Genomic DNA, 133554 nt, shown 5'->3' on the forward strand with positions numbered 1-133554 from the left:
AAAAAAGTTAGAATTATAAGGTTAAAAATTTAACGATATTAAAATAATATTATTACAGAATCACAAACTTAGCCCAATCCTGCTTCCATAGCCATAAACATTTGTGGGCTACCTTCTGAAATAGTAAGTAGCTGTTTTGAAGTGTATGTACTACTTTAAGAGTTTCTCTCTTCCTTGAAACTTTTAAAAATTTAATTTAATTTTTTGAAATACAAACTCTTGGTGAAAAAGTTCTAGCAAAAAGAAAAGCTAATGGACGAACCAAGGGAATACAGTGCTATTATGGACTGTTATTTTATTTACAGACCCGTAATTCAAATTTAAGATTAAAAATCATGATGATCATTTTTTAGAGTAAACGTAAAAATTAGTTCAGGTTAATGAAGTGCAACAATGTTTATTTAATACAAACTGCAGAAGCAAAATCTTTCTTTGTAGAATATAAGTGTGATTTGTAAGAATGATAAACTAATTTTAATAAATAAAAATTTTTGTATTCAAACTTAGGTGAAAAAGTTTTCACTTGTCACTTACTATTCAGAAAAAAAATTATATCTTTTTAAAATACAACTTTTTTTTTCAGTTACAGCATTAGATCTAAGTAAATAGTAAAATAGATACCTTGCAACACTTAATCTTCTCAGTCGTGGTTCAGTAGAGGCCATATTAACAATAGCATTCCATTCTTGCCTCCACTCAACTTCAGTGTAGACTAGACCAGCTTGGGCATTTAACAAGCTTTGTTGTCTACGCCATCTTCTCCATAGTGCTTCTCTTCTAGGAGATGAACTAAGAAATGCATGTAGTGCTTTCCTTAATGTAAGCAGGCGATCATGGAAACCCCACATAGCTAAAATATAATTATATCACTCAGAAAAATTGTTTCCAAATTTTATATTTTAAAAATACTAGTAACTAAACAGTTATAAACTAACATTTAAAAGCCCTTGTAGTCATTTGCTTTTATTCACTGAAATAAAACAATAATTTCTATAACAAAGGATTGAAACTTGTGCAGTTTTTTTTTATACCTTCAATCTGGTGCACTAGGCAATACTATACCTTAGCAAGTAGATTTTTTCCAATACTATCAATCAGAATGCTGGAAGAAAGCATTTTTAGAAATATACAAAGTTTTATTTATTAAACTCCAGTAACTACAGAGATGTTCAATTACAGCTAACTACCAATGGATTTTTTTGAAGAAAAATGAATTTTGTATTGTATAAAAAAATGACAAGCTTAACGATCATTCTGAATGAAACGTATATGGTACCACTCTGCCATAAAGGTTATCTGTTTAAATGATACAGATAATTCTTTTCAACAGAAAAAAGATGTTTGCTCTAATGATGAGAATGATTTTAAAGAACATTCAGATGATAAGAGTTTGGACAAGAAGAAACAGCTCTAATCACAAATTATGTCAAATTACTGCAGTAAGTAAAATAATATTAGAATAAGTAAAAAAGTAAGTGAAAACTAAAATTTCCAGTGCTGAAGTAACTGCAAAACCGAAACAAAAAAATAAATAAATAAATAAACATATTATACATAGAATTCAAATCAAATTGTAACTACTGAAATGAGATTCTAATAAGATGTACTAATTTTTACATACAGTGGAAAGTAGAAGTGAATTTCAACAGATAAAGCAGAGTGGCGCACAATTATTTGACACATGAATTTTGTTCTACATATTTATTTTTAAATTTAATATGATTACAACTTATATACCAAATACAGTGTTCATGGAAAGTTCTTTTACTCCATGACATGTTCAATACATGACAACCAGGCAAGCAACACATGCACTGCATCAGATATTATTACAGACCCAAACCATAATTCAAATTTAAAATTAGAAATAGTGATCATCATTTTTTAAAGTAAATATGAAAATTAGTAAGGTTGTGTAACAATGCGATAATACACAATGGAGAAGTGAACATCTTTCCTTGTAGATTATAAGTGATTTGTATGAATTAAAAACTAATTTTAGTACATAAAAATTTTTATGCTCAAACTTAGGTGAAAAAGTTTTCATTTATCACTTGCTATTAAGAAAAATGTAGTTATTAGTGATCTGAAATTACGCAATTACCAAAAACTGAATTTAAAAAATCCACACAACATTTGCGGTGTGAGAGGTTGCACCATCTTACATAAACCGTTGAATATCTACAGGCAACTCAGTCGCACGCAGTTTGGATAAAAAATCATTCCTTAACATATCCAAATGGTGTTGAGAATTGTATCATCAAAAAACACAGGCTCTATCAATCCACGACTGGATAAAACTGCCCAGATGTTTAGACCCTTATTGTTGTTTTTCATGCATGATTTGTGATGCTGCTGTCGCCCAAAATTACAAAAAAGCAAAAGAATGATATCTTACTTTAAAAATCTAGTCAATTTTATAAATGTATATTAGTGTGATATATATTTTTTGTCACTAAGTATGATTATAATTTATATGTTCTGTATTTTATGTAAGATGTCATCTGTAAACATAGGTTGTTTAGTCATTAACATATAATTTTGTTGTGTTAGTATAGTCACTTCATATACAGCTGAACATATATGAGGTTTGAATTATAACCTCTACTTAAATGAAATAACTATACTCAAACAGATGACTGGAATATCTTATCTTCTGTAAAAGGATATCCTTTGTGATTTAAAGAACCTATGCAACTATATAGATAATATTACAGTAGTTGATAATTAAATTCCAAAATGTTTACTCCCACTTTTCTTAATTTTTCATAATGGAGAAGATAGGATTTTAATAAGATTGTATTCTTGGAGAGTATTTTTCTTCATTTTCTTAAATTAAGGAATCATATTTCAATATAATAAAAGTATTTATTATTAAAAACACAAAACTTAATTAATATGATTATACCTAAAGATGCGGCATGAAGGAGGCAGTTTCCATCACCAGATGTAGAAAGAGGCCACAATCTTTGACAAACACCAGTCCACCAATTAAGCCTGTTAGCCTGCTCTAATGATACTTATGTAGAAATAGCCATTAAATCTTTTTCCAAAAAAGCTCTGAACTCTTCTAAAATAGGAGTAAAACAAAACTTGATATTAATTATAATATGGACATAATATAACAAAATTCTGAAATATTTGCTTTTAAAATAGTTAAGCGAAAACAAAAACAGAAATTAATAAAATAGTTTATACAACTTTCAGTTTTGATCACACAATTATCACAACTAAAATTAAATTTTTAATAAAAGGAGAAATTAATTAGAATCTAAAAAGCATAGATTTATTATTATTATTTACTAAAATTTGGAATGCAAGCATTGGAAAAGGCAAGGAAGGAGATATAGTGGGTGAATATGGGCTGGGCAAAAGGAATGAAAGAGAGGACCGACTTATAGAGTTTTGTACAAAGTATAATTTAGTAATTGCCAACACCCAGTTTAAAAATCATAATAGAAGAATATACACTTGGAAAAAGCCAGGCGATACTGCAAGGTATCAGATAGATTAGATCATGGTTAGGCAAAGATTTAGAAATCAACTTGTTGACTGCAAAACTTACCCTGGAGCAGAAATTGATAGCGACCATAATTTAGTGATAATGAAATGTAGATTGGGGTTTAAAAACCTGAAGAAAAGGTGTCAGATGAATAGGTGGAATTTAGAGAAGCTTGAGGAAGAGGAGGTAAAGAACATTTTTGAGGAGGGCATCGCAAGAGGTCTGAGTAAAAAAGATAAGGAAGAATGTTAAAAAGGAAATCCTTAACTCAGTAGAAGCGAACTTAGGCGGAACAAAGAGAACTGGTAGAAAACCTTGGGTTTCAGACGATACATTGCAGCTGATGGATGAACGTAGAAAATATAAGAATGCTAGTGATGAAGAAAGTAAAAGAAACTATCGACAATTAAGAAATACTATAAACTGGAAGTGGAAACTACCAAAAGAAGAGTGAATTAAAGACGAAGCATACAGTAAAGTTAAGGAAAATTTCTGGGTACATAAATTAAAATCCAATAATGTGTTAAACAAAGATGGTACACAGATTTATAATACGAAAGGTAAAGCTGATAGGTGGGTGGAATATATTGAAGAGTTATACGGAGGAAATGAATTAGAAAATGGTGTTATAGAGGAAGAAGAGGAAGTTGGAGAGGATGAAATGAGAGAAACAATACTGAGATCTGAATTTAAGAGAGCATTAAAAGATCTGAATGGCAGAAAGGCTCCTGGAATAGACGAAATACCTGTGAGTTACTGCGCAGTGCAGGTCAGGAAGCGATTGATAGATTATACAAACTGGTTTCTAATATTTATGAAAGAGGGGAAGTTCCGTCAGACTTCAAAAAAAGTGTTATAGCCATGACACCAAAGAAAGCAGGAGCAGATAAATGTGAAGAATACAGAACAATTAGTTTAATTAGTCATGCATAAAAAATCGTAACTAGAATTCTATACAGAAGAATTGAGAGGAGAGTGGAAGAAATGATCAGAGAAGACCAATTTGCTTTCAGGGAAAGTATAGGGACAAGAGAAGCAATTTAAGCCTCAGGTTAATAGTAGAAGGAAGATTAAAGAAAAACAAACCAACATACTTTGCATTTATAGACCTAGAAAAGGCATTCGATAAATTAGACTGGAATAAAATGTTCAGCATTTAAAAAAAATTAGGGTTCAAATACAGAGATAGAAGAACAATTGCTAACATGTACAGGAACCAAACAGCAACAGTAACAATTGAAGAACATAAGAAAGAAGCCGTAATAAGAAAGGTAGCCCGAAAAGGATGTTTCCTATCTCCTCCGTTACTTTTTAATCTTTACATGGAACTAGCAGTTAATGATGTTAAAGAACAATTTAGATTCGGAGTAACAGTACAAGGTGAAAAGATAAAGATGCTACGATTTGCTGATGATATAGTAATTCTAGCTGAGAGTAAAAAGGATTTAGAATAAACAATGAATGGCATGGATGAAGTCCTACGCAAGAACTACCGCATGAAAATAAACAAGAACAAAATGAAAGTAATGAAATGTAGTAGAAATAACAAAGATGGACCACTGAATGTGAAAATAGGAGGAGAAAAGATTATGGAGGTAGAAGAATTTTGTTATTTCAGAAGTAGAATTACCAAAGATGGACGAAGCAGGAGCGATATAAAATGCCAAATAGCACAGGCGAAACGAGCCTTCAGTCAGAAATATAATTTGTTTACATCAAAAATTAATTTAAGCATCAGGAAAGGATTTTTGAAAATGCTTGGAGTGTCGCTTTATATGGAAGTGAAACTTGGACGATCGGAGTACCTTAGAAGAAAAGATTAGAAGCTTTTGAAATGCGGTGCTATAGGAGAATGATAAAAATGAGATGGGTGGATAAAGTGACAAATGAAGAGGTGTTGCGACAAATAGATGAAGAAAGAAGCATTTGGAAAAATATAGCTAAACGAAGAGACAGACTTTATATTAAGCCACATATTAAGGCATCCTGGAATAGTCGCTTTAATATTGGAGGGATAGGTAGAAGGAAAAAATTGTGTAGGCAGGCCACGTTTGGAATATGTAAAACAAATTGTTAGGAATGTAGGATATAGGGGGTATACCGAAATGAAACGACTAGCACTAGATAGGGAATCTTGGAGAGCTGCATCAAACCAGTCAAATGACTGAAGACAAAAAAAAAAAAATTGTTTAATTTATTGTGGAATTCAATATTTTAAAAGCTGCATAATTATATTCCCAACATTATTTATCAACTATCAAGGGTTTTATTCATGAATCTCTGAAAAAAACTTTTAAGACAAATGTTGGAAAAAATCGTATAAATGATTAATTTCAGATATATTCAGGCCAAAGTACTTAAGACTGAGATTTACATTAGCAAAAATCTTTCTCAATATTCTTACTTCAATTTATGACATCCACATAAAAATATATTTAGAGCTTCTTGAGATATTCATGGACAAAAAACTTCTAAATATATTAGATGAAACAAGAACTTAATTCTTTGAAGTTGTTTATTAAAGTAAATTATTAATTAGAAAGTAATTTAAGTGAATTTAACTTAATCCAAACATTATTATGAACAAAAACTAACTTTTAAGTTATCGATCAGAAAAGGTAATTCCATTAAGATGTAATTCCATTTGGATATGTCGAAATGTTAAATAGTTTTGTGAACGGTAAGTAATCTACTTACTCCCCTTAAATGCTACAGAAATATTGATGTACAATATATATCATTCATACTATTTATATCCATCTAACACCACAATGCTTGAAACAATCTTTTATACAAGATAACAAATTTCTTGGAGTAAGGAAAACACTTCCCCATGTTAAAATATATAATACAATAATATATAATATATAATACAATAAGTTCCTATTCAACCACAAATACAGTAACAGAGTGCAATAAAAAATGTATTACACTTAAAATGCAAGTTTTAAGTTTCAGCGGTATTGTTGTTTTTGAAAAACTCTGTGTGAAAAACACAATACACCTTAATTCTGGAAACAGCAATTATTTATTTTGTGATGCTTCTTGTTTAACAGGTTGTTGTCACAAAATCTGAAATATATTACATTTAATACTGTAATTTTAGTCTTACTTTGGCATAAAGAGTGATTTAGTTGTTCATATATTGGTTTTATGCAGCATTAGATAATACAATGAGACTACCACGGTTTTTGCATGGAGATCATTTTGTGTTAAGGTCTGCATCAGACTATCCTAATAGTTAATAAAAAATTATCTGAATTTGATAATACTGTTCATTTTAGAAATTGAGATTTCTCAACCGTACATATTATATCTGATGTATTTTATGCCATAATTTGTTTTAATTTGATTTTTATCATCAAAACTAAATATTTTACATTTTATTTCATAAAAAATTTGTCTTGAAAAGTAGGGATATTAATTTTGGGAGCCTACAAGATTGGAGAAAATTTATGATATTAAATTTTGTTGGTGGTAACTATTTCATACGATTTACGATAGTTTATCTTAAAAATCAGAATAAGGTACATTTCACATCTCACAAAAAATATTTAACATTAAGACCTATAGCAGTGTTTTATAGGAAAAATAGCTGTAACTATCTTTTTGTTTTTTTTACTGCTCAAAATTGTCAGGAGAATCCACTTGTCAAACGAGAAAATTGGTTGAGTTTAATTGTTGTCATGCGAGAAATTCTGATAGAAAATTTAATTGTTGTGAATTTACTTCTCTTGAGGATGAATTTTTCCTTGTAAATTTTCTATAATTTCAATAAATAATATTCATAAATTTGGGAAAATATTTTTGTCATATAATTTTTATATATACTTTTGAAAAATTAAATCTCCATGTACATAATTTGAATAATTCTTCCTTTTTGTACTTTTTAATAAATTTAAAATGGAGCCAATTTCTTATCCTTAGCTTCCAAGTAAGATACAGTAAAGTGAAACTGTATCCAATGTTGCTGAAACCTATGGTTAACCATCATTATCTATAGTGTATTAGTTAGTGTCAACAGATGACCATTATTGTACAGGCTCATATAAATTTGTTATTTACTTTAAAATGAATATAGTTTGTCTAATAAATTCTTTTATTGTTCACAATCCTTCAGTAAGTTATTCTCTGAATATGTTGATGATACATTTCTAGGTCTCTTAAGAGCTAAACAAATTTACAAAAAATTAAAAAACCTTACACAATTATCAATTAATATTTGCCATTTTTCATCAGTGTTGAAAAGAAATTAACTTTACTAATATAATTACTGGGAATCAGAAATTAAACATAGTTTAGACTGTTGGCATTTTACTGTAAATAACCTACCTAATGGAAATATACACAAATTTTTCTTTTCAAAAATTTGTAAAGATTTTTAAAATGATAATCTTTTCAGATTAATTTATATAATTACATTCATGGAGAAATTAATTCATGTTTTGGAATGGTTGAACTACAATTATGCAATAGTGAATATTTAGTATACTTAATATAATATTTTGTAGAGGGAAGCTATTCTCAACGGTTACTTTTTGTAATCTAATTAAGCCTTTAGACTTTACAGCAAGTTATAAGTTTAATTCTTGGAAAAGAGATTCAATATAATTTTTTAAAAGCTACAATTCATTTAATAACATGTTTTTTAAACACAGCCCAAGCAGTATTTTATAAAAAAGGGTCAACATATTAAAAATAGTAACTACGGTAAACCAAGGTTTAGTTATTTGTTTTGCCATTATAAATTGAAGGTTAATCAAGAAACATCAAATTTAATGTTATTAATTTTAAGATAAATAATAACTATCTTTCTAACCCAAGAGATATTAAATTTTAGGTATTTAATTAACCCACTTTTAAGTTGGATTCCCGATACATAATTTATTGTTAAACATTAATATCAGCACTTCATTTATTCACTTTGCAGCTTAGGGGAAAAAGTTAAAATATTTTTAAAAATGCATATTTTATCTTTTCACCCACATGTGAAAGACAGTTTTGGCATTCAAAGGAAAGCTATTTGAGCACTGGCATCATTCTATCGTAAGGCTGAATATAAGGCAAATACCAGCAAATTGAAGATGCTTAAGCTTCCTTATACTTACATACAACAATAAATCCATTATGCTCACAGTAACTAGAAAGCAATGCAGTTACCATTGATGTACGCAGTTACTCAAAAGTCCTGGTTAAGTAACTACACACTGAACCAGGAGTAAGCAAATTAAGTGGTGCTTAACTTGCTTTGAAATAAGTACAACAGATTACAAAGTTAATAAAATGTCATTAATTACTAGGTCATTAAATTTTATAAAAAAATATATATATCATATAATTACAATTATATATTATAATGTTATGTATATAATTACATTTACAAAAAAAAAAAAAACTTTTGCTGCTTAAGAGCATTTGCAGAAATTGCAGTTATTACTGAGTAAACTTATTTATAATTATGTGCCACATATAGTGATGTATATTGCTGACAGTACTATTAGTACAGGCTTAGAAAAGATTGTTATTCTAATAACACCTGAAAAAATGACAAGGTCATGGTAAATATCTTCACAGCAAAAATTAATATACAACTTTATTGCATGATTATTTTCTAAAAAAAAAAAAGGAAAAGATCTGAAAGGGATATATATATATTGCTGTGCACACACTACCAGCACAGCAAGTAAAATTTTAGCAGATGATGAAAGTTTACTGGAAAGGTAGGCTAAATTTCATTCACTTTATTAGAATAAAATGAGCACACTTTGATATTAAGACATTTCAGAGCCAGAAACTGGATATATGAAAATAAAATTTGATAGCATAAGTAGATGCAGGCACAGAAATTGTAAAAACTCCTAATCATGGCTACACCACTAATATTGTCATTACTCTTTTTGAAACTAGTAACCAACTAGTGAACAATAAAGCTACCCCACAAACGTCCACTTAAATGAGGATGATATGTATGACATGTAAACAATGTCTAGTCTTGTACACTCAGGCGTAACATTCCTGTGACATATGGTTTATTGAACCCCAACAATCAAAGTCTATAGGTATCCATGGTTTAGATTTTAATTATCAATAAAAGCAACTAAATTTTACTAGGATTTGAACTTTACAACCTTTTGACTTCAAAAATCAGCTGTTACAGCAGTGTTACTTAACTGCCTATTTGCAACTCAACAAATATTAGTAACAAAATATATATATATACATATAAAAAACAATGCAAGCTTGTTTAAAAATATAAATGTCAATAAGCACAGGTTCATTGAAGTTCTATTTATTATGTCAATGAAACAGATTCATAATATTAGTTTGTAAATCTTTGTTTACACACAACTTTGTTCTACATCATGCCATACATTTCAAATTATGTGTGTATATATATATATTTTATAGTAAATTTTAAATTTAATAATACATTATTATACTTTAATTAAAGTGGGGTGACCAACCCCTTAAGTCTCCTACCATCAATAAGGTATGATAGCACTCACAATTAGTGATCATGGATTTATTCAATGTATAATTACTTCTAACTACAAATTACCAAATAAAAATTAAAAGTTAATAAACAATATGAAGAATTAATGTTCAAGTACTATTAATAATTATGTACTAAAAATCTATTATTTCTTTAAACAGAAATTTCTTAACGGTAGATAGTTGCATCATTCCCTACGAAGTACAGTTGAGAGTAAAACAAATCTGACACTCATCCTGCCAAGTTCAAATGAAATTGGCACTCTTAGGGCAGTGGCACAATAAATGAACTTAACTGTTAAGGTTATTTCCCCATTCTACTGAGAAGGTTTGTGCCGTCTCATATAAAACTGGTTTGTAACAAGAACAACATTAAAGATTAGGGCATTAAAATATGATATATGTGTAATCATTTCTGAAGGACTGTGAAATTGAAGTTCAGTCTGTGTTTGCATGGGGTAAATGAAATTTTCAATCTCACACTTTAAATGTGATTATACAAGTTTCTGAACAACTTTCCTTTTGTGGAAAACGATTTTACAAAATGATGTTAAAGAACAATTTAGATTCGGAGTAACAGTACAAGGTGAAAAGGTAAAGATGCTACGATTTGCTGATGATATAGTAATTCTAGCCGAAAGTAAAAAGGATTTAGAAGAAACAATGAACGGCATAGATGAAGTCCTACGCAAGAACTATAGCGTGAAAATAAACAAGAACAAAACAAAAGTAATGAAATGTGTAGAATTAATAAAGAAGGACGAAGCAGGAGCGATATAAAATGCCGAATAGCATAAGCTAAACTAGCCTTCAGTAAAAAATATATTTTGTTTACATCAAAAATTAATTTAAATGTCAGGAAAAGATTTTTGAAAGTTTATGTTTGGAGTGTCGCTTTATATTGAAGTGAAACTTGGGCGATCGGAGTACCTTAGAAGAAAAGATTAGAAGCTTTTGAAATGTGGTGCTATAGGAGAATGTTAAAAATTAGATGGGTGGATAAAGTGACAAATGAAGAGGTATTGCGGCAAATAGATGAAGAAAGAATCATTTGGAAAAATATAGTTAAAAGAAGAGACAGACTTATAGGCCACATACTAAGGCATCCTGGAATAGTCGCTTTAATATTGGAAGGACAGGTAGAAGAAAAAAATTGTGTAGGCAGGCCACGTTTGGAATATGTAAAACAAATAGTTAGGGATGTAGGATGTAGAGGGTATACTGAAATGAAAAGACTAGCACTAGATAGGGAATCTTGGAGAGCTGCATCAAACCAGTCAAATGACTGAAGATAAAAAAAAAGTACTAAAAATCTATATTTCTTTAGACAGAAATTTCTTAACGGTAGCTAGTTGCATCATTGCCTAAGAAGTATGGTTGGGAGTAAAACAAATCTGACACTCATCCTGCCAAGTTCAAATGAAATTGGCACTCTTAGGTCAATAGCACAATAAATGAACTTAACTGTTACGGTTATTTCCCCATTCTACTGAGAACTTTTGTTCCGTCTGGGATAAAACTGGTTTGTAACAAGAACAGCATTAAAGATTGGGACATCAAAATATGATATATGTGTAATCATTTCTGAAGGACTGTGAAATTAAAGTTCAGTCTGTGTTTGCATGGGGTAAATGAAATTTACAGTCTCACATTTTAAATGCGATTATACAAGTTTCTGAACTTTCCTTTTGTGGAAAACGATTTTACAACGAACTAAAATGAATTTACATGACTAGTTAAAGCTCACGCTACTAATTATCAATATAAAAAACTAAAACTTAAATTCTATTGATCTACATTAGAATAACATAACATTACTTACTTAGTCAGATAATAAAAGTAAACACCAACAAGTACATAATAATAAAATTAGAACATCTACTACAGATCTTCCTAACAACGCTTTTCCCACAATTTTATCAGTGATGCCAACACATACAAATGTATTCTTTAATACATACGATATCTGGATATAATCTCGGAAAAAAAAAATATATACATACGTATAATATTGCACATTATATTTATTAAATAATTTCTCATTCACTGAAAAGTTAAGTGGTTTAATGTAAAAATAAAAATTGTACTGAAATTTTCATAAAATTCTTAGAAGCGATTGTAATTTATTAAAATAAAAATAAAAATAATCCGTCATTTAATAATAATAATAAAGTTCTCATAAACTTGTTTGGAGTTGTTTATTGGTCCCAGACATCTTGAAACACGAACATCTTTGTACGCACAACGATGACAAAATACAGAATCCATCACCCTAAATCCGAAGTGAAACGTCTGTGTATCTCTTAAAGAAGATGATAGAGCCCTCCTCAACCTAAATCACTTTGTAACAGACACATTGCTTCAATGAAGTGACATTTTCTCTCCAAATCTGAAACATCATCATTGCACAAAGATGTAGTTGCATGTGACTTAGGACCCCCTATAAATCTGAATGTTGACAATTTCTACTCCAGTATCATTACAACTAGGGATAGGATCCAAGCATGGAAATCTAAGGCGCTCCACGGTAGATTCGTCCATTCCCACGAAAATGCTAATAAGGTCGCATAAACGCGTTGGCTGAGGGACGGACTTCTATTTAGAGAAACTGAAGGTTTCTACAAGCCATCCAGGATAAGGTCGTTGCGATGAACAATTACAAGAAGTTCATAGAAAATCAGGACGTCAGTGATGAGTGCCGGATGTGTCACCAATTATCGGAGACAATTGATCATTTGATAACTGAGTGCGCTAGTCTGGCTGACAAGGAAATCTGCATCACCACATTCTTACATTAAACACCGTTCATCAGGCGTTGGCGTTGAAATTAGGACTCGAAGATGACAGGGAGCAGTGTCCTTTTATGAATATAAGGGGAGGCCTGTGCTGGAAAATGAGCACTATAGACTGTGTTAGATCTCTCGGTAAATACTGATAAAATTATTGCTGCGAAGAGGCCAGACATGGTTCTCCACAACATTAAAGAAAATACTGCTCTTGTCATTGATGTCACTCATCCATCTGATCACAATATTAATAAGGCTGAGAAGATAAAATAACCAAGTACAACCCTCTGGCAATAGAGTATAAGGAAATTTACAGACTGAACTCAGTAAAGTCATTCCCGTTGTGATAACAGCAGATACTCTGGTCCCTTGTGCGTCTCAGAGTATCCTTGTGGTATACCTTACTATCAGTGTCTTTTGGCTGTCGGTCGTGTGTGTACCTTCCGACAGTATCGAGGTTAGCTGATCCTAAGTCTGTATTCACTAACAGCGGATTTTAAATTAGACTCGACATCTGTAGCTCTGCTGCGGTGTGATTGGCGTGGATTTATACAACGCGTACTCGCCTCAACGCGGCGAAAGGGTGGCAATGACTGTTGGTCGTTAGTCCCCGTGACAAAAAAGGCTCTGCCTTTTAGTCCTTCTGCGCTCTTGTCAGAGCAAGGGCCGTAATCAGTGGTTCATTATTGTACGTCTAGTGCATCAGTCAATCGTTCCAGCAGCGGCGAAGAGGTACGTAGCGTGACAGCAGAACGTAAGGGTCTCCAGCTGCCCGTACTCGCTGCGGGCAGTCGTCACACAGTGGGCTTGCCCAAACCAGTTTATAGGGAGACAGCGAGAATTTCGTCAGTTTTCAAGTACGTTAGGGAATCTTCGGCCATGTCGGAGTTCCAAGTAGTAAAGAAGTCCAGGCGGAAGAGGAAACCAGCGCCGGTACCGTCGACTAGCTCCTCAGAGGACGAGGTAAGCGAAGCGATGGATACAGGGACATCCACCCAGGTGCGGTCCTCCCCTGTAGTAGAGGCATTTAAAAATTCAAAGGGCAGACCTGGTAGTTCTGCCCTGCTGTTGAAGCTAGTCCAGGAGGACCTGGATTACTTGGTAGAGACTTTCTTTCGCTTCCCGGCGAGGTCAGCTCGGGTGTGAGGAAGACAGTTCTCCCCCGGCTAGGTAAGCTGAGGGAAGCTTTTGCGGCGGTAAGCGAGGGTTTCGAGGCCTTGGCCTCCAAGCCCCAAGAGGTCAAGGCTCCCAAGGTAGTTGTTCAGGCCCCAGCGTAGCGCCTACGGTGAGGTCCTGAAGACCAAACGAGAGGCCAGGAAAGAAGCCGGAGGTAGTTTTTGTTAACAAGGCGGAGGGCTCCAAGACCACGAGTCAGGAATTGAAGCGCTATTTCCTGGAAGCCCTTCGTGGCGACCGGAATCGGTTTAGGATTCGAGATATACGGGAGACCAGCAAGGGTTTAGTCGTCGTTGCGGATAACAAGGAGACGGTCCAAGTCATCAAGGACTCTCCAGCGGTGCAGAAGCTTGAGGTTAAGGTGGACCCCAAGAGATTGAGAAAACCCCGAGTAATTATATATGACATCGAGCGGGGTCTCTCTGATGAGGAAGTTCTGTCTCTCATTCGAGAGCAGAATACTGATTTGGATGCGGCCACGTTCAAAGAGCAGTGTAGGTTAATCTTTAAGACTAACCTTAGCAAGACGCTTCTTGCACAGGCGGGCGGATTGGCCCAAGTTTTCCAACATTCTTGCGGCCAGGTTGCGGGTGTTCACTCGCACCCTGGACGAGGTCCCTCTAGATAACCTGGCAGAGAATTTCTCTTCTGCGGTGGTTGAAGCCGCAGAACTCTCAATCCCCCGTAGGATGGGTCGAGAGAGTGTAGCTGGTTGGTGGTCTCGGGACTTGACTGCGATAAAGCAGGCCGTGGGCCGACTCAGGAGAGTCGCACAGCGTGCGTGTGATCCTGACCGGCGCGAGGCCCTGTTTGCGGAGTATCGTCAGAAAAGGAACGAGTATTTTCATAGAATTAGGACTTCTAAGCGAGATTCCTGGCGCTATTTTGTTCAGGAGCAAGGGAATAAAGACCCTTGGGGTGTTGTTTATCGTGTACTTGGTCACAAATGTAAAAAGGAAAGTCTTCTGTCGGTCTCTCGACCCAAGACGGCGTTGTAGTTGAGAAAGATCTTGTGTTATCTCTTCTGATGCACGATGTGCTCCCCGATGATTCCGAGGTTGGTGAGACCTCGTATTACCGGAGAGTTCGAGCGGCGGTTGTGAATTTCAATACGGACTGAGGCGGAGGTCTGCCAGGTAATCTGTAGCCTTGCTACAGAAATAAAGCCCTCGGATATGATGGTATCACGGTGGAGCTCCTTGTTCGCACCCTGCCTGTAATTCTTGGGCCGTTGACTAGGGTGTTCAATAGGTGTTTATCTGCCGGGTATTTCCCGGCTTGCTGGAAGCGTGAAATTTTGAAACTGTTGTTAAAAGGTGGCGACAAGGACCCCACCGTTAGTTCTTCTTACCGACCTCTGACGCTCTTACCAGTTGTTGGAAAAATTTTCGAGAAGGTACTTTACCACCGCATTAATAGTAGGCTCACTTTGAATCACATGCTGATGGACGACCAGTATGGCTTTAGACCCGGTAAGAGTACAGAGGATGCGATTATTAGGGTCCTGGATCTGGCTTCAGGCAGTTAGTGCAAGTATGTACTCGGTGTCTTCTTGCACATATCCGGGGCATTTAATAACTTGTGGTGGCCCTCTGCCTTGTTTCCATTGCAGAAGCGTGGTTGCACGCAGGAAGAAATTAGGACTCTGTCGAGTTATTTCAGCGAAAGAACTGTTGTCCTTCGTGACGGCAGTTCGCAAGTAGGAAAGACCCTGTCAAAAGGATGTCCACAGGGCAGTGTATTAGGTCCACTCGTCTGGACCATCGAGTTTGACTCTCTCAAGCGGCTGCGCTTGCCCGGTGGCATGTAGGGTTTTGCGGTTGTGGAGTCTTCAGCATAAGATGGTTTTCAGTGCGGAGAAAACCACTATGATGTTTTTGAAGGGCCGTCTAGCTGCAACTCGCCATCCGCGGGTTGTGATGGACGGTCGTTCAATTAGGTATGTCACCCTTCAGAATATCTGGGTGTTAACCTTGATGAGAGGCTTCTCTTCAAGGAGCACCTTCAGTATGTGGCGAAGAAGGAAGTTGATGCTTTCTTCGGCGTCCGTAGAGTGGTACATCCCGATTGGGGGTTGAATTTCCGTACCATGCGGATTCTTTATAAAGGCGTTTGTGAGGCCATTATGTTGTCGCTGCGCCCGTCTGGGCTCATCGTTTGCGGTAGCAATGTTATAGGGACATTCTATTACGAGCCCAGCGTCTTCTTTTGTTAGCGGTTGTCGGTGGTTACAGGACTGTCTCGCGAGTGGCAGTAACTGTGATCGCGAGCATCAAACCTGTAGATATGTCGGCTACCAGCCACAGCGTAGCCAGCGATTTGTTGCAAAGAAGGGAGGCCTTCTTACTGCTGGGCGTATGCGTGAGATCGAAGACCAAGGTTTCGACTCTTGGCAAGATAGGTGGAATACTTTGACAGGTCGTTATACGCATGGTATATTTCCCAATGTTAGAGAGTTGCGAGCGGTTAGCTGGGTATCCCCCAATCGGCATACCACTCAGTTCCTCTCAGGACATGGTGCCTTTAGGGATAAATTGGCAAAGTTTGGGTTGGTTGATTCCGGCTTCTGTCCGGACTGTAGGGTCGATGACACCGTGGACCATGTCCTTCACATATGTACGAAGCTGAACGTACCAGAGTTGCTAGGGAACTCGAGAGTGTAAACTCTATTTTGGATCTACGAGTCAACTGGAGGACTCGTAGAGAGTGGACAGTAGTTGCTGGCTTCCTTCACTTCCTCGGCCTGAGCAGGGCTGCCGAAGGGATTTAGTAGGTGAACCAGGGTGGCTAGGGACCGCCTGGGCAGTTGGCTGGCCGAAGGTAGGCGCTTAAGGCAGCGTGCCTCGGTTAGATGTATTGGTGGCATGTATTTAATCACGCTGTCGGCGGAGTTGCGGCCGTTGTCGGCGGGCGGGATTATTCTTGCCCGGTGGGTGCGGTCGCGCTCCGACGGGGGCACTAATGAGCTAATGACACTGTCGGCGGGGCTTCTCTGGGTACTGCTTTGGTGGTATGCATGGGAGTCTTGGCGGCGGTCTGCGAAAGATGGTGAATGTCACGCGGGACTCCGTGATGGCGCTGTGCGGGAGTAGGCGTTAATTCTCCTCTCCCGGGCAGACCGGAGCGGAGTCAGATAGAAACTCATTTTGAGTATTAAGCGGGTTCTTAAGGGAACTAGGTCTAAATTTCGATGTATAAAACTTTAGTGGGAAAGTTTGTTGTTGAGGTTATTAGTACCGATCTGAGACATTCAGAAAATGGCTCTTTAATAGTTAGGTCTAGGCGCGGGGTCTTCGTTTCGCGGTTAGGCTTCTAGCTTAGTTCCTGAGGGCGACGTGGTAGCTGCAGGTGTCCGTTGTCTTCATTCTGAAGACATAAACACGAAAAACTATCTCAGGGTGAACTTTACCGATGCAGATGTCCCTCGGGGCATCTGCATCGGTGGCATCTCTGCGGGGCCTGGACTGAAAGCTGTGGTGCGCAATCAGTTTGAGGGCGAGAAGATGTCCTCCGTTAAAGCCACAACTGGCTAGGAACGGAGGGGGTGGTGTAGCGACCGGACACGCTACGAGGTGGGATCTTCTCCCCTCGGGGGGAATCGAGAGGTGATAACAGCAACTTGATTGATTAATAAAAATTTGAAGAAGTGGATAGAAAAGGTTGGCCTGGATCCTCAAAACAAAATTACAAAAGATCGGTAATTCTGGAGAAGTGTAGGATTGTACAGACTGTGTTAAATGTACCACATCACTAAATGAGGTATGCCTCAATGGCCTCTCGTACTGGAGTTACAGATGTGAAATATCTCTGAGATGAAAAGATAATAATGTTTTCGTTATATATATAAGTAATACAAAAATGTAGTAGTTGAATATAAAAATTCAAATAACATTGTCGTTAATAAATTAAACAACAAGTAATCATTTTTAATTATTTCATAGCTTTTTTTCCATGATGGTCGGAGATGATATTAATTTAAAAACACATACTTCCGTAACAACAAACCGAACCAAATCTATTATCTTTTTTTTAATTAAAAATATGTACTTCAGATATATTATAAGAGTTTAGTTGTTTTTTTTTTTAGTGTAGGCCCTTATCATCTAAACTCCCTCCCCCACAAATAACTCTTGAAGGCCGGACCTGTCAGAAAGTGGTCGGCAAGGAATACAGTGGAGCCCATACCGATAGAACTCGTACATCCCCGTCAGGCATCTCCTTACTCTTTTTCTTTTTATCCTCCGGAACCATCGTAAGGTATTACTTCAGAGTATATGTATGAATGTAGTCTTGTACAGTCTCAGGTAGACCGTTTCTGAAATGTGTGGTTAATTGAAACCCAACTACCAAACAACACTGGTATCCATGATCTATTGTTCAAATTCATATAAAAGTAACTGCCTTTCCTAGGATTTGAACTTGGATTCATCCAAGTTCAAGGGTGCCACAATATAAACACAAATCTTACTTGCTGCGCTCCCTTGTGTGCAGATACAACCTGAAGCAGCGATGACCCAACAGGAACTGAGTAAGGAAATAGTCTATCTTGCCGCTGTTTCACACAGGTGTCAGATGACAATATTAAGCGGTTTATTTTGTTTGTATATCGTCTACGTCTGGTGCTTTCTCAATAACGACTTGCACCTACATTTCGGTAGACTCGGATTTTCTTGTCACTATTTCCTTAGGTTTGGAACTACATGACGGAGTGATCTTTTCCTCTTTTCTAGACAAAACAAGATTTTTATTTACTACTTTAAGTGATGGTGTTATGATCGCAGGTTTAGCTAGTTTTTTTATGCTGCGCTGGTACGTTTCTTTTATCTACGATGTCAATGCGGGATTGAGCCTTCTCATGTTTAGATGGTTCTCTGCGATGAGTCGACTCTATCTTAACATCAATGATTTTTTCTATCATTGTTGCAAGGCTTGGTGCCATTGTATTAAGCAACTGCTCCACGTTAATTTTGGATGAAGAAGGGGCAGCCGCTGCTTCAGCATAAGCGGTCGATTGTCGAGGTGTTCGTTGACTAACAATTTTCTTCGCTTCAGTATAACTAACCTTCTGAAGCGTTTTAACTTCCTGAATGGCCGTTTCAGATTTATAAACCGAGCAATTCCTGGATCGGCAGTTATGGTGCTCTTTACAATTAATACAGATTGGAGGGTCTTTGCATGGTTCACCCTCATGTATTTTCATTCCACATATGCAGATTTCCTGAGCTTCACATCTAGCTGCAGTGTGCCCGAAATGTTGACACTTGAAACATCGCATAGGCTGCGGAATAAACGCACGTACATCAAGCCGATGTATACCAGCACGCACCTTTTCAGGAAGGGTAGGCCTGTTAAATGTTAATACATGAGAGGCCGAAGGAAGAACTTCGCCATTTCTTCTCATTGTTAGTCTGCGACACTGAATCACTCCTTGACTAGACATTTCCAGTACTATTTCCTCTTCGGTACAGTTTAGAAGATCACGGCAAACAACAACTCCTCTGGATGTATTAAGGGTGCTATGCGGTTGCACTGATACCGCAAATTCATGGATCTTCTTCAATGCCTGGACTTTTTGACTTTGACTGTCGTTAATAGTTTCAACGTGTAATCCGTTAAAGGTTTTACGAATTTCTTTAACAGGACCACCAGCACAAATAGTTATCTCTCTTACGATCAAGAATGGACTAACTTTTTGGAAGTTTCCATTCTCCTCTGTAATAATTAAAAATATTGGCTTAGGTACGCTATAGCCAAATAAACTTTTCTTTAAGTCTTTACTGATTCTATCAGCATCTTTCTTTATCTTATCAGATTCCTTACTTTTTTCCTCTTCGCTTGTGGCGAATCGGAGGTTTCCAAACGAGGGTGTTTACGTGCACCCTCTGCCACGTTGGTTTGTTCAGGAATATTCATGAACATTTATCCCTTCTGTAGCAAGGCTAGCCGCCGGGGTACACCACCACTCCAGGGCTACTAACTTGGAGGTCCGATCCGGTACTCCGGTATATGTCCTGGCAGAGAGCGGATGCGCAGTCTCTGCACTGACTCCAGGCTCCTACTCACCGAAGCTTTCAGAGCTCCCATACACCGACATACATGGGCACCATTGCTACATGCTTGCCATCGCAGGGGGCATGTGGACAACGGAAGGGTCTTCGTTACACCTGCAATAACATTAACCCTGGCCACCACATCGCCAGCTCTAAGTTTGGTATGTGTTCGCTTCCCAATCATTAAATTGTTCATATCCTGCAGGTAAACGAAAACTCCAATCCATGTGAGGACCTGAAGGTGGAAACAGGTCAAAAAGAATACTAAATCCGAGGAATTTACTCGGAGCCCCGTTAGCCAGCGAAATGTATTGTACATAAGTACAGCTGTTACCGTCCTGGACGTGGAACGTAGATGTTGTGTTCCGGACGTGGGGATTACCTACCTCAGGGCAAGATAATTATTAATTTGTAATCTATTAATTTTACATTCAGGGATGTAAACTTCTGATTCTACAAAGAACACAATTTGCAAAAAAACAAGTTTCTTTAAAGTAACTAAAAAACATATAATTAAATGTTAAATATAATTTGTATGAGTTTGTTTTATCCCTTAATAAATTACAAGCTCAGTTACAGTTTTGATAATTGTTCTTAATTGTCCAGTATAGTGTTCACCTACACAAAGACAGTTCAATTAATTTATGTCAATAAAACAATATAGAAGTAAATCAATTATATTTGCAAAATGATTTCAATCAGATCTACTCTCTTCCCTATCTTCTTGTTCAATACGAAACCTACTCCTTGCCTGCCCTTAATTTGAAGCTGTGTTAATTATTCTAAAATCACCTGACCAAAAGTCGTTTTCCTCTTCTTACCAAACCTTGCTAATTCCTGCTACATCTACATTAAATCTATTCATTTAGCTCTTTAAATTTTCTAACCTACCAACCTTTTTTAGACTTCTAACATTCCACGATCCGACTCATAAAATGTTCTTTTTTAATATTTTACTAAGGTAGGCGTAAGTATTAGTTAAATATCTTTACTATATATGAATATGCAGAGAGTTACATTTTCTTGCAAAAAAGCAGCTGTGATTTTCCATTGCTTTCAGCTGCGCAGTACTGAAGATTCAGTGATGTTGCTATGGCCTAAGTCCTCCCGACCTATTCCCTTAACAACTACTAAAAGAGCTGTTGTCTTCTTTCATTAATCATTCTTTAGTCTGGCTCTCAACAGGTACCTCTCCAATACAGCTGTACCTTCAGTCCAGCTACTCTGAATCACTGAGCACTCAAGCCCCCTCAACAACGGCAAGGTCTCATCATTCATAGCCAGTAATTTTAGAATGTATGTATGTTAAAAATCTATGTTATGTTTATATGTGTACAGGTGCATTGCAGCAACATATATTTATTTTGTTACATGTTTTTTAACAGCTATTATAAAAGTCAGAATATTATTTACATTTATAGAAATATACAGCATAGTACTGTATTTCCAAAAACAGTGTTTCTATTATTTATACACCAAAGTTATTTTACTAGTTTTTTTTTTTTTTACATATGAAAAATGTAAAAATTAGAAATGAAATAAAATTAATTATTAAACCAAATTAAATGTACTTGATTAATTTTATTTTAACTTAATGGCTATCAGAAGTGTTAGTTCTCTGTTTACTATATTTATTTCAATGTTGTGCAGTGTACTTTGTCAGTCATTTGTGACATTTATTTATTTTTTTAAGCGGTTTGCAGTACAGCTCAAGCTCTTTACCACATCCTGACCCCCATAGGGGAAGACCCCCTCCACCGTGTGATAATCCCAGTCACTACATATCCCCCTCCGTTCCTAGTCCTTATGGGTTTTACCATTTCACCAGAGGCCATCTTTTAGACCCTCTTAAACAGCTAACACTTCACAGTCATCAGTCTAGCCTCTGTCAGGAAGCCAACAATGCAAATGCCTCTGCAGACACTTCCATCATTGTATTTACACAACTTACCATTGCCTTCTTCCAACCATGATCCACCTACCATAACTTAGAACTCTCAAACAAATAAATCGATTTGCAGAAGTGTGATCCCCATGCTTTCCTCTAACACTGAAGGTTTCACACAAAAATTCTTCCCTTATCTAACTTCAATTAGAATGTGCACTCAGATCATTACTTGTGGTGTCTTTAGACACCAAAAGTACTACTCTCACACCAATTAAGTTTTGTGTTATAAAACAAAATGTTGATCGCAAAAATAATACTGTCTTGCAATTCAATTTACTCAAAGTCTTCTTGTTTACTCAAAAATCAAGAAACAGATTCACAAATTTAATAAGCTTCTAATGAAAACTTACCCTATTTTTCTCTGCTCTGGTCTGCTTTCAGAAGCAGGGTAATGCCTACACCCTCCCATATTGCAGCTTCATCACACATTTATCCAAACATCCATTCTCATCCTAACAGCAAATATCTAAGCTTACTGGGACGTCATGCCAAAACACCTACCTTGGTAGGTAGTAAGCACCCAGGCAGGCCCCTAGCTACACAGGTTGCTATTCTATAATAGCATCAGACACCCTCAGCCATCCTCTGCAGGGCTAAGAATCTACGAAGCCAGCAACTATGTTCCACTACCTTTTGGTCTTCCAATTTAGTTGCAGATCAAAAACAAAATTGATTCTCGCAAGCTTTTTACTGCTTTAGTATGTTCAGCTTTGTACCTGGAGCAAACTATAAAACACATCATCAATGGCCCTACACTCCAGAAACAAGTTCAATAACCAAATCTGTTAACCAATTTTGTGAAGCACCATGTCCAGAAGGAGATTGTGTAATAAGCTGATTGGGGGAAATCCACCTAACAACCTGAATACTTTTTAAAAAATCATAAGCCATCTGAAAAAAAAAAATGTTTACATCTGGGTTGAATGAATACTGCACATGCAAACACCTCACATGTTTAATATATACAGTGGTGTTTCACATGCATGAATAATGTAAAATATCAGACAATTTATAATGTTTAAATAAACATCTGAACCAGGGATTAAATAAATATTTGAATAAAAAAAAATCCCTTCCGCATGCTGGACGACAGAGGTAGATTTCATCAGTGTTAAAAAAAGATTTCCACCTTAAAGTTAAGAAATACTTCAAATTTACTCAATATGACGATAGTTGCATGTGAAAAAAGTTTCACATGTTTAGCATATAACATGCCCCATCTTTTTACAACTTCAGGAGCATTTTGGTCATCCCTTGTCGTAAGGGTAGGTCATATCAAAAATTCTTAAAGAACAGAAGTTTTAGGTAATGTTTAGAGAACTAACAACTAATTTAAACCGATTACCTACTGTGCCTAGGGACAGTCGATTGCCGACTGTGCCTAGGGAGGGTATAACTTTTTATCTTCAAAACTACATTTTTACACACCCTGGGCCAATGGTTGGCGATATCAAAAAACTTTACTTATATAAGTTTTAGGCCCTTATCGATAGAGTAGTAACAACTTTAAATGAATTCTATATTTTTCTTAATAATTAAGTTATAGTGATATTTTGAAAATGCACCCCCCTTTTCTGATTTTGTACGTTAATGAACTTAACTGAGATTTTGTGACAAGTTATTTTTAAGTAACAATTTGAAAGTGAAATATATATATACATATATATATATATAAATTTTTGAGCTGATGGTGGTTTTGGTGTCTGCGGGGATGTGAAACGCAAAAATATGTAGAAATTTTCCAGAAATCGAATCATTGTACCCTTTACAATCGCTAACTTTATTATGAAATCTAACTAAATCATGTAAAAAAATTAAGAAATTAGATATGAAATTATTCATATGCTATATTTTCTATTGGGCAATGACCTTAGCAGTTACTGCCAGTAAAACTAAAAAAAAAGTCAGTTATATTTAACAATGGTTAAATAATAACTGAACAACTATCAATTTATTTCAAATTTAATTTTATTAGCATTTCATGTAGAAGTATATTACTTTAAGTTTTGCTACATCATAACGCTTACATAAAAAGATTTAAGCTAATCAATTTTTTAATATAAAAGAAACAACAACAGCTCAACTTATCAAGAGAGATTAGATAGAAGAAAAATACTTTATTGACTATATTAAGAAAAGTAAGAGATTAAATAAGGTATTCAGAGAAGGAAAAAGGTTCACACCTAAGTGTATTTAGTGAGCTTCACTATATCACTAGTACAAGAGAAAAAATAACTATATAATAAAACCGTTAAACACAACGAGAAAAGATTTTACAGTAAAAACCAAAAACAATCCATTAAGTTTTAAAAAACAAAAAAGACAACACCAAAGAGTTCTATTACATAGAATCTAATACGACTTAAACAAGCACTTAAAACGATATACACAAGGAGAGATTTTATTTTAGCGTAAAAAAAATAAAAACTACATGGTAAAGAAAACTCGTCAAGTGTAAAAAACAGAGGTTGAAGAATGTAAAAACAACTTAAACTGAAGAGGAACTTTTAACAAGTAAAGTTGTATGAAAATCTAACAGAGTAAAATTTAATTAAAAAGGGTACACAAAAGAACAAAAACGAAGACAACACCGAAGAGTTCTTTTATAAAAATCCTAGAGGATTTAAACAAGAACCTAGGAGGACCTACACAAGGAGACTTTTAAGTAAAAAACTCTTTGGAAAAAACCACAAGCTAAAGAAAGCTCATTAAGTGTAAAAAAAAGAAGAGGAAAAAATTACTACAAATTAAAAAAAGTTTAAGGTAATTTAAGTAAAAGAAAACAGACAGGAATAGTAGGACCATAATAATTATGGTGGGGTGGGAGGTTGGATATCACCCTGATTATTTTCTTTGGAAATTTGTAAAACTGAACTTTTATGTAAAATATAATTTAAGACAATATAACTGATTTATATTTTTTAATTACTATGTATAACATTTTTTTTATAATTGTAAATAATTACACTTTTTGGATAAATTTCCAAAATTGATGTTTTTTTTTATTTTTAATATTACATTAAGTAAAATTATATAATTTGGCAGTAAAAGTGTAGTTTGTAATAACCTAGTATTAAAAGTGTTTTTATAAATCGATTAATGTTGTTTTATGAAAATGGGGAAAATGACAAAATTGCATAATTAAATTAAAAATGATTTGAATTATTTAGAAATAACGAAAATATATCTATGTTTTTATTAGGTTTCAGTTAGAAATCGTGGTATTACACAAGTCTGTCTTTCATCCAGTAGGTTTTGAGTTCAAATCCAGGTTAGGTTAGCATTTTTCATATGCTATAACATCCATATTTGACTAAAACTAAGTAGTTAGTTGCTAAAATAAATAATTTATACTATTTAAATTAAATTATTTACAAATAAACGTGTAATATTTTAATTGGGCTGTTTTTTTGTATTTAATTATACTTCATTATTAATTTTAACTTTTTATTACAACAAAGCAGAAGAGGAATAAAAATCCTAATAAAATTAAATGGAAAGTTTTAGATTAAATCTAATCCTGAAAACCAATTACAGTAAAGTCTGTTTTAATAAAAGTTGGTCAAATTTAGAACAACAAATCCATCCACAAATAAAAGTGAATATTCTCATCACCACCAATCTGGACTACCATCATACCACATATTTTTTATTAGTTTGTAAGAACAAAGTTTATATAACTGATAAAATTTTGTTTTGTCTTAAAGAGAATTAGAAGTAATAGGCATTTTTGTCCCACACTTTTACTAATAACAACAAAATCTCAATACTTGACTCTTATCTTTACACAGCTTTTGGCATGTTGTACCTAACTTAAATACAATTCATATGTTGGTCTTCTAAACAGTTCCATAGCAATTTTTGAGGTACATTGACAAAAGTTTTCTTCAAGTCAATAAATTGTATCGATACATTAAAAGTATGAATAAAAATAGAACAATCAACAAATTTGCGGACTATTTTGAAAAACAGAAAATGAAAACAAAGTTAAGAGAGAGACATGAAAGAGAAAAATATCAAAATTGAAGATGTAGAAAATAAATGATTGTAGACAGATATGATATGTGCAAGCACTTTGAAAGAATAAATGTATTATTTAATTAATATTTCAATTATTGGACACTGATAGTTTTCAAGAAAACTGTTAATATCTCATTATTCTACTGTAAAATGAACTGATTAGCAACTGAGTGTATTTCTGTGTACTACTCACGTGTACAGATTTGGAATCATAATATGAGAAAGATCTATAACAGCAGCCACTTTTGCTGAAAAAAAATGTAATTAACAAATCAACAGTTTTGTAAACCACAAAACTCTAACTCTCATATTTTATTTTGATGTATTAAATTATACAGATTTTAAAATCCAAATACTTAATTGGTATTTTATTACAATACAAGAGCTGAGAGTTTTCACCTTGCCAGCTGCTGGGTCTAGTATATTAGTCATTGTATTGTACTAGTTTGTTGTATTTGTATTTTATATACAAATACGTCATTTTATTAATAATTTGATGTCATCTGTTAGATGGTATAACAAACAAGGCTCACCTGTCCCACCTCAGCCAGGTAACAATTCAGTTGACAACATTAATTACTTTCTAGTAAACTGTTAATCCAAATATATTTCAATGTACTACCAAACTCTATCTGTCCATATATATAATACGAGAGAGATGTACAACAACTTTGGCTGAAAAAAGGGTGTATAACATCCATTTTTGCAAAAAAATTCTATCCACACTTTTTTTGATATCTTTGATTGTACATTTTATTAACCGCTAATATTTTGCTATTTTATGAATTTGTGTCATTACTGAACATTAATAATTTCCCAGTAATTGTAATTTCATTATTATTCTATTAAAATACAAAACTTTTTATTAGGCACTGAGAAAAGAAAGACTGTTTCTTTTGTTTCATCTTTTTAAAAAGTAATAATAGAATACTGGAAAAAAAAAATAGAATTCTGCAGAAAGAAAAACAAAATAAATTAATTAGACTGAAGCGATTCAAAAGGTTCTCCAAGACATAGGTATTGTTGAAACCTTTTTAAAACAAGATCTGTTTAGAAAGTTAATTTTCAATCACGAGTTGGAAAATAGAAAAAGAAGATGGTCTGGAAAGAAATAGACTGGAGAAAATGAGTTTAAATAAAAAAAAAAATTCTGGAAAAAATTATCTTTACCATTGTCCATATATGCCTAAGATTATAACAATGACATACCATTAAATGTAGAAAAATGAGATTTTTATAAATGAAACAACCTCAAAATCATCTACTTTTTGATATGAGGCCACCACATTTAAACCCTCATGGCTGGGACACTAAAAAATTTAAACGGAAAAGTTAAGCCTATGCAGATTCACAATGTAGGTCAGGCAAAGACGGGGTAGCTTTAATTTAGTTTTAATTATCTAACTGGTACAGGATAAATGTATCTGGTCATAATATAATACAACCAACTGTTCTTACGAAAAGGAATCGTGTACATTTTAAATAAAAGAGCAATCTGTTTTTTGTAGAACTTTATTTGATTAAAAAAATAAATAACTTTGAATGTACGTATGAAAATATTCAAAAACATAATTTTTAAATAATAAGAGTATATAAATATAGTTTAATCCATTTAAATATTTAAGTGGAAGATTAAGTTTTCATTTCACATACATATTGTAAAATCAGACTATATAAATCTGAAATCTTTTAATTTATGAACAAAATATTATTTCTTAACATCACATAATAATCGCAATTTATATATTATAAACATTTCTAAAACTGAAATATAATAAACTAATTTTTTTATTACAATAAAATACTCTATTTCATAAAGAAATTTATTTTATAAAAAATTGAATACATATAAAATTTAATAAAAAATATTATTTTGCGATAGTAAAATTTTAGTCAATAATTTTGAAAAACTGTTGAATCTGCTAAAAAATCCAGAAAAAAGCTCAACTATTTGTAACCAGTAACTAAACTAGAAAACTCAAGTCCCCTGAATAAACAAGAAATAAAGAACAAACAGATCTCTAAAAATTAATAAAGCATCCGGGTGAGGACCCAATAACTGTGTAATTTTTTAAATTATGATTATTAGCTAGTTAATCAATGATCTATTACAGAAAATATTTGGAAGACAAAAAAAATCCCGCCAGAATGGCCACTCTGCCCCAATTCATCCTTGACACAAAAGAGGAGACAAAATTTACAGTGGAATGTCTCTCCTTTCAGTAACCTTTAAAATGTTATAAAACTTGTAGAGAATACAAAGAAGAGAAGAGCACATCAATAAACAAATTGGGAAATATATCAGGGTGATTTAGAAAGGGAAGATTCTGTGTGGAAAAAATAAATAGTAAAGAGGAGATTTTTTTGCCTTTACAAAAGATCGGGCAAGATTCAAATAGAAATGGTAAATGTAATTGCTGAAATATATTTCTTAAAATATATAACAAAATATTTCTTAAAGAAATTAATTGGAATATACCAGTAGCAACAAAGTATGATCTAATCTTAAAGATTCTTAATTTTTTTAGGTGTTAAAAAAAATGTAATTTTTTACATTTTCTGATAGTATATATTTTGAAAAATATTTTGGTAAATTTACAAGCATAAATTCAAAATAATTGCAAAGTTATACAAATTTAACTCTTAATTGTTGTCGTCTGGTCATTTTTGACCTGAGAGGTATATTTGTGTTGGCTATGTTGACATGACAGTTGCTACTTCCCAGATTTTCATTATCCACTGTATTCAAGGGTGTTTCAAGGTCAGCTATAGTGCCATGTACAATGAAACTTATTGGTTTACCTTTTACGAGTGTTCACAATCAATCCGATGATAGTAGCAATGTTACTTTTTTTTTGGTAATAAAATTGTCATTGTATTTTTTACATTTTTAACAAATTATGAGTTTACTGAGTATAAGTACCTCTTGTGAATGTAGTAAAAGCTTGAATGAAAATGAAATTGAAGATATCTTAATGAACTGATGATCTGTAGGGCAGTGTATCTATATTTAGTGAATGTGATAGCGATAGTGAATGTGACATAGAAAGTCCTGACAATGTATGTGAAATTAAAAACAAAAACGCGATGAGTGTATCAGATGAATTGTTGAAGAGGAAATTAGACAAAAGTCTGTTTATGAAAAAAATTGTTATAAATTGTGTACTGAACTTATCAGTTCAAGAGCTTAGGTTATTAGGTCTCATCTTTCTCAAATAAAAGAAACTGCTAAAAACTTGAATCTCTATTAATTCAATTTATTATTGGGAATTACTGTTTACTGATGTAATGTTATACATTATATTAGAACATAAAATTATTAAATTATCACTAAAACTACTGCTTCGCAACTTCCTTTGTTAATCACGATAATTATGAATTAAAAGCTTTAGTGGACTACTGTATTTATTTGGTATATTTAATTCTAGTAAAGAAGATGTGAGGAATCTACAGAAAGTGATGGAACTGGAAGTGTTATAATCAGGGAAACAATGTCCCTTCAGCGGTTTTTATTTCTGTTAGTTTTAACGAACCTAAAGTACACTCCAGTACACGAGATGGTGACAAAACTGCTAATATTTTCAAATTATTTAAAATGTCCCTCTCAATTGCCAGTCCAATTATTCTGCGTCCAATTATCTAATTGTAGACAAGATGCTTGACAGTTTTCAGAATCTATGCACCTTTCGAATGTTCATGAAAAATAAGCCCTGAACATATGGACATATATTTAAGAAAATCACTTGCCTTAACTAATATGAGACGACTTGAAGAATCCAGACTTCCAACATCGCTGACTTTAATATTAGAAATATATTAAAAATTAAAAGAGGAATAATCGAACCTGAATTGCTACAGAAAAAACACAGGCGATGTCATATGTGCCCATCAATCAATGACAACAAACATCTCAACGTCTGTAGTGAGTGTGAGACCATGTATGCAAGTACAAATAACATCATAAGAAATAGTTGAAATTAGTTATGAATATTAAGATGTCGCTTTAAACTAGAAAGGCAATTAAAATCCTTTTCGCAGAATTTACAAAAATAATTTTTCTCTTTTGTATGAATATTAAGATGTATTTTTAAATAGCTTTTGCTATTAAATGACTTTTGACAAAAGGTACAAACATAATTCTTCTCTTTTGTATGAATATTAAGATGTCGCTTTAAACTGGTTTTTCGATTAAATGTCTTTTGACAAAAGTTACAAATATAATTCTTCTCTTTTGTATGAATATTAAGATGTGTTTCTAAATTGCTTTTGTAATTAAATGACTTTTGACAAAAGTTACAAATATAATTCTTCTCTTTTGTATGAATATTAAGATGTATTTTTAAATTGCTTTTGTAATTAAATGACTTTTGACAAAAGTTACAAATATAATTCTTCTCTTTTGTATGAATATTAAGATGTATTTTTAAACTGGTTTTGTGATTAAATGACTTTTGACAAAAGTTACAAATATAATTCTTCTCTTTTGTATGAATATTAAGATGTAATGTTAAAATGCTTTCGTAATTAAATGACTTTTGACAAAAGTTACAAATATAATTCTTCTCTTTTGTATGAATATTAAGATGTATTTTTAAACTGGTTTTGAGATTAAATGACTTTTGACAGAAGTTACAAATATAATTTTTGTCTTTAATATGAATATTAAGATGTTGCTTTAAATTAAAATTACAGTTAAAAACCTTATGGCAGATTTTGCAAACATAATAAATTTTCTCTTTCGTATGAACGTTTAAATGTGATTTTAATTCAGAACTTTGATTAAAAGTCTTCTGACAAATGGAACAAACATAATTCTTCTCTTCGTTATGCTTAATAAGTTGTGTTTTTAAATTATTTTCTGGAATAACAGACTTTTGACAAAAGTTAGAATTATTTACACTACTCTTACAAGTAAGACAATTCTTGGTACTTCCTTTGATGGTTAATTTATCAATAATAACCTGTAAAATTAAAACAACAATTAAAAAGTAATTATGAATTAATGTAAAATTATTTCCATTACAATAACATTATTCTATTTTGTAAAAAGCCGCAAAATATGGATAAAAAACTGAATATTTAAAACATATATTCAAAATAAACATCGTTTGGAATATTATTTATTGATTCACAAGTAAAGTTTAATGTAATAACAAACTTTACTTATCCTATTGCATAGGAAACATAGCTGAAACTTTACAGATTGTCTGGGCTAAAGGTATCCAAAACAAATGGCCTATATTTAGGAAATCAGTCCTAACTTCTTAGTAGACTCAAATGATAGCATAAATCTCCAAGAATTGCTCAGTGTACTTTCAATAGTCAGTAGAATATGCATATGATGTGCAGACAAGCTGACTCCAATGCGATTGTAGTCCATCAAGATGTGGATCCCACAAAAACTATTCAGTGCATGCTTTTGTTAATGAAGTTTTTATCATGTACACATGTTTAACAGCTTGTACAAACTGAATGCAATATCAATTCTTTTACGTCCAAGTTTAACGTCCTCCAAGGTAATGACTTTAAGAGACAGAAATCATCAAAGGTTTCAGTTTTAATGAGACTATGGATCATGTAAGTGACGCAATCACTGCCCATCCCATTAACTTCTTTTGGCAACCTAGTTATGGATTGTAAATATCACATTCCACTGTTCACAACATTACCATAAGCACTCAGTTTGCAAGAATACAAGTTACAACAATTATTTATAGTTAGATATCTTATTTAGTGGTGAGATAACTTTTTCATATGTGCAGGATAGTTAAAGACACACTATCAAATTTAATGTACTTAAAACCCCATGCAGTAATCAAAAATGAAACGGAACCACCCAAGTCAATGTCTATTTATGATGAAACAAAAATGGTATAATCAGACTGATTTTTTCATGGAGCCCACTGTGACAGGGCACATTTACCTCGACCTGTTTGAGAATTTTCCTGCTCCTCAGATTCCTGCCGGATTCAGTTTCCAACAAGATGTTGTTCCACCACACTTATATTGAGATATTACCATGTTCCTGAACAACACTTCCCCAGATGTAGGATCAAATGAATTACCAATTGCATGGCCAGCTATATCTTTCAAATATCACTTCTCTAACTTTTTTGCTTGAAATTTCATTAAAAGTTGTAACAAAGAAAGTTTGAGATTTGGACGATTTAAAACAAAAAATTTGAAGGTGTAGGTCTAATAATAAAGCTGATGCTCTTAAACACCTGGCAGGAGTTAGATTATTGTCTAGGCATCTGAAGAGCTACAAAAGGTGCATACACTGAAGTAGACAAATTTACATTAAAACATGGCGAGAGTTGATGTTTATTTAAAAAAACGTTACGAAGTTATGTTAACTGGTTCTCTTAATATTAAGCTGTACTTTTAGACTAGACATTCTGAAGATTATAGTAAAATATGATATTCTTCTGTACCAATATATGATATTTTTATAATAAAAAACCAACTTCAACAACCCAAGTAAAGAATTACAAAGTAAATGAAATAACATTTTATTTTTTATTCTAAGCACTTTTGCAGGATCCTGCATATCAGTTTTTTATAATACAATTAAATAAAATTACATATCAAACATAATAAAAAATTAAAACTACAATCATATATAAAAAACATATGAAGTCAGTTAAATAAAATAACTACTTCTACTATAAATAACAAATTAAATTTAAAAAATAAAATAAATAGAATAAATTTACGCTATGTAACCTGGAAAGCCAATTTACATTACTGAGTGGATTTAAATCACGCTATTTATAAAAATTATGATTATTTCTTATTTTTATATAAAAATGTGCTGCCATCTGTTGCTGCCTTTATAATTGTCATCTTTTCACTACATTGAATTTTTAATATTAAAATTAACTATTTACAATACTTTAATTTTTTATTATGTATGAAATGTAATTTTATATAAATATATTATATACAGCTGATGGTGAAGGATCCTGCAAAGGTGCTTTTGGAATAAAAAACAAGGTAAGTGTCATTTCATTTACTTTATAATTCTGTACTTGGGTTGTTCAAGTTGAATTTTTTATTAAAAAATACAACATATATATATATGTTATCATATATCATATATATATGATCAAACTGGAAAACATGATTTATAATGTATAATGTTATAATAAACAAAATAAAAATATATAATTTTTTTAATTCTTCTAAATTCGCGTCCTCTTATAACAATATATTAAAAACATTTAAAAAAACTTGTAAATAAATCTGAGGAAGTGGTGCGCATGCAAGAAACACTAATATATATATATTTCCACACAGGGTAAGAAACTTAAAAACCAAACTGAGAGAGCTTAACTACAGGTATTTGAGTGTTACCTTTTACACTACTCCTATTAGCACTATTATTGGAGGTGTATATTACTGCTCTAATCTATTATTGTCTGTTGTAAACTATTCATGCTTCAGTGCAATAATTTTCGAGAACAGTGGTTTTCCTTGTCAACACGATTTGTCTAGTGCAATTCTGACTAGACGATATGTCTAGTTGCAAGTCCTACACTATCAATAACTGAAGGCAAATGTTCACAATAAATAACTGAAGTCATTGACAACAGTTTGCATCAGGTGACTCTCAATATGATTACTTTAGCATTGATGCATCAGCTGTGCAGGGTGATCACTTCGGATATCTTTTATCAAAATATGGTAGATATGTTAAGTCTTCCTAATGTAATCACAAAATTAGATTTTATATTATTTTCTTTTCATTTACAGATTTTATGTCACAACCATGTTTAGTCTTACCAGGTCCACTTTAAACTGCCTACCTGATAAATATTGAGACATGAACACTGAATACAATTAACAACAAATCACCCAAAGCTTACTAAAATGTCAACTCCATCAACAGGTTAAAATTCACATATTTCAGTCATTAATGAATTTCAAAAACACACTTTGCTCTCACACATTGACCATTTATCATTCACAAACATCTCAATAAATCGATATTAATTAAACAAAACAAAATACAGTTACAAACATTTTTTTTAAAACGAACACATTGAAATATATACACAGTAATGAAATTAACAAGAGGCAAATCATGTTTGTTACAATAGCCATAGCTTATACTTACACAGCATGGATAAAATACCATCCCATCTTTTGTCTTCACTGTGTGAAAATCTTTTATTCGAAGTTCATTGCTTTTCATATTAAGATTAACCTGTGGTGAAACATCATCATTCAATAAGATCTCAGATTCCTTTAAAAAAAAAAGATAAAGAACACAAATTACAAACTAAGTAATTTCCAATAAATGTTTTTTTTTTATTTTATTCTGACTGGAACTTAGTAATAATAAAACATATATACAAATCACATACCATAAAAATAAATATTTTTGGCAGTAAATACCATTAAAATCTGTCTTGCTAAAATTTTTAGAAAAATCCAAGTATTATGACAAAATTAGGCCAAAAAAGAAGAAAATTGTTTTAATTTTATTTTTATATGAATTTACTATTTAAAGAATAATTTAATGGTTATATATATATATATATTATACACTTTATTTTCTCAATGTGTACATTGTAAAAAATAACAAAATAGCAAACACATTAATCACAAATTTAAATCTGAGAAAATTAATTTTATAAGTCAAACAAATATTGACTTGTTGTTGTTGTTCAGGAAGGTTTTGAAGAATTTTTTTTTAACTTTCAACTTAATTCTCTTGCAATTTGTTTCATTTACCCAGATTTTCCAACTTTCTTTATATTATCAGTATGATGTGATTTGTCCAACTCTGCGAAATAAGCAGTTCTCTCACCTTTGCATCATTAGAAATAAATCTTTGTCCAATGAGCCATTTTTTCAGATTTGGGAGAAGGAAATAATTAATTGAAACAAAGTCAGGTGAATACAGCACATGCTTCCAGATGACTTTGTCAAAGTGTAAATTATCATTGAGTTTTGCAACTACTATCAGAGACATGTGTACCAACACATTATTGTGGTAAAAGAACAGTATCTTTTTGGCCAATGTGGCAGTACATATCAATCAGTCTAGTAAAACATCAGAACTGTAATGATCCTTGTACTTGAAAGTTCAATTTTTAAATTCATGTATTACTAAAGAATAAACCAAAACATGGTAAAAAAAAGCATTGAAGTCAAATTAAAACATATACATTAAGTGCATACATAGAGTTTCATTCATATAACTACTCCACTAAATACACTCTGAAAGGTTCAGTAAAACTAACTTACTGCTTCATTTTTGATTTTATGATCTTTTAATTTAATTAGGTTGGTCCCTTCAGTCACAAAAGGATCTGTCACTTCATCAAAATAATCACACCCATTACTGATTGGTTCCTCTTTCACTTGCAAAGATTCACTTTCCTGAAACACAAAATCAATAATTTAATGTTACAGTTCAATGGCATGATGATCTTTCCATATAACACAAAAAAAAGCAAAAAATAAATCAAATTATACTTACACAAACAGGTGTAATATCTTCAATAGGGCGATGTGGTAAAATCAACAATAAAGTTTCCTTTGTGGTATCATCTTCAGTTTCTAGTTTGATACTGTTAGAGGGGAAAGCTTCATACACGTAGATATTCTTTACAGGTACATCCATTATCTTCAAAAATAAAAACACTCTAAGTTAAAATTGAATTATTTATAATAGAAACAACAAAGTCGCTGAAAACTGTAAAACATTTCATATATTGAAATTTTTATTTATATTTATTTGTGTGTAACTTTTTATTTACCTAAATATTTAAGAACTGAATTATAGTGTATATATATAAAATATTGTCAAGTGAATGATTAATGCGGGACCTGACATTAGACACATCATAAATAAAAATGGCACTAGCAATTCTCAAGAATGAAAGAGAAGAAGAGGTATTGCAATATTTTCTTCATGCAACAAATATACACAAGTGTTACATAAACATGAGATTACCACTGAAATAAAGGTGATAGTCAGCCACATACAAGTAGCTAAATTATTTATACCACAGAAATTTATGTACAATGGACATCAAAACTATCAGAGAACATTACCATGACTATGCCCAGACGTACTTTAGTTGCTTCACATGAAACAAAATCAAACATTAAAAAAAAACTAGGGAAGAAAGTTTAAAGCAACCGACTAATGGTCTTTTAAACAGAAAATTATAAATTATATATGACTCCATTCACTAAAAACATTAAAAAGCTGGAGCTACAATTTTAATACATTTTTTTAAACTTTACAGTCCAGTACACGCTTCTTCAATTTTGAGAAGCCCCTTATTGAACAAAATGTTGAAATTCATCAAAGTCACTCCCAAAAATTGTAGGCTCTCTGTAGGAGATGATTCTGTCATACTCTGAGAATGACATTTCCTGTCGTATATTCCCGATACAGAATAAAAATTGCACCTAAAAGATGTATTGTTTGGTATGCAAACAACATAAGAAAGGAATCACAATATAACTGTTGGGAATGTGATGTTGGTATTTGTCCTGCCCCTTGTTTTAGAAATTTCCACACTAAGAAGGAAAACATTTTCATATTTCAAAAACATTAAAATTCATTTAAAAAAAAAAATGTATGACTAGTATTAAACTGAAATATAGTAATAACTCTGTGAACTGGCAAACATGAATCTAAGTTATTATTCTGTGATCTTGAACTCTGAATGGCTAAATTCATACATATTTATGAACTATTTCCATAGAAAATAATTTAATCGTTTTCCCAGTAAGATTAGAAATATATACATAGAAGATTCACAACATGTAAACTTATTTCACCATGGCTCAATGAGATAATGATATGTATCAGACTACACTTTGTTTAGTTTAGTAGAGACTCAGATCATCCATTCCTGAGACATATGGTTAATTAAACCCCAACCACCAGAGTATACAGTTATTCACTGCTAAGTTTTTAAATCTGTATAAAAGCAACTGACTTTTACTAGGATTTGAACCTGAGAACTTTCGACTTTGAAAATCAGCTGTTAAAACAACTTTTTTGTGATGAGTTAAACACTAGATCAGCCTGGTGGGCTAAATATATATATTATTATTATCTTTTATGACCGCATAGGATCATTTTAGTCAGTCTGTTATGCATGTCTCTTTGATGGGACTGTTTGGGCCTTGTGGTCCTCCCATTACTTTTTTATACATTTTGATTTTTGTGCCCTTTCTAGTGTTGAAATGTTTGTGTTGTGAGGTTTTATCTTATGAGTGTTTTTGTTCGTGATTTTCTCATTTAATTTTATCGTACCTCTGGCGTCTACTGATGTAATGCCAATTTCCTTCAGATCCTATCTTATTTCTCCGAATCATCTGCATCCTGCCTTTGTAATTTCCGAGTCGAGATTGTACTGCATTAGCAGTTTCCGAAGTCTTGAATACTGCATCCTCATGATTATGTCGAAAGAATCCTAATCTCTTATGCATATCAGTAATGGGTTCTAACTCTTTGTACATGATTTTGTTTGGCACACTCCCACCACTGCCCATCTTTATGATACATTTTGTACATGCAAGTTCTTCCAATTTTTTCTTTCCATCTTCTGGAATCTGTCTGTCTTTGATTGTTCGTTCAGGTGGAAGAGTGGTTGCTGAATAAGTGGTTTATGGTTTTATAACTGTGTTTTAGTGTCTTATTTTTGTATTTTTTGATAGGCATTTTTATTTTAAGTGTACCAGGTTAATTTTTGTGCTTCAGCTAGTTTTTTCTTCTTATTCAGATAAAGGATTTTTCATTTAGATTGTTTGTTACTATTTCTCCAAGGTATTTAAATTGGGTTACTAAATTTTGGGTCCAATTTTATTTGTAATGTTTTGAAGTACTAATATTCGTGATTTAGTTTCATCAATGACATTTGCTACAAGTGCCAACTCGTCAGCAAAACTAGGACAGTTTGTTTCAATTTTTCCACCCATTTTAACTTTTGGGAGACACCTTTTTGAGAGCTTGAGCCATTCCCTAATTACAATTTCTAAAATACAGTTGAACAGTAGTCGTAAGAACTCATTGCCTTGGCGCAATCCTGTTTTGATCTCAAAAAGTTCTGAGAACTCACCTCTGAATATTACCTTTGACACTGTTTGTAAGGTTTAGTTTTATCATGTTTATAATTTGATAAGTAGTTCAAGGTGTCTTAGAATTTTTAGTAGGGATGCAGTCGTAAGCTTTCCTGAAATCTACAAACGTTATGACCACATCCTCTTGTAATCCATTATTAGCTTGAAACTCAAGATGTGGTCTGGGCAGCTCCTCCACGCTCTTAAACCTTCCTTGTATTCTCCTGGTTTTTTCGAGTTGTGGTTTGCTCCTGTTGAGGATGATTCTTGAAAGAATTTTGTATGTTGTGTCTAGGAGTGAGACTCCCCAGTTAATTGTTAGGGTCTGTCTTGCCCCCATTTTTGTGTAGTCAATGGATGAGGGCTATCGTCCACTGTTCTGGTAGTTCTTCTTTGATCTAGATGTTGACAAACTGATGATGAAGGACAATTTTTGCTGATCTACATGCATATTTTCAGATCTTTCGAAAAGTCTGATCTTCTCCTGCTGCTTTGTAATTCTTCATCTCACCCAGTGGTTGGTAGATTACTTTTATTGTGGGAGGGTTGATGTTTTCTGGTGGTGTTGGTGTTAAAGTTTAAGAATTTTGTTGGTTCTTCGCAATTTAGGATATCATTAAAATATTTAACAAGGATTTCCACATTGTTTATATTTCTGTTAGCCAGTTTCTTCTATTGACTTCAGTGTTTTTTTAATGATGTAGTCTCTTTATTCTCCTTAGGGGTCAGGTGGTTTCTTTTCTTTGTTTTACTAGATTTTGGAAGGATATTTCTAATTTTTGGGATTAATAGCAATAGTAGATTTTTTTCCACTGTTCTGATACATTTGCTATTCCAACATTGATGTTTTTGTACAGGATTTTATTAGGGCTAATTCTTCTGCAATTTGTTTAATGTTGTTGACTGGATCTTCGAGTTTATCTGTGATTGTTATTTTTTTGGTTGCTTTTTGGTCATTTTCATTCTTGACCAGTCGGGCAGGATCCTCTTTTCTTTTAGTTTTATACTTGATTTTGTTGTTTTCTGAGTGAAGCAAATTTTATTTTGACTACATAGTGATTGGATCCAGTGTTTATGCCTTGGATGACTTTTACACTGTAGATCTCAATGTGGTGCTGTTTATCCATAAAGACGGTCTAGTTACCATTCTCCTATAATGTAATCTAGGTGTTTTATGATTTTGATTTTTTAAGGTTTCCTCTTGAAATATGTGGATTTCAAGATTAGGTTGTCATTTCTGCAGAGATTGATGAATCTCTGTCCATTTTTGTTTGTTTTATTTTGGGCGGGCCATTTTCCGATGATGTCGTGGTCTTCTTTCTCTGTCTAGTTGGGCATTGAGTTTCCAATTAATTGTTTAACATGGATTTCAGTTATGTTATTTATAGTTAGGTCGAGTAGATTCCAGAACCTTACTGTTTCTTTATAGTCTTTTGGAGAATTATTTTTATTATTAGTGGATGCATGGCTGTTTATTATAGTAGAGATTTTATTAGATGCATTTGGTGTGAGTGTTGCGATTCTTGGAGATTGTGACTTGAATTCTTGTATGGAGTTTATTATTTTGAGTCTGACTAAAAAGCCAGTTCAAAACTGTGGGACTTTTTCATCACTCTCATTCCAGGTATACTTCTGCAGAGTCTATATTCGTGAGATTCCATGGCATCCTGGTCAGTGTTTCTTATTTCCTGCAGACCCATGATGAGAATTTTGTATTGGTCCATTCAGCCAGTTGTTATTTTTAGTTTACCAGTCTGCTGCAGCAAGTTTACTTTGTGTGTGGAAATGTAGATAGTTTGATTTTGGACTTTGTATTTTTCTTATTTGTGTGTGTAGTGTTAGGGCATTCCAATGCTTCCAGTTGCATGTTATCTTCTAAGTGGCAGCCCACCATATCCAAATGCTGCCTTTTCTAAACTCTGGTGTTGCTTGGTTCAGCAGGTGGTGTATTTCTTAAAAAAGACCATTCAGTGACGCCTCTCAAGGGGACACCTGTCAAACTAGGTTCTGAGTTACATCTCTAAATGCGATCTAGTGAGGTGTGATTTGATGATAAATGAAGCTATGAAGTTTTTTTAGATTCAGTTCACCAGACAAATTTCTCCTATTTAATTGGGATACCTCCAAGCATAACCCATGAAGGCTCAATCTGACTTTTGTTAAAAGATGTTATTTTGGAGAAAAGTTAAAAAGTCTGATCCTAAATGTTACACCCGTATATATATATATATATATATATATATATATACAATAGCCTTCGCAATTCACAGAATTAGAGAAACACTCACCTTTAATCTTTTACTTCATCATAATGCAAGTGGGCCTAAGCCCATCCTCAGTGATATCTTTTATAAATTCTTAAATTGTTTATAATTACACAATAACTATTAGATTTTTACATTTTGTAATCTTTTTGCAATTGTTGGATTTAATTTTATAAATACCAGAAGAATACGATAAAACAAAAATTCCCGTTATTTCAATTGAGAAATAAAATGAATATATAAATGAAATGGTTTTAAAAAAAATTAATGGCCCAACAATAAAGTTTTAAAAATTAAAAAAAAATTCCATAGTTAAATACAAGGAAATATTTAATAATAATAATAAATTAAAATATCATCTGATTATCCACACATACCTTACACCCCAAAACTTACAGGTTTCCCAAAATTACACAAGGAAGGTATAACAAGACCATTAATTAATTTCAAAACAGCCCCAAGTTATATTATTACTACAATTATTGATATAGCAATTAGATCAAAGATAAATTTAGAATACAAATAAAATATAAAAAACAGGTATGAATTAATAAATTAAAATAAGTTAAAAATTATTAAAACTATAATTACTAGCTTAGATATAACTAATATGTACCCAGATTAACCCATTGATTACACAATCTCAATAGAAAATAAATTAATAAAAGCAGGTGAAGACAAAAAATTTATAAATATTTAACAATTAGAAACATGTCAGCAGAATTATTTTGAATTTATTGGAACATATGAGAAAATATTTTACCCATGGGATTTCCCTTATCTGCTTTAATGTCAAAAATATATTGCAGGAATTTGATAATAGAGCAGTATATGGCATAAATCACGTATATTAAATTTTATTGTGGGTCAGATTCGTGGATGATAATTTAGTTATATGTGAACCAGTTATAGATAATGATGAAGTAATTTTAAATAAATTCAGTTCAGATCATAAAACTTTATATTTTACTTATGAAATGGAACAAAACAGAAAATTAAATTATTTAGATGTAAATATTAAAATAAAAACAATCAAATAATAACTGAATTATATAAAAAACCTACCTGAAATGAAATTATTATAAATAGGAATTCTAGTCATATTTGGTCCCAGAAGGTTAATATTTTTAAGTACATGATAAACAGAGCAATAAAATACATAAACGACAAATGGGAATTTTGTAATTTTAGTATACAGAATATAGCTATAAAAATGGATCATACGTCATTGATTGATATTAAAAATATAATCCAGAATTTTTCAGTAATACAAATATTACTACATTATTACCCATAAAAATATGTAAAATAATCTTATGCAAATAAAATTATAGAAAACTAAATTGATGCGTATACAAATAAAAAATACAAACCTGATAATCATATAATAAAACATTAAAAACATACAAAATCCTGTCGAGAATCATATACAATCAACATGAACTGGAACTTGGAGAATACCAAGGGGGATTTAGGCCATGGAGAGGTTGCCCGGAGCAAATAATATCCCTAAAACTTATGATGGACTTATTTAAAAGACGGAAAAAACAACTAATAATCACCTTCGTTGACTTTAAAAGGGCCTATGATTGTATACACCGACCAACCATGCTGAATATTCTGAGAAACCTGGGCCTTCACCCTAAACTCTTAAACAAGATAAAATTAACTTTAACCAATACCCAGTCCAGAGTGAAATTCAGAGGTGAACTCTCTCAACCCTTCTACATAAAAACTGGATTGAGGCAAGGTGACGGCCTCTCACCACACCTTTTTAACTGCGCCCTCGAATTTGTCATGAGAAAATGGTATGAAATAAATCCCAAAAATATAAAAATGGGTACTAAGAAAAACTCCATCACACTAAATCGCCTAGGATTTGCAGATGACCTCGCTCTTTTAGCAAATAATATTCAAGAAGCCAAAACACAAATCATGAGCCTTCAAAACCTAGCACAAAAGATAGGGCTTCATATCTCTTTCGAAAAAACTGAACTAATGGCAATAGATCCTCTGGTAATAGAGCACATTACGGTAAACAATCAGAAAATTAAAATAGTAAAACAATTTAAATATCATGGGGAAATAATAATTTATAATTGAAATGAAAAAGTGACATGGCAAAACAGGACAAATAAAATGATTAAATCCCAAAAATTAACTCGGTCAACATATAACAAAAAATGCCTTTCGACTAAAACAAAACTTAACTGTAGTACAGCCAGAAGTCACCTACAGAAGCGAGACCCTTTTCAAAATCACTCAGAAAAACCGAATTGAAAAAATTCTGAAAATAGAGAGGAGAATTGTCAGAACGTGTATCAATAAAAAACACCAAAAAGAAGGCCGATGGTGGATTGTGCCAAATGAGGTGGTGTATCGAGAAATAGAGCCTGTTACTGATACTATGCGGAAAAAAAGAATCTCTTTCTTTGGTCATCTCATAAGGACACAAGGAAACAATACTGTCAAGAAATATCATTGAAAAGCTCTGGTTCCAAAAGCTAGAAGTAGGATGGATCAAAGAAATTACAGAAGATATGAAAGAATTGGGAATTTCCCTGACTGACTTACAGAATTACAAAGCTAAATAAAAATTAATAAAAAAATCATTAAAAACATTTCGAATATTTTTAGAAGTTTAAAATTTGTTTTATTAATTTTTATTTAAAACAAACAATTTTTACACAATGTAAAAAGCTAATAGTTATTATATAAATTGTGAACGGTTAAAGAATTTATAAAAGTTATCACTGAGAATGAGCTTAGGCCTGAAGGCATTTTGAAGTAAGAAATTAGAGGCAAGAGTGTTTCTCTAATTCCGTGCTTTGCAGAGGCTGAAAGAATATTCTATCGTACATATAGACATTTATGTAGAGAGAAAAAAAAATGGACTATAAAAAGTTCAACCTGCTAAATAATTAATATATACGAGTTCAAAAATGAACTGCATGGAATCCAAAATTTACACGCAAGGCCATAATAATGAAAAACAATACAGTAGGATGCCGATTTTCAAGATGTCTGACAAACTGGACTGCTTAAATCCAAATTAAGAAATTAAAGAAAAAATAATACATTATTTGAAAAATAAATCTTCACTTCAACCGGAAATATTTTATTTATGTTTATTTTACTGAATTTTTCAATTGACCTTTTTGCAATTCATTTAGCAAAAACATATATGTATTTTAGCCTTTGTAAAACTTATTAAAGTAAATTTTTACCCAATTATCCAGATCTGGCCTTGTAAAGGTTCATCTGGACAATTGGTGTTTTCACTGTATGCAGAATCTAATATCCTTACTTACCACTTCATTTTTAACTTCTAAATTTTCTGATTTATACAAATTGGTGTCTTCAATTGGTAAATGATCTTTTTTGATATCAAGTAGTTCCTCTTTCAGCTGTAGTAAATCTACTTGCTGTAATAAAAAACAAAAAAATGAATGCTACAAAGTAAAGATTTTTATGATTTTTTTGTATAATTTATTAAATATATAAAATTGCTCCTGTAATTTGCTTAGCATACACATATAGGACAGCCACAGTTAAATTATTACTATTATTATTAGGTGACTTTAATATGCGAGATTTTGCAAAATATTATCAAAAAATTTTTCAACTCATCTTATAGATTTTTCTACAAATTTTACAATAATACCTTTTACAATCAAATAATCTGTTAAAACTCTTGTGGTAATTCTCATGAGTTTGTTTTTTCTAATCTTACTGACATTATGTTAATAATGCTTACAGTAAAACGTTTTATCATGGTAAATATCATTTACCTTACAGATAACGTTGCCTAAGATTTTGAATTAAATCTTATAGCTACACAATTCTTACCAGATATTTTTATAACATTCACCATTTACTAAATAGGAGTTTGATTGTAAATGAAATTTATTTATTATATTGCCATATAATATTGAAGTTTAAGAGTGAAACAAGGAAACTGAATTTAGTAGCAAATGAAAAATGCAATACCTGATTCGGATTTGATATTTATCACCAATATAGAAATTTTTTTTAGAACTGCAACTACATATTAACAATATTGTTGATAATCAAGTACCAAAAATATTTATTTATAATGTAATTTTTGAAGCAGAATTTACACAATTATTAATGAGAAAAACTTCCATAATCTTAAAAAACAACATAGATCTACCTTCTTATTAAAATATATTTAAGAACAAAATATTTGTAATACTCTTAGTCAAGATTTATTTTTTAATTATACTGTTAGTTGAGGAATCTTTATGCAATGGTTCCAAAGATTTTTTTAAAATAAGCTAGCAAAAACAATGATAAATCTATTTTAGGTGGCCACGAAGGCGGAGCAAATGTCCTCAACACTGATGAGGCTAACGCCAATGTCAGAGGTCCCAGGGCTTCTAAACGCAGGAAATTGGCGTCTACGGTGGTGTTGGATATATAGCCGATACTATTGCTATCACATACAATATTTATGTGATCGCGGTAAGGTGGGAGGCCTTCAGACTGAAGAGCAAGTATAGGAAGTTGGCAATCAGGGTAGCCCAATTATATAGGACAGTTTCCTTGGATGCTTCACTAGTGGTGGTGTGAATGCCACCATTGGACCTCATAGCCAAGGAAAAAAGGGACAGGATCACAGAAGGCAAGGAGGAGGCAAGGACCCATATGTTTATTGAATAGCAGGAGGTGGAAGAATCCAAAAGGACATTACAGCTATATTTTGATCCCAGAAGTAGCTGCTGTATTGGTCAATAGACCATATGTCATTTGGGGTCTACGTCTGCAGGATTGGAAGGAGGTGTACAGATCAATGTCAGTATTGTGAAGAAACTAACACAATGGAGCACATCTTTTTCATGTGTCCCAGGTGGAAGGAAGAATTGGCATGTGATGGTTTGGACTCGCTTGGGGGTCATGCACTTGATGCTCTTGTTCGGTGAGAGTTGGACCATGTGTTCACAGTGGTTTCTGGTGGAGCGCTCCACCAGAAACTACTAAAGGAAGAACATGAGGTGGGAGGCAAAGATGTCAGTTGAGGGTAGTGCTGGGCACCAGTCTTTGGGGGCAGGTGACAGGTGTGCCTCGACACTGCCATCAGCAATGGCTCACAACTCTAGCAACATGACATCTATTACATTGATTGTGTCTAGTGAGTCAGTTACTGCTGCCCACTTCTCATACTAAGCAGCCGATATGATGTTATACCATCAGTTAGTTTACCTAGTTTGAGTGGTTTCAGCTATTTTCCATACATCAAGAAATTAATCAATGTTGAGAATGGATGTACAGTAATAATAATTATAATAGCTGAAAAAGAACTTTACAATGAGTGAAGTTACCATTGTAAATAGTTTATGAATTAGATAGTATGCAACGAATGAAGATATTGGATTTTAAAGTTTAATGATAAGAAAATTAGAATTTATTTTAGAAAAGCAGAAAAATATATTTGCTCTGAATGAATACATAAAGTTGTTAAAAACATCTATTCATATGTTAAAAACAGCTGCTGGGTTGTGTATGAGATTTTTTGCTCATTTTCTTATTTCTGCATTCCAGCAATTTGTTAATTTTTTTCAAATTAAAAATCTTTTTGGGTGAAATTAAAATTAATTTAATATATATTCTTAGAATTAAGCTTCACTTTAACAAAGCAGTACTTGCTGATAATACTTCCTATCTCTATCTATACTATTATATAAAGAGGCAGAGGGTTTTTGTTTATTTGGGATAAACAAAAAAAAACTCCTTAATCAATTTCAACCAAATTTTTACCCACATTTCTCAGCATAACTGAGAAGGTTTTTAGATATGTTTTCAATCACAAAAAAAAATATGAATATATATCTGTAGTAGTAGAGATTTTCCGGTTGAAGCACAATCTTTAATGAACTGTGAGTCATCACTGTGTGAGGTGAGTTTGAACTGAATGCATCATATCAGTCGACTGAAAAATACTACAAAAATAATGAGTAATATTAAATTTTGAACAATTACTTTCTGTTTAACAATAATGACCTTCCCTTGGGGACTGCATATGAGGCTAGAGTGGTGAGTTATACGAACACCTCATGGGAGGCTAGCCCAATCATTACTATGAACTTGTAACAAACAGGGTGCCCCTGGGGCACTTTTTTGGAGGTGCAATGTGGTGCTCTTATATCAGAAAACAATCATCCGATTTTGAAAATTCAAACTGGGAATATATATATAGTTTGTCTGTTTGCTCATGCATCATGTGAGACGAATCTGACTGACTGATTACTTTCAAATTTCAGAATACATATGTGTTACCGCAGAGAAGGTTTTAAGCCATTAACCGAGGCCCTAGCTTCTTTGAACATTAAGATATTAAAAATATTCATTATCTCTTCACTCCCAAGATGGGTGAAGTTGTGAATTAAAGAAATTCATTTAGGAAAATATAGATTTATTCTTTTACTTCATTACTGAATATTTCTGCCGCCATTGCAAAGAAATAAGTTATGAATTTTCCGTCGTCAAAGGCATGTGTACTTTGGTTACCATAGTTCCTATTACCTATATTTAATAATTTAGTTTCTTTTTCAGGTTTCTGACCAATCTCATCATGTATGTTACAATAACCAATAATTATAAATACTTACATGACCTGGATAAAATTCCTCCTCTTCTTCTGCCTTTACAGTGTGTACATCATTAATTTTAAGATTAATCCGAGGTGGAATGTCATCATTTAATGAGATCTCAGATTCCTATAAAAATAAGATGAAAAAAAACTTTACAAAAATGTTGAAATTAATTAATATTCAATAAAATATCTTTTTTTATTCTGACAAACTTAATTATACCATAGTAAATTTGTCTATTATCAAGATATACTGTCATCATAAAATAGATTAATAGAAAAACAAATTAGAAGATAAAAATAAATGCGATCAAAGTCTATATTAACTGTTTATATAAAACACATGAAATAATGTTACGGTAAATACTTAAAAATAAAAAAAAGATAATCCACAATCCAGAGAGCGCTATAGAAAACTATTTTGAGCATATATTTAAATACATTTTGATCAGAAAGCAGATAAAAAGTGTTTTTTTATAATTATTAATTATTTAATTAATTTTAAATAAATTGGTGGGAAGATTTTTCATATGATTCAGCAATTCAGAAGGACATTAAGGCTCTTCTTCCTGTAAGTTGAAGTTATGAAAAGACAGAACTGTTGTCTGGTTACGTTTCTAAATTTCAGTTTAATTTTACTAAATTTTAAAAGTAAACCTTATAAAATTTCTTATAATGATATTTTATTAGGTGTCAATAACACACAGGAAATTACCGAAATTGAAGATTTAAAATACCCAGAGGAGATTATTGAAGTCGAAAATCTCTGAAAAAGAAGCCATTAGGTCCATACACAGTAAAGTGGCTAATCTATCAATTAACTAAACACCTGCAGCAGAAAATTAATATCACTGAATGCTAAAATAAGGCACTACTGAACAGTCATTTGATCAGAAGCTCTATATCTGACTGAACATCTGACATCTAATAGACAAATGAATGAACATTAAAAATAAAACAGGTCTTTCAGCCCATCAAAGACAGAAAAGAAGACAAAATAATGAACATAGAGAAAGTGTTCGATGTAACCAGAAAAAGAAAAATCACCTTTTATGGTCATCTACAAAGAATGAACCCTAACAAGCTATTTCTACACCTTAAAACACAAAAAATAATAAGAGAAAAATACATCAAAGAACATTTACTATGACAATTGCAAAATATTTCAGGTTTCCAGGGTAAAAAACCGTAGAAGAAATATTTCTTACCTAGCCAGAAGAATAAGTAAAATACTTAAAAATAATGAAGGAGATATGAAAGAAAAAGTAACTGAAAAAGGGAAATAACAGGAACGTAAAAGCAATTAGATTAGACAAGCGAGATTAAAACTACAATTCAACCAAACATAAATCATGTAAACTTATAACACCAAATACTGACAATTAATAGCAAGTTATTTAACCCCCTTCATAGTTTTTGATAAAATAACTCATCAAATAACTACCCTGATAAAAATTTCCTTGACGAAATAATTTGTCATCCACTTTTTTGCTGAAAAGTGCCACTGATGAAATAATTCATCATTATGAATTGACCCATTATATTGTATTTGTTGATGGGTTACTGTAACAGACGTGAGTCTAGTTCCATTTTTACTCTAATTTATTACTGAAGCGGTAGTATCATATTGTTTCTCTATTCTATATGTCCTAACAAAGTATATTCATTATTCGGGTTATTTTTTGCAAATAAATTAGTTGACATTCTTTATGTCAAGCAGACTAATCTTTATGTCAAAGATTTCTTTAAAAAAAAATAACTACTAAACAAGTTTTTGAGGTTTCACCTGTGAAAACAGACTGATAATTATGAGATGCTTTTGTTTGTAGCTGTATATATGCTATCAGGAATTACCTGAAAGCCACAAACTGAAAGTTATTACACAAACAACCTCCTTTTTACAACTCTTGGATTTGGAAATGTTTTAGCCCAAAGAATCAAACTTTTATTGTATTTCCTCAATTTTACTCATGATGATAATAATAGTAATAAATCTTCAAAAAATAAAATCGATTATTGACTATCTTGTTAAATGATTCAGAGATGTATATACACCAGAAAAAATTTTAGCAGATGATGAAAGTTTACTGGAAAGGTAGGCTAAATTTCATTCACTTTATTAGAATAAAATGAGCACACTTTGATATTAAGACATTTCAGAGCCAAAAACTGGATATATGAAAATAAAATTTGATAGCGTACGTAGGTGCAGGTACACAAATTGTAAAAACTCCTAATCATGGCTACACCACTAATATTGTCATTACTCTTTTTGAAACTAGTAACCAACTAGTGAATAATAAAGCTACCCCACGAACGTCCACTTAAATGAGAATGATATGTATGACATGTAAACAATGTGTAGTCTTGTACACTCAGGCGTAACATTCCTGTGACATATGGTTTATTGAACCCCAACTATCAAAGTCTATAGGTGTCCATGGTTTATATTTTAATTGTCTATAAAAGCAACTAGATTTTACTAGGATTTGAACTTTACAACCTTTTGACTTCAAAAATCAGCTGTTACAGAAGTGTTAATTAACTGCCTATTTGCAACTCAACAAATATTAGTAACAAAATATACATATATATATATATATATATATATATATATATATATATATATATATATACCAACCTTTGTAAAAGTGATTATAAAAGCAAATGTCTATATAGTGTATCTTTTGTACCATATTACTATCTCTTTTTTCTTACAGTGTACATTGTATTTTCATTTTTCAAATTTCTTCTTAATTTAACTGAAACACATTTACTTTTTATTTTTTTTTACTTATTGTATTACCCATTAAATATAGAATCACACAACCTTTTTTAAATTACCCCTTTCAATTATCCAGATTTGGCCTTGAAATGTCCATCTGGATAATTGGTGTGCCACTGTATATAAAATCTAACACTTACCACTTCATTTTCAACTTTTAAATTTTCTGGTTTAACTAAGTTAAACTCCTCAATTGTTAGAGATCTGTTTTGATTATTCATAATTTCAAGCAGTTCCTCCTCTTTCAGTTGTACTGAATCTATTTTCTGTAATAAAAAACAATAAATAAATGCTACAAAGTAAATATGTTTATGATTTATTGTACAATTTATAAAAGTAAAATAAATTGTATATGTAATTCGCTTATCATACACAAACAGCGCAGCAACAGTTAAATTATTATTAGTATTAGGTGACTGTACTGTGCCAGGTTTTGTATGGAAAACCTAAGAAATGTTTCTTTTGCTAAATGTTGCCATACAAATCTAAATATTAAAAATGCTGTTACTCACCATATAAATGGGTGTTGAAAACAACACTACTTTACAAGATGATGTTTTTTACAAATTGTAAGCTTCTGCAATCAAATAATTAGTTAAACTGTTGCAGTAATTCTAATGATTTAGTTTTTCCAATCTTACTGACAGTGGTGTTAATATTGCTTACGGTGAAATTTTTTATCATGATAAATATAATTTATCACGATCATCAGAGATAATGTTACCTAAGATTTTGAAATCTAATTTTATTTCTCTTAATACTTAACAGATTATAAAAATATTCATCTTATAATAGTCGGCATTTACTAAATGAGAATATATAATTATGCTTTCTAATAAAAATTGATTGTAATTAATATTTATTTTTTTATATCACAATATAAGCATGAAGCTTGTGCATGGAACATTGAAATGTCACTTTATAGTGTATGAAAAATGTCACACCTAAGCAGGATTTGATATTGATCATGAATATAAATTTATTAATAAGAAGAGAGTTCTATAAGCTACAAAAACAATATAAATCTACTTTAAAATTAAATAAAAATGAAATTCATACAGTGATAAAGAGGAAAAAATAATGCTGAAGTGGCAAGATAGACATATTTTCTGTTTGACAACGAAATTCAAATTAGACTGTGTAGAAGTAGTATGGAAAGGAAAGAAGGCGATGGTTCCAAATGTTGTCAAAGGGTTATTAAATATATATATATATATATATACACATAAATGCTGTACTTGTATATGTTGAAGCCAAAATGAGAAGTTAATAATTCGCACCGTACTAAAATAACAACTGTTTTACCTCCTAAATCTGTAATAAATTTTTGAAACTTCAAAATTGTTTAAATTTTTTCAAAATTTGTTGACTTTAAAACTGAAAATATAAATGTAAATTTTTAAATTAAATAAGATAATTAAAGTAAACAATACCTCAGTTGACCAGGCCGTTTAATTTGTAGTAGTATTGCAAATTATTTTTTATTATAATTATCGGAAGGCTGCTATTATTAGGGTTTGGGCCATAATTCCAACATTAACTGTTTAAAGTTCGTTATCAAATGTAATTCTGAAGGGTATACGAAACAAAAAAGTTACTACAGGGGTTTTAACTCGTTTTATTTCTATCGCGATTTTTCCGTCCTTTCAACTTTCATTGCTCATAAATAAAAAAAAAAAGCGTTGATGATAACTGATTTTCGCCATTATTTCCGCAAAACATTACATTAAAATCACGTATCGTTTCCTATTTAAAAAAAGAAATTGATTCAATATGACGGATCCAAGACAGCTGACAAAATATTTCAAACTCATCATAACTACGAAGATCCATCTTTATTTCTACCTTCTAATATTCCACCGCGGTTTCAAAATAAAAACTAGTTTCCAAACTTTAATTTTACTCCGTATGGAAATGTCATCAGGCTAAGGAAAATAAAAACCGTTGAAGATACAAAAGGAAGGTAAACTAAACACTATATATGCTTGCAAAACTTATGTTACAAACTTCTTTCATTATGGCTGTTGAAAATAACAATTTTCTACGCTTCACTTTGTGTAATACTGAACGTATTTTAATGTATTAACCTAATTCTCTCGTAGATCTGTATTCCCGTTTGACAGAACGACCTTTAAATAACGGGATTATTTTCATACCGGATTTAGAATTGCACGAAAAACGTAACTGTTGTTAAATTGTCTGTATGGAATGGCCTCTGATTTTCATTAAATCTGACACATAATCTAGCTTTATTTAAGACGTAAGTTACGAGTTATAAAACAAATTTGTCGTCAGAAACTCCTTTTACCCGAATTAAATCCCTCCTAATTCACACAGTACCCGCACACAATATTTCGTTATTTCGCACTACACGCGTGTAATATACAGGTAAACGTGAAAGATCAAAATTTAAGAATGTCGACCGATATTTCTCTAGTGAATGTAGACACATACCAAATACCTCGGGTTAAACATTTAAATATTTACTAACATTATGATACATTCGGAAGTTCACCGGTATATGTCGACAAACACAAATAAGCTGTGGCGGGGATTGAAACGATAACTAAAAATTAAAATAGAAAATTACCCGATAGCGATCTCTAAGGTTAACAGATTTCGAAATATCCTGGTAAAAAAAAAGGCTGTACTAAAAAAAGTAATAACCTACAGTCGCTTAGCTCGCCAACCTGGTTTAATTAACGTTAAATATAATTGTTGCAATTAAAAACGGTTGGTTTGTATGTAGTTGGGGAGACCCAACTCGGCGTGGAACTACCGCAAAATAGAATTAGATTTAAGGGACAAAATTATTGAATTGTTTTGTTTTTCGCCTGAAAAAAGCAATAAAATAGTTCCGAGAACCGTATATGCAGTATTTATTCTGGTATTAAATCTGGTATGAAATTCAATAAATTGGGGTAAAACCCTGTATTTTTGGTAAGACCTCCGATAACTTTGATAAATGAATAATAAACCGGTAAAACTTTTAAAGCATTGTATTCTGAAGAAGAAAAGAAACATTGTTGTTAGTTGAATCGAACAAAGAAAAACCTTTTCACTTCTCTTTCACCAGTCGTAAATCGGAAACAAAGAATTTCAGTATATTTTTATATTACATTTCTCCGTTATTTGCACGTGTAGAGAAGTTTATAATAGATCCGGCAGAACAATATGTACACTCTTTGAAAATAACAAGCAATTTTTACGGGGCTATTATCCTTTATATAACGGTACGGAATTTAATAGCAGTATAACTAAAAATTAAAGCAGGTATACAAAATTAAAATATATTTTACAAACACAAATCCCACCGCCTACGTAAAAGATTTCGTCTACGCTAATTGAACAAATTAGAATCATTAATAACAGACAAGAAGTTAAAAACGAAAGTATTAAAAATAATAAAATATACAGTTATTGCTTAGCATTTATTCTGTTACAAATTAACAGTTTAAAATATTTTACGGTCATAACCCAAATCCATCATTAGAAGCAGATATACAGCTTGTACGAACGTGTAAAGGAAACTAATAATATCGCGGATTCATTATTTTGATTTCATCGACCGATAAAATGTACGATGAGTATTTTTTTCACAGAAAATTTACTTCATTGGAAATTGTTAGGTCAATTGACACCCTTAACTAACAGCCGACACATATAATACGTATTACAATTGAAACAGGAAATAATTTTTTCTACTACCGTTCTGGTTGACAAAAAAGATGTACATTTCATTTTACATTCTCAGATTAAATGTATCGCGTAACCGACTTATATCCGAAACGTTTTGGTTCCAAATGCCGTTAATTTTTTACGTACGAAAATATTTATATACTTAACCGTCATATTATTAAAAAAAAATTTAAGTTTGGGCATGAGCCTTTAGGCGTTAAACGAAAAAATAAATATCGAAATTGCATAATGTAAAAAAAGAAAAACGTTAAACAAGGTAACCGTTTTAAACGAAAACAAGGTTTTCCGTTTCTTATATATTCACATAAGAAATTTTATTATGTTGCATTCTTTTACAGATTTAATATTTTTCAAAAATGTTACCTTGCAGCTTACGTAAACGGATAGATTAAAAAAAAAGTAATCAAACCGTTACATACAGGTAAAATAAAATAGAAATACTAAACGACAATCGAAGTCGCCTGAATTTCCATCCTGTTGGCTCCATTCACGTATAAAAAAAGGAAACATTAAATATTCAAATTATTTATATTTAACAAGACCTGCTTGCAACAGATCGAGTAAGAAGACGCCAAAAAAAGTCATATGCATCGGGCCCCGTAAAAAAAATTACTATCGATGGAGACGGATCATAATTTTGAAAGTTTGATTCGCTTTTTGTAAAACGCCTAAAAAAATTTAGACTTTCAAATTACTTTTCTATAATCTTCATTTTTATGATGGAACAGCCTGAGGGTGTAAATGCAGGAAAACGTTTTTGTGAGAACTAATTGAACGGAAGTCGATTAACCGGTTGTTCTAATAATCATTTATCAAACATTGTATGTCGTTTTCAATTTTGCTAACATCTAAGAATTTTATTACGACCAAAATCATTTTATAAAAAAAAAATAATCATTATCATGGTCAATTATCCGGTGCCATTACCGCTGTCTATTAAAGAATTAATGTTTCATTACTTTACTTGTTGAAAAGATATTTAATTCGCAAAATTAAAATAGCGATTAAATATTTAAATAAAAATGTATAACATTCAAATTTATATCTACGTTAAAGTCGATTATCCGGTTCTTAATAGTAATTTATTCTAAGGGAATTATTTATATATAGGAATATTTTTATTTTAATGTTTTAAGAAATCGTTCATTTTTAGCATGCGACAGAATCGAGGCGCATTTTAATTACGTAGTTCTAAGCTTTCTATTAAACAAAAAAAAATTATTACATTTATTTTAACAATAAATTTGAAGTAACTTTCAGTTATAATAACTTCTATTCCCTTCCTCAACATCGCCCACTCAATCACTCTCATTCTCTCTCTGCGTGTGTGCGTGTGAGTGCGCGCGCGGGTATGCGGGGGGGGGATATTTAAATGTTTGTATTTTTTTTTTTAATTTTCTTGCTCAAAATGCATTTTAACAAAACCTTTGTTAAATTTACTGTTACAATTTTCGACACTTTTTTAAATCTTTTAATGACTTTATTTTTTTTTTAGTTAATACGATACAGTGTGATAAATAGCTAAAAAAAATGAACACAAGCTGGGAATCGAACCGAAATCCCGGTATCTAACCCTCTGATGAAATTACTTATTTTTAATTTATAACTCCTGCACGATTGTTTAATTACGCGTTATTGTTTAGATATGGGCTATGTATATCGGGTTATGTTTAGACTTATGAGATGTTGAGGAAGACAAACTTATGCCCGAAATTGAACCGAGGACCTTCAATATATTAGTTGGTTGTTCCACCGAATGAAATAATACCGCTGTATCCTTTTCGTTTAGAATTCATTTAAAGGGAAAAAATCGTTTTTATTTATAAACAATTAAGAATATAAAATTTTATCTTGAAAAAACGAGTACGTAGTTGAATTATATTACTTAAATTTTTAAAAAATTTCGAAGCTCCGTTGATCACAAGAAAGTTTTTTTGGAATTTCTTTATTTCGCGCCGTTTATCGTTGCACGTAATGAACGAAATGAAATGATAATCATTTAAACATGCCGAACCCGATTTCGGAATCGAACACAGGACCTTCAGTACAACAGTCGATCGTTATAGAACCGACTACCAATGTGATTTTTTCTGTTAGATTATTTAAAAATCATAAGGAAAATTTACAATAAAAAAAGATTTCAGTCTACATATTAATTGTCGATCTATATTTCATTTACACTATTATGTAGGTTATATGAAGACACAGCTAGTTTATCATGGATAATCTCAGGATCTCAAATAACCCTTCATTGTTTAAAAATGTCTTCCTGAGTGAAAGACCAATGAGAATTTCGTTACATTCTATTCTATTTAAAATACTACTCTTCTGCCAGTTTTTCTACAAAATCAATGCGCTTCGAATGTCTAAAAATGAAAAAAAAATTTTCGTGTATATTTGTGATGCATAATTCCTTCTTAAAAGCATAAATAATCAGATAAATCACGGTCGGTAAGAATTGCTTCCACGCGTAGAGTCAAACCAGAACCGTCATGTTAGTAGGTTGTTTGATACAGTCAACGTGATTTTTTGTGCCTCATAATAAATTTTAAAACAGAAAAATTCAATTAAAAAAATTAACGGTAAATATTTTTTTAAATGTTACGAAGAAAATTTAAACACAATAAATAATTATTTATTTATTTTTTTAAATCTAATGAGTGTAAACTGGGTTTTAACATTTTTAAGTTAATAAATTATTTGAATACATACATAAAAAGAAAAAATCTGAAAATTATAGTTTCAAAAATTGTAATGAAATAAAAAAACGTAATTAAAACTCACCTTAATCAGTAATATCTCGACAAAAAGAAGTAAACTGGATGAAGTTCCCTCGAGTCGGTAACAGTCTTACAAATTGAGTCTACGAACACACGCACTACACTTTCCCGTACACTTATACAGCACAACTGCGGGACACACATATTTCTCTGTCATCCCCCACTATGGCAACGAATGTCACGACATCTTTACCGTTACTCTTAAACAACAATATTATTCCATTTAAATTTTTTTCGCTTTATACGTTGTCCATTTATCAAACGTTGTCTAATATCAAATAAGTTATTATCGATCTTGCGGAACTTATAATTACATTAAATATGAACGAGAATAAATTTCCATTTAACCTATACAAGAAAGAGTTATAACAAAATTTACGCTTATTTAATTACACCTAATAATCAACTTATTACGTAATCAAGCTCAACATACAATACATGTAAATGCAGACCCGGACACGCGCGCACATATAATCTTGTTATTAAGTATTATTATATTAGTTTAAATATTAAATCAGGGATTAAAAAGAAATAAAATTATTTTTTTTTTAGATGCAGCATGACCTCCACGCTATTAGAGAAGCAGCTGCTTACCTGTTACAATAAAAGTTCCGGATTCGATACCCGGTTAGGATCTGGAAAATTTATAATAGCGCAGTCTCTGATGGCTTCAATAGTCATCAGTTCTAAAGAAAATAACAGAGCCGCATCTTTTATGATGCAAATTATAGAAACCACGAATGGTACGTAAGGAGGTAATGATTAGTGTTATTTCTAAATTTCATATCTACCCGACCACCGTATTTCACGGTTAAGCCAGTCTACAATATACAGAGTGTCCCGTATAAAACGCAACCCAACCTTATTTTGGTAGGTATTGAAATAATAAAAAGGCATGTGTAAATGTAAATGTAATTTTTATTATTACCATCCATTACCTTACATTTAGAATAAATATTCCAAGTGGCCGCCATCTTCTTGAATACAAGCTTCAATTCTTTATACGGCGTTTCTTGCAACTTTTTTCAAAGTTTGTGGCTGGATATTTAATACGGCTTGTTCGATATTGACTTTCAATCGTTCAAGTGTTCGTGGTTTGTTGCTGTAGGCTTTTTCTTTGAGGTAACCCCGTAGAAAAAAATCCGCCGCAGTCAAATCTGGAAATCATGGTGGCCACAAGACTCGACCGATAACACGATTACCAAATAATTCTTCAACGAAATCAGAAGTTGAACCTGCGTAGTGCGATGTCGCACCGTCATGTTGTAGCCAGCAGTGTCCGAGTTCCTCTTCCAAGAGTGCGATGAACTGAAATAAAATATCCTGATATCGTTCTGCATTAATGGTGTACTCGACAAAAATAAGACCGATTATTTTCATCCGCGATATCGGGCACCACACGCCCAACTTCTACGGGTGTAATTGTTTTTCGTGATAAAAGTGGGGATTTTCAGCACACCAAATTCTACTGTTTTGGCTGTTTACGTAGCCGTCCAAATGAAACCGCGCTTCATCTGTGAAAAATAACAAATCCATAACATTAATTCCCTCACGCAGAAATCGACGGAACCGTTGACAATATTGTAGTCGTTTTTCTTTGTCGGGATCATGAAGTCAATGAACCGTTTGAATGCGATAAGGTCGTAATTGTAATCGTTTGGTCGCCCGATGAACAGTCGATTTAGACAAATTAATTTCAGCAGACAAACGTCTGATCGATTTATTTGGCGAGGCGTGTAATCGGTCTTTGATTTCAGCGACTGTATCTGTATTCAACACTGACCCAGATCTTTTGTGTTCCTTGTTATTAACAGAACCGGTCTCTCTAAATTTTGCAACTAACCTTAATACTGATGTTTTGTTAGGAGCCGGTTTATCTGGGTACTTATGGCGAAAGAAATCTTGCACTGCAACCGGTGATTTCGTAATGAAGTACGACTCAACAGTGAAAACACGTTCACGTAGCGAAAACACCATCTTGTCTCTAGCAATACACTGAACGTTATGATTTCATTGTTGTTACTATCGGTAGTGTTCTGCTGCGTCGCCGCGATGTTCAGATGTTGGACGAGTCCATTTCAGTAACGAGTAAGGGAGTAAGCTTGACTTTTTAAATTTCATGGATGAGTGATTGATAGGTTGCGTTTTATATGGGACACCCTGTATTTTATGAATCAATTTGAAAGTGACTGGCACAAAATTCCGGTAGTTAATGTGTCCACAAGGAAGTGAAATATATATATAAAGTTTTTAACTGATGATGGTTTTGGGAACAGAGGGATGTATCGAAATTTTTCTAAAGAAAAATCATGGTACCCAATACAATGAGTAGCTTTGTTATTAAATCTCTCTAAAACTTACCTTGAAATTTAAGGATTTCTTTCATAAAATGTTTAGAAATAGACTTCAAAAATTTTTCGGGGAAATATGTTAATTTTCTTAATATCTCATTGGGAGTTTAACTATGATTTCTTTATAACACACATTTGTTTTGGATTTCTTACAGATATTTGGTGGTTAAGTGTGTTTATATATATATATATATATATATATGTAAAAAAAAAAAAATAAAAACTACAAGGTAAAGAAAACTCGTTAAGTGTAAAAAACAAAGAGGTTGAAGAAAGTAAAATCAATTTTAACCGAAGAGGAACTTTTAACAAGTAAAGTTGTATGAAAATCTAACAGAGTAAAATTTAATTAAAAAGGGTACACAAAAGCACCATAAAGAAGACAACATTAGAGTTCTTTTATAAAAACCCTAGTAGGATTTAAACGAGAACCTAGAAGGATCTAAACTAGGAGTGGCTGTAATTTAGAGTAAAAAACAAAGAGGTTCAAGAAAGTCAAAACAACTTAAACCAAATAGGAACAAGTAAAGTTATAAAAAAACCCAACCAGAGTAAAATTTAATTAAAAAGGGTATACAACTGTTTCTTTTGTCTCATCCATTTAAAAAGTAATAATAGAATACTGAAAAAAAATAATAGATTTCTGCAGAAAGAAAAACAAAATAAATTAATTAGACTGAAGCGATTAAAAAGGTTTTCCAATACGTAGGTATTGTTGAAACTTTTTTAAAACAAGATCTGTTTAGAAAGTTAATTTTCAATCACGAGATGGAAAATAGAAAAAGAAGATGGTCTGGAAAGAAATAGACTGGAGAAAATGAGTTTAAATAAAAAAAAAAATGTTGCAAAAAATTATCTTTAACATTGTCCATATATGACTAAGATTATAACAATGACATACCATTAAATGTAGAAAAATTAGATTTTTATAAATGAAACAACCTCAAAATCATCTACGTTTTGATGTGAGGCCACCACATTTAAACCCCCATGGCTGGGACACTAAAAAATTTAAACGGAAAAGTTAAGACTATGCAGATTCACAATGTAGGTCAGGCAAAGACGGGGTAGCTTTAATTTAGTTTTAATTATCTAACTGGTACAAGATAAATGCATCTGGTCATAATATAATACAACCAAATGTTCTTACGAAAAGGAATCGTGTACATTTTAAATAAAAGAGCAATCTGTTTTTTGTAGAACTTTATTTGATTAAAAAAATAAATAACTTTGAATGTACATATGAAAATATTCAAAAACATAATTTTTAAATAACAAGAGTATATAAATATAGTTTAATCCATTTAAATATTTAAGTGGAAGATTAAGTTTTCATTTCACATACATATTGTAAAATCAGACTATATAATTCTGAAATCTTTTAATTTATGAACAAAATATTATTTCTTAACATCACATAATAATCGCAATTTATATATTATAAACATTTCTAAAACTGATATATAATAAACTAATTTTTTTATTACAATAAAATACTCTATTTCATAAAGAAATTTATTTTATAAAAAATTGAATACATATAAAATTTAATAAAAAATATTATTTTGCGATAGTAAAATTTTAGTCAATAATTTTGAAAAACTGTTGAATCTGCTAAAAAATCCAGAAAAAAGCTCAACTATTTGTAACCAGTAACTAAACTAGAAAACTGAATAAACAAGAAATAAAGAACAAACAGATCTCTAAAAATTAATAAAGCATCCGGGTGAGGACCCAATAACTGTGTAATTTTTTAAATTATGATTATTAGCTAATTAATCAATGATCTATTACAGAAAATATTTGGAAGACAAAAAAAATCCTGCCAGAATGGCCACTCTGCCCCAATTCATCCTTGACACAAAAGAGGAGACAAAATTTACAGTGGAATGTCTCTCCTTTCAGTAACCTTTAAAATGTTATAAAACTTGTAGAGAATACAAAGAAGAGAAGAGCACATCAATAAACAAATTGGGAAATATATCAGGGTGATTTAGAAAAGGAAGATTCTGTGTGGAAAAAATAAATAGTAAAGAGGAGATTTTTTTGCCTTTACAAAAGATCGGGAAAGATTCAAAATGTAATTGCTGAAATATATTTCTTAAAGAAATTAATTGGAATATACCAGTAGCAACAAAGTATGATCTAATCTTAAAGATTCTTAATTTTTTTTGGTGTTAAAAAAATGTAATTTTTTACATTTTCTGATAGTATATATTTTGAAAAATATTTTGGTAAATTTACAAGCATAAATTCAAAATAACTGCAAAGTTATACAAATTTAACTCTTAATTGTTGTCGTCTGGTCATTTTTGACCTGAGAGGTATATTTTTGTTGGCTATGTTGACATGACAGTTGCTACTTTCCAGATTTTCATTGTCCACTGTATTCAAGGGTGTTTCAAGGCCAGCTATAGTGCCATGTACAATGAAAACTTATTAGTTTATTTTTAACGAGAGTTCACATTCAAACCGATGATAGTAGCAATGTTACTTTTTTTTTTGGTAATAAAATCGTCATTGTATTTTTTACATTTTTAACAAATTATGAGTTTACTGAGTATAAGTACCTCTTGTGAATGTAGTAAAAGCTTGAATGAAAATGAAATTGAAGATATCTTAATGAACTGATGATCTGTAGGACAGTGAATCTATATTTAGTGAATATGATAGCGATAGTGTGAATGTGACATACAAAGTCCTGACAATGTAAGTGAAATTAAAAACAAAAACGCGATGAGTGTATCAGATGAATTGTTGAAGAGGAAATTAGACAAAAGTCTGTTTATGAAAAAAATTGTTATAAATTGGGTACTGAACTTAGTTCAAGAACTTAGGTTATTAGGTCTCATCTTTCTCAAATAAAAGAAACTGCAAAAAACCTGAATCTCTATTAATTCAATTTATTATTGGGAATTATTGTTTACTGATGAAATGTTATACATTATATTAGAACATAAAATTATTAAATTATCACTAAAACTACTGCTTCGCAACTTCCTTTGTTAATCACGATAATTATGAATTAAAAGCTTTAATGGACTACTGTATTTATTTGGTATATTTAATTCTAGTAAAGAAGATGTGAGGAATCTACAGAAAGTGATGGAACTGGAAGTGTTATAATCAGGGAAACAATGTCCCTTCAGCGGTTTTTATTTCTGTTAGTTTTAACGACACTAAAGTACACTCCAGTACACGAGATGGTGACAAAACTGCTCATATTTTCAAATTATTTAAAATGTTCCTCTCAATTGCCAGTCCAATTATTCTGCGTCCAATTATCTAATTGTAGACAAGTTGCTTGACAGTTTTCAGAATCTATGCACCTTTCGAATGTTCATGAAAAATAAGCCCTGAACATATGGACATATATTTAAGAAAATCACTTGCCTTAACTAATATGAGACGACTTGAAGAATCCAGACTTCCAACATCGCTGACTTTAATATTAGAAATGTATTAAAAATTAAAAGAGGAATAATCGAACCTGAATTGCTACAGAAAAAACACAGGCGATGTCATATGTGCCCATCAATCAATGACAACAAACATCTCAACGTCTGTAGTGAGTGTGAGACCATGTATGCAAGTACAAATAACATCATAAGAAATAGTTGAAATTAGTAATGAATATTAAGATGTCGCTTTAAATTAGAAAGGCAATTAAAATCCTTTTCGCAGAATTTACAAAAATAATTTTTCTCTTTTGTATGAATATTAAGATGTATTTTTAAATAGCTTTTGCTATTAAATGACTTTTGACAAAAGGTACAAACATAATTCTTCTCTTTTGTATGAATATTAAGATGTCGCTTTAAACTGGTTTTTCGATTAAATGTCTTTTGACAAAAGTTACAAATATAATTCTTCTCTTTTGTATGAATATTAAGATGTGTTTCTAAATTGCTTTTGTAATTAAATGACTTTTGACAAAAGTTACAAATATAATTCTTCTCTTTTGTATGAATATTAAGATGTATTTTTAAATTGCTTTTCCGATTAAATGACTTTTGACAAAAGTTACAAATATAATTCTTCACTTTTGTATGAATATTAAGATGTATTTTTAAACTGGTTTTTTGATTAAATGACTTTTGACAAAAGTTACAAATATAATTCTTCTCTTTTGTATGAATATTAAGATGTAATGTTAAATTGCTTTTCCGATTAAATGACTTTTGACAAAAGTTACAAATATAATTCTTCTCTTTTGTATGAATATTAAGATGTCTTTCTAAATTGGTTTTGTAATTAAATGACTTTTGACAAAAGTTTCAAATATAATTCTTCTCTTTTGTATGAATATTAAGATGTATTTTTAAATTGCTTTTGCGATTAAATGTCTTTTGACAAAAGTTACAAATATAATTCTTCTCTTTTGTATGAATATTAAGATGTATTTTTAAACTGGTTTTGTAATTAAATGACTTTTGACAAAAGTTACAAATATAATTCTTCTCTTTTGTATGAATATTAAGATGTAATGTTAAAGTGCTTTTGAGATTAAATGACTTTTGACAGAAGTTACAAATATAATTTTTGTCTTTAGTATGAATATTAAGATGTTGCTTTAAATTAAAATTACAGTTAAAAACCTTATGGCAGATTTTGCAAACATAATAAATTTTCTCTTTCGTATGAACGTTTAAATGTGATTTTAATTCAGAACTTTGATTAAAAGTCTTCTGACAAATGGTACAAACATAATTCTTCTCTTTGTTATGCTTAATAAGTTGTGTTTTTAAATTATTTTCTGGAATAACAGACTTTTGACAAAAGTTAGAATTATTTACACTACTCTTACAAGTAAGACAATTCTTGGTACTTCCTTTGATGGTTAATTTATCAATAATAACCTGTAAAATTAAAACAACAATTAAAAAGTAATTATGAATCAATGTAAAATTATTTCCATTACAATAACATTATTCTATTTTGTAAAAAGCCGCAAAATATGGATAAAAAACTGAATATTTTAAACATATATTCAAAATAAACATCGTTTGGAATATTATTTATTGATTCACAAGTAAAATTTAATGTAATAACAAACTTTACTTATCCTATTGCATAGGAAACATAGCTGAAACTTTACAGATTGTCTGGGCTAAAGGTATCCAAAACAAATGGCCTATATTTAGGAAATCAGTCCTAACTTCTTAGTAGACTCAAATGATAGCATAAATCTCCAAGAATTGCTCAGTGTACTTTCAATAGTCAGTAGAATATGCATATGATGTGCAGACAAGCTGACTCCAATGCGATTGTAGTCCATCAAGATGTGGATCCCACAAAAACCATTCAGTGCATGCTTTTGTTAATGGAGTTTTAATCATGTACACATGTTTAACAGCTTGTACAAACTGAATGCAATATCAATTCTTTTACGTCCAAGTTTAACGTCCTCCAAGGTAATGACTTTAAGAGACAGAAATCATCAAAGGTTTCAGTTTTAATGAGACTATGGATCAAGTAAGTGACGCAATCACTGCCCACCCCATTAACTTCTTTTGGCAACCTAGTTATTGATTGTAAATATATCTTTCCACTGTTCACAACATTACCATAAGCACTCAGTTTGCAAGAATACAAGTTACAACAATTATTTATAGTTAGATATCTTATTTAGTGGTGAGATAACTTTTTCATATGTGCAGGATAGTTAAAGACACACTATCAAATTTAATGTACTTCAAACCCCATGCAGTAATCAAAAATGAAAGGGAACCACCCAAGTCAATGTCTATTTATGATGAAACAAAAATGGTGTAATCAGACTGATTTTTTCATGGAGCCCACTGTGACAGGGCACATTTACCTCGACCTGTTTGAGAATTTTCCTGTTCCTCAGATTCCTGCCGGATTCAGTTTCCAACAAGATGTTGTTCCACCACACTTATATTGAGATGTTACCATGTTCCTGAACAACACTTCCCCAGATGTAGGATCAAATGAATTACCAATTGCATGGCCAGCTATATCCCAACAAATATCACTTCTCTAACTTTTTCGCTTGAAATTTCATTAAAAGTTGTAACAAAGAAAGTTTGAGATTTGGATGATTTAAAACAAAAAATTTGAAGGTGTTGGTCTAATAATAAAGCTAATGTTCTTAAACACCTGGCAGGAGTTAGATTATTGTCTAGGCATCTGAAGAGCTACAAAAGGTGCATACACTGAAGTAGACAAATTTACATTAAAACATGGCGAGAGTTGATGTTTATTTAAAAAAACGTTACCAAGTTATGTTAACTGGTTCTCTTAATATTAAGCTGTACTTTTAGACTAGACCCTCTGAAGATTATAGTAAAATATGATATTCTTCTGTACCAATATATGGTATTTTTATAATAAAAAACCAACTTCAACAACCCAAGTAAAGAATTACAAAGTAAATGAAATAACATTTTATTTTTTATTCTAAGCACTTTTGCGGGATCCTGCATATCAGTTTTTTATAATACAATTAAATAAAATTACATATCAAACATAATAAAAAATTAAAACTACAATCATATATAAAAAACATATGAAGTCAGTTAAATAAAATAACTACTTCAACTATAAATAACAAATTAAATTTAAAAAATAAAATAAATAGAATAAATTTACGCTATGTAACCTGGAAAGCCAATTTACATTAATGAGTGGATTTAAATCACGCTATTTATAAAAATTATAATCATTTCTTTTTTTTATCTATAAATGTGCTGCCATCTGTTGCTGCTTTTTTAAGTGTCATCATCATATTCTGTCTGAAAGTTGATCAAGTAGGAATCTTTTGTATTTATATGTTTAAATATCTGAAAAATGTCCTAACTTTACCTAGTATTATTTAAATTAAATTTCTTGATATTTTAATATTAAAATTAACTATTTACAATATTTTAATTTGTTATTATGTTTGATATGTAATTTTATATAAATATATTATATACAGCTGATGGTGAAGGATCCTGCAAAGGTGCTTTTGGAATAAAAAACAAGGTAAGTGTCATTTCATTTACTTTATAATTCTGTACTGGGGTTGTTCAAGTTGATTTTTTTATTATAAAAATACTACATATATATACATATGATCAAACTGAAAAACATGATTTATAATGTATAATTTTATAACAAATAAAATAAAAATATATATTTTTTAAATTCTTCTAAATTCGCGTCCTCTTTTAACAATATATTAAAAACATTTAAAAACTTGTAAATAAATGATGATGTGGTGCGCATGCAAGAAACACTAATATATATATATATTTCTACACAGGGAAAGAAACTTAAAAACCAAACTGAGAGAGCTTAACTACAGGTATTTGAGTGTTACCTTTTACACTGCTCCTATTAACACTATTATTGGAGGTGTATATTACTACTCTAATCTATTATTGTCTGTTGTAAACTATTCATGCTTCAGTGCAATAATTTTCGAGAACAGTGGTTTCCTTGTCAACACGATTTGTCTAGTGCAATTCTGACTAGACGATTTGTCTAGTTGCAAGTCCTACACTATCAATAACTGAAGGCAAATGTTCACAATAAATAACTGAAGTCATTGACAACAGTTTGCATCAGGTGACTCTCAATATGATTACTTTAGCATTGATGCATCAGCTGTGCAGGGTGATCACTTCGGATATCTTTTGTCAAAATATGGTAGATATGTTAAGTCTTCCTAATGTAATCACAAAATTAGATTTTATATTATTTTCTTTTCATTTACAGATTTTATGTCACACCCATGTTTAGTCTTACCAGGTCCACTTTAAACTGCCTACCTGATAAATATTGAAACATGAACACTGAATACAATTATCAACAAATCACCCAAAGCTTACTAAAATGTCAACTCCATCAACAGGTTAAAATTCACATATTTCAGTCATCAATGAATTTCAAAAACACACTTTGCTCTCACACATTGACCATTTATCATTCACAAACATCTCAATAAATTGATATTAATTAAAATGAACTAAATACAATTACAAACATTTTGTTAAAAACGAACACATTGAAATATATACATAGTAATGAAATTAAGAAGAGACAAATCTTGTTTGTTACAATAGCCAATAGCTAATACTTACACGACATGGATAAAATACCATCCCATCTTTTGTCTTCACTGTGCGAAAATCTTTTATTCGAAGTTCATTGCTTTTCATATTAAGATTAACCTGTGGTAAAACATCATTATTCAATAAGATCTCAGATTCCTTTTAAAAAAAAAGATAAAGAACACAAATTACAAACTAATTAATTTCCAATAAATGTTTTTTTTTATTTTATTCTGACTGGAACTTAGTAATAATACCACTTATATACAAATCACATATCATAAAAATAAATATTTTTGGCAGTAAATACCATTAAAATTTGTCTTGCTAAAATTTTTAGAAAAATCCAAGTATTATGACAAAATTAGGCCAAAAAAGAAGAAAATTATTTTAATTTTATTTTTATATGAATTTAGTATTTAAAGAATATTACAATGGTTATTTATATATATATATTATACACTTTATTTTCTCAATGTGTACGTTGTAAAAAATAATAAAATAGCAAACACATTAATCACAAATTTAATTCTGAGAAAATTAATTTTATAAGTCAAACAAATATTGACTTGTTGTTGTTGTTCAGGAAGGTTTTGAAGAATTTTTTTTAAACTTTCAACTTAATTCTCTTGAAATTTTATTCATTTACTCAGATTTTCCAAATTTTTTTATATTATCAGTATGATGTGATTTGTCCAACTCTGCGAAATGAGCAGTTCTCTCACCTTTGCATCATTAGAAATAAATCTTTGTCCAATGAGCCATTTCTTCAGATTTGGGAGGAGGAAGTAATTAATTGAAGCCAAGTCAGGTGAATACAGCACATGCTTCCAGATGACTTTGTCAAAGTGTAAATTATCATTGAGTTTTGCAACTACTATCAGAGTTATGTGTACCAGCACATTATTGTGGTAAAAGAACAGTATCTTTTTGGCCAAAGTGGCAGTAAATATCAATCAGTCTAGTTAAACATCAGAACTGTAATGATCCTCATACTTGAAAGTTCATGTATTACTAAAGAATAAACCAAAACATGGTAAAAAAATGCATTGAAGTCAAATTAAAACATCAACATTAAGTGCTTACATAAAGTTTCACTCACATAACTACTCTACAAAATTCACTCTGAAAGGGCGAGTAAAACTAACTTACTGCTTCATTTTTGATTTTATGATCTTCTAATTTAATTAGGTTGTTCCCTTCACTCACAAGAGGATCTGTCACTTCATCAAAATTATCACACCCATTATTGATCGGCTCCTCTTTCACTTGCAAAGATTCACTTTCCTGAAACACAAAATCAATAATTTAATGTTATAGTTCAATGGCATGATGATCTTTCCATATGACACAAAAAAAGCATAAAATAAATCAAATTATACTTACACAAACAGGTGTAATATCATCTTCAATAGGGCGATGTGGTAAAATCAACAATAAAGTTTCCTTTGTGGTATCATCTTCAGTTTCTAGTTTGATACTGTTAGAGGGGAATGCTTCATACACGTAGATATTCTTTACAGGTACATCCATTATCTTCAAAAATAAAAACACTCTAAGTTAAAATTGAATTATTTATAATAAAAACAACAAAGTCGCTGGAAACTGTAAAACATTTCATATATTGAAATTTTTATTTATATTTATTTGTGTGTAACTTTTTTTTTACATGAGTATTTAAGAACTTCATTATAGTGTATATATATAAAATATTGTCAAGTGAATGATTAATGCGAGACCTGACATTAGACACATCACTAATAAAAATGGCACTAGTCATTCTCAAGAATGAAAGAGAAGAAGAGGTTTTGCAACATTTTCTTCATGCAACAAATATGCACAAGTGTTACATAAACATGATATTACCACTGAAATAAAGGTGATAATCAGCCACACACAAGCAGCTCAATTATTGATACCACAGAAATTTATGTACAATGGACATCAAAACTATCAGAGAACATTACCATGACTGTGCCCAGACGTACTTTAGTTGCTTCACATGAAACAAAATCAAACCTAGGGCAGACAGTTTAAAGCAACCAAGTAATGGTCTTTTAAACAGAAAACTTTTGTACAGTCCAGTACACTCTTCTTCAATTCAAATTGGGTTACTAAATTTTGGGTCCAATTTTATTGTAATGTTTTGAAGTACTAATATCCGTGATTTAGTTTCATCAATGCCATTTGCTACAAGTGCCAACTCGTCAGCAAAACTAGGAAGGTTTGTTTCAATTTTCCCACCCATTTTAACTTTTGTGAGACAACTTTTTGAGAGCTTGAGCCATTCCCTCATCACCATTTCTAAAATACAGTTGAACAGTAGTCGTGAGAACTCATTGCCTTGGTGCAGTCCTGTTTCGATCTCAAAACGTTCCGAGAGCTCACCCCAATTTTACCTTTGACACAGTTTGTAAGGGTCAGTTTTACCATGTTTATAATATGATGAATAGTTTAGGGTGTCTTAGAATTTTTAGTAGGGATGCAGTCATAAGCTTTCTTGAAATCTACAAACGTTACGACCACATCCTCTTGTAATCCATTATTAGCTTGAAACTCAAGATTTGTTCTGGGCAGCTCCTCCAGGCTCTGAAATCTTCCTTGTATTCTCCTGGTTTTTTTTCGAGTTGTGGATGATTCTTGTAAGAATTTTGTATGTTGTGTCTAGGAGTGAGATTCCCCAGTTAATTGTTAGGGTCTGTTTTGCCCCCATTTTTGTGTAGCAAATGGATGAGGGCTATCGTCCACTGTTCTGGTAGTTCTACTTTGATCCAGATGTTGACAAACTGTTGATGAAGGACAATTTTTGCTGATCTTCCTGCATGTTTTTAGATGTTTCCAAAAGTCTGATTTTCTCCTGCTGCTTTGTAATTCTTCATCTCACCCAGTGCTTGGTAGACTACTTTTATTGTGGGAGGGTTGATGTTTTCTGGTAGTGTTGGTGTTAAAGTTTAAGAATTTTGTTGGTTCTTCGCAATTTAGGAGATCATTAAAATATTTAACAAGGATTTCCAAATTGTTTTTATTTCTGTTAGCCTGTTCCTTCTATTGACTTGTGTTTTTTTAATGATGTAGTCTCTTTATTCTCCTTAGGGGTCAGGTGGTTTCTTTTCTTTGTTTTACTAGATTTTGGAAGGATATTTCTAATTTTTGGGATTAATAGCAATAGTAGATTTTTTTCCACTGTTTTGACACATTTGCCGTTCCAACATTGATGTTTTTGTACGGAATTTTATTGGGGCTAATTCTTCTGCGATTAATTTAATGTTGTTGACTGGATCTTCGAGTTTATCTGTGATTGTTATTTTTTTGGTTGCTTTTTGGTGATTTTCATTCTTGATCAGTCGGGCAGGATCCTCTTTTCTTTTAGTTTTAGACTTGATTTTGTTGTTTTCTTTGTGAAGCAAATTTTATTTTGACTACATAGTGATTGGATCTAGTGTCTACTCCTCGGATGACTTTTACACTGTAGATCTCCATGTGGTGCTGTTTATCCATAAAGACGGTCTAGTTACCATTCTCCTATAGTGTAATAAAGGTGTTTTTAGATTTTGATTATTTGAGATTTCCTCTTGAAATATGTGGATTTCAATATTAGCTTGTCATTTCTCCAGAGATCTATGAATCTTTCTCCATTTTTGTTTGTTTTCATTTGAGTGGGCCATTTTCCAATGTTGTCATGGTCTTCTTTCTCTGTCTAGTTGGGCATTGAGTTTCCAATTAATTGTTTAACATGGATTTCAGTTATGTTATTTATAGTTAGGTCGCGTAGATTCCAGAACCTTACTGTTTCTTTATAGTCTTTTGGAGAATTATTTTTATTATTAGTGGATGCATGGCTGTTTATTATAGTGTAGATTTTATTAGATGCATTTGGTGTGAGTGTTGAGATTCTTGGAAATTGTGACTGGAATTATTGTATAGTTTCTTGTTTTGAGTCTGACTAAAAAGCCTGTTCCAAACTGTGGCACTTTTTCATCACTCTCTTTCCAGGTATACCTTTGCAGAGTCTATATCCTTGAGATTCAATGGCATCCTGGTCAGTGTTTCTTATTTCCTGCAGACCCATGATGAGAATTTTGTATTGGTCCATTCGGCCAGTTATTATTTTTAGTTTACCAGTCCTGCCTTGCTGCAGCAAGTTTACTTTGTGTGTGGAAATGTAGATGATTTGATTTGCTTTGATTTTGGACTTTGTATTTTTCTTATTTGTGTGTGTAGTGTTAGGGCATTCCAATGCTTCCAGTTGCATGTTATATTCTAAGTGCCAGCCCACCATATCTAAATGCTGCCTTTTCTAAACTCTGGTGTTGCTTGGTTCAGCAGGTGGAGTATTTCTTAAAAAAGATCTTTCAGTGATGCCTCTCAAGGGGTCACCTGTCAAACTAGGTTCCGAGTTACAACTCTAAATGCGATCTAGTGAGTTGTGATTTGATGATAAATGAAGCTATGAAGTTTTTTTAGATTCAGTTCACCAGACAAATTTCTCCTATTTGTTTGGGATACCTCCAAGCATAATCCATGAAGGCTCAATCTGACTTTTGTTAAAAAATATTACTTTGGAGAAAAGTTAAAAAGTCTGATCCTAAATGTTACACCCATATATATATATATATATATATATACAATAATGAAGCCAGGCGTCTGTGTAGGGCAAATATTAATCCGGCTAAGAGAGCAATGTGGGCTGACCAGCTCTGTGAGGTTGATGGTGACATGTGGGGGAGCAGCTACAAGATAGTAATGAAGAAGTTTGGTCGTTCCCTCCTCGTTCTGCCATGAGTCTGGTGGATTGTTTGGAAAAACTATTCCCAAAAGCTGTTGAGTGCCTTGGCAGGAAATCGCTCTGGAAGGTTCAGTGCCTCTCGTTAACCGGGATGAAGTAACAGCTGCCGCCATGCGGGTTAGGCACAGGAAGAGTACTGGAGTAGAAAGCATTACCATTTAGTCCATCTAGAAGCACCGAGTGATGCAGTGCAGGACCTGGTCAATGTAGTCCCGCAAAAGCTACAAGATGCTGCTAACTACTGCTTACACATGACTTTGTGCCAGATGCTTGGTTGGTGCTATTGGAAAAGGGTAGGAATCAGGAAGTTAATGTCACTGGCTACCGTCCTTTGTGCCTACGGAGTACACTTGATAAGCTATTCAAGCGCCTTCTTGTGGGTAGATTGACGACGGAGTTGCATGCTAGGGTAGGTAGTATGGTTTTTGCAAAGGTAGGTTCACAGTGCATTCTCTCAACCGAGTAATGAAGCTGGTCGATGAGGCTGCTGCTGGATCCTGGCGTATCAGGATGATTCCGGTTGTTGAAAACGCTTGCTATAGCCTGCCCTGGCGAGTGACTCATGATGAAGTGGGTAGACGTGGTGCAAGTGCGTACTCCAGCGGATCATAAATCTGTACCTGTCCCGTAGGTATGTAGCCGCCAACTCTGAAGTAATGCAAATTACCCATGAGTTGGAGGGTGATGTGTCGCACAGGGCTCGGTTCTCGGTCTTCTGCTATGGAACGTCGCATATGATGTTGTGTTGAGAATCGGGTATCCGGAAGGGGTCACGGCCCTAGTAGTACAACAAGAAGTGGCTGAACAGGGCAATGCAGCAATTTGCATGGCAAAGGAGTGGCTCACGGCTGTAGGTTTTGCAGATGACCTGGCCCTGGTAGAATATTATTTACATTTATAGAAATGTACAGCATAGTACTGTATTTCCAAAAAAAGTGTTTCTATTATTTATACACCAAAGTTTTTTTTTTACATATGAAAAATGTAAAAATTAGAAATGAAATAAAATTAATTATTAAACCAAATTAGATGTACTTAATTAATTTTATTTTAACTTAATGGCTAACAGAAGTGTTAGTTCTCTGTTTACTATATTTATTTCAATGTTGTGCAGTGTACTTTGTCAGTCATTTGTGACATTTATTTATTTTTTTAAGCGGTTTGCAGTACAGCTAAGGCTCTTTACCACATCCTGACCCCCATAGGGGAAGACCCCCTCCGCCTTGTGATAATCCCAGTCCCTCCCCACATATCCCCCTCCGTTCCTAGTCCTTATGGGTTTTACCATTTCACCAGAGGTCATCTTTTAGACCCTCTTAAACAGCTAACACTTCACAGTCATCAGTCTGGCCTCTGTCAGGAAGCCAACAATGCAAATGCCTCTGCAGACACTTCCATCATTGTATTTACACAACTTACCATTGCTTTCTTCCAACCATGATCCACCTACCATAACTTAGAACTCTCAAACAAATAAATCGATTTGCAGAAGTGTGATCCCCATGCCTTCCTCTAACACTGAAGGTTTCACACAAAAATTCTTCCCTTATCTAACTTCAATTTGAATGTGCACTCAGATCATTACTTGGTTGACTCTTTAGACACCAAAAGTACTACTCTCACACCAATTACGTTTTGTGTTATAAAACAAAATGTTGATCGCAAAAATAATTCTGTCTTGCAATTCAATTTACTCACAAGTCTTCTTGTTTACTCAAAAATCAAGAAACAGATTCACAAATTTAATAAGCTTCTAATGAAAACTTACCCTATTTTTCTCTGCTCTGGTCTGCTTTCAGAAGCAGGGTAATGCCTACACCCTCCCATATTGCAGCTTCATCACACATTTATCCAAACATCCATTCTCATCCTAACAGCAAATATCTAAGCTTACTGGGACGTCATGCCAAAACACCTACCTTGGTAGGTAGTAAGCACCCAGGCAGGCCCCTAGCTACACAGGTTGCTATTCTATAATAGCATCAGACACCCTCAGCCATCCTCCGCAGGGCTAAGAATCTAGAGAAGCTATCAACTATGTTCCACTACCTTTTGGTCTTCCAATTTAGTTGCAGATCAAAAACAAAATTGATTCTCGCAAGCTTTTTACTGCTTTAGTATGTTCAGCTTTGTACCTGGAGCAAACTATAAAACACATCATCAATGGCCCTACACTCCAGAAACAAGTTGAAGTAATAACCAAATCTGTTAACCAATTTTGTGAAGCACCATGTCCAGAAGGAGATTGTGTAATAAGCTGATTGGGGGAAATCCACCTAACAACCTGAATACTTTAAAAAAATACTAAGCCATCTGAAAAAAAAAAATGTTTTCAAAAAACCTTACATCTGGGTTGAATGAATACTGCACATGTAAACACCTCACATGTTTAACATATACAGTGGTGTTTCACATGCATGAATAATGTAAAATATTAGACAATTTATAATGTTTAAATAAACATCTGAACCAGGGATTAAATAAATATTTGAATAAATAAAAATCCCTTCCGCACGCTGGAAGACAGAGGTAGATTTCATCAGTGTTAAAAAAAGATTTCCACCTTAAAGTTAAGAAATACTTCAGATTTACTCAATATGACGATAGTTGCATGTGAAAAAAGTTTCACATGTTTAGCATATAACATGCCCCATCTTTTTACAACTTCAGGAGCATTTTGGTCATCCCTTGTCGTAATGGTAGGTCATATCAAAAATTCTTAAAGAACAGAAGTTTTAGGTAATGTTTAGAGCACTAACAACTAATTTAAACCGATTGCCTACTGTGCCTAGGGACAGTCGATTGCCGAATGTGCCTAGGGAGGGTATAACTTTTTATCTTCAAAACTACATTTTTACACACCCTGTGCCAATGGTTATCGATATCAAAAAACTTTACTTATATAAGTTTTAGGCCCTTATCGATAGAGTAGTAACAACTTTAAATGAATTCTATATTTTTCTTAATAATTAAGTTATAGTGATATTTTGAAAATGCACCCCCCTTTTCTGATTTTGTACGTTAATGAACTTAACTGAGATTTTGTGACAAGTTATTTTTAAGTAACAATTTGAAAGTGAAATATATATAAGTGAAAAATATTTGGAAGACAAAAAAAATCCTACCAGAATGGCCACTCTGCCCCAATTCATCCTTGACACAAAAGAGGAGACAAAATTTACAGTGGAGTCAATAATTACGGAGGAATGTTTCTCCTTTTAGTAACCTTTAAAATCTTATAAAACTTGTAGAGAATACAAAGAAGAGAAGAGCACATCAATAAACAAATTGGGAAATATATCAGGGTGGTTTAGAAAGGGAAGATTCTGTGTGGAAAAAATAAATAGTAAAGAAGAGATTTTTTTGCCTTTACAAAAGATCGGGCAAGATTCAAATAGAAATGCTAAATGTAATTGCTGAAATATATTTCTTAAATTATATATCAAAAAATTACTTCAAAAGAATGTATCGGAATATACCAGTAGCAACAAAGTATGATCTAATCTTAAAGATTCTTAATTTTTTTAGGTGTTAAAAAAAAATGTAATTTTTTTTACAATTCTGATATTATATATTTTGAAAAATATTTTGGTAAATTTACAAGCATAAATTCAAAATAATTGCAAATTTATACACATTTAACTCTTAATTGCTGTCATCTGGTCATTTTTAACCCGAGAGGTATATTTTTGTTGGCTATGCTGCAATGACAGTTGCTACTTCCCTGATTTCATTGTCCACTCTGGGTGTTTCAAGGCCAGCTATAGTGCCATGTACAATGAAAACTTATTAGTTTATTTTTTACGAGAGTTCACAATCAAACCGATGATAGTAGCAATGTTACTTTTTTTTTTGGTAATAAAATCGTCATTGTATTTTTTACATTTTTAACAAATTATGAGTTTACTGAGTATAAGTACCTCTTGTGAATGTAGTAAAAGCTTGAATGAAAATGAAATTGAAGATATCTTAATGAACTGATGATCTGTAGGACCGTGAATATGATAGCGATAGTGAATGTGACATAGAAATGTGTCCTGACAATATATGTGAAATTAAAAACAAAAACGCGATGAGTGTATCCGATGAATTGTTGAAGAGGAAATTAGACGAAAGTCTGTTTATGAAAAAAATTGTCATAAATGGAGTACTGAACTAATGTTATTAGGACTCATCTTTCTCAAATAAAAGGAACTGCTAAAAACTTGAATCTCTATTAATTCAATTTATTATTGGGAATTATTGTTTACTGATGAAATGTTATACATTATATTAGAACATAAAATTATTAAATTATCACTAAAACTACTGCTCCGCAACTTCCTTTGTTAATCACACTGATAATATTGAATTAAAAGCTTTAATGGACTACTGTATTTATTTGGTATATTTAATTCTAGTAAAGAAGATGTGAGGAATCTACAGAAAGTGATGGAACTGGAAGTGTTATATTCAGGGAAACCATGTCCGTTCAGCGGTTTTTATTTCTATTAGTTTTAACGACACTAAAGTATACTCCAGTATACAAGATGGTGACAAAACTGCTCATATTTTCAAATTATTTAAAATGTTCCTCTCAATTGCCAGTCCAATTATCTAATTGTAGACAAGATGCTTGTCAGTTTTCAGGATCTATGCACCTTACGAATGTTCATGAAAAATAAGCCCAGAAAATATGGACACATATTTAAGAAAATCACTTGCCTTAACTCATATGAGATGTCGACTTGAAGAATGTGGACTTCCAACATCGCTGACTTTATTATTAGAAATGTATTAAAAATTAAAAAAGGAAAAATCGAACCTGAATTGCTACAGAAAAAACACAGGCAATGTCATATGTGCCCATCAATCAATGACAACAAACATCTCAACGTCTGTAGTGAGTGTGAGACCATGTATGCAAGTACAAATAACTTCATAAGAAATGGTTGCAAAAATGAAGATCTTGAATAAAATCTTTCAATTTTTTTCTTCATTTAAAATTTTTCAATACATATTTGTCTCCAATTAGGTTTGAAATATCACAATTTATTGTTACAAATACGTTTCATTCAAGAATCAGACATTTTCAAATTTCATAATACATAGAGGATTTTTCGATTATTTAAATTTTTAATTAATTCGTTTATTTTATAATACGTGTAAAAAATTTTCATTAGTAGTCGGTAATTAGAAAAAAAATTATTAAAAATGTTAATCTTTTTATCAAAAAACACATTTGCAATTTTCATACATATATCACATATTTAGATCAAATTAGTTTTATTAATTTATATATATTCTAAACATTATGTTGAATATTTTATTTCTTAAATGCAATGATAGATATTTGAAATAATGTATATTAAGTAATATGATGTTTTACATGCTACAATCAGGAAATCTCATTAAATTTTATATAAAACCACAAAAAAGCCACCTTTGTATGTTTTGGTCAGCCGTGAACCGACGATAGCATTAATGTAATAATAGCAGTAAAGAGTTAAAGTGGTACAGAAGTAGATCAAATTTCAAAGTATGGTAAGAGACCTGGCATCTCAAGTCTATGCCATCTATTGTTTAAGTTTGCAGCTCCTATACTTTTCAAAACCTTTTTCTATTGTGAATAGAATATATCTGAGAATGTAATAGGAATATTAACAACAAATTGAGACATATATTTCAAAATGTTAGTTTCTGTTCATTATCAAGTTTATGAACACGTTAGTGTGTAACAAAAAGAGGAAAATAAATCACAACCAGGAGATAAGATAAGAAAACATTTTTAAGAAATTGACACATGAAAGAAGCAGTCATTTTTTTACATGTTGATAAAAAATTAAAAATAAAGTTTTTGAGGTCAATACTGACAACAGGCTCAGGAATCCTCCAATTTGTTTTTAATATGCGAGTAAACTTTAATACAAAATCAGAATGAGGTTTTAGATTCATTCAAGATCAACGTTATTGGTGAAAATGCATTTGAGAAAAACACATGTAATGTGTGATTTGTACAAGAAGTTTCACTTGTGAACTTCACAAATATTTTAAAAATTAAATGACTTTTGACAAAATTTACAAATATAATTTTTGTCTTTAGTATGAATATTAAGATGTTGCTTTAAATAAGAAGGATAATTAAAAACCTAATGGCAGAAATTGCAAACATAATTTTTCTCCATGGTATGAACATTTAAATGTAACTTTAAATCAGAATTTTGATTAAAAGTCTTCTGACTAAAGGTACAAACATAATTCTTCTATTATGTATGAATATTAAGATGTATTTTTAAATTGGCTTTCTGATTAAATGACTTTTGACAAAAGTTACAAATATAATTTTTGTCTTTAGTATGAATATTAAGATGTTGCTTTAAATTGCTTTTGTGATTAAATGACTTTTGACAAAAGTTACAAATATAATTCTTCTCTTTTGTATGAATATTAAGATGTATTTTTAAATTGCTTTTGAGATTAAAAACCTTATGGCAGAAATTGCAAACATAATTTTTTTCCTTGGTATGAATATTAAGATGTATTTTTAAACTGCTTTTGTGATTAAATGACTTTTGACAAAAGTTACAAATATAATATGCTTTTTGTTAAACTGCTTGCTGCATCATTTAGCTTCGCAGTTACAGACTGGTGTGTCTGACATTAGTCAGTGACCTGTTCACGTCTTTACAAAGTGTCGCAAATTTCATTCTGTTTTTGAAAGTGTTTATTAAATAAATAAGTTTTCATTATTATATTAGCAAATTTTTAAATTATTTAAATTTTTACATTATTTTTCAAGTAAAACAATGGAAGAACAATGTCCCATAGGAATTTATGTGAATGAAGAGTGTCAAAACATTGTACTGGTACAGTGCCAAACTCATTAAAATTTGTGAATTTACTGATGAAAACCAATAACTTATTTTTTTACATGTTAATTCAGATGTCACTAGTGTTTGTAAATATCATGAAAATGTTTTTGTCAACATTCAGTCACCTGCATTGACAGTTCTGCTGCAACCCTTTGAGAACTCATAAAAAACCAGTTAAGAAAAACTTGACAAATAACATTAGAGCAAGCTCTAAAAGAACACATTTTTCCAAATTTAAATTTAGTACCTGGAAAGTCTCTTTGTGTTAACTGTTTCAACAGTATTTTTTCTCAGCAGAACAAAGAACTATACGAATGTAAAGACTAAGAGCAATATATTGCCACATATCACAAAATTGAACAATTGGATGCTGGTTGTAGCATTTTGGGTGTATCACTTCCATCAAAATTAATTAAAAATTAAGGTATTAGAAGCTACCATAAATATGTTTTTGTGTCAAAAGGCATTGTAAGATGTTACTTTACTTCAGACTCCAAGGACTAAGAAGATCATCTGCTGTCAAGTATTGCACCACTTTCACTTAGAGAACTCTATAACTTGTGTGTATGACTATCAATGGTGGATAGAAGTGGTAGATATTAGCCTTGTAAATGATGATCTGCAGGTTCATTTTTCCAAGAGAATTATTAGAACAGATACCACAGCTGTTGCTTAACCACACTAAACAATAAACTTACATTGCTACAAAAACATACAATTTCGTTGAAGAATAATTAAAATTTTGCTACAATTTATTTTTTTGTATTAACTAAGCTCTTCAATCATTCTTTAATATCTTGATGCATTTTATACTGATTTTCGTTGTGACATTGGTGTAGTAATATCAAATTACTTATTAAAAAACTTGCTGCGTGTGGATTTTATAATAAATTGTTGTCTTGGATACATCCATTTCGTACAAACAGAATTCCTTATGTTGAAATTGATAATTTTATTTCTAAGCCTATTTATGTTAGATATGGGATTAAGACAAGGCATGCATTTGTGTTCTCAAATTTTCAATGTATTTATAAATTACTGTTTATTCATATGCTATTCGCATTTTTTTTATTTTTTGCACATGATATATGAAATTGTTTAAGCCGATTACAAATCTAGTTGAGATTCAATTACTTCCAATTAACTTGAACTGTCAGCAAAAATAGTATTTCTGCTAACTTTAAAAAAATGAATTTCATATTCAATTTGGAAGGTTTCAAAATGTTGATATAATTGTGCAGCTGAATAATATAAAATAATACTGCAATACAGAAGGTATCTTCTATTAAAGACTTAGCTGTATGTTTTGATAGCAAGTTATCCTTCAATGAATAAACTGGTAATACTGTAAGTCACTAAAAATGATAAATTTTATTAAGAGATTCTCTACAAATTTTAATTAAAATTTGTAGAGAATCTCTTAATAGGTTAAAATCCTTTCAAAATATTACTGAATTAAATCAAACACTTAACAACATTACTAAATAGACTCTTCCAAACACCTCTCATAGACAGCTTTCTTATAATTCCTTAATGACTGTTCTTTATGTTTTATAGTGGCTTGAATGAGGTTATATTTGATATTGATTCATTTGTGATGGCACTATTAAATAATTACTCTGAACATGAATTTTTAATTAAATTTAAAAAAATATTTTTTCTGCATCCTGATCACCTTGCTATTTCTTATTAATATATTTACCTAACATTATTTCATGTCTTTTATTTAAATAATAAGTTAAAAAAAAAAAGACATCATGAAAACTAGAACTAAAGATCTCCCAGTTATAAGATTTGAACACTCACTATACCACTTGGTTCCTGTGACTAAAAATATACAAATAACTTACTTATTTAATAAAAATGTTTAATTAAGTTTACTACAAAACATCACGAGTTGGAAGCTGCCATTTTGGATTTAATGGAGGAATCCCCACCAAAAACTATACAAAAAGGTAATAATAAATTCCATTACAAGCTAAACCACCAGCCCACACTCTTGTTATCGAAAAACTTTTTCTAATTTGTATGCCCCATTTTAGAATACACATTTTTTTTCAACATGCCCACAATAATAAAGGTTACCAAAAATAGGGAAAAATACTAACATTATTCAGATTAAGCAGAATTCAAAAAATAATGCAAGCTTGTTTAAACATATAGATGTCAATAAGCACAGGTTCACTGAAGTTCTTTTTATTATATGTCAGTGAAATAGTTGATAATATTGGTTTGTAAATCTTTGTTTACACACATCTTTGTTCTACATTTGTGTGTGTATATATATAAGGCCAACCTTTGTAGACGCGTTAACCACTAGACCAGACCGGTGGGTTAACATGGGTTTACATGACTGGTTAAAGTTCACACCAATAATTAATCAATACAAAAAATTCAAACTTAAATTCTATTGATTTATATTTGAATAGCATAACATTACTTACTTAGTCAGATAAACAAAGTAAACACCAACGAATACACAATAATAAAATTAGAACATGTACTACAACTCTTCCTAACAACGCTTTCCCACAAATTGATCAGTGATGCCAACACATGCAATTGTATACTTTAATACATACGACCTCTGGATATAATCTTGGAAAAAAATATATATACATACGTATAATATTGCACAACATACTTAAAAATAATTTTTCATTCACGGAAAAGTTAAGTGGTTTAATGTAAAAATAAAAATTGTACTGAAATTTTCATAAAATTCTTAGAAGCGATTGTAATTTATTAAAATAAAAAAAAAAATATTAAGCCAGCATTTAATAATAATAACAATGTTCTCATATACTTGTTAGGAGATGTTTATTGGTCCCAGATATCTTGAAACATGAACATCTTTGTACGCGCATCGCCGACAAAATACAGAATGCATCACCCTAAATCCGAAGTCAAATGTCTAAATATCTCTTAAAGAAAATGATAGAGGCCTCCTCGACCTAAAATCACTTTGTAACAGACACATTACTTCAATGAAGTGATATTTTCTCTCCAGATCTGAAACATCATCATAACACAAAGCAGTAGTTGTATCTGACAAGGGTTACTCCCTTCTAAATCTGAATGTTGACAATTTCTACATAGTATCATTACAACTAGACATAGGATCCAAGCATGGAAATCTAAGGCGCTCCACGGTAGATTTGTCCATTCCCAGGCGCTCCACGGTACCACGGTCACCAATTATCGGAGACAATTGATCATTTTATAACTGAGTGCGCCAGTCTGGCTGACAAGGAAATCTGCATCACCACGATCTTACATTAAACACTGTTCATCAGGCGTTCGCGTTGAAATTAGGACTCGTAGATGACACGGAGCAGTGTCCTTGTTATGAATATAAGGCGAGGCCTGTGCTGGAAAATGAGCACTATAGACTGTGTTAGATCTCTCGGTAAATACTGATAAAATTATTGCTGCGAATAGGCCAGACGTGGTTCTCCACAACATTAAAGAAAAGACTGCTCTTCTCATTGATATCTGATCACAATATTATTAAGGCTGAGTAGATAAAATAACTAAGTACAACCCTCTGGCAATAGAGTATAAGGAAATTTACAGACTGAACTCAGTAAAGTCATTCCCGTTGTGATAACAGCAACTTGATTGATTAATAAAAATTCGAAGAAGTGGATAGAAAAGGTTGGCCTGGAGCCTATACTCAACATTCCAAAAGATCGGTAATTCTGGAGAAGTGGAGAAGATTGTACAGACTATGTTAAATGTACCACATCACTAAATGAGGTACGCCTCAATGGCCTCTCGTACTGGAGTTACGGATGTGAAATATCGCTGAGATGAAAAGATAATAATAATGTTTTCGTTATGTAAAAGTAATACAAAAATGTAGTAATTGAACATAAAAGTTCAAATAACATTGTCGTTAATAAATTAAACAAGTAATACTTTTAATTATTTCATTGCTTTTTTCCATGACGGTCGGAGATGATATTAATTTAAAAACACATACTTCCATTACAACAAACCTTTTTTTTTATAAAAAATATGTACTTCAGATATATTATAAGAGTTTAGTTGTTTTTTTTTTTGGTGTAGGCTCTTATTATCTAAACTCCCTCCCCCACAAATAACTCTTGAAGACCGGACCTGTCAGAAAGTGGTCGGCAAAGAAGACAGTGGAGCCCACAGGTACCGATAGAACTCGTACATCCGCAACAGGCCTCTCCTTACTCTTTTTCTTTTTATCCTCCGTAACCAATGTAAGATATTACTTCATTGTATATATATGAATGTAAATGAAATGTAGTCTTGTACAGTCTCAGGTAGACCGTTTCTGAAATGTGTGGTTAATTGAAACCCAACTACCAAAGAACACTGGTATCCATGAACTATTGTTCAAATTCACATAAAAGTAATTGCCATTCCTAGGATATGAACTTGGATTCATCCACTTGAGACACACTAAGATCACGTGCTCAACATTATCAAGGGTGCCACAATATAAACACAAATCTTACTTGCTGCGCTCCCTTGTGAGCATATACAACCTGAAGCAGCGATGACCCAACAGGAACTTAGTAAGGAAATAGTTTACCTTGCAGCTGTTTCACATTGGAGTCAGATGACATTATTAAGCGGTTTATTTTTTAAATTGGTATAAACATATTTTAGAATATGTTCAAAATAAATATCAACTGATATAAACTTTTTTAATGCAAGTAGATATCTATAATTTGTTTGTTCATGATAATGTATAAATGAGGTGAATGAATGTTTGTAAATGTCTTGAAGGAGAGAAGCTCAACAGCAAATCTCAACAAATATTTACTTCATTCTTCTCTTAAAGGATTTATTCTTAAAAATCTTGAATTTTAAAAAAGGTCAGTAGAATGTAAGTGGCAAAAATGGTTTAAAAGGTTAATTGTCGGAACATTTGGATGATTGTTGGGTTTTGATTAAAAAATTGAGATTTCTTCTGTTACTCTAAGTATGAGGAGAGTTATGTACATTGTTATTTGTAATGGACCAAGCTAAATCTCTGAGCTGTGAAAATTTTAAACGTAAATAATTACATTGGATTTGATTATTTTTCCCAGTAATCAGCTGCCATTTAAGTCCTGATTGGATTAGGGATAGCTTTGTAAATAATAATCTTTGAACTAGAGACTTTGAAGAACCCTTTAACATAGATTTTGTTTATCTTTTCTGGTGTCAAGTTCCTTAGTCATTCATTACACCATCATTCTGTACCTTTATCCTTGAATCTGTCTTCTCCAAAGTATTTCATGGGTTTTAACTTGATGCACACTATTCATGTAGTTATTATTATAATTACAAGGTCATCCAGAAAGAAACCAAACATTTGATATTCCATATCATCATATTTGCCTATTCATTATTTCATTTGTGGTGGTGTGTCATTACAAACAAATAAAATATTATTTTTAAAGAATCCTACTTGGTTTTTAGAAATAAAATTTTGTTTGTCATGTTTCCAGTCTGCAAATATGTCTCTAATGAGATTGTAAATTTTTTCTTGTATAAAAAAAAGATTAAAAGTTTTGAAGAGCAACTTGTTTGTGTAATATTGCTTTAAATTTGGAAAATACTTATAGAACCTGATGAATTTAGATCTAAATTTACAAATGTCATTACTAATTATGCTGGGTTCTAAAATCCAGCTACCATGAGTGCCTTCCAGACCATACGGCTTCGGTGCTGGATACTTTGTTGTCCACATTACAATGTTGTCTGGCAAATCCTTTTAGTTTATATAATGAAATATAATTATTTTTTTCTACAATCAACAGCACCAATTACATATCGAATTTTGAATCTAATACTCCACTTTCCTTTGGCTTTAGCAATTTCAGTTGCATTTCAGAAAAAAATTATCCATCAATTTTCCTTAAAAACTGCTTTTTCGAGAACATAATTGAATGCTTTTGTATCAGTTCTTCTGTATGAAATCCTTGCTAACACCATTCTGAAATCCTGGATATGATTAATGTCTGAGAAAAAGTCAGTTTTTTGTTGCATGCTTAAAGTAACTCTTCTAGTTTCATTTGTTTCAGGTAAAAAAAATATTGTCAAAAACTCAACAGATTCTTTCACAAACACAAATTTTCTTGTACTGATCACCACTGATTGTTCTTACACCACACACTGTTTTTACAGTAAAAAATGCTCATAAATGCAGCTATTTTATTAAACTGTAAATGTTTTTAGTATGGTTACTACTAACAATCAACGAGCTAGTAATAACTGACAAATTTAAGTAAATGAAACGTATTATTCCCCCAAATTTCAGTATTTACTTAGTAGTATCGGTAAATAGTATTTCAATAAATACTGATAAAATTAACTGAAGTAGTAATTGCTTTTTTATTCACAAATACTAAATAATTTACTAAAAATATAGCTAGTAATTACTGGTTTTCATTCCCCTTCCTCAGTGTGATAATTAACATTTTCTGCTATTATTTTTATCTTCCGTAAAAAGAATGACTTCTAGGATAACCTCACTCCAACTACTTCCACTACTCGCTCTCCTTGTATTCATCCTCTTAATAGACATTTTTTTTTACAAAATTATTAAAAAATTAGAATGTAAAAAATTTATATTTATTGGTACCTTTTTTTATTGCAGGCCATATTGTTTCAGAGGTGGCTGTAACCCAAATCACAGTTAAAAAGTTAATCTTGTCCTATCTTGACCTAATCAACCCTAAAATTAATGTGGAAACGTTAGCAGTTTACTTTGTAATTTATTTATATAAGCAAAAATTATTTTGTTTAGCAAACCACTTATTTTGCATTTCACCCTAGCAACACAAATTTTCAACCATTCTTTCATGGATTACCACCCCCATGTCCTTGAGGAATGTGGATTAATTTTTAAACTGTCTTTTACATACACATCCTTATGATTTCATTCTTTATTTACCCTTAGCTGAATTGTAAATAATCGTTTTTATGTTTATATCAATAATTTTATTTTTACATTCCTTTATATTAATTATTTCACGTTCAGGTATGATAACAGAAACTTTTATTTTCACAATGCTTTAGATTTCTTGTTTCATATAATATTTTAATAAACAAATATCCTGTCAACCCTTTATATACATTAAATTTAAAAATAAATTTTCTAAATAATTAATATTTTTATTGTCTTCTTATCAATTCTTTCAATATTTATGATTTTATCAACCCATTCTTGGTTTGCTATAATTAATTGATAGGCACATATGTAATAATAATTATTATGTCAACCTTCTGAGCAGATTAAATTTATAATGTCTTAAAAGAAAAACATATCTTATCATTTCGTTAATGCTTGCTGAAATATAGCAACATTAATATGTACGCAAAAAATAAATGTTACTAACAATTACTATACTAATTGCTAACTACTAACATTTACATGCTAGCTACACTAATATTTATAGAGATTAACACTAACTATAACAATATATATGTGTTTACTTAAAATAATGGGTAACAGGTTTTTTATGTACATTATTCATGTTATTAATAAATATTTAAGCGTAAATTAGGTTTTAGCATAACTGCTGATGAGTTTATTGGATAAAAACAAAGTATTCCAAGAGTTAATTAATGTCTGACTGTTTGAGGTTACAATAATATAATTATTAAATATACTAAAAAAATTTCTTGATAAGTTTAATGATTTTATTTTTTCATCTTTGGATTAATTTTTAATAAAATATTTATAATAGAATACTGGACTAGATGGCATCACCATTTAGTCCATCTAGAAACACTGAGTGATGCAGTGCAGGTCCTGGTCAATGTGGTCCCGCAAAAGCTACAAGATGCTGCCAACTACTGCTTACACATGACTTTGTGCCAGATGCTTGGAAGGTTGCTCGGTTGGTGCTATTGGAAAAGGGTAGGAATCAGGAAGTTAATGTCACTGGCTACCGTCCTTTGTGCCTACGGAGTACACTTGATAAGCTATTCGAGCGCCTTCTTGTGGGTAGATTGACGACGGAGTTGCATGCTAGGGTAGGTAGTATTGTTTTTGCAAAGGTAGGTTCACAGTGCATTCTCTCAACCAAGTAATGAAGCTGGTCGATGAGGCTGCTGCTGGTTCCTGGCGTATCAGAATGATTCCGGTTGTTGAAAACGCTTGCTATACCCTTCCCTGGCGAGTGACTCATGATGAAGTGGTGCAAGTGCGTACTCCGGCGGATCGTAAATCTCTACCTGTCCCGTACGTATGTAGTCGCCAACTCTGAAGTAATGCAAATTACCCATGAGTTGGAGGGTGATGTGTCGCAGGGCTCGGTTCTCGGTCTTCTGCTATGGAACGTCGCATACGATGTTGTGTTGAGAATCGGGTATCCGGAAGGGGTCACGGCCCTAGTAGTACAACAAGAAGTGGCTGAACAGGGCAATGCAGCAATTTGCATGGCAAAGGAGTGGCTCGAATCAAATGGCCTTAAATTAGCAGAACGGAAGACGGTAGCAGTGGTCTTGGCTGGCAGAAGGCTTGACCCCATCATTTCCTGAGTCGGTGAAACTGATGTTGCGACCACCAGCAAGGCTAAGTACCTTGGTGTTTGGTTGGACAGGCGGAGGACTTTTCTTGAGCACACTCGCGAGGTGGTTAGCAATGAGGACGAGTTAGTGCCCTAGCGAAGCTAATGAGAATTCTTGGCAGCCCATCTACCAGCAAGAGGAGACTCCTCGCCTCTGTGGCGTAGTCGGTGTGTTTGTATAGGGCTCCGTATGGATTACAGCCCTTAGCACCAGGCGGGCCAGGGAGCACCTGGATGGGCTGCAGAGAATGCTTGCCTTGCAGATTGCTTGTGCGTACAGCACTGTATCCAAAGAGGCGGTGTTTTTCATTGTCGAAGTTCCACTCTTGAGTCTCGTAGCAGATGAGCGGGGTACGGCGGCCGGTGACGCGTGTACATGGCTTATGAACCAGTGGCAGGAGAGATGGAGAGAGTCGAGAACGGGTGAATGACCATACCCCTCATCGCAGAAATAATTGTCTTGGTGAGGAGGACGTTCTTATAAGCTGACACAGTTTTTGAGTAACCATGGCTGCTTTGGGGCATATCTTCATAGGATTGGGAATTGGGCTTCTGCTCTATGTCAGTATTGTAGGGTCGTTGACTCCCCATAACATGTGCTATGGTGTGGGCGGTGGCATGATGTAAGGCGCCCAGTAGTGGATGAGTTTGGGGAGTTAAGGGTCGGGAATGTAGTCCCTAAGATGCTTGCCTCGGAAGCAGTGTAGCGGAGTAAAACTGCCATGGTTGAAGCTTTGTGCGTGGATGAAAGGCAAAAAATGGCGAGTAGGAGTACCTCGCACGTTGTGTTGATGTGCTCTTTTTCGGTCGGGGCTTGTGTTTTATTATTGTGTATTTCATTATTATTCATTGTATTGTATATTAGTAGATATATGTAGCTGGGCGAGATTAGTTTCTGTATGTATTAAGTGTATTGTATTTTTATGTATATAGGTGATATTGCATCGTCTGTATCTAAATTTGTATTTTATTAAGCATGTTTTATGTAGGCAAGTATTTGGTCGGGATTTATGTTGTGAACTATATTGTTTTATTGTAGCATATTATGCGTTTATCATAGTACTTCTCAGTAGTATTATGAGCAATTTCCTAAAAGGGTATTTATTACCGGTTTTTATTTGTAAGAAATTACTTTCGGGAGCAAGGGAAAAAAGTGTGTAGCATAACATTGTTCAGTACATTAAAATTGTACTGAAAAATTATCTGCAACTGTGTGGCCGTAAATTATACGGGATGGCCGTTTTTCCAGGGTGGTAACCGAGTTAACCTTATAAACCGGGTATATTTCTTTACAATCGTAACGAGAAAAAAATTATTTTTCGTAAGCCGTAGAATTCATGTTTTTCTTAAGTTTCTTGTTTTACTAAATTTAATGCAGAATAAAAATATAAATATATTTATAAACATATAAAATACACATTTTATCCACAAAATATTTTTATCCTACCCTGTCCTATTAGTGTAGCTGTAAAATATATTGACTCAAAGTTGTTTTGAATATGTTGCTGAAGGGAAGGGTTTACATTTATTTGTGAATTTAGAGATTTTTTTAAATCTTATTGACCGATGCTAGTTAATATTCCAACCATTCACACCTATCTTCATTCAATCAAATAATTATTAATGTTATTGTTAATATATAGCCAATCTACTTTATTTAAAATTAGATTTCAACTGCTTTACTCCTTTCTCCCTATACTCAGTTGTATTTTAATTTTTATCTGTTTTCTTTTAAAATATTGCGCTTTGTCATTCTGATAGTAGAATTCATTTGCTTTGTAATTTATTTATTTTTAAATTTAATGGGATCATTTTATTACTTCAAATACAAATAAAAGTTCATTACTCTCTATTTATTCATATTAAATCATCATTCGAGTACTAGATTACGAAAGAGGGTTTGAGTGGCAATGCATGAAGCATTATGTAGAAACTTCTGGAATGACTGAGATGATTAAACGTGAAAACAATATAAATTTTTGATTAAGAGCTCACCAAGTAGGTATTGGATTCTTATTTTACCATATTTCTCTATCCTTTAAAATTCAGATTCATAAAATTAAAATTATCAGGAAGTTCAAAAAAATTAAATCCATTTTTACATTCAAAATAATGCCAAAGATTCATTTTCTTGTTTTGGGATCGCTAAGCTCAAAAAAGGAATTAATTATTTAATAACGTCAGTATGTGTATATTTTTTATATTTAATTCAACAGAATTATTAATTTGTAATCTATTAATCTTACATTCAGGGAAGTAAACTTCTGATTCTACAAAGAACACAATTTAAAAAAAAACAAGTTTCTTTAAAGTAACTAAAAAACATATAATTAAATGTTAAATGTAATTTGTATGAGTTTGTTTTATCCCTTTATAAATTACAAGCTCAGTTACAGTTTTGATAATTGTTCAGTCTAGTGTTCACCTATACAAAGACAGTTCAATTAATTTATGTCAATAAAACAATATAGAAGTAAATCAATTATATTTGTAAAAGGATTTCAATCAGATCTACTCTCTTCCCTATCTTCTTGTTCAATACGAAACCTACTCCTTGCCTGCCCTTAATTTGAAGCTGTGTTAATTATTCTAAAATCACCTGACCAAAAATCGTTTTCCTCTTCTTACCAAACCTTGCTAATTCCTGCTACATCTACATTAAATCTATTCATTTACCTCTTTAAATTTTCTAACCTACCAACCTTTTTAAGACTTCTAACATTCCACGATCCGACTCATAAAATGTTCTTTTTTAATATTTTACTAAGGTAGGCGTAAGTATTAGTTAAATATCTTTACTATATATGAATATGCAGAGAGTTACATTTTCTTGCAAAAAAGCAGCTGTGGTTTTCCATTGCTTTCAGCTGCGCAGTACTGAAGATTGAGTGATGTTGCTATGGCCGTTAAGTCCTCCCGACCTATTCCCTTAACAACTACTGAAAGAGCTGCTGCCTTCTTTCATTAATCATTCTTTAGTCTGGCTCTCAACAGATACCTCTCCGATACAGCTGCACCTTCAGTCCAGCTACTCTGAATCACTGAGCACTCAAGCCCCCTCAACAACAGCAAGGTCTCATCATTCATAGAGGGTAATTTTAAAATGTATGTATGTTAAAAATCTATGTTAGTTTGTATGTGTACGGGTGCATTGCAGCAACATATATTTATTTTGTTACATGTTTTTTAACAGCTATTATAAAAATCAGAATATTATTTAAATTTATAGAAATGTACAGCATAGTACTGTATTTGCACAAAAAATGTGTTTCTATTATTCATACACCACAGTTATTTTACCAGTTTTTTTTTTACATATGAAAAATGTAAATATTAGAATGAAATAAAATTAATTATTAAACCAAATTAAATGTACTTAATTAATTTTATTTTAACTTAATGGCTAACAGAAGTGTTAGTTCTCTGTTTACTATATTTATTTCAATGTTGTGCAGTGTACTTTGTCAGTCATTTGTGACATTTATTTTTTTAAGCGGTTTGCAGTACAGCTCAAGCTCTTTACCACATCCTGACCCCCATAGGGGAAGACCCCCTCCGCCTTGTGATAATCCCAGTCCCTCCCCACATATCCCCCTCCTCCGTTCCTAATCCTTATGGGTTTTACCATTTCACCAGAGGTCATCTTTTAGACCCCCTTAAACAGCTAACACTTCACAGTCATCAGTCTGGCCTCTGTCAGGAAGCCAACAATGCAAATGCCTCTGCAGACACTTCCATCATTGTATTTACACAACTTACCATTGCCTTCTTCCAACCATGATCCACATACCATAACTTACAACTCTCAATCAAATAAACCGATTTGCAGAAGTGTGATCCCCACGCCTTCCTCTAACACTGAAGGTTTCACACAAAAATTCTTCCCTTATCTAACTTCAATTAGAATGTGCACTCAGATCATTACTTGGTTGAGTCTTTAGACACCAAAAGTACTACTCTCACACCAATTACGTTTTGTGTTATAAAACAAAACGTTGATTGCAACAATAATTCTGTCTTGTAATTCAATTTACTCAAAGTCTTCTTGTTTACTCAAAAATCAAGAAACAGATTCACAAATTTAATAAACTTCTAATGAAAACTTACCCTATTTTTCTCTGCTCTGGTCTGCTTTCAGAAGCAGGGTAAATGCCTACACCCTCCCATATTGCAGCTTCATCACACATTTATCCAAAGATCCATTCTCATCCCAACAGGCAAATATCTAAGCTTATTGGGACGTCATGCCAAAACACCTACCTTGGTGAAGTAAGCACCCAGCCAGGCCCCTAGCTACACAGGTTGCTATACTATAATAGCATCAGACACCCTCAGCCATCCTCCGCAGAGCTAAGAATCTAAGGAAGCCAGCAACTATGTTCCACTGCCTTTTGTTCTTCCAATTTACTTGCAGATCAAAAACAAAATTGATTCTTGCAAGCTTTCTAACTGCTTTAGTATGTTCAGCTTTGTACCTGGAGCACACTATAAAACATGGTGCACATCATCAATGGGACTACACTCCAGAAACAAGCTGAATTAATAACCAAACCTGTTAACCAATTTTGTGAAGCACCATGTCCAAAAAGAGATTTTGTAATATGCTGATCGGGGGAAATCCACCTAACAACCTGAATACTTTTTAAAAAATCCTAAGCCAACTGAAAAAAAAAACTGTTTTCGAAAAACCTTACATCTGGGTTGAATGAATACTGCACATGTAAACACCTCACATGTTTAACATATACAGTGGTGTTTCACATGCATGAATAATGTAAAATATTAGACTATTTGTAATGTTTAAATAAACATCTGAACGATTAAATAAATATTTGAATAAAAAAAATCCCTTCGACATGCTGGATGGCAGAGGTAGATTTCATCAGTGTTAAAAAAATTTCCACTTTAAAGTTAAGAAAAAACTTCAAATTTACTCAATATAACAATAGTTGCATGTGAAAAAAGTTTCACAAGTTTAGCATATAACATGCACCATCTTTTTACAACTTCAGGAGCATTTTGGTCATCCCTTGTCGTAAGGGTAGGTGATATCAAAAATTGTTAAAGAACAGAAGTTTTAGGTAATGTTTGGAGGACTAACAACCACTTTAAACCGAATGCCTACTGTGCCTATGGACAGTCGATTGCCGACTGTGCCTAGGGAGGGTATAACTTTTTATTTTCAAAACTACATTTTTACACACCCTGGGCCAATGGTTGGAGATATAAAAAAACTTTACTTATATAAGTTTTAGGCCCTTATCCATAGAGTAGTAACAACTTTAAATGAATTCTATATTTTTCTCAATAATTAAGTTATAGAGATATTTTGTTATTTCGAAAATGCACCCCCTTTTCTGATTTAACTGAAATTTTGTGAAAAGTTATTTTTAAGGAACAATTTGAAAGTGAAATATATATATATAAATCTTTGAGCTGATGGTGGTTTTGGGGTCTGGGGGACATGAAACGCAGACATGTAGAAATTTTCCAGAAATTGAATTATTATACCCTTTACAATCGCTAACTTTATTATGAAATCTAACTAAATCATGTAAAAAAATTAAGAAGTCAGGTATGAAATTTTTCATATCCTATATTTTCCATTGGGCAATGACCTTAGCAGTTACTGCCAGTAAAACTAAAAAAAAAAGTCAGTTATATTTAACAATGATTAAATAATAACTGAACAACGATCAATTTATTTCAAATTTAGTTTTATTAGCATTTCATGTAGAAGTATATTACTTTTAAGTTTTGCTACATCATAACGCTTACATAAAAAGATTTAAGCTAATCAATTTTTTAATATAAAAGAAACAACAACAGCTCAACTTATCAAGAGAGATTAGATAGAAGAAAAATACTTTATTGACTATATTAAGAAAAGTAAGAGATTAAATAATGTAAACAGAGAAGGAAAAAGGTTCACATCTAAGTGTATTTAGTGAGCTTCACTAAATCACTAGTACAAGAGAAAAAATAACTATATAATAAAACCGTTAAACACAAGGAGAAAAAATTTTACAGTAAATAACAAAAACAATCCATTAAGTTTTAAAAAACAAAAAAGACAACACCGAAGAGTTCTATTAAATAGAATCTAATTCGACTTAAAAAATCACCTAAAACGATATACACAAGGAGAGATTTTATTTTAGCGTAAAAAAAATAAAAACTATAAGGTTGAAGAAAGTAAAAACAACTCAAACCGAAGAGGAACTTTTAACAAGTAAAGTTGTACGAAAATCTAACAGAGTAAAATTTAGAAAGGGTACACAAAAGCACCAAAAAGAAAACACTAAAGAGTTCTTTTCTAAAAACTGGATTTAAACAAGAACCTAGGAGGATCTAAACTAGGAGAGGCTGTAATTTAGAGTAAAAAACAAAGAGGTTCAAGAAAGTCAAAACAATTTAAACCGACTAGGAACAAGTAAAGTTATAAAAAAACCCAAGCAGAGTAAAATTTAATTAAAAAGGGTACACAACTGTTTCTTTTGTCTCATGTTTTTAAAAAGTAATAATAGAATACTGAAAAAAAAAATAGATTTCTGCAGAAAGAAAAACAAAATAAATTAATTAGACTGAAGCGATTAAAAAGGTTCTCCAAGACGTAGGTATTGTTGAAACTTTTTTAAAACAAGATCTGTTTAGAAAGTTAATTTTCAATTACGAGTTGGAAAATAGAAAAAGAAGATGGTCGGGAAAGAAATAGACTGGAGAAAATGAGTTTAATCAAAAAAAAAAAAATGCTGCAAAAAATTATCTTTAACATTGTCCATATATGACTAAGATTATAACAATGACATACCATTAAATGTAGAAAAATTAGATTTTTATAAATGAAACAACCTCAAAATCATCTACTTTTTGATGTGAGCCACCACATTTAAACCCCCATGGCTGGGACACTAAAAAATTTAAACGGAAAAGTTAAGACTATGCAGATTCACAATGTAGGTCAGGCAAAGACGGGGTAGCTTTAATTTAGTTGAAAATTATCTAACTGGTACAGGATAAATGCATCTGGTCATAATATAATACAACCAACTGTTCTTACGAAAAGGAATCGTGTACATTTTAAATAAAAGAGCAATCTGTTTTTTGTAGAACTTTATTTGATTAAAAAAATAAATAACTTTGAATGTACATATGAAAATATTCAAAAACATAATTTTTAAATAACAAGAGTATATAAATATAGTTTAATCCATTTAAATATTTAAGTGGAAGATTAAGTTTTCATTTCACATACATATTGTAAAATCAGACTATATAATTCTGAAATCTTTTAATTTATGAACAAAATATTATTTCTTAACATCACATAATAATCGCAATTTATATATTATAAACATTTCTAAAACTGAAATATAATAAACTAATTTTTTTATTACAATAAAATACTCTATTTCATAAAGAAATTTATTTTATAAAAAATTGAATACATATAAAATTTAATAAAAAATATTAATTTGCGATAGTAAAATTTTAGTCAATAATTTTGAAAAACTGTTGAATCTGCTAAAAAATCCAGAAAAAAGCTCAACTATTTGTAACCAGTAACTAAACTAGAAAACTCAAGTCCCCTGAATAAACAAGAAATAAAGAATAAACAGATCTCTAAAAATTAATAAAGCATCCGGGTGAGGACCCAATAACTGTGTAATTTTTTAAATTATGATTATTAGCTAATTAATCAATGATCTATTACAGAAAATATTTGGAAGACAAAAAAAATCCTGCCAGAATGGCCACTCTGCCCCAATTCATCCTTGACACAAAAGAGGAGACAAAATTTACAGTGGAATGTCTCTCCTTTCAGTAACCTTTAAAATGTTATAAAACTTGTAGAGAATACAAAGAAGAGAAGAGCACATCAATAAACAAATTGGGAAATATATCAGGGTGGTTTAGAAAGGGAAGATTCTGTGTGGAAAAAATAAATAGTAAAGAGGAGATTTTTTTGCCTTTACAAAAGATCGGGAAAGATTCAAAATGTAATTGCTGAAATATATTTCTTAAAGAAATTAATTGGAATATACCAGTAGCCACAAAGTATGATCTAATCTTAAAGATTCTTAATTTTTTTAGGTGTTAAAAAAAATGTAATTTTTTACATTTTCTGATAGTATATATTTTGAAAAATATTTTGGTAAATTTACAAGCATAAATTCAAAATAATTGCAAAGTTATACAAATTTAACTCTTAATTGTTGTCGTCTGGTCATTTTTGACCTGAGAGGTATATTTTTGTTGGCTATGTTGCCATGACAGTTGCTACTTTCCAGATTTTCATTGTCCACTGTATTCAAGGGTGTTTCAAGGCCAGCTATAGTGCCATGTACAATGAAAACTTATTAGTTTATTTTTTACGAGAGTTCACATTCAAACCGATGATAGTAGCAATGTTACTTTTTTTTTTGGTAATAAAATCGTCATTGTATTTTTTACATTTTTAACAAATTATGAGTTTACTGAGTATAAGTACCTCTTGTGAATGTAGTAAAAGCTTGAATGAAAATAAAATTGAAGATATCTTAATGAACTGATGATCTGTAGGACAGTGAATCTATATTTAGTGAATATGATAGCGATAGTGTGAATGTGACATAGAAAGTCCTGACAATGTATGTGAAATTAAAAACAAAAACGCAAATCAGATGAATTGTTGAAGAGGAAATTACACAAAAGTCTGTTTATGAAAAAAATTGTTATAAATTGGGTACTGAACTTATTCGTTCAAGAACTTAGGTTATTAGGTCTCATCTTTCTCAAATAAAAGAAACTGCTAAAAACTTGAATCCCTATTAATTCAATTTATTATTGGGAATTACTGTTTACTGATGAAATGTTATACATTATATTAGAACATAAAATTATTAAATTATCACTAAAACTACTGCTTCGCAACTTCCTTTGTTAATCACGATAATTATGAATTAAAAGCTTTAATGGACTACTGTATTTATTTGGTATATTTAATTCTAGTAAAGAAGATGTGAGGAATCTACAGAAAGTGATGGAACTGGAAGTGTTATAATCAGGGAAACCATGTCCCTTCAGCGGTTTTTATTTCTATTAGTTTTAACGACACTAAAGTACACTCCAGTACACGAGATGGTGACAAAACTGCTCATATTTTCAAATTATTTAAAATGTTCCTCTCAATTACCAGTCCAATTATTCTGCATCCAAGTATCTAATTGTAGACAAGAAGCTTGACAGTTTTCAGGATCTATGCACCTTTCGAATGTTCATGAAAAATAAGCCCTGAAAATATGGACATATATTTAAGAAAATCACTTGCCTTAACTAATATGAGACGACTTGAAGAATCCTGACTTCCAACATCGCTGACTTTAATATTAGAAATGTATTAAAAATTAAAAGAGGAATAATCGAACCTGAATTGCTACAGAAAAAACACAGGCGATGTCATATGTGCCCATCAATCAATGATAACAAACATCTCAACGTCTGTAGTGAGTGTGAGAGCATGTATGCAAGTACAAATAACATCATAAGAAATAGTTGAAATTAGTTATGATTATTAAGATGTCGCTTTAAACTAGAAAGGCAATTAAAATCCTTTTCGCAGAATTTACAAAAATAATTTTTCTCTTTTGTATGAATATTAAGATGTATTTTTAAATTGTTTATGTAATTAAATGACTTTTGACAAAAGTTACAAATATAATTCTTCTCTTTTGTATGAATATTAAGATGTCTTTCTAAATTGCTTTTGTAATTAAATGACTTTTGACAAAAGTTACAAATATAATTCTTCTCTTTTGTATGAATATTAAGATGTATTTTTAAACTGGTTTTGTGATTAAATGACTTTTGACAAAAGTTACAAATATAATTCTTCTCTTTTGTATGAATATTAAGATGTATTTTTAAATTGCTTTTGAGATTAAATGACTTTTGACAAAAGTTACAAATATAATTATTCTCTTTTGTATGAATATTAAGATGTATTTTTAAACTGGTTTTGTGATTAAATGACTTTTGACAAAAGTTACAAATATAATTCTTCTCTTTTGTATGAATATTAAGATGTATTTTTAAACTGGGTTTGTGATTAAATGACTTTTGACAAAAGTTACAAATATAATTCTTCTCTTTTGTATGAATATTAAGATGTCGCTTTAAACTGGTTTTTCGATTAAATGACTTTTGACAAAAGTTACAAATATAATTCTTCTCTTTTGTATGAATATTAAGATGTATTTTTAAACTGGTTTTGTGATTAAATGACTTTTGACAAAAGTTACAAATATAATTCTTCTCTTTTGTATGAATATTAAGATGTGTTTCTAAATTGCTTTTGTGATAAAATGACTTTTGACAAAAGTTACAAATATAATTCTTCTCTTTTGTATGAATATTAAGATGTATTTTTAAACTGGTTTTGTGATTAAATGACTTTTGACAAAAGTTACAAATATAATTCTTCTCTTTTGTATGAATATTAAGATGTATTTTTAAATTGCTTTTGCGAGTAAATGACTTTTGGCAAAAGTTACAAATATAATTCTTCTCTTTTGTATGAATATTAAGATGTATTTTTAAACTGGTTTTGTGATTAAATGACTTTTGACAGAAGTTACAAATATAATTTTTGTCTTTAGTATGAATATTAAGATGTTGCTTTAAATTAAAATTACAGTTAAAAACCTTATGGCAGATTTTGCAAACATAATAAATTTTCTCTTTTGTATGAACGTTTAAATGTGATTTTAATTCAGAACTTTGATTAAAAGTCTTCTGACAAATGGAACAAACATAATTCTTCTCTTCGTTATGCTTAATAAGTTGTGTTTTTAAATTACTTTCTGGAATAATAGACTTTTGACAAAAGTTAGAATTATTTACACTACTCTTACAAGTAAGACAATTCTTGGTACTTCCTTTGATGGTTAATTTATCAATAATAACCTGTAAAATTAAAACAACAATTAAAAAGTAATTATGAATCAATGTAAAATTATTTCCATTACAATAACATTATTCTATTTTGTAAAAAGCCGCAAAATATGGATAAAAAACTGAATATTTTAAACATATATTCAAAATAAACATCGTTTGGAATATTATTTATTGATTCACAAGTAAAGTTTAATGTAATAACAAACTTTACTTATCCTATTGCATAGGAAACATAGCTGAAATTTTACAGATTGTCTGGGCTAAAGGTATCCAAAACAAATGGCCTATATTTAGGAAATCAGTCCTAACTTCTTAGTAGACTCAAATGATAGTATAAATCTCCAAGAATTGCTCAGTGTACTTTCAATAGTCAGTAGAATATGCATATGATGTGCAGACAAGCTGACTCCAATGCGATTGTAGTCCATCAAGATATGGATCCCACAAAAACCATTCAGTGCATGCTTTTGTTAATGGAATTTTAATCATGTACACATGTTTAACAGCTTGTACAAACTGAATGCAATATCAATTCTTTTACGTCCAAGTTTAACATCCTCCAAGGTAATGACTTTAAGAGTCAGAAATCATCAAAGGTTTCAGTTTGAATGAGACTATGGATCAAGTAAGTGACACAATCACTGCCCATCCCATTAACTTCTTTTGGCAACCTAGTTATGGATTGTAAATATCTCTTTCTACTGTTCACAACATTACCATAAGCACTCAGTTTGCAAGAATACAAGTTACAACAATTATTTATAGTTAGATATCTTATTTAGTGGTGAGATAACTTTTTCATATGTGCAGGATAGTTAAAGACACACTATCAAATTTAATGTACTTAAAACCCCATGCAGTAATCAAAAATGAAAGGGAACCACCCAAGTCAATGTCTATTTATGATGAAACAAAAATGGTGTAATCAGACTGATTTTTTCATGGAGCCCACTGTGACAGGGCACATTTACCTCGACCTGTTTGAGAATTTTCCTGTTCCTCAGATTCCTGCCGGATTCAGTTTCCAACAAGATGTTGTTCCACCACACTTATATTGAGATGTTACCATGTTCCTGAACAACACTTCCCCAGATGTAGGATCAAATGAATTACCAATTGCATGGCCAGCTATATCCCAACAAATATCACTTCTCTAACTTTTTTGCTTGAAATTTCATTAAAAGTTGTAACAAAGGAAGTTTGAGATTTGGACGATTAAAAACAAAAAATTTTAAGGTGTAGGTCTAATAATGAAGCTGATGCTCTTAAACACCTGGCAGGAGTTAGATTATTGTCTAGGCATCTGAAGAGCTACAAAAGGTGCATACACTGAAGTAGACAAATTTACATTAGAACATGGCGAGAGTTGATGTTTATTTAAAAAAACGTTACCAAGTTATGTTAACTGGTTCTCTTAATATTAAGCTGTACTTTTAGACTAGACCCTCTGAAGATTATAGTAAAATATGATATTCTTCTGTACCAATATATGGTATTTTTATAATAAAAAACCAACTTCAACAACCCAAGTAAAGAATTACAAAGTAAATGAAATAACATTTTATTTTTTATTCTAAGCACTTTTGCGGGATCCTGCATATCAGTTTTTTATAATACAATTAAATAAAATTACATATCAAACATAATAAAAAATTAAAACTACAATCATATATAAAAAACATATGAAGTCAGTTAAATAAAATAACTACTTCTACTATAAATAACAAATTAAATTTAAAAAATAAAATAAATAGAATAAATTTACGCTATGTAACCTGGAAAGCCAATTTACATTAATGAGTGGATTTAAATCACGCTATTTATAAAAATTATAATCATTTCTTTTTTTTATCTATAAATGTGCTGCCATCTGTTGCTGCTTTTTTAAGTGTCATCATCATATTCTGTCTGAAAGTTGATCAAGTAGGAATCTTTTGTATTTATATGTTTAAATATCTGAAAAATGTCCTAACTTTACCTAGTATTATTTAAATTAAATTTCTTGATATTTTAATATTAAAATTAACTATTTACAATATTTTAATTTGTTATTATGTTTGATATGTAATTTTATATAAATATATTATATACAGCTGATGGTGAAGGATCCTGCAAAGGTGCTTTTGGAATAAAAAACAAGGTAAGTGTCATTTCATTTACTTTATAATTCTGTACTGGGGTTGTTCAAGTTGATTTTTTTATTATAAAAATACTAGATGTATATACATATGATCAAGCTGAAAAACATGATTTATATTGTATAATTTTATAACAAATAAAATAAAAATATATATTTTTTAAATTCTTCTAAATTCGCGTCCTCTTTTAGCAATATATTAAAAACATTTAAAAAACTTGTAAATAAATCTGTGAAGTGGTGCGCATGCAAGAAACACTAATATATATATATATATATATATTTCCACACAGGGCAAGAAACTTAAAAACCAAACTGAGAGAGCTTAACTACAGGTATTTGAGGGTTACCTTTTACACTGCTCCTATTAGCACTATTATTGGAGGTGTATATTACTACTCTAATCTATTATTGTCTGTTGTAAACTATTCATGCTTCAGTGCAATAATTTTTGAGAACAGTGGTTTCCTTGTCAACACGATTTGTCTAGTGCAATTCTGACTAGACGATTTGTCTAGTTGCAAGTCCTACACTATCAATAACTGAAGGCAAATGTTCACAATAAAAAACTGAAGTCATTGACAACAGTTTGCATCAGGTGACTCTCAATAATATTACTTTAGCATTGATGTTAAGTCTTCCTAATGTAATCACAAAATTAGATTTTATATTATTTTCTTTTCATTTACAGATTTTATGTCACAACCATGTTTAGTCTATACCAGGTCCAATTTAAACTGCCTATCTGATAAATATTGAAACATGAACACTGAATACAATTAACAACATATCACCCACAGCTTACAAAATGTTCTACTCTATCAACAGGTTAAAATTCACATACTTCGGTCATCAATGAATTTCAAAAACACACTTTGCTCTCACACATTGACCATTTATCATTCACAATCATCTCAATAAATCAATATTAATTAAACAGAACTAAATACAGTTACAAACATTTTTTTTTAAAACGAACACATTGGAATATATACACAGTAATGAAATTAACAAGAGACAAATCATGTTTGTTACAATAACCAATAGCTAATACTTACACGACATGGATAAAATACCATCCCATCTTTTGTCTTCACTGTGTGAAAATCTTTTATTCGAAGTTCATTGCTTTTCATATTAGGATTAACCTGTGGTGAAACATCATCATTCAATAAGATCTCAGTTTCCTTTAAAAAAAAAAGATAAAGAAAACAAATTACAAACTAATTAATTTCCAATAAATGTTTTTTTTTATTTTATTCTGACTGGAACTTAGTAATAATACCACTTATATACAAATCACATATCACAAAAATAAATATTTTTGGCAGTAAATACCATTAAAATTTGTCTTGCTAAAAGTTTTAGAAAAATCCAAGTATTATGACAAAATTAGGCCAAAAAAGAAGAAAATTATTTTAATTTTATTTTTATATGAATTTACTATTTAAAGAATAATTTAATGGTTTTATATATATATATTATACACTTTATTTTCTCAATGTGTACGTTGTAGAAAATAACAAAATAGCAAACATATTAATCACAAATTTAATCCTGAGAAAATTGATTTTATAAGTCAATTTAAAACAAATATGGGGGTTGTTCAGGAAGGTTTTGAAGAATTTTTTTTTTAAACTTTCAACTTAATTCTCTTACAATTTGATTTATTTACTCAGATTTTCCAAATTTTTTATATTATCAGTATGATGTGATTTGTCCAACTCTGCGAAATGAGCAGTTCTCTCACCTTTGCATCATTAGAAATAAATCTTTGTCCAATGAGCCATTTCTTCAGATTTGGGAGGAGGAAGTAATTAATTGAAGCCAAGTCAGGTGAATACAGCACATGCTTCCAGATGACTTTGTCAAAGAGTAAATTATCATTGAGTTTTGCAACTACTATCAGAGTTATGTGTACCAGCACATTATTGTGGTAAAAGAACAGTATCTTTTTGGCCAATGTGGCAGTACATATCAATAGGTCTAGTAAAACATCAGAACTGTAATGATCCTCGTACTTGAAAGTTCATGTATTACTAAAGAATAAACCAAAACATGGTAAAAAATGCATTGAAGTCAAATTAAAACATCAACACTAAGTGCTTACATACAGTTTCACTCACATAACTACTCTACAAAATTCACTCTGAAAGGGCGAGTAAAACTAACTTACTGCTTCATTTTTGATTTTATGATCTTCAAATTTAATTAGGTTGGTCCCTTCAGTTACAAGAGGATCTGTCGCTTCATCAAAATTATCACACCCATTACTGATCGGCTCCTCTTTCACTTGCAAAGATTCACCTTCCTGAAACACAAAATCAATAATTTAATGTTATAGTTCAAGGCATGATGATCTTTCCATATGACACAAAAAAAAGCAAAAAATAAAACAAATACTGTTAAGAGGGCAAAGCTTCATACACGTAGATATTCTTTACAGGTACATCCATTATCTTCAAAAATAAAAACACTCTAAGTTAAAATTTAAGTATTTATAATAAAAACAACAAGTCGCTGAAAACTGTAAAACATTTCATATATTGAAATTTTTATTTATATTTATTAGTGTGTAACTTTTTTTTTACATGAATATTTAAGAACTTCATTATAGTGTATATATATAAAATATTGTCAAGTGAATGATTAATGCGAGACCTGACATTAGACACATCACTAATAAAAATGGCACTAGTCATTCTCAAGAATGAAAGAGAAGAGGATTTGCAATATTTTCTTCATGCAACAAATATACACAAGTGTTACATAAACATGATATTACCACTGAAATAAAGGTGATAATCAGCCACACACAAGCAGCTCAATTATTTATACCACAGAAATTTATGTACAATAGACATCAAAACTATCAGAGAACATTACCATGACTGTGCCCAGACATACTTTAGTTGCTTCACATGAAACAAAATCAAACCTAGGGCAGACAGTTTAAAGCATCCAACTAATGGTCTTTTAAACAGAAAATTATAAATTATATATGACTCCATTCACTAAAAACATTAAAAAGCTGGAGCTACAATTTTAATAATTTTTTTTTAAACCTTACAGTCCAGTACACTCTTCTTCAATTCAGAGAAGCCCCTTATTGAACAAAATGTTGAAATTCATCAAAGTCACTCCCAAAAATTGTATGCTCTCTGGAGGAGATGATTCGCTCATACTCTGAGAATGACATTTCCTGTCGTATATTCCCGATACAGAATAAAAATTGCACCTACAAGATGTGTTGTTATTATGCAAACAACATAAGAAAGGGTTCATGATATTACTGTTGTGAATGTGATGTTGGTATTTGCCCTGCCCCTTGTTTTAGAAATTTCCACACTAAGAAGGAAAACATTTTCATATTTCAAAAGCATTATAATCCACTAAAGAAAGAAAAAAAATGTATGACTAGTATTAAACTGAAATATAGTAATAACTCTGTGAACTGGCAAACATGAATCTAAGTTATTATTCTGTGATCTTGAACTCTGAATGCATAAATTCATAAATATTTATGAACTATTTCTATAATTTAATAGTTTTCACAGTTAGATGAAAAAGTATACATAGAAGATTCACAACATGTAAACAAATTTCACCATGCCTCAATGAGATAATGTTATGTATCAGACTACACTTTGTTTAGTTTGGTAGAGACTCAGATCATCCATTCCTGAGACATATGGTTAATTAAACCCCAACCACCAGAGTACACAGGTATTCACTGTTAAATTAATAAATCTTATAAAAGCAACTGACTTTTACTAGGATTTGAACCTGAGAACTTTCGACTTTGAAAATCAGCTATTAAAACAACTTTTTTGTGATGAGTTAAACACTAGATCAGCCTGGTGGGCTAAATATATATGTTATTATTATCTTTTATGACCGCATAGGATCATTTTAGTCAGTCTGTTATGCATGTCTCTTTGATGGGACTGTTTGGGCCTTGTGGTCCTCCCATTACTTTTTCATACATTTCAATCTTTGTGCCCTTTCTAGTGTTGAAAATGTTTGTGTTGTGAGGTTTTATCTTATAAGAGTTTTTGTTCATGAGTTTCTCATTTAATTTTATTGTACCTGTGGCGTCTACTGATGTAATGCCAATTTCCTTCAGATCCTATCTTATTTCTCTCAATCATCTGCATTCTGCCTTTGTATTTTCCGAGTCGAGATTGTACTGCATTAGCAGTTTCCGAAGTCTTGAATACTGCATCCACATGATTATGTCGAAAGAATCCTAATCTCCTCTTATGCATATCAGTAATGGGTTCCAACTCTTTGTACATGATTTTGTTTGGCACACTCCCACCACTGCCCATCTTTCAGATACTTTTTATCCATGCAAGTTCTAATTTTTTCTTTCCTTCTTCTGGAATCTGTCTGTCTTTCATTGTTTGTTCACGTGGAAGAGTGTTTGCTGCATAAGTGGTTTATGGTTTTATAACTGTGTTTAAGTGTCTTATTTTTGTATTTATTGATAGGCATTTTTATTATAAGTGTACCAGGTTAATTTTTGTGCTTCAGCTAGATTTTTCTTCTTATTCAGATAAAGGAATGTTTGTTTAGATTGTTTGTTACTATTTCTCTAAGGTATTTAAATTGAGTTACTAAATTTTGGGTCCAATTTTATTTGTAATGTTTTGAAGTACTAATCCATGATTTAGTTTCATCAATGCCATTTGCTACAAGTGCCAACTCGTCAGCAAAACTAGGAAGGTTTGTTTCAATTTTTCCACCCATTTTAACTTTTGTGAGACAACTTTTTGAGAGCTTGAGCCATTCCCTCATCACCATTTCTAAAATACAGTTGAACAGTAGTCGTGAGAACTCATTGCCTTGGCGCAGTCCTGTTTCGATCACAAAATGTTCTGAGAACTCACCCCAATTTCACCTTTGACACAGTTTGTAAGGGTCAGTTTTATCATGTTTATAATATGATGAATAGTTCAGGGTGTCTTAGAATTTTTAGTAGGGATGCAGTCATAAGCTTTCTTGAAATCTTCAAACGTTACGACCACATCCTCTTGTAATCCATTATTAGCTTGAAACTCAAGATGTGTTCTGGGCAGCTCTTCCAGGCTCTGAAACCTTCCTTGTATTCTCCTGGTTTTTTTTCGAGTTGTGGATGATTCTTGTAAGAATTTTGTATGATGTGTCTAGGAGTGAGATTCCCCAGTTAATTGTTAGGGTCTGTTTTGCCCCCATTTTTGTGTAGCAAATGGATGAGGGCTATCGTCCACTGTTCTGGTAGTTCTTCTTTGATCCAGATGTTGACAAACTGTTGATGAAGGACAATTTTTGCTGATCTTCCTGCATGTTTTTAGATGTTTCCAAAAGTCTGATTTTCTCCTGCTGCTTTGTAATTCTTCATCTCACCCAGTGCTTGGTAGACTACTTTTATTGTGGGAGGGTTGATGTTTTCTGGTAGTGTTGGTGTTAAAGTTTAAGAATTTTGTTGGTTCTTCGCAATTTAGGAGATCATTCAAATATTTAACAAGGATTTCCAAATTGTTTTTATTTCTGTTAGCCAGTTCCTTCTATTGACTTGTGTTTTTTTAATGATGTAGTCTCTTTATTCTCCTTAGGGGTCAGGTGGTTTCTTTTCCTTGTTTTACTAGATTTTGGAAGGATATTTCTAATTTTTGGGATTAATAGCAATAGTAGATTTTTTTCCACTGTTTTGACACATTTGCCGTTCCAACATTGATGTTTTTGTACGGGATTTTATTGGGGCTAATTCTTCTGCGATTAATTTAATGTTGTTGACTGGATCTTCGAGTTTATCTGTGATTGTTATTTTTTTGGTTGCTTTTTGGTGATTTTCATTCTTGACCAGTCGGGCAGGATCCTCTTTTCTTTTAGTTTTAGACTTGATTTTGTTGTTTTCTTTGTGAAGCAAATTTTATTTTGACTACATAGTGATTGGATCCAGTGTCTACTCCTCTGATGACTTTTACGCTGTAGATCTCCATGTGGTGCTGTTTATCCATAAAGACGGTCTAGTTACCATTCTCCTATAGTGTAATCAAGGTGTTTTTAGATTTTGATTATTTGAGATTTCCTCTTGAAATATGTGGATTTCAATATTAGCTTGTCATTTCTGCAGAGATCTATGAATCTCTCTCCATTTTTGTTTGTTTTCATTTGAGTGGGCCATTTTCCAATGTTGTCGTGGTCTTCTTTCTCTGTCTAGTTGGGTATTGAGTTTCCAATTAATTGTTTAACATGGATTTCAGTTATGTTATTTATAGTTAGGTCGCGTAGATTCAAGAACCTTACTGTTTCTTTATAGTCCTTTGGAGAATTATTTTTATTATTAGTGGATGCATGGCTGTTTATTATAGTGTAGATTTTATTAGATGCATTTGGTGTGAGTGTTGAGATTCTTGGAGATTGTGACTGGAATTATTGTATAGTTTCTTATTTTGAGTCTGACTAAAAAGCCTGTTCCAAACTGTGGCACTTTTTCATCACTCTCTTTCCAGGTATACCTTTGCAGAGTCTATATCCTTGAGATTCAATGGCATCCTGGTCAGTGTTTCTTATTTCCTGCAGACCCATGATGAGAATTTTGTATTGGTCCATTCGGCCAGTTATTATTTTTAGTTTACCAGTCCGCTGCAGCAAGTTTACTTTGTGTGTGGAAATGTAGATGATCTGATTTGTTTTGGTTTGATTTTGGACTTTATATTTTTCTTATTTGTGTGTGTAGTGTTAGGGCATTCCAATGCTTCCAGTTGCATGTTATATTCTAAGTGCCAGCCCACCATATCTACATATCTAAATGCTGCCTTTTCTAAACTCTGGTGTTGCTTGGTTGAGCAGGTGGAGTATTTCTTAAAAAAGATCTTTCAGTGATGCCTCTCAAGGGGTTACCTGTCAAACTAGGTTCCGAGTTACAACTCTAAATGCGATCTAGTGAGGTGTGATTTGATGATAAATGAAGCTATGAAGTTTTTTTAGATTCAGTTCACCAGACAAATTTCTCCTATTTGTTTGGGATACCTCCAAGCATAATCCATGAAGGCTCAATCTGACTTTTGTTAAAAGATATTACTTTGGAGAAAAGTTAAAAAGTCTGATCCTAAATGTTACACCCATATATATAAATATATAAATATATATATACAATATAATATTCTTTCAGCCTCCACAAATGATAGAATTAGAGAATCATTCACCTTTAATCTTTTACTCCATCAGATGCTATTGGACCTAAGCCCATCCTCAGTGATATCTTTTATAAATTCTTAAACTGTTTACAATTATACAATAACTATTAGCTTTTTACATTTCGTAATGTTTTTGCAATTGTTGGATTTAATTATATAAATACCAGAAGAATACGATAAAACAAAAACTCCCGTTATTTCAATTGAGAAATAGAATGAATATATAAATGAAATGGTTTTAAAAAAATTAATGACCCAACAATAAAGTTTTAAAAATTAAAAAAAGATTCCTTAGTTAAATTCAAGGAAATATTTAATAATAATAATAAATTAAAATATCATATCAAATTATCCATATATACCTTGTACCCCAAAACTTACAGGTTTCCCAAAATTACACAAGGAAGGTATAACAACAAGACCATTAATTAATTTCAAAACAGCCCCAAGTTATATTATTACTAAAATTATTGATATAGCAATTAGATCAAGGATAAATATAGAATATAACTGAAATATAAAAAACAGTTATTAATTAATTAACTAAATAAGTAAAAATTATTAAAACTACAATTACTAGCTTAGATATAACTAATATGTACCCAGATAAACCCATTGATTACACAATCTCAAAAGAAAATAAATTAATAAAAGCAGGAGAAGACATAAAATTTATAAATATTTAACAATTAGAAACAGGTGTAAGCAGAATTATTTTGAATTTATTGGAACCTGTTACATATAAGAAAATATTTTACCCATGGGATTTCCCTTATCTGCTTTAATGTCAAAAATATATTGCAGGAATTTGATAATAGAACAGTATATGGCATAAATCACATATATTAAATTTTATTGTGGGTCAGATTCGTGGATGATAATTTATTTATATATGAACCAGTTATAGATAATGAAGTAATTTTAAATAAATTCAGTTCAGATCTAAAACTTTATAATTTATATATGAAATGGAACATAACAGAAAAATAAATTATTTAGATATATATATATATATTTAAATAAAAACAATCAAATAATAACTGAATTATATAAAAAACCTACCTAAAATGAAATTTTTTAAATAGGAATTCTAATCATATTTGGTCCCAGAAGGTTAATATTTTTAAGTATGTACTTAAGCAGAGCAATAAAATACATAAACAACAAATGGGAATTTTGTAATTTTAGTATAAAGAATATAGCTATAAAAAAAGGATATCATATGTCATTGACTGATATTAAAAATATAATCCAGAATTTTTCAGTAATAAAAATATTACTACATTATTACCCATAAAAATAGTGAAATGTTTATCTAAAATACCCTTATACAAATAAAATTATAGGAAACTAAATTGATGTGTATACAAATAAAAAATACAAACCTGATAATCATATAATAAAACATTAAAAAGTAAAAAATAAATGTGGGTCTTCTGGTATTTATAAAATTAAATGGAACAATTACGAAAAGATATATAAAACAAATAATCATTTAAAAATAAATGTAATGAACATTTTAAATCATTTAAAAATAGAATAATAGGTTTCTCGAATGTTGCTGACAATTTTATAATAATTTTGATTATTATTTAGTTTAGAAGGTAATTTGGAAATAGTTGAAAAAATTAATACTGAAGATAAAAAGTTTAACCTGCTAAATAATTAATATATACGAGTTCACAAATGAACTGCATGGAAACCAAAATTTACATGCAAGGCCATAATAATGAAAAACAATACAGTAGGATGCCTTAAACCAAACTGGACTGCTTAAATCCAAATTAAGAAATTAAAGAAAAAATAATACATTATTTGAAAAATAAATCTTCACTTCAATTGGAAATATTTTATTTATGTTTATTTTACTGAATTTTTCAATTGACCTTTTTGCAATTCATTTAGCAAAAACATATTTGTATTTTAGCCTTTGTAAAACTTATTAAAGTAAATTTTTACCCAATTATCCAGATCTGGCCTTGTAAAGGTTCATCTGGACAATTGGTGTTTTCACTGTATGCAGAATCTAATATCCTTACTTACCACTTCATTTTTAACTTCTAAATTTTCTGATTTATACAAATTGGTGTCTTCAATTGCTAAATGATGTTTTTTGATATCAAGTAGTTCCTCTTTCAGCTGCGGTAAATCTACTTGCTGTAATAAAAAACAAAAAAATGAATGCTACAAAGTAAAGATTTTTACGATTTTTTTGTATAATTTATTAAATATATAAAATGGCTCCTGTAATTTGCTTAGCATACACATATAGAACAGCCACAGTTAAATTATTACTATTATTATTAGGTGACTTTAATATGCCCGATTTTGCTAAATATTATCAAAAAATGTTTCAACTCATCTTATAGATTTTTCTACAAATTGTAACCTTTTACAATCAAATAATCTGTTAAAACTGTTGTGGTAATTCTCATGAGTTTGTTTTTTCTAATCTTACTGACATATTATGTTAATAATGCTTACAGTAAAACGTTTTATCATGGTAAATATCATTTACCTTACAGATAATGTTGCCTAAGATTTTGAGTTAAATCTTATAGCTAAACAATTCTTACCAGATATTTTTATAACATTCACCATTTACTAAATAGGAGTTTGATTGTAAATGATATTTATTTATTATATTGCCATATAATATTGAAGTTTAAGAGTGAAACAAGGAAACTGAATTTAGTAGCAAATGAAAAATGCAATACCTGACTCGGATTTGATATTTATCACCAATATAGACATTTTTTTTAGAACTGCAACTACATATTAACAATATTGTTGATAATCATGTACCAAAAATAAAATTACATTATATATAAAAATGTAATTTTTGAAGCAGTTCTCTACTGAGAATTTACACAATTATTAATGAGAAAAACTTCCATAAGCTTCAAAAACAACATAGATCTACCTTATTATTAAGATATATTTAAGAACAAAATATTTGTAATACTCTTAGTCAAGATTTATTTTTTAATTATACTGTTAAAGTTGAGGAATCTTTATGCAATGGTTCCAAAGATTTTTTTAAAATAAGCTAACAAAAACAATGATAAATCTATTTTAGGTGGCCACGAAGGCGGAGCAAATGTCCTCAACACTGAAGAGGCTAAGGCCAATGTCGGAGGTCCCAGGGCATCTAAACGCTGGATATTAGCGTCTACGGTGGTGTTGGATATATAGCCGATACTATTACTATCACATACAATATTGTATGTGATGGTGGTAAGGTGGGAGGCCTTCAGACTGAAGAGCAAGTATAGGAAGTTGGCAATCAGGGTAGCCCAATTATATAGGACAGTTTCCTTGACAGTTTCACACCACCACTAGTGGTGGTGTGAATGCCACCATTGGACCTCATAGCCAAGGAAAAAAGGGACAGGATCACAGAAGGCAAGGACCCGTATGTTTATTGAATAGCAGGAGGTGGAAGAATCCAAAAGTACATTACACCTATATTTTGATCGCAGAAGTAGCTGCTATATTGGTCAATAGACCATGGGTCATTTGGGGTCTACATCTGCAGGATTGGAAGGAGGTGTACAGATCAATGTCAGTATTATGAAGAAATTAACAGAATGGAGCACACTTTTTCATGTGTCCCAGGTGGAAGGAAGAATTGGCATGTGATGGTTTGGACTCGCTTGGGGGTCATGCAGTTGATGCTCTTGTTCGGTGAGAGTTGGACCATGTGTTCACAGTGGTTTCTGGTCAAATATTATTCAGTCGACTGAAAAATATTAAAAAATAATGAGTAATATTAAATAAACTTTGAACACTTTCTTTTTGAATATCTTGTTAAAAAATTCGGAGATGTATATACACAAGAAAAAATTTTAGCAGATGATGAAAGTTTACTGGAAAGGTAGGCTAAATTTCATTCACTTTATTAGAATAAAAAGAGCACACTTTGATATTAAGACATTTCAGAGTCAGAAACAGGATATATATAAATAAAACTTGATAGCATACGTAGATGCAGGCACACAAATTGTAAAAACTCCTAATCATGGCTACACCACTTTTATTGTCATTACTCTTTTTGAAACTAGTAACCAACTAGTGAACAATAAAGCTACCCCATGAACGTCCACTTAAATGAGGATGATATGTATGACATGTAAACAATGTGTAGACTTGTACACTCAGGCGTAACATTCCTGTGACATATGGTTTATTGAACCCCAACAATCAAAGTCTATAGGTATCCATGGTTTAGATTTTAATTGTCTATAAAAGCAACTAAATTTTACTAGGATTTGAACTTTACAACCTTTTGACTCAAAAATCAGCTGTTAAACAGCAGTGTTACTTAACTGCCTATTTGCAACTCAACAAATATTAGTAACAAAATATATATATACATATATATATATATATACCAACCTTTGTAAAACTGATTATAAAAGCAAATGTCTATATAGTGTATTTTTTGTACCATATTACTATCTCTCTTTCTTACACTGTACATAGTATTTTCATTTTTCAAATTTCTTCTTAATTTAACTGAAACACATTTACTTTTTATTTTTTTTACTTATTGTATTACCCATTAAATATAGAATCACACAACCTTTTTTAAATTACCCCTTTCAATTATCCAGATTTGGCCTTGAAATGTCCATCTGGATAATTGGTGTGCCACTGTATATAAAATCTAACACTTACCACTTCATTTTCAACTTTTAAATTTTCTGGTTTAACTAAGTTAAACTCCTCAATTGTTAGAGATCTGTTTTGATTATTCATAATTTCAAGCAGTTCCTCCTCTTTCAGTTGTACTGAATCTATTTTCTGTAATAAAAAACAATAAATAAATGCTACAAAGTAAATATGTTTATGATTTATTGTACAATTTATAAAAGTAAAATAAATTGTATATGTAATTCGCTTATCATACACAAACAACGCAGCAACAGTTAAATTATTATTATTATTATTAGGTGACTTTACTGTGCCAGGTTTTGTATGGGAAACCTAAGAAATGTTTCTTTTGCTAAATGTTGTCATACAAATCTAAATATTAAAAATGCTGTTACTCACCTGACAAATGGGTGTCGAGAACAACACCACCTTACAAGATGATGTTTTCTACAAATTGTAAGCTTCTGCAATCAAATAATTTGTTAAACTGTTGCAGTAATTCTCATGATTTAGTTTTTCTAATCTTAATGTTGCAATTTGTTCAAATAGTTAACAATAAAACTACCCTACCATGGGCCAATTAGATGAGAATGATATGTAAACAATGTGTAATCTTGTAGCAAAAGCTACAAGATGCTGCTAACTACTGCATACACATGACTTTGTGCCAGATGCTTGGAAAGTTGCTTGGTTGGTGCTATTGGAAAAGGGTAGGAATCAGGAAGTTAATGTCACTGGCTACCGTCCTTTGTGCCTACGGAGTACACTTGATAAGCTATTCGAGCGCCTTCTTGTGGGTAGATTGACGACGGAGTTGCATGCTAGGGTAGGTAGTATGGTTTTTGCAAAGGTAGGTTCACAGTGCATTCTCTCAACCGAGTAATGAAGCTGGTCGATGAGGCTGCTTCTGGATCCTGGCGTATCAGGATGATTCCGGTTGTTGAAAACGCTTGCTATAGCCTGCCCTGGTGAGTGACTCATGATGAAGTGGGTAGACGTGGTGCAAGTGCGTACTCCAGCGGATCATAAATCTGTACCTGTCCCGTAGGTATGTAGCCGCCAACTCTGAAGTAATGCAAATTACCCATGAGTTGGAGGGTGATGTGTCGCACAGGGCTCGGTCTTCTGCTATGGAACGTCGCATATGATGTTGTGTTGAGAATCGGGTATCCGGAAGGGGTCACGGCTGTAGGTTTTGCAGATGACCTGGCCCTGGTAGAATATTATTTACATTTATAGAAATGTACAGCATAGTACTGTATTTCCAAAAAAAGTGTTTCTATTATTTATACACCAAAGTTTTTTTTTTTTACATATGAAAAATGTAAAAATTAGAAATGCAATAAAATTAATTATTAAACCAAATTAAATGTACTTAATTAATTTTATTTTAACTTAATGGCTAACAGAAGTGTTAGTTCTCTGTTTACTATAATTATTTCAATGTTGTGCAGTGTACTTTGTCAGTCATTTGTGACATTTATTTATTTTTTTAAGCGGTTTGCAGTACAGCTCAAGCTCTTTACCACATCCTGACCCCCATAGGGGAAGACCCCCTCCGCCTTGTGATAATCCCAGTCCCTCCCCACATATCCCCCTCCATTCCTAGTCCTTATGGGTTTTACCATTTCACCAGAGGTCATATTTTAGACCCTCTTAAACAGCTAACACTTCACAGTCATCAGTCTGGCCTCTGTCAGGAAGCCAACAATGCAAATGCCTCTGCAGACACTTCCATCATTGTATTTACACAACTTACCATTGCCTTCTTCCAACCATGATCCACATACCATAACTTACAACTCTCAATCAAATAAACCGATTTGCAGAAGTGTGATCCCGACGCCTTCCTCTAACACTGAAGGTTTCACACAAAAATTCTTCCCTTATCTAACTTCAATTAGAATGTGCACTCAGATCATTACTTGGTTGAGTCTTTAGACACCAAAAGTACTACTCTCACACCAATTACGTTTTGTGTTATAAAACAAAACGTTGATTGCAACAATAATTCTGTCTTGTAATTCAATTTACTCAAAGTCTTCTTGTTTACTCAAAAATCAAGAAACAGATTCACAAATTTAATAAACTTCTAATGAAAACTTACCCTATTTTTCTCTGCTCTGGTCTGCTTTCAGAAGCAGGGTAAATGCCTACACCCTCCCATATTGCAGCTTCATCACACATTTATCCAAAGATCCATTCTCATCCCAACAGGCAAATATCTGAGCTTATTGGGACGTCATGCCAAAACACCTACCTTGCTGAAGTAAGCACCCAGCCAGGCCCCTAACTACACAGGTTGCTATACTATAATAGCATCAGACACCCTCAGCCATCCTCCGCAGAGCTAAGAATCTAAGGAAGCCAGCAACTATGTTCCACTGCCTTTTGTTCTTCCAATTTACTTGCAGATCAAAAACAATTGATTCTTGCAAGCTTTCTAACTGCTTTAGTATGTTCAGCTTTGTACCTGGAGCACACTATAAAACATTGTGCACATCATCAATGGGACTACACTCCAGAAACAAGCTGAATTAATAACCAAACCTGTTAACCAATTTTGTGAAGCACCATGTCCAGAAAGAGATTTTGTAATATGCTGATCGGGGGAAATCCACCTAACAACCGGAATACTTTTTAAAAAATCCTAAGCCAACTGAAAAAAAAAACTGTTTTCGAAAAACCTTACATCTGGGTTGAATGAATACTGCACATGTAAACACCTCACATGTTCAACATATACAGTGGTGTTTCACATGCATGAATAATGTAAAATATCAGACTATTTATAATGTTTAAATAAACATCTGAACGATTAAATAAATATTTGAATAAAAAAAATCCCTTCGACATGCTGGATGGCAGAGGTAGATTTCATCAGTGTTAAAAAAAATTTCCACTTTAAAGTTAAGAAAAAACTTCAAATTTACTCAATATGACAATAGTTGCATGTGAAAAAAGTTTCACATGTTTAGCATATAACATGCCCCATCTTTTTACAACTTCAGGAGCATTTTGGTCATCCCTTGTCGTAATGGTAGGTCATATCAAAAATTCTTAAAGAACAGAAGTTTTAGGTAATGTTTAGAGAACTAACAACTAATTTAAACCGATTGCCTACTGTGCCTAGGGACAGTCGATTGCCGACTGTGCCTAGGGAGGGTATAACTTTTTATCTTCAAAACTACATTTTTACACACCCTGGGCCAATGGTTGGCGATATCAAAAAACTTTACTTATATAAGTTTTAGGCCCTTATCGATAGAGTAGTAACAACTTTAAATGAATTCTATATTTTTCTTAATAATTAAGTTATAGTGATATTTTGAAAATGCACCCCCCTTTTCTGATTTTGTACGTTAATGAACTTAACTGAGATTTTGAAACAAGTTATTTTTAAGTAACAATTTGAAAGTGAAATATATGTAAGTGAAAAAGATTTTGAAGACAAAAAAAATCCTACCAGAATGGCCACTCTGCCCCAATTCATCCTTGACACAAAAGAGGAGACAAAATTTACAGTGGAGTCAATAATTACAGAGGAATGTTTCTCCTTTTAGTAACCTTTAAAATCTTATAAAACTTGTAGAGAATACAAAGAGAAGAGGCACATCAATAAACAAATTGGGAAATATATCAGGGTGGGTTAGAAAGGGAAGATTCTGTGTGGAAAAAATAAATAGTAAAGAGGAGATTTTTTTGCCTTAACAAAAGATCGGGCAAGATTCAAATACAAATGCTAAATGTAATTGCTGAAATATATTTCTTAAATTATATATCAAAAAATTTCTTAAAGAATGTATCGGAATATACCAGTAGCAACAAAGTATGATCTAATCTTAAAGATTCTTAATTTTTTTAGGTGTTAAAAAAAATGTAATTTTTTTTACATTTTCTGATAATATATATTTTGAAAAATATTTTGGTAAATTTACAAGCATAAATTCAAAATAATTGCAAATTTATACACATTTAACTCTTAATTGCTGTCATCTGGTCATTTTTAACCCGAGAGGTATATTTTTGTTGGCTATGTTGCAATGACAGTTGCTACTTCCCAGATTTTCATTGTCCACTGTATTTAAGGGTGTTTCAAGGTCAGCTATAGTGCCATGTACAATGAAACTTATTGGTTTACCTTTTACAAGTGTTCACAATCAATCCGATGATAGTAGCAATGTTACTTTTTTTTTTGGTAATAAAATTGTCATTGTATTTTTTACATTTTTAACAAATTATGAGTTTACTGAGTATAAGTACCTCTTGTGAATGTAGTAAAAGCTTGAATGAAAATGAAATTGAGGATATCTTAATGAACTGATGATCTGTAGGACCGTGAATATGATAGCGATAGTGAATGTGACATAGAAAGTCCTGACAATGTATGTGAAATTAAAAACAAAACCGCGATGAGTGTATCCGATGAATTGTTGAAGAGGAAATTAGACAAAAGTCTGTTTATGAAAAAAATTGTTATAAATGGAGTACTGAACTAATGTTATTAGGACTCATCTTTCTCAAATAAAAGGAACTGCTAAAAACTTGAATCTCTATTAATTCAATTTATTATTGGGAATTACTGTTTACTGATGAAATGTTATACATTATATTAGAACATAAAATTATTAAATTATCACTAAAACTACTGCTCCGCAACTTCCTTTGTTAATCACACTGATAATATTGAATTAAAAGCTTTAATGGACTACTGTATTTATTTGGTATATTTAATTCTAGTAAAGAAGATGTGAGGAATCTACAGAAAGTGATGGAACTGGAAGTGTTATATTCAGGGAAACCATGTCCCTTCAGCGGTTTTAACGGCACTAAAGTACACTCCAGTATACAAGATGGTGACAAAACTGCTCATATTTTCAAATTATTTAAAATGTTCCTCTCAATTGCCAGTCCAATTATTCTCCGTCCAAGTATCTAATTGTAGACAAGATGCTTGTCAGTTTTCAGGATCTATGCACCTTACGAATGTTCATGAAAAATAAGCCCAGAAAATATGGACACATATTTCAGAAAATCACTTGCCTTAACTCATATGAGACGTCGACTTGAAGAATTTGGACTTCCAACATCGCTGACTTTATTATTAGAAATGTATTAAAAATTAAAAAAGGAAAAATCAAACCTGAATTGCTACAGAAAAAACACAGGCAATGTCATATGTGCCCATCAATCAATGACAACAAACATCTCAACGTCTGTAGTGAGTGTGAGACCATGTATGCAAGTACAAATAACTTCATAAGAAATGGTTGCAAAAATGAAGATCTTTAATAAAATCTTGCAATTTTTTTCTTCATTTAAAATTTTTCAATACATATTTGTCTCCAATTAGGTTTGAAATATCACAATTTATTGTTACAAATACGTTTCATTCAAGAATCAGACGTTTTTGAGGTCAATACTGACAACAGGCTCAGGAATCCTCCAATTTGTTTTTAATATGCGAGTAAACTTTAATACAAAATCAGAATGAGGTTTTAGATTCATTCAAGATCAACGTTATTGGTGAAAATGCATTTGAGAAAAACACATGTAATGTGTGATTTGTACAAGAAGTTTCACTTGTGAACTTCACAAATATTTTAAAAATTAAATGACTTTTGACAAAATTTACAAATATAATTTTTGTCTTTAGTATGAATATTAAGATGTTGCTTTAAATAAGAAGGATAATTAAAAACCTAATGGCAGAAATTGCAAACATAATTTTTCTCCATGGTATGAACATTTAAATGTAACTTTAAATCAGAATTTTGATTAAAAGTCTTCTGACTAAAGGTACAAACATAATTCTTCTCTTATGTATGAATATTAAGATGTATTTTTAAATTGGCTTTCTAATTAAATGACTTTTGACAAAAGTTACAAATATAATTTTTGTCTTTAGTATGAATATTAAGATGTTGCTTTAAATTGCTTTTGTGATTAAATGACTTTTGACAAAAGTTACAAATATAATTCTTCTCTTTTGTATGAATATTAAGATGTATTTTTAAACTGCTTTTGTGATTAAATGACTTTTGACAAAAGTTACAAATATAATTTTTGTCTTTAGTATGAATATTAAGATGCTGCTTTAAATTGCTTTTGAGATTAAATGACTTCTGACAAAAGTTACAAATATAATATGCTTTTTGTTAAACTGCTTGTTGCATCATTTAGCTTCGGAGTTACAGACTGGTGTGTCTGATATTAGTCAGTGACCTGTTCACGTCTTTACAAAGTGTCGCAAATTTCATTCTGTTTTTGAAAGTGTTTATTAAATAAATAAGTTTTCATTATTATATTAGCAAATTTTTAAATTATTTAAATTTTTACATTATTTTTCAAGTAAAACAATGGAAGAACAATGTCCCATAGTAATTTATGTGAATGAAGAGTGTCAAAACATTGTACTGGTACAGTGCCAAAAGCACTCATTAAAATTTGTGAATTTACTGATGAAAACCAATAACTTATTTTTTTACATGTTAATTCAGATGTTACTAGTGTTTGTAAATATCATGAAAATGTTTTTGTCAACATTCAGTCACCTGCATTGACAGTTCTGTTGCAACCCTTTGAGAACTCATAAAAAACCAGTTAAGAAAAACTTGACAAATAACATTAGAGCAAGTTCTAAAAGAACACATTTTTCCAAATTTAAATTTAGTACCTGGAAAGTCTCTTTGTGTTAACTGTTTCAACAGTATTTTTTCTCAGCAGAACAAAAAAACTATACGAATGTAAAGACTAAGAGCAATATATTGCCCCATATCACAAAATTGAACAATTGGATGCTGGTTGTAGCATTTTGGGTGTATCACTTCCATCAAAATTAATTAAAAATTAAGGTATTAGAAGCTACCATAAATATGTTTTTGTGACAAAAGGCATTGTAAGATGTTAGTTTACTTCAGACTCCAAGGACTAAGAAGATCATCTGCTGTCAAGTATTGCACCACTTTCACTTAGAGAACTCTATTACTTGTGTGTATGACTATCAATGGTGGATAGAAGTGGTAGATATTAGCCTTGAAAATGATGATCTGCAGGTTCATTTTTCCAAGAGAATTATTAGAACAGATACCACAGCTGTTGCTTAACCACACTAAACAATAAACTTACATTGCTACAAAAACATACAATTTCGTTGAAGAATAATTAAAATTTTGCTACAATTTATTTTTTGTATTAACTAAGCTCTTCAATCATTCTTTAATATCTTGATGCATTTTATACTGATTTTCGTTGTGACATTGGTGTAGTAATATCAAATTACTTATTAAAAAACTTGCTGCGTGTGGATTTTATAATAAATTGTTGTCTTGGATACATCCATTTCGTACAAACAGAATTCCTTATGTTGAAATTGATAATTTTATTTCTAAGCCTATTTATGTTAGATATGGGATTAAGACAAGGCATGCATTTGTGTTCTCAAATTTTCAATGTATTTATAAATTACTGTTTATTCATATGCTATTCGCATTTTTTTTATTTTTTGCACATGATATATGAAATTGTTTAAGCCGATTACAAATCTAGTTGAGATTCAATTACTTCCAATTAACTTGAACTGTCAGCAAAAATAGTATTTCTGCTAACTTTAAAAAAATTAATTTCATATTCAATTTGGAAGGTTTCAAAATGTTGATATAATTGTGCAGCTGAATAATATAAAATAATACTGCAATACAAAAGGTATCTTCTATTAAAGACTTAGCTGTATGTTTTGATAGCAAGTTATCATTCAATGAATAAACTGGTAATACTGTAAGTCACTAAAAATGATAAATTTTATTAAGAGATTCTCTACAAATTTTAATTAAAATTTTAGGTCATGCATTTATGAAGTACTAAATTAAAATTAATAAACTCTGTTGTATGGTGACCTTTTGCTGACTTGCAATTAAAATTACCTGAAATACCACATAGAATCTTTCTTACATGTGCTGCATATAAAATCAGTGATTCTATGCACATTACCAATCATAACTTTATTCATATTTTTAATTTGTTAAAAATACCAAGAATTGAGTGATTTCAAATCAGGACAGATTTAATATTTGCTACTAAAATTTTTAGTAATTATTTTGACTATCCTAATTTATTGGTTTTTTAACTTTCATATTAACTACATTGCTTGGTATAATTTTCAAAATTTTCATGGTCAAATCAACTCACATAGATTATCTATATTACTATGCTACCAATACTATGTAAAGTATACTTAATACCACCTTAACCTTATCAAGAGCTATTCTAACTTATGAATGATAATTTTGTTATGAAATTATGTTGGTTTTTTTTAATATGATTTTGTATTCACGGGTTTCATGCCTGTCTATATCTATTAAATAAATAAATACAATTTAAAATTTACCATACATACCAAATAGCAATTGTACAGTCTTTGATTTAGGGTAAAAATAGAAAAGTAGGCCACAACAGCAAAGACAATTCCAGCAAGTACTTTAAAAGATCATTAAACTACCAAGAAGCCAAGGTAACAATTCAATTCAAAATCTAGCAACTTGAACTGAAAAATCCAAACAAAATAATTAAATCAAAATATGCAAAATCAGCCAGAAATTAAATAACAAGGTAGCAAGGGTTAATTTTACTGCAGCAAATTACAGAAACAATCATGAAAACAACAGATGAAACAGAATGAAATAATGACAAAGGTATTTCCTTCTTACCTTTGACAAACAAAATCCTTTCAAAATATTACTGAATTAAATCAAACACTTAACAACATTACTAAACAGACTCTTCCAAACACCTCTCATAGACAGCTTTCTTATAATTCCTTAATGACTGTTCTTTATGTTTTATAGTGGCTTGAATGAGGTTATATTTGATATTGATTCATTTGTGATGGCACTATTAAATAATTACTCTGAAGATGAATTTTTAATTAAATTTAAAAAAATATTTTTTCTGCATCCTGATCACCTTGCTATTTCTTATTAATATATTTACCTAACATTATTTCATGAATTTAATTTAAATAATAAGTTAAAAAAAAAAAGACATCATGAAAACTAGAACTAAAGATCGCCCAGTTATAAGATTTGAACACTCACTATACCACTTGGTTCCTGTGACTAAAAATATACAAATAACTTACTTATTTAATAAAAATGTTTAATTAAGTTTACTACAAAACATCACGAGTTGGAAGCTGCCATTTTGGATTTAATGGAGGAATCCCCACCAATAACTATACAAAAAGGTAATAATAAATTCCATTACAAGCTAAACAACCAGCCCACACTCTTGTTATCGAAAAACTTTTTCTAATTTGTATGCCCCATTTTAGAATACACATTTTTTTCAACATGCCCACAATAATAAAGGTTACCAAAAATAGGGAAAAACACTAACATTATTCAGATTAAGCAGAATTCAAAAAACAATGCAAGCTTGTTTAAATATATAGATGTCAATAAGCATAGGTTCACTGAAGTTCTTTTTATTATATGTCAGTGAAATAGATTGATAATATTGGTTTGTAAATCTTTGTTTACACACATCTTTGTTCTACATTTCAAATTATGTGTGTGTGTGTGTGTGTGTGTGTGTGTATATACATAAGGCCAACCTTTGTAGACGCGTTAACCACTAGACCAGACCGGTGGGTTAAAATTAGAACAATTTACATGACTGGTTTAAGTTCACACCAATAATTGATCAATACAAAAAATTCAAACTTAAATTCTATTGATTTATATTTGAATAGCATAACATTACTTACTTAGTCAGATAAACAAAGTAAACACCAACAAATACACAATAATAAAATTAGAACATATACAACAACGCTTTCCCACAAATTGATCAGCGATGCCAACACATCCAATTGTATACTTTAATACATACGACCTCTGGATATAATCTTGGAAAAAAAATATATATACATACGTATAATATTGCACAACATACTTAAAAATAATTTTTCATTCACGGAAAAGTTAAGTGGTTTAATGTAAAAATAAAAATTGTACTGAAATTTTCATAAAATTCTTAGAAGCGATTGTAATTTATTAAAATAAAAAAAATATATTAAGCCAGCATTTAATAATAATAACAATGTTCTCATATACTTGTTAGGAGATGTTTATTGGTCCCAGATATATTGAAACATGTACTTTGTACTTTGTAATTTGTACGCGCATCGCCGACAAAATACAGAATGCATCACCCTAAATCCGAAGTCAAATGTCTAAATATCTCTTAAAGAAAATGATAGAGGCCTCCTCGACCTAAAATCACTTTGTAACAGACACATTGCTTCAATGAAGTGATATTTTCTCTCCAGATCTGAAACATCATCATAACACAAAGCAGTAGTTGTATCTGACAAGGGTTACTCCCTTCTAAATCTGAATGTTGACAATTTCTACATAGTAACATTACAACTAGACATAGGATCCAAGCATGGAAATCTAAGGCGCTCCACGGTAGATTTGTCCATTCCCACGAAAATGCTAATAATGTCGCATAAACGCGTTGGCTGAGGGACGGACTTCTATTTAGAGAAACTGAAGGTTTTTACATGCCACCCAGGATAAGATCGTTGCGATGAACAATTACAAGCAGTTCATAGAAAATCAGTGATGAGTGTGGGATGTGTCACCAATTATCGGAGACAATTGATCATTTTATAACTGAGTGCGCCAGTCTGGCTGACAAGGAAATCTGCATCACCACGATCTTACATTAAACACTGTTCATCAGGCGTTCGCGTTGAAATTAGGACTCGTAGATGACACGGAGCAGTGTCCTTGTTATGAATATAAGGCGAGGCCTGTGCTGGAAAATGAGCACTATAGACTGTGTTAGATCTCTCGGTAAATACTGATAAAATTATTGCTGCGAATAGGCCAGACGTGGTTCTCCACAACATTAAAGAAAAGACTGCTCTTCTCATTGATATCTGATCACAATATTATTAAGGCTGAGTAGATAAAATAACTAAGTACAACCCTCTGGCAATAGAGTATAAGGAAATTTACAGACTGAACTCAGTAAAGTCATTCCCGTTGTGATAACAGCAACTTGATTGATTAATAAAAATTCGAAAAGTGGATAGAAAAGGTTGGCCTGGATCCTATACTCAACATTCCAAAAGATCGGTAATTCTGGAGAAGTGTAGGATTGTACAGACTATGTTGAATGTACCACATCACTAACTGAGGTACGCCTCAATGGCCTCTCGTACTGGAGTTACGGATGTGAAATATGGCTGAGATGAAAAGATAATAATAATGTTTTCGTTATATATAAAAGTAATACAAAAATGTAGTAATTGAACATAAAAGTTCAAATAACATTGTCGTTAATAAATTAAACAAGTAATACTTTTAATTATTTCATTGCTTTTTTCCATGACGGTCGGAGATGATATTAATTTAAAAACACATACTTCCGTAACAACAAACCGAACAAAATTTATTATCTTTTTTTTTTTATAAAAAATATGTACTTCAGATATATTATAAGAGTTTAGTTGTTTTTTTTTTGGTGTAGGCTCTTATCATCTAAACTCCCTCCCCCACAAATAACTCTTGAAGACCGGACCTGTCAGAAAGTGGTCGGCAAGGAAGACAGTGGAGCCCACAGGTACCGATAGAACTCGTACATCCGCAACAGGCCTCTCCTTACTCTTTTTCTTTTTATCCTCCGTAACCAATGTAAGGTATACTTCATTGTATATATATGAATGTAAATGAAATGTAGTCGTGTACAGTCTCAGGTAGACCGTTTCTGAAATGTGTGGTTAATTGAAACCCAACTACCAAACAACACTGGTATCCATGAACTATTGTTCAAATTCACATAAAACTAATTGCCATTCCTAGGATTTGAACTTGGATTCATCCACTTGAGACACACTAAGATCACGTGCTCAACATCATCAAGGGTGCCACAATATAAACACAAATCTTACTTGCTGCGCTCCCTTGTGAGCATATACAACCTGAAGCAGCGATGACCCAACAGGAACTTAGTAAGGAAATAGTTTACCTTGCAGCTGTTTCACATTGGAGTCAGATGACATTATTAAGCGGTTTATTTTTTAAATTGGTATAAACATATTTTAGAATATGTTCAAAATAAATATCAACTGATATAAACTTTTTTAATGCAAGTAGGTGTCAATAATTTGTTTGTTCATGATAATGTATAAATGAGGTGAATGAATGTTTGTAAATGTCTTGAAGGAGAGAAGCTCAACAGCAAATCTCAACAAATATTTACTTCATTCTTCTCTTAAAGGATTTATTCTTAAAAATCTTGAATTTTAAAAAAGGTCAGTAGAATGTAAGTGGCAAAAATGGTTTAAAAGGTTAATTGTCGGAACATTTGGATGATTGTTGGGTTTTGATTAAAAAATTGAGATTTCTTCTGTTACTCTAAGTATGAGGAGAGTTATGTACATTGTTATTTGTAATGGACCAAGCTAAATCTCTGAGCTGTGAAAATTTTAAACGTAAATAATTACATTGGATTTTATTATTATTCCCAGTAATCGGCTGCCATTTAAGTCCTGATTGGATTAGGGATAGCTTTGTAAATAATAATCTTTGAACTAGAGACTTTGAAGAACCCTTTAACATAGATTTTGTTTATCTTTTCTGGTGTCAAGTTCCTTAGTCATTCATTACACCATCATTCTGTACCTTTATCCTTGAATCTGTCTTCTCCAAAGTATTTCATGGGTTTTAACTTGATGCCCACTATTCATGTAGTTATTATAATTACAAGGTCATCCAGAAAGAAACCAAACATTTGATATTCCATATCATCATATTTGCCTATTCATTATTTCATTTGTGGTGGTGTGTCATTACAAACAAATAAAATATTATTTTTAAAGAATCCTACTTGGTTTTTAGAAATAAAATTTTGTTTGTCATGTTTCCAGTCTGCAAATATGTCTCTAATGAGATTGTAAATTTTTTCTTGTATAAAAAAAAGATTAAAAGTTTTGAAGAGCAACTTGTTTGTGTAATATTGCTTTAAATTTGGAAAATACTTATAGAACCTGATGAATTTAGATCTAAATTTGCAAATGTCATGACTAATTATGCTGGGTTTTAAAATCCAGCTATCATGAGTGCTTCCAGACCATACGGCTTCGGTTCTGGATACTTTGTTGTCCACATTACAATGTTGTCTGGCAAATCCTTTTAGTTTATATAATGAAATATAATTATTTTATTCTACAATCAACAGCACCAATTACATATCGAATTTTGAATCTAATACTCCACTTTCCTTTGGCTTTAGCAATTTCAGTTCCATTTCAGAAAAAAATTATCCATCAATTTTCCTTAAAAACTGCTTTTTCGAGAACATAATTGAATGCTTTTGTATTAGTTCTTCTGCATGAAATCCTTGCTAACACCATTCTGAAATCCTGGATATGATTAATGTCTGAGAAAAACTTCAGTTTTTTGTTGCATGCTTAAAGTAACTCTTCTAGTTTCATTTGTTTCAGGTAAAAAAAATATTGTCAAAAACTCAACAGATTCTTTCACAAACACAAATTTTCTTGTACTGATCACCACTGATTGTTCTTACACCACACACTGTTTTTACAGTACAAATGCTCATAAATGCAGCCATTTTATTAAAGTGTAAATGTTTTTAGTATGGTTACTACTAACAATCAACGAGCTAGTAATAACTGATAAATTTAAGTAAATGAAACGTATTATTCCCCCAAATTTCAGTATTTACTTAGTAGTATCGGTAAATAGTATTTCAATAAATACTGATAAAATTAACTGAAGTAGTAATTGCTTTTTTATTCACAAATACTAAATAATTTACTAAAAATATAGCTAGTAATTACTGGTTTTCATTCCCCTTCCTCAGTGTGATAATTAACATTTTCTGCTATTATTTTTATCTTCCGTAAAAAGAATGACTGTTCTAGGATAACCTCACTCCAACTACTTCCACTACTCGCTCTCCTTGTATTCATCCTCTTAATAGACATTTTTTTTTACAAAATTATTAAAAAATTAGAATGTAAAAAATTTATATTTATTGGTACCTTTTTTTTATTGCAGGCCATATTGTTTCAGAGGTGGCTGTAACCCAAATCACAGTTAAAAAGTTAATCTTGTCCTATCTTGACCTAATCAACCCTAAAATTAATGTGGAAACGTTAGCAGTTTACTTTGTAATTTATTTATATAAGCAAAAATTATTTTGTTTAGCAAACCACTTATTTTGCATTTCACCCTAGCAACACAAATTTTCAACCATTCTTTCATGGATTACCACCCCCATGTCCTTGAGGAATGTGGATTAATTTTTAAACTGTCTTTTACATACACATCCTTATGATTTCATTCTTTATTTACCCTTAGCTGAATTGTAAATAATCGTTTTTATGTTTATATCAATAATTTTATTTTTACATTCCTTTATATTAATTATTTCACGGTCAGGTATGATAACAGAAACTTTTATTTTCACAATGCTTTAGATTTCTTGTTTCATATAATATTTTAATAAACAAATATCCTGTCAACCCTTTATATACATTAAATTTTTAAAAAAATTTTCTAAATAATTAATATTTTTATTGTCTTCTTATCAATTCTTTCAATATTTATGATTTTATCAACCCATTCTTGGTTTGCTATAATTAATTGATAGGCACATATGTAATAATAATTATTATGTCAACCTTCTGAGCAGATTAAATTTATAATGTCTTAAAAGAAAAACATATCTTATCATTTCGTTAATGCTTGCTAAAATATAGCAACATTAACATGTACGCAAAAAATAAATGTTACTAACAATTACTATACTAATTGCTAACTACTAACATTTACATGCTAGCTACACTAATATTTATAGAGATTAACACTAACTATAACAATATATATGTGTTTACTTAAAATAATGGGTAACAGGTTTTTTTATGTACATTATTCATGTTATTAATAAATATTTAAGCGTAAATTAGGTTTTAGCATAACTGCTGATGAGTTTATTGGATAATAAACAAAGTATTCCAAGAGTTAATTAATGTCTGACTGTTTGAGTTTACAATAATATAATTATTAAATATACTAAAAAAATTTCTTGATAAGTTTAATGATTTTATTTTTTCATCTTTGGATTAATTTTTAATAAAATATTTATAATAGAATACTGGACTAGATGGCATCACCATTTAGTCCATCTAGAAACACTGAGTGATGCAGTGCAGGTCCTGGTCAATGTGGTCCCGCAAAAGCTACAAGATGCTGCCAACTACTGCTTACACATGACTTTGTGCCAGATGCTTGGAAAGTTGCTTGGTTGGTGCTATTGGAAAAGGGTAGGAATCAGGAAGTTAATGTCACTGGCTACCGTCCTTTGTGCCTACGGAGTACACTTGATAAGCTATTCGAGCGCCTTCTTGTGGGTAGATTGACGACCGAGTTGCATGCTAGGGTAGGTAGTATTGTTTTTGCAAAGGTAGGTTCACAGTGCATTCTCTCAACCGAGTAATGAAGCTGGTCGATGAGGCTGCTGCTGGTTCCTGGCGTATCAGAATGATTCCGGTTGTTGAAAACGCTTGCTATACCCTGCCCTGGCGAGTGACTCATGATGAAGTGGAGAGACGTGGTGCAAGTGCGTAATCCGGCGGATCGTAAATCTCTACCTGTCCCGTAGGTATGTAGTCGCCAACTCTGAAGTAATGCAAATTACGCATGACTTGGAGGGTGATGTGTCGCAGGGCTCGGTTCTCGGTCTTCTGCTATGGAACGTCGCATACGATGTTGTGTTGAGAATCGGGTATCTGGAAGGGGTAACTGCCCTAGTAGTACAACAAGAAGTGGCTGAACAGGGCAATGCAGCAATTTGCATGGCAAAGGAGTGGCTCGAATCAAATGGCCTTAAATTAGCAGAACGGAAGACGGTAGCAGTGGTCTTGGCTGGCAGAAGGCTTGACCCCATTGTTTCCGGAGTCGGTGAAACTGATGTTGCGACAACCAGCAAGGCTAAGTACCTTGGTGTTTGGTTGGACAGGCGGAGGACTTTTCTTGAGCACACTCGCGAGGTGGTTAGCAATGAGGACGAGTTAGTGCCCTAGCGAAGCTAATGAGAATTCTTGGCAGCCCATCTACCAGCAAGAGGAGACTCCTCGCCTCTGTGGCGTAGTCGGTGTGTTTGTATAGGGCTCCGTATGGATTACAGCCCTTAGCACCAGGCGGGCCAGGGAGCACCTGGATGGGCTGCAGAGAATGCTTGCCTTGCAGATTGCTTGTGCGTACAGCACTGTATCCAAAGAGGCGGTGTTTTTCATTGTCGAAGTTCCACTCTTGAGTCTCGTAGCAGATGAGCGGGGTACGGCGGCCGGTGACGCGTGTACATGGCTTATGAACCAGTGGCAGGAGAGATGGAGAGAGTCGAGAACGGGTGAATGACCATACCCCTCATCGCAGAAATAATTGTCTTGGTGAGGAGGACGTTCTTATAAGCTGACACAGTTTTTGAGTAACCATGGCTGCTTTGGGGCATATCTTCATAGGATTGGGAATTGGGCTTCTGCTCTATGTCAGTATTGTAGGGTCGTTGACTCCCCATAACATGTGCTATGGTGTGGGCGGTGGCATGATGTAAGGCGCCCAGTAGTGGATGAGTTTGGGGAGTTAAGGGTCGGGAATGTAGTCCCTAAGATGCTTGCCTCGGAAGCAGTGTAGCGGAGTAAAACTGCCATGGTTGAAGCTTTGTGCGTGGATGAAAGGCAAAAAATGGCGAGTAGGAGTACCTCGCACGTTGTGTTGATGTGCTCTTTTTCGGTCGGGGCTTGTGTTTTATTATTGTGTATTTCATTATTATTCATTGTATTGTATATTAGTAGATATATGTAGCTGGGCGAGATTAGTTTCTGTATGTATTAAGTGTATTGTATTTTTATGTATATAGGTGATATTGCATCGTCTGTATCTAAATTTGTATTTTATTAAGCATGTTTTATGTAGGCAAGTATTTGGTCGGGATTTATGTTGTGAACTATATTGTTTTATTGTAGCATATTATGCGTTTATCATAGTACTTCTCAGTAGTATTATGAGCAATTTCCTAAAAGGGTATTTATTACCGGTTTTTATTTGTAAGAAATTACTTTCGGGAGCAAGGGAAAAAAGTGTGTAGCATAACATTGTTCAGTACATTAAAATTGTACTGAAAAATTATCTGCAACTGTGTGGCCGTAAATTATACGGGATGGCCGTTTTTCCAGGGTGGTAACCGAGTTAACCTTATAAACCGGGTATATTTCTTTACAATCGTAACGAGAAAAAAATTATTTTTCGTAAGCCGTAGAATTCATGTTTTTCTTAAGTTTCTTGTTTTACTAAATTTAATGCAGAATAAAAATATAAATATATTTATAAACATATAAAATACACATTTTATCCACAAAATATTTTTATCCTACCCTGTCCTATTAGTGTAGCTGTAAAATATATTGACTCAAAGTTGTTTTGAATATGTTGCTGAAGGGAAGGGTTTACATTTATTTGTGAATTTAGAGATTTTTTTAAATCTTATTGACCGATGCTAGTTAATATTCCAACCATTCACACCTATCTTCATTCAATCAAATAATTATTAATGTTATTGTTAATATATAGCCAATCTACTTTATTTAAAATTAGATTTCAACTGCTTTATTCCTTTCTCCCTATACTCAGTTGTATTTTAATTTTTATCTGTTTTCTTTTAAAATATTGCGCTTTGTCATTCTGATAGTAGAATTCATTTGCTTTGTAATTTATTTATTTTTAAATTTAATGGGATCATTTTATTACTTCAAATACAAATAAAAGTTCATTACTCTCTATTTATTCATATTAAATCATCATTCGAGTACTAGATTACGAAAGAGGGTTTGAGTGGCAATGCATGAAGCATTATGTAGAAACTTCTGGAATGACTGAGATGATTAAACGTGAAAACAATATAAATTTTTGATTAAGAGCTCACCAAGTAGGTATTGGATTCTTATTTTACCATATTTCTCTATCCTTTAAAATTCAGATTCATAAAATTAAAATTATCAGGAAGTTCAAAAAAATTAAATCCATTTTTACATTCAAAATAATGCCAAAGATTCATTTTCTTGTTTTGGGATCGCTAAGCTCAAAAAAGGAATTAATTATTTAATAACGTCAGTATGTGTATATTTTTTATATTTAATTCAACAGAATTATTAATTTGTAATCTATTAATCTTACATTCAGGGAAGTAAACTTCTGATTCTACAAAGAACACAATTTAAAAAAAAACAAGTTTCTTTAAAGTAACTAAAAAACATATAATTAAATGTTAAATGTAATTTGTATGAGTTTGTTTTATCCCTTTATAAATTACAAGCTCAGTTACAGTTTTGATAATTGTTCTTAATTGTCCAGTATAGTGTTCACCTACACAAAGACAGGTCAATTATTTTATGTCAATAAAACAATATAGAAGTAAATCAATTATATTTGCAAAAGGATTTCAATCAGATCTACTCTCTTCCCTATCTTCATGTTCAATACGAAATCTACTACTCCTTGCCTGCCCTTAATTTGAAGCTGTGTTAATTATTCTAAAATCACCTGACCAAAAGTCGTTTTCCTCTTCTTACCAAACCTTGCTAATTCCTGCTACATCTACACTAAATCTATTCATTTACCTCTTTAAATTTTCTAACCTACCAACCTTTTTTAGACTTTAACATTCCACGATCCGACTCATAAAATGTTCTTTTTTAATATTTTACTAAGGTAGGCGTAAGTATTAGTTAAATATCTTTACTATATATGAATATGCAGAGAGTTACATTTTCTTGCAAAAAAGCAGCTGTGGTTTTCCATTGCTTTCAGCTGCGCAGTAATCAAAAATGAAAGGGACACACCCAAAGTCAATGTCTAGTTATGATGAAATAAAAATGGTATAATCAGACTGATTTTTTTCATGCAGCTCACTGTGACAGGGCACATTTATCTCAACCTGTTTGAGAATTTTCATGTTCCTCAGATTCCTGCCGGATTCAGTTTCCAACAAGATGGTGCTCCAAAACACTTATATTGAGATGTTACCATATTCCTGACAACACTTCCCTAGATGTAGGATCAGATGAAGTACCAACTGCATGGCCAGCTAGATCTCTCAGATATAACTTCTCTAACCTTTTTCCTTGAAATTTCATTAAAAGTTGTTACAAAGGAAAGTTTGAGATTTGGACGATTTAAAACAAAAAATTGAAGGCGTAGGTCTAATAATGAAATAATTATCCTGCATATCAGTTGTATATAATATAATTAAATAAAATTACATATCAAACATAATAGAAAATTAAAACTACAATCATATATAAAAAACGTATGAAGTTGGTTAAATAAAATAACTACTTCTACTATAAATTACAAATTAAATTTTAAAAAAATAATAAGAATAAATTTACGCTGTGTAACCTGGAAAGCCAATTTACATTACTGAGTGGATTTAAATCACGCTATTTATAAAAATTATGATTATTTCTTTTTTTTATATAAAAATGTGCTGCCATCTGTTGCTGCCTTTATAATTGTCATCTTCATATTCTGTCTGCAAGTTGATCAAGTTGGAATCTTTTATATTTATATGTTTAAAATCTCTGAAAAATGTCCAAACTTTACCCACTATTATTTTAATTAAATTTCTTGATATTTTCACTACATTGAATTTTTAATATTAAAATTAACTATTTACAATATTTTAAGTTTTTATTATGTTTGAAATGTAATTTTATATAAATATATTATATACAGCTGATGATGCAGGGATCCGGCAAAGGTGCTTTTGGAATAAAAAATAAGGTAAGTGTCATTTCATTTACTTTATAATTCTGTACTTGGGTTGTTCAAGTTGATTTTTTTTATTATAAAAATACAACATATATATATATATGATCACACTGGAAAACGTTATTTATAATGTATAATTTTATAATAAATAAAATAAAAATATATATTTTTTTGAATTCTTCTGAATTAGCATCCTCTTTCAACAATATATTAAAAACATTTTAAAAAACTTGTAAATAAATTTGATGAAGTGGTGCGCATGCAAGAAACACTAATATATATATATATTTCCACACAGGGCAAGAAACTTAAAAACCAAACTGAGAGAGCTTAACTACAGGTATTTGAGTGTTACCTTTTCCACTGCTCCTATTAGCACTATTATTGGAGGTGTATATTACTGCTCTAATCTATTATTGTCTGTTGTAAACTATTCATGCTTCAGTGCAATAATTTTCGAGAACAGTGGTTTTCCTTGTCAACACCATTTGTCTAGTGCAATTCTGACTAGACGATATGTCTAGTTGCAAGTCCTACACTATCAATAACTGAAGGCAAATGTTCACAATAAATAACTGAAGTCATTGACAACAGTTTGCATCAGGTGACTCTCAATAATATTACTTTAGCATTGATGCATCAGCTGTGCAGGGTGATAACTTCGGATATCTTTTGTCAAAATATGGTAGATATGTTAAGTCTTCCTAATGTAATCACAAAATTAGATTTTATATTATTTTCTTTTCATTTACAGATTTTATGTCACAACCATGTTTAGTCTTACCAGGTCCACTTTAAACTGCCTACCTGATAAATATTGAGACATGAACACTGAATACAATTAACAACAAATCACCCAAAGCTTACTAAAATGTCAACTCCATCAACAGGTTAAAATTCACATATTTCAGTCATTAATGAATTTTAAAAACACACTTTGCTCTCACACATTGACCATTTATCATTCACAAACATCTCAATAAATCGATATTAATTAAACAGAACTAAATACAGTTACAAACATTTTTTTTAAAACGAACACATTGAAATATATACACAGTAATGAAATTAACAAGAGACAAATCATGTTTGTTACAATAGCCAATAGCTTATACTTACACGGCATGGATAAAATACCATCCCATCTTTTGTCTTCACTGTGTGAAAATCTTTTATTCGAAGTTCATTGCTTTTCATATTAAGATTAACCTGTGGTGAAACATCATCATTCAATAAGATCTCAGATTCCTTTAAAAAAAAAAGATAAAGAACACAAATTACAAACTAATTAATTTCCAATAAATGTTTTTTTTTTTATTTTATTCTGACTGGAACTTAGTAATAATAAAACATATATACAAATCACATACCATAAAAATAAATATTTTTGGCAGTAAATACCATTAAAATCTGTCTTGCTAAAATTTTTAGAAAAATCCAAGTATTATGACAAAATTAGGCCAAAAAAGAAGAAAATTGTTTTAATTTTATTTTTATATGAATTTACTATTTAAAGAATAATTTAATGGTTTTATATATATATATATTATACACTTTATTTTCTCAATGTGTACGTTGTAAAAAATAACAAAATAGCAAACATATTAATCACAAATTTAATCCTGAGAAAATTGATTTTATAAGTCAATTTAAAACAAATATGGGGGTTGTTCAGGAAGGTTTTGAAGAATTTTTTTTTTAAACTTTCAACTTAATTCTCTTACAATTTGATTCATTTACCCAGATTTTCCAACTTTTTTTATATTATCAGTATGATGTGATGTGTCCAACTCTGCGAAATAAGCAGTTCTCTCACCTTTGCATCATTAGAAATAAATCTTTGTCCAATGAGCCATTTCTTCAGATTTCGGAGAAGGAAGTAATTAATTGAAGCCAAGTCAGGTGAATACAGCACATGCTTTCAGATGACATTGTCAAAGTGTAAATTATCATTGAGTTTTGCAACTACTATCAGAGACATGTG

At 31.4% G+C, this 133554-nt stretch overlaps 3 protein-coding genes and 1 long non-coding RNA gene across 4 annotated transcripts in view; all 4 read right to left on the reverse strand.

The window, feature by feature from the left end:
* Window positions 1-3054, reverse strand: part of LOC142317972 (OTU domain-containing protein 7B-like) — a 9160-nt gene extending 6106 nt beyond the window's left edge. Inside the window, exons 1-2 of the mRNA XM_075354505.1 lie at window positions 2909-3054; window positions 622-850 (exon numbers count right to left, since the gene is read on the reverse strand). Of these exons, the coding sequence (XP_075210620.1) occupies window positions 622-848 (227 nt within the window). The 5' untranslated portion in view covers window positions 849-850; window positions 2909-3054. The remainder of the gene's footprint in view (window positions 1-621; window positions 851-2908) is intronic.
* A 60715-nt stretch (window positions 3055-63769) lies between these two features.
* Window positions 63770-80784, reverse strand: LOC142317973 (uncharacterized). Its single transcript, XM_075354506.1, has 5 exons — window positions 80698-80784; window positions 68003-68152; window positions 67769-67903; window positions 66647-66736; window positions 63770-63922 (listed from the first exon to the last, which is right to left on the reverse strand). Exons 2-5 carry the CDS (start codon window positions 68147-68149, stop codon window positions 63770-63772), a joined length of 525 nt encoding a protein of 174 aa, XP_075210621.1. The 5' UTR covers window positions 68150-68152; window positions 80698-80784.
* Window positions 80785-92390: 11606 nt separating this feature from the next.
* Window positions 92391-111535, reverse strand: LOC142317974 (uncharacterized). Its single transcript, XM_075354507.1, has 6 exons — window positions 111503-111535; window positions 109096-109209; window positions 102045-102179; window positions 100927-101055; window positions 97329-97740; window positions 92391-92437 (listed from the first exon to the last, which is right to left on the reverse strand). The coding sequence occupies exons 1-6, from the start codon at window positions 111533-111535 to the stop codon at window positions 92391-92393; spliced, it is 870 nt and encodes a 289-aa protein (XP_075210622.1).
* A 136-nt stretch (window positions 111536-111671) lies between these two features.
* Window positions 111672-121542, reverse strand: LOC142318457 (uncharacterized). The gene is made up of 3 exons (XR_012754918.1): window positions 121472-121542; window positions 120104-120250; window positions 111672-111858 (listed from the first exon to the last, which is right to left on the reverse strand). It is a non-coding gene; the product is annotated as an uncharacterized LOC142318457 (long non-coding RNA).
* Window positions 121543-133554: the final 12012 nt, after the last annotated feature.

This window comes from Lycorma delicatula, chromosome 1 (genome assembly GCF_047948215.1).
Source record: "Lycorma delicatula isolate Av1 chromosome 1, ASM4794821v1, whole genome shotgun sequence".
Classification (NCBI taxonomy): Eukaryota; Metazoa; Arthropoda; class Insecta; order Hemiptera; family Fulgoridae; genus Lycorma; species Lycorma delicatula.

Bases quoted from the DNA above. Each gene is read 5' to 3' on its own strand.
- LOC142317973 (XM_075354506.1), bottom strand. From the start codon at position 68,149: ATGGATGTACCTGTAAAGAATATCTACGTGTATGAAGCATTCCCCTCT. The intron at 67,904-68,002 runs GTAAGTATAATT...TTTGTGTTTCAG, and splicing joins ATGATATTACACCTGTTTGT to GAAAGTGAATCTTTGCAAGT. The intron at 66,737-67,768 runs GTAAGTTAGTTT...GTTTTACCACAG, and splicing joins ATAAAATCAAAAATGAAGCA to GTTAATCTTAATATGAAAAG.
- LOC142317974 (XM_075354507.1), bottom strand. From the start codon at position 111,535: ATGTACAGTGTAAGAAAGAGAGATAGTAATATG. The intron at 102,180-109,095 runs GTAAGTAAGGAT...TTTGTGTTTCAG, and splicing joins TAGAAGTTAAAAATGAAGTG to GAAGGTGAATCTTTGCAAGT. The intron at 92,438-97,328 runs GTAACTTTTGCC...TTTTTTTTTTAG, and splicing joins AAAAGAGAAGAATTATATTT to TTTTACTGGCAGTAACTGCT.